The following is a 144,179-nucleotide window of genomic DNA, read 5'->3' as shown; positions in this document are numbered from 1 at the left end:
TGACTCAGCTTTCTCACACATTTTTTTTCATGCAAAGACAACACGGAACATGACAGTGATGGCCTGAGGAATTATCTTTGCAACAAATGCCCCTTTAATCAAGGTAATATTACAGGACCCCCCCCCCCCCGCCACCACCACTACTACTACCAGCACCACCACCACCACCACCCCACCCTCACCACCACCCCCACCCCTTCAGATACTTTCTATTCTATTGGCATTTTACCTTTTGTGATATTTCCACAGCAAATCCTGTCAATACCCTCCGTTTCCTATATCTTCCTTCCTCACACTGAACACCTGTATGTCCTCCCTCACTGATCTTGTTCACTGGCCTTCCTGTTCTCTTCTTTCCTGGCAGCTTCATCCTGGAAAATCAATTATTTTACGTTTGTAACTAAACCATCTGATTTTCCCACCAAACTGTCCAACTTGAGCGTCGCTGTATTCATGTACAGTCTTGTCTATTCAGGCCAGTACCAGTGAAATTGCCAACGTGCTCAGTTCAAGCTTCTGGTTTTCCAACTTGGAACACCGCATTTTTTGTCTTTCTGCATTATATACAAATCAAGACTGTCTCTCACCACCAGTGAACAAGTGCAACGCCATCAGCATTAACGTGCATCACATCCACCTCGTGTCTTCTTGCACGTGAAAGCCAACAAAACTGACTCTCACATCAAACCTCCGCTGTATGGATTCAATGACAGAGACAAGGTAAAGGAAGCGAGCTTGTGACAGGAAGTTCGCTGGTTCGAATCCCACTGCCAACAAGTCACCACAAAGGACTTGAAAATGCACTGTATGTTATACTTGTTCATACGGTTGTCATGAATTGTGAGATTTGTGTCAGGAAGGATATCTGTTGGAAAATTTGCGTCGAATTAAACACGTGGATCACAAGATTCACTGTAGTCACCCGAGAGAGGGACAGCCAAAAGACAAAAAGCAGAAAAACCACTATTATCCTGGAACATTTTGTCAAAGCTATTTATGCAATGACAGCTCATCTCACCTGAATTTCAGTCATTCACAAGCATAAAACTCAGCACTCCAAATATTTTGAGGTTCCCCTCGATTGACAGAAGACATTATGGAAGTTGCTTCTGGAGGTATTGCGATGTACCAGTAGTGAGACAGCTTGATGGTGCAATAAATGGCACGTGTACCACTTTGGGACTGGCACTGTCCGTGTCATGTTTGCATGTTCTGTGTTTGCCTGTTTCGGTTCTCTGCACTTTTCATTTGTGACTCTAAACAAGTTAACTCTGTGTTATCTTTGTAATAAACTGATCAGTGTGGTGTACCTGAACAGGTTTTAGCCCCCTTCCAGGTGAGCCTGTATAGTGGATCCATGAATGGTATATTTTGGTTGTGACTCTTTCATGTATATACAGGTTCTCAAGTAATGGATCTTTTTTTTTTAGGATTATTCTATGGCTTTTGTGGGGCAATATCAGACAAATTACAGTGTTGTCATTTTTTACTCGGTTCTCATTCTCTAATTCTCCTGCTGTTTAGTCATTGGACAAGAGTGAACCAGTTGCTTTCCATCCCACAGCCTTACGTTTGGCATAAATATTTCATGCTGAATTGATGGATTAAGTTATCCCAGCCCCACAATCAATTGTAGCATGCAATGTATCCCTTACTCCTTTACACCACTGGACCACAAACCCAGATAGAGAAAGAGGGAATGGAGCAGGCGAGAGAGAGAGAGAGAGAGAGAGAGAGAGAGAGAGAGAGAGAGAGAGAGAGAGAGAGAGAGAGAGAGAGAGAGAGAGAGCGAGAGAGAGAGAGAGAGAGAGAGAGAGAGAGAGAGAGAGAGAGAGAGAGAGAGAGAGAGAGAGAACTCAGACACTGATAAGGCTCAGTCCCATTATATGTCATTTTAAACAAAGAAGCAAAGCAGCCTGTGGAGACTCCCTATCAGCTATTAAACAGAGACGTAGCATGCAGCCTGAGATTGATGATTAGCATTTTCTCCTGGTAGAATAAAGATGCTGGCCTGGACTAGTGATAACGAGAGAGTACAAAGAAATGCTTCTTCACTTCTCAGTTTTTTTTCTCCCTATTCTTTAAGTATTTTTCTCCCAGCAACTCCCTCTATCCACTTCTATGCAAATAAATGCACAGGATGTGTTGCTGTCCTTTTGTCTTGCATCCATGTGTAATCTGTTAGGAGTGGACAGCATGGAATCCCTTATGTCACAGTCAGAGACTTGTAAGTCCCGGTCAGATACAAGGCAGAATGACACAGAATGAAAGCAGGGTAAAAGAGGGGATTTAAGAAAGCGTTTGATAGGAGCATGTCAGGCCATTGTTTTCATCTGTCCAAGACCAATGTCAACCATTGTGTTGGAACAGTTTTAACAGCATGTAAGAGCTGCAGGACAGCCTGGTTGTAAATGTGCTGGGAGGAATGTGTGTATATGCTTGATATTGTGTTTCCTGTTGAATGTCTTTATATGTACCCACCAAGGTTAATCTTAAGAAATATATATTAGTGGATATGATAGTCATCATATTTATTAATTTAGAATACATAGCAGCACGCTCTCATTCATGGTTGTAAAAAGTATTTTACTATTTATTGGCATTTATGATGTTATTGTTTGCTGCATGGTGGTATGTCAACTTAATGAAATTCATCTGAATCTATGATTATTCAAAGAACTATTCTTTATTATTTTAAAAGACACCATTTCTAAATTGAATATATTGTAAGTGGTATGAGGACAAATATAAAAGTAATATAAAACCAAATAAACTCTAAAGCTAGTTAGTAGCCTATTACAGTTATTAAATTAATAGAGTAGTTGGAGAGACTGACCAGGTGATTTAAAATGAAAGCATGTATGTCATAAGAAGAGTTAAAAATCTTTATTGTCTATGGCTATTAAATCATATAGCTGTCTATGAAAATATCCTATAATATGAAAAACATCAACATCCAACCTGATATTACGAGTTGGTGTGAGCCATATGAGCTGTAAGAGTTGGGGGCAATGTGATTTAAAATCTCACCGGTTGTTCCGCCTTCCACATTTACATTTACAAAGTTTTACAGAACTTACACTCGAATTAAATCAATCTGCAAGACGATTTAAAGTCCAGAAAGCAACATTATACCTGAAATCAAAGCTTCCGTTGTATCAGTGATTGTCACTTTAATAACCTGTGTTCCTAGAAATCACATTCTCACCCGTAACATGTGGATATTTAACATGAACATGAAAAAACACCCTAAATCAATTCACAAGTGCACGTGCATGTTTGTGTTTGAGTATATACAAATAAGCTTGTGTAACATACAGCTGAAGCTTACACACACTTGGACACATGAGGATGTTTGTGGTCCTCCCGATGGTCTTCTCTTGCTCTCACAAAAACATCACTAGAGCTCCTCCATTTGCCCGAAGCCAGTACTGCAACAACCAAGTAAAAAAAAAAAGAAACACTGTGTAGTCTGTGTAATGACTGATAATGCACTAATGTCAGTGTCTATAAATGTGTTTTCATAAAAAATATAAAACATCAGATTCCAGATAATTATCTGGAATTTGATTACTGTTCTCAATAACACTGCTCTGTCTAGTCAATCCATGTTCAAGGTCAGTTTCCCACATCTGATGCTCAAAACTGGTGAGTATAATTTGACCACTGCCACCGAGATTTGACCTATAAGAGGAGGAATCGCCGAGGGAAAGCGATAGGTACAACAGGAAAAGAGAGCGTGTAATGAAAATCTCATCGCTTTGATACCATTGTCATCACTGTAGATGGTCAATTAGACAAAACATTATCCCTCATCCAGGAAAGAGTCCTGTAAGAGAGTCAGAGAGGGACAGAAAGGGCACATTTGTTGCAGTGTTGGCAGATGTGGAGACAGGAAAGAACATTTATCCACATCGGGGGGGAAGAAAAAAAAACTTTCCAAGAACAGTTGACACGAAACATGGCACCAGCCTTTCAGCACTGTGACTGCAAATTCATCTTCCCAAGCCCCTCGCACTTCTTCCATTACTACATTCCCTGACCACTTGTACCTATCAAAGTGGAGTAATTTTGTTTTAGTCGAATCTTTTCAGCCCGCTTGTCAAGGAAAGAATTAGCCCTCTGTTTCTCTCTCCTTCCACTTGTCAGCCTCGTCTACGTGATTGTCATTCAGTCTGTTGATATAATCTTTGTGATGTTCCTTTAATGCGACTTTGACTTGAGCCACATCTCTCTTTACGTCGTGTGATTATATCACGCTGCCTCTTTTGGATGAGCCACAATGGACTGCACGTTTGCCTTTCTGTGCAGAGTTTGCAGGTTCTCCCTGTGGATTTAATCCCATGGGCCAGCCAAATGTATCTGAGGCTAAGTGGTGTCAATAAATCACCCAAAGGTTTGAATGTGAGAGAGTGTGTGTGTGTGTGTGTGTGTGTGTGTGTGTGTGTGGTGGCTTGTTTCACCATGTTTGCCCTGAGATGCACAGGCAACCTGTGCAGGATGCCTTTACTTGCAGTCACCTGGGAGGTAGGCTATGTTGAAATCAAAGAGGCATAGAAGATGGATTGATGGATATTTGTCTTTGTTGTGAATAGTTTACAATTGACAGACTTGTTCACAGGCTTTTGGGGAATCACTTGCGAATCATGCTGCTACCATATTGCACATTTTTACTGCCTATACTCACTATGGGGCAGTAGAAATAAGGCATTGTCATTGTTACACATTCTTTTTTTCTGATCCTGCCACAAACACATTATGTTAGTAATAATATGTGAGTTAATGAGTGTTTTGTTACTTTTAGAATGAGCCAGATTAGTGTCTGCCTCCAGTTTTAGTGCCAACACAGGCTAAACTCCAACTTGTAGTTTTTCTTTTCTTTTCTTTTTTTTTTTTATTACACACATTTGAGTAGTTGTATCAATTTTCTCATCTAACTTTCTGGATGGGATAGCAGTGACTCACAGACTATGAAATACAAACCCACTGATTTCAGCTTTTAAAATGCTCAACTGCATCCAAAACATTAAAACTTCCTATGAAAGGGAGAGTCAACTTTCCGTTGAACCTCAGGGGGTTTTCACTCCTCTTTCTGACAGTGGCCAGTGTGGAATACGGATGGATATTTGGCAAACACATCGTGAACACAAGGCGTATGAGAATGACAAATTTCAAAGCAGTGTCTATTTTATGCACTTCATCTCACACATGAGAAGAGATGTGGACCACTGAACTGATGGCTGTGCCTTTAGTGAGTATCATTTAAGCCAAATCATATACATAATGGATTATCTCTACTAAATTATGGAGCATAACACCTGCCACGCTGTGATGCCGGCCGTGTTATTTTATACTTCAGAAAGCAGGGTGATGCTTGTTGAAAGATTGTGTTGTTAACCACACTATCATGACAGTCTGGTTCAATGATGAGCGAATAGAACAAGAGGAACATATGATCACATCCCGTATAAACTCCTTTATGAAAGCCTTTGAATTTCACATTCATATCTGATACAAAGACACAAATACACACCAGGACACAGGTCACCAATGCCCGAGTGTTTTATCACTGCTTTAACACTCGGGCAGATACGTATGTGGTTTCTGTCATCTAACACTCGGCACTTAATGATAACGCAACCGTGTGTGTGTGTGTGTGTGTGTGTGTGTGTGTGTGTGTGTGTGTGTGTGTGTGTGTGTGTGTGTGTGTGTGTGTGTGTGTGTGTGTGTGTGTGTGTGTGTGTGTGTGTGTGTGTGTGTGTGTGTGTGTCCAAGAGCAAACTTCCAGGGTTTATCTTTTCCCTCTTCCTGCTTTCTATCATTCAGTTGCATTCCAAAGTCAACACTTTACCCTTAATTCCCAGACAGCCATGTGCCTTCAACAGGCTTTTAATTATTGGAATTTATGTTTTGGTCCTTTCTTTTATCAAAACCAAGATGGCATCGTGCAAGGACACAGCAGTTTGTAGCTCTCTCATCAGTAATTTCATTATATGAAACATAGAATGATGAATAAAGCTATTCCATTCTTTTTAATGTGCTCAACAGAACGCCAGCTGCCATGCTGCCAGGCTACCAGCCTGATGTTAAACATATTTTCAAAAATTATCTGTGTATCTATTACAGACATACATTTATTAACCAGTTTTAATTTCAGATCTGGATTATTTTGTAGTCGTTTTTTGCTTTGTTTTCTTCTACTTTTTGCTGTTGTACCTATCCAGAAGGAATTTACAATAAGGTCTAGTGTTGCTGTGTCATATTTGTGTTGTGTTTCTTTATTACTGTGTATTATTCTGTTGGATTCTCCATCTTGCCAGATTTAGTTGTCAAAGAGTCCTTAAAGAAGACACTGAAACCAGAATTATTCACTGAGTCTTTCATTCCAGCTTTTGGGGTGTGCGTGCGTGCGTGCGTGCGTGCGTGCGTGCGTGCGTGCGTGCGTGCGTGCGTGCGTGCGTGCGTGCGTGCGTGCGTGCGTGTGTGTGTGTGAATGAGGGAATGCAACTTTGACACAGCTCAATGCAATGAATAAGTCCATAATTTTGTAATATATATTTTCACGCTATATTTATGTTATGTCCATTTATGTATGACTCAGCTCAGTTGTCTCTTAAGATCAAAGGTCATCTCTTAAATAGCTCAGGATATGTTCGTTTTTAAAACTATATCAGTATCACTTCATGAGAGACTCTTTAGAAATGTAAAAAGGTCTTTCTTACTCCAACAGACATGAACTTTCAAAAACAGGCACTCAACCCCTCTCACTAATACTTACCAAATTAAACACATACCGAACACAAACACATGCCTGGATAATCCCTCTTTACCCCCCCACCCACCATTCCTCCTTTTGTTTTTGCCTGTGTAAAATTACAGTTGTACAGGTGTCCCGCCAGCAAAGCAATGCTGACAGACAGGCATCCAAGAGGACAGCCAAGCACTTGTGTTCGCCACAAAGATCTTTCTTGTCTTACAACTGGCTGTCCTGCCCAACATGTGGTTTTGGTTACACAAACCCGCTCTCCAAGCAAGAGCCCCCTTCATCTGTGCGAGGAACACAGAGGACGATGGAAGGTGCTTTCCAGGATGAGCAGCAAAGTGGCTTCCTTTTTCAAAGGGCCGTGGATGTACATGGCTCACGGATTCCTGTGTTTGCTGTGAGATAGCGTGGCACCTGGAGAGGCCAGACAGGAAGAAAGGACAAGAGAAGGAACAGAGAGAAGCCGCTTAGATGCGATTCCAGAGAAGGAACCGGCAGCTCTCTCAGATTTCAAATGTCTGTCGTGTGAAATTGCGGTTTCAAACGCTACCAATCTCACTGACTCCACTCGTCATCAGTACATCATGAAACGTATAGATTAGTTTCACAAAAAGCCTGCTGCGCACAGATGAGTGTTGTGGATTTGTCTTTTACCTGTAGGCTTTTGACAAAAAGCCCCTCTTCACTTTTGTATGAGCTTTCCTTTTAACCGGCTTTTTCCTCTTTGAGCCAAATGTAAAACAAATAAAACACAAAAACAGTACTGTGTGTATATCACGCCACAAAAGCATATGAAACAAAAGAGAAAGTCTTTGTTCTCAAAGCCTGAGACAGGGGTAAAACAAAAGGGCCTTTGGTGATTGACACACGCGGAGAGTCCCCTGCCAATCTCAGGCACAATCCATTTCCTCAAGCCAAAGTGTTCTCTTTGTGTGTTGAATATGTTTTGGAACATGCCGGCCATTGATTGACATGGGCGCAAGGGCTGGTAAAACATTTCTGTGGTGTGAAGCAAACAACGGTCCGTCTGTCACTCTGCCTCAGATGTTTGGCCTGGGGGGGTATGCTGATATAATAGTGCTACAAAAATCTGGACATTCTCCATTTTGTCCTCCTTCTCTTGCTTAGATTTTTTTTCCTTTGGCTCTTTCTATTCGCTTTAAGACCAACAAAGTCTTTTGTTTCGTTGCCCTTCGATTGTCTTTCTGTTCTGAACCCCGTTTTTTTCTGCCTGTTTGCATTGATCCTAAGCTCTTACGTCTACTTGCGTCACAGAGCTGGCCTTCAAATATTTTGACTGCCAGTTTTCATAAGCTGCTTTGGTCAAATGCATAAAGCACTTCAAGGCTTCGGGTCCGAGCTTTAAGGTGTGGATGACGGTGGCAGCAACAATGCAATAAGGCCTCCAAAGAGCTTTGGGAACATCTTTTTCCGTCTTGATTTTCTCCTGTACGCTCAAATCAACAAAATGTTTCATAGATAAAACTAGTGATGATTCCACTATCCAATATCATCTCTAAAGTGGTTTGGGAACAACTAACCAGATTTTCTGAATAAAAAGCAATTGTGCTTTTTTTATTGCTTATGGATCTTACGAGCCATAAAAAATAATAACATGCAATGTGAAAGTCACCAGGAAGGCTGGCAACCAAACCAAAATAATTTCTCTGAGGAGTGGAGTTCATCCTCCTACACTTTGAAAATCTCTACAAGTGGAATTATTTTCAAATGGCATTCTCGTCCCCTCCTAATTAGCGTTACACTTTCATGCTGCGAAACTCAATTACATACATTGATTATTGCCCCATTATATGTGTCTTTGCAAATGTCTTACATGCGACTTTTTCAGTAAACACAACGCGTGAGGACAGTGACATATTCATAGTTGTTTAGGATGTTGAAACTTCCTTTTTCCTCCTCAAACAGTTGGAAGGCATAGAGCTGACACCCAGTGTGAGTCGCCACCTTGCACCTTTCTGTTTCCAAATGAAAACAATCCGGGAAAAAACGCTGTATATATAAAATGTCCTGATAGTTGTGTATTTCCAAAATGTCATATGGATTGATTCAACACAAGCATTACAATTTTAATCAGTGGTGTAGAACCAGGTGTTAAAACGCATGCGGCAGCCCTCCAGGCCATAAGAAATTGGACAAGGCACCAGGAAATTGTCTCTCCTCTGGAAACAAGTGTTTTGTGATTGTTTACCCCATGTCTTTAAATTGCATTTCTTCCTTTTTAATTTAAGCACCCCAGCTTTGGGATTGAAGGAGGGAACGAGAGATGGAAGGGGTTGTAGGAGACATGGTGGTAGTGAGGGGGCTTTTCTGCTATTTTGTTTTTTTTCCCATTTTTTTTCATCCCTCTATTCTCTCCAGCATTAACCCTGTCTGATGTGATTCCTGTCAAATGCAAATGTCACGACCTGATATGGTCAGCCCACAGGGCACTTTGACTACATGCTAGTCCACACCCAAATTAAAATATGAAGTTGAGTGGTTTGTGTGCTTGTGTGTATGTGCCTGCAAAATATGCATCCTGCATGTTGGTGCTTGTGTGTGTGTGTGTGTGTGTGTGTGTGTGTGTGTGTGTGTGTCCTTGACACACTTGCGACAGCAGAAACCATAAGCAAAGAAAACATGATTGCTATGAGAACACGGAGAAATCAAGTGTCATAAATAAAGTACAACCGCCAACATATAGCACCATTTCTCACTCTATGCTTGAGTACTTATATGAACATGTACATCATAGCTCATTTGATAGGTCTGCACAAAGGGAACTTTTAAAAAGTGCTTTGTACACAGGGTTGGGTTGACAAGCTTAGAAGTTGTTTTTTTTCATTGGTATCAGTTTGTTTCTTCAGTTTATGCTAATTTATTTTATGTTCATCACATTTATTCAGAATGGACAGGAAACACAGTTTGGCAGTGTTGTGGATTCAAATTACCAGCTGAGATATGTATGCTAAATGTTTCCTTATTGAATTCTCAGGCATTTGCTAATTCAGTGAATTTGCGACTATTTGTTTCTAAAGACAATTTTTTGTCTGAGAGTTTATCAAATGTAGAATCATGCGAGTGAAAAATTGATTTGTTTGAGATACTTTCCATGTTTTCATAAAGTCATAGGTATTGCTGATGAAAAGTCCACATTCAAGTCAAAAGATGGTAATATATTGAAATTAGTGCACACAGTTGTGACTGAATTACGTTTTTTTTGACTTGATAGTCTCAAAAACATTGTTCTTGACTGGAAGTTTAACAAACATAAATTAATGATGCATTCTAAATAATCTGAATATATCTTTATTCTCCAAGACATGCTGGTTATCTCCATCATTTACATCAGAGAATGATAGTTCCCTTCAAACATGAAGTTATGATTATATGTATGTTGTGCACATTGTTAGAAATGACACATTACCGAAAGGCCACTACACTGCAGTGGAGCAATCACAATTGATAATACTGGACTTCAATAATGACTAATTAACTCAAACAAACCACTGAGTTTGGCGACTAGTGTAGCGACTGGTGGAACCAAAATTATTAGTTGAATTTGTCATTATAGTGACCGCACAGTGCTGAGAGCTCAGCTATTGTGTCACAGCAACAATACAACTGTACAGATAACTGCACATGATTAGAACACCCAAACTGGTTTCTATTTTATATTAACTTGAAAAAAACAACAACCTTCCAATATGTTCAAAATAGATAGCAAACTATGATTGAGGATTATTTTTGTGCAACTTAGACAACACTCTGCATCTCTATGTCAGTGCTCTTGGAAGCTTGACAGTTGTTTGATCTTAAGCCATCTGGAAAAATACACATAATCTATCTATAATCTATATCTATATCTATAATAATCATATTTTTTTATTTTTCCCCTCTCCCCTACCTATACATGCAAATGGCAGTACAAATAACCAAAACATTAAGAAAAACAAACAAAAAAAAACAGTAATAACAAAAATATACACATAATCTAATATATATTGTTGTGCTACCACATTTTTAGAAATGAAGATCTGTTCATGCATTTTAAATGAGAACTATTGTTAATGTTCTGCTTTTTATGTTAGTAAGAATGGCATGCAAATAATCTGTCAAGTTTATAGATCACAGCAACTAATATGGTTACAACTATACCTGCATATGTGTTGTTCACAAACATATATTGTTGGTTGTGTGATTGTCTTCATAACAATTGTTTAGATCGCACTTGAATTTAGAAGCACTATGATGTTTTCACCACAAGAGGGAAGCATACAACAATTTTTAAAATCCAAGGTAACGGGCTTCTGCAGATTTGAATATTCAGCGCAGAGAAGCGTCGTATACAAGATAAATAATCTCCCGTACACTTAAAAAATATCTTCATATTTTGAAACATTTATATATAATTTACAAATAAGCACACCTCAAATGCAACATGTTTGCATTTTTCTGTTTCTCTCGCTGGCTATGAGCAAAACAATGCTTTTATTCTGAGGAAGATAGAAGCCATCCAATATTAAACACCTGTTCATATGACTCCCACTTTCCAGCTGTATGAAGAGCTGGCCGCCAATTATAGTATGCTAATAATAGGCATAACCTTTCCTTTGTTATAGGCAAACCAAGCAACACCGCCCCCACATATAAAGATAGCTAGATAGGTAGGTAGGTAGGTAGATAGCTAGATAGCTAGATAGATAGATAGATAGATAGATAGATAGATAGATAGATAGATAGATAGATAGATAGATAGATAGATAGGTAGGTAGGTAGGTAGGTAGGTAGGTAGGTAGGTAGATAGATAGATAGATAGATAGATAGATAGATAGATAGATAGATAGATAGATAGATAGATAGATAGATAGATAGATAGATAGATAGATAGATAGATAGATAGATAGATCGATGGCAACAATTGTAAGTAAAGGACATTGATGCACAGTTATTGTAGTTTATGCACTACAGCCTTTTAGTGATACGCACAAAGATCAATATTTGCACATCACTACAATACTGTACATGCAAAAAATATATGGAAAACAAGTAAATTGTGCATGCCTTTCTTTTATCACATGATACAATAGTTCTGATCTGTGAAGTTTTACAACTGTGTCAAAATATATGAAACAGAAGTTTTGTATGTCTTTCAAGATGGAAACATAATTATTTAAATTAAATTGTTACTGCTACAATTTATCCTTACCGATACTTTAGTTAATGATAGAAAGCATATGTTAAATATTGACAATAAACATTTCCGATATTTGCGGTGGTTGTGAAGGCAGCATCACTTCGTGCCGAGGACAATGCACCGAGGACTTGGGGTACATCCGAATAGTCCCTCCTATCTCCTTTCCCATCTATTTTTCCTTAACCCCGGAAGTGTTTTTGTGGCGGCCATGATAAGGGACTCTCCGAATTCTCAATAAGCTAAGGAAAGGAGGCTCAATGCTTCCTTTAGAACCTCCCTTAGCATAGGAAACACTGGTGCATCCTTAATCAAAGGAGGAGAGATCATTCTGCCCCACAATTCCTTGCAGCAACAACATTTAAAGAGACCCGCTCATCCGAGCATCCAGGGACACTCAGGATGACTCAGTGGCGATCATGTTAAGTTACCAATGCAATAATGTGCCTTAAACAACTTTAAATAATCTAAAACTAATATCCCAACTATGAATGTTATGTGGATGTTGTCAAATAAACACAGCAAAGTCAATTTTTTGTGCAGCCTACTCTCAGTTTGCATTGGGTATTTATTCACCTGGTAGCCTCTTTTCCTCTGATTTCAATACAAACCTTGTGATATTTGACATCATATCAGCGTTTGGAGGCACCGGGGTAAAGTGTTATAAATGCGCATTTTGTAGTCCATCTTCTTAAATTTGTAGTTTTTCACCACGGAGGGCATCACCAACCTGCACCGCCGTCGCATTATTATTACGTGACGTCATCCACGGGGGTTAAGGTAAAGTAGATAGGAAAGGAGAAAGGAGGGACTATTCAGATGTACCTATGGGGAGACCACCGCGCGCATGCGCAGTTGCAGGAGGTGAGGGACCGCTGCTCCGTTAGCGGACTGATCTGGCTGGGGGAGCGCGGTGCGTGGAGGAAGGCGTCCTGCGCACTGTATGCGCACAGATATCGGCAGCTTCAGATCTCCCCGGCTAATCCTCGAGCTAACCATTATCCCTCCATGCTGTCCAAGAAAGGGAGATAACGTTAATAGCCCCGCACTGCCACCTCAATTAGCCACCGTCCAGGACAGAGAGGAGAAGAAACTGCGTTCTGCGAGAAGAGCTGCCTTCTTTTTTTTTTTTCCTTTTTTTTTTTTTTTTGGGAAGCAACATCATTCCCCTCCCTTTCCCCAAATATTAGGACTACCGCTGATTCGCGTTACTCTCAAGGATGAGGTTACCGAGTAATAGGCAATATGGGATGGAAGGAGACGGGAAGAAGATGGACCAAGCGCCCCCGTTCAGAAACCCTTTTGTGCACGTCTTGAAATTCACCCCTCTGGAGAAGGCAAAGGTAAACAGCACGCAGGCTCATTCTGTCACTCCTCCTTGCGCCGATGTGTTTCAGTTGCCGGGGGAATAGGCGACACTTTAATGCGCCACCGCGGGCTGGGCTGTCACCATCATTTAACTTAACTGTATGGAGTCAGCTGTGCTAAGGTTAGCTAGCCGGCTAACATTAGCTGCATACATGTTGCTTTCTTTCCCCCTCCTCCTCCGCCGTGCTTCTGAAGACCCGGGAGGTGGTGCACAACATCCCTAACCCTAATAATATTTATCTACTGTACACGTCGCCAAGTGTATCTTCTCTCAGTGGAACCCGTTAACAGCCTACCATCATGGGAAACAGTTACTTGAGCATGGCCGTGTGTCCAGGAGGGGCCTAGCTTGTTGCTCTTCGATTTTCATTTACATGCATTACAGCCGTGCTCAGCTTATTAGTCAGTTGTTGTTGCTTTGGCATGGTGGCATGGGGAATTGGCAGAAAGAAAACAAGACATACTGTGCATTTGAACATGGTGCCTTTTTCTGGTTTCGCTCACATTTCCTGCGGCATTGTTGGTTATCAGTGTCAAGCCAGCACGTGTGGAGGTGGAGAAGGGGGATGGAGATCTGACAGGCATGGGCATTTTCCCTCCTCTTCAACTGCAGTGTGTCTTAATATTCTCACCTGATTACGTTAGGCATTTTCAGCGTTAGATGTGCAGCCCAGCTCTCTGTCGTTGCCTTTTAATAATCAGATTTAGAGCTTTCAGCTTCTGCTGGGGAGGAAAAAAGTGTTAATTGCCGCTTCGTCTGTTACGTTTCAGCTTCACTGGACAAAACTATGAAAACATTATCGTCTGGATGCAGCTTGCCACCAAGGCAGAAATGTAAAATGTGATTTGTCACCTGTCACTGTGAGGGAAGCTGATTCCCTGCAAATATTGTAATAAGTGTGTGTGTGTGTGTGTGTGTGTGTGTGTGTGTGTGTGTGTGTGTGTGTGTGTGTGTGTGTGTGTGTTTTACATTAAGTCCAGGATACTCTTCCATATGACAACATCCTACTTACTGTGGTGATTTGTAATGTATAGGCTGTAAAACTAGTGTCCACAAAGAATAATGCATAGAGAATACTATTGTGTTCATGAACAGGGAGGGAATGAGAACAAATGTGAGATATTTTCAGTAACAGAGACGCTGCCACCTGTTTATGAATGTCTGTCATTGTAGGCATGAGAAGGTATCTTGTTACAAATAGTAGCACTGACCTAGGGAGGCTCGAACAACTCTTTTCACAAAGACTATGGGGAAAAGTTAGAATGTCACGTAAATCACATCCGAGTGGACGAACTTGGTTTCACCTGTAAGTGTGACATAACAAAGTAAAGGAAGTTGCCTCTGTGGCTGCAAAACCTAGAGCGCCACCGAAACTCCACTGCTGTGAACGCTTGTTCACCTGACTTAGTTTTGCATCTATTAGATAATTGGTGTTCTGTCATTCTTCATATCTTTACAACTTTGTTTCCTGTGGTACATTGAGAGGTCAAATTCTTCTAGAAATACATTATTGCGAACCTCTGCACAAATTTTAACTCCACATTAAATACTTTCAGGCTATGTTTTAAAGACTCATCTCATATGAACTTTTTTTTTTTTTTCACCACGTGCTGAATTAAAAAGTGGGTCATGAAATCTCCCCAATGGGATGCAACATTAAATTGCTCATTTCAGTATAATATAATGTGTTACTTTCACATCCACTACAACATCATGGGTACTGCACTTGAACTCTTGAAATAAGTCACACTGTTTGCTCATCTGCTGATCAGCCTACACAATCAGGTTTGTGTTGAGACTAATGGAAAAGTCCCCTACATTTATCACCTGAACCTGAGTGATGAGCATCCCAGTGACTTGTGACATACTAATTATCTCGTAACGAAAGCACCCCTCTGCAGACCGGATATATCAGTCTGTAACTAAAGGGTCAGCTCTGTTCATTGCATTGAATGCAGGCTCGTTCATAAAGAAAGTTGATCTTTGCAAAGAACAAGTTGTGATGGCTGAACAACTGTTTCCTGTGTTGAATGCCTCAAGCCTACCTAAAGTTGACCAAGTGTGCAGTGAGCTGGTGACGGAGCAATGAGTGACCGAGACTTAAAAATCCTGACTCACTTAATAAATCCACAGAAGAACCACTGTACCGGAAATTCGTTGGAGTATTTCTGTCATGCAACTTTGTTAGAGCACCAAATGCACCACAGTTTCCTCTATATCAAACTGCACCACTGTGTTTGGAGTGTGTCCTAAAAATGCTGATAATGTGGATGTTTGTCACAGTTGGATCACGGTGCAGTGGAATTATGTCACAGGATCTGATGAATCATATTTCTTTGACATCATCTGCATGACCATGTGTTTGTTTACCTTGGACACAAATGGCACTGTGATGCTCTGTGGGAAGAAGACAAGTCAAAGGAGGCAAAGAGATACAATGTTCTCCTTGTAAACCTTGGATCCTGGAATTCATGCTGATGTTGCTTTGACAAATGCCAACTGCATAACATTGTCGCAGAACACTTGCTCCTCTACATGCCAGCACAACTAAGTCATTGAGCCCAAACACTCTGCAGAAATTGCTTAGAGAAGATTTGAGAAATGTTGCAAAAGAGTTAGAAGTGCTGACATGATCTTTAGACAATTCCAAATCTAAATATGACCTAAGATGAGCTGGAAAACTAGGTTCTTCCATCGAGGCCCTATATCGCAGCTTATGGAAACTATAGGGTCTGTTGCCAACACGTTGATATGTGACACCACAGGTCACCTTAGGAGAACTTGCATAGTTCATTCCTTTGCGGTCAGAACTTATTTAGGCGGCACAAAAGAGACCTTCACATTATTGGCCGGGTGGTTTTAATTTAGTAACATTTTTATGTTGTTTCCTTTCAAAGCTGTAAGATCACATTGTTGGAGGCCACATACACAAGGTGAACCCTGTTGATCATGTGGAAGGCAAAAAAGTCCAGAGAGCTCATAGTAGCATTGAAGTGGGCACTATAAAGTGTTAGAAGTCCTCCAGAGCTCCATCCATGTACATTCTGTTAACCAGGTTTCCAATAGGTGTTTTTGGACTGCACTTTTTCTCGTCATGATAGGGTTCAGATCTTTCATTATTTTCATTTGCAACACCAACATTTACTGGGAAATGACATAACAAGATATAAGACACAGAGACACCGAAAGGGTTATGAAATCCACGAGTTTGTTCGAGATCACACTTGCTTGTCTGTTAAAGCTGCATTATTTTACTTTCTGATTTTTGAAATGTAGATTTTGTTGCGTCTGGGATTACCCAATAGGAAAAGGCAGGTTTCTACTAAGAAGCAGGGTAAGAGGTTTTAGGAATTGTCAAAAGTTCTTGACGCCTCTTAGTGTAAACATATACCAAATGCTTAGCATCCACCCAAGGTTCCTGAAAACAACAGAAACTTCGTATTGTCTGAAGACCCTTTGATGATTGCATAGTGAGCTGAGTGCAGTTGAGCATATTAAATTGCCCAGTTGAAACCAGGTCTGTTTGTAAAAAGTGACATTGGCTTTCATAGACAAAGGCAGACCGTCCTCTTGAGGCTAACTGGAATTTATCTCTTTTCTAATCGAGGGTTTTCGTTACAAGAAGACAGCTGTCCAAAAATAGGTCCGGAGGTAATAAGGTGGATAATTCTGACTAATGGCAACATTAGCCATTTGCCCCAAATCTAGAATCATCTATAGAAGCTTACAAATACTCATTAGTAGGCGACTCTGTAATTCAGTAGCCTGACCCTTTAATCCACATAAAGCTGCTCATGCAGATTTTTCACCCTTGATGAGCTAATGAACTCATTTGCAGAGTTTGTTGATAGAGCCCTGAAGTTGCCACATTATTATTTTGCTTTTGTTGCAGATTTATGTCTTATCATTTAGCATCTCGGTCGTAAAAGAACTTTGTAGTCCAACGGTTGGTGAGGCGTCAAAGGCCAAGCTGCTAATTTTAGTTATCTGGCCAGCTTCGACAAGCCTCATCAACATTCCTGTGTGATTTATTCTATAGATCCAATAAAGATTTAAATCTATGTTGATGTTGCCAGAGCAGCAACAAAACAATATCTTATCCCACACTTTTCAGATCATTATTTCATTTGATGGGCATCAAAGGTGAACTCTCCTTGGTGTTCCCTCAAGAGATCTCGTACATATTCATTCCACAGACGGTTAAAATTAAACCCAGAGTTTAAGCAGTACAGCACCTCCTGGTATAGTGTTGATAGCTAATGTCAGGTTTTGAATCCCGTTGAGCCCTGAGGGTGATTGTGAAGTAAAACCTGAGAATCCGTTTTACCTACTGAATACAGTGCGAAGACAATGAGGCTCTAGAATGAAATATGGAGGCATAAAAACTGCCTTTAGGAAACCGACAAAACATTTTTCTGGGGGGGTAAGGATGAAACACAGAAAGTATTATCATTGATTACACTGGTATATTTGAATGCTTTAACTTTTTATGCAAAGTGGATCCAGTATATATTTTTCACTGGTGCCTGAAGCGTTTTTGTTTTTGCTCTAAATGGGTTGAAATTGTGTTGTTAGTGACTTCTACTGATGATGAATAGCTGAGCAGTTTAGTGTTCTTAATAATAGACTGATTTGTGATTTCTCAGTCTTGTCAACTGGGCGGCACATAACAAAATATTGGTCCAAATTGGACAAGGAAGGACAATTTTAGTTTAGACTGCATGCAAGTGAGTCTGTGACTCTTAATTTATTGTTAATGTCCACAGTCCATAAACGCGGCTTAACTTGGCAATAATTCACCCTTTTCTCTAGCATTTCAAAAACTGTTCTCACAATAGTGAAAATGTTGCACTTCAGTAAGTCACTTCTCTTCAACCTCAGCATCCTCTTTCAGTGTGTCATGGTGAATTAAGCAAATATAACGAGGCTCCGTCTGTGACTGTCTTATAGCCACTGCCTTCAAGAAAGCCAGATCAAAAAAAAAAGTGGTGTACGTGAATTGAAAAGTAATTGGATGATGAAGTGTTTGTGATCTGCAAGTGCTTTCAAAATACATATGCCTGCCGTCTACTTTGAGGTTCATGTAAAAGTCTCACGACAGATGTTTGTATTCACACAAATAGCAATTGATTAGAATCATCTAGGTCACACTTCTCGGCAGTCGTTGGTTCCCTTTCTGGAAAGAAACTGGCTTCACTTCCATTGCTGCTGGCTTCACAGGCCTGCGGTTCTGATAAGACATTGCGGTTTAGTTCCGCTTCATCCTGAGTCATTTTACATTATGTGCTGTCTGTTGAAAGAAGCATTGTAGATCCCAAATTGTATTGTTCTACATTTATGTTTTACGCTGTGTCAAGATTTTTATTCACCAATCTAAGGTTTTAGTGAAATGACTAATTTAGATAACCCCTAGATAACCTTTTGGCTTTTGTGGCATTACTTTAATCCAATGTGGCGTTCTTGCATTGTTTTGCTTTGGGTCTGTATGAATATTTTAACGAGTGCATTATACAGAGAGTCTGAAATACTCAAAAACATGTAATGGTACTCAGATTTTTCTTTATTATTGTCAGTATTTTTTATATTAGTGTTGTCTGGAACTGCATTATAGATATATCTTAAACAATTATTGGATTTTTGTTAAGGGTTCACTATAATGGGACATATTTACGTCTCATAAAAAGAACATGTTTGCTGGAAGAGAACTGAAATATGTAATATGTTTTGTGAGATTTGGTGCTTTCCAAGTTGATTGATTTTTGTTTTGACAGTGCCGAAGTAGAAGTTGCTATCAAGTCTAATATTTACAGAAGATAAGGACTGCTGTTAGGAAGTAATAAAAGTCTTTAAAGTAAACAGCCACCATCGGCTCGAAAAAACAAGTGGGCTTAAACAGGGAGGTAGCAGAAATCCTTAGGAGAAAAACGAGATTCATAAGAAATATCTCAGGCCTTGTCCACACAAGCCAAAATGATCTTTTTTCTCCCCGTAGTGCTTGAAAAGTTTCCCATCCACACGTCATTGGTGCAGGAAATGAAGTACATATGCCAGGCGTACAGGTGGCGTTGTACCTCACAAATGCACCAAAAATCAAGATGGCGCATGATTAAACATCTCCCCAAATTCACCCAAATTGAACCAGCTTCTGCAGTTTGAGCTGGAACATGTACTCTGTCATTGTTGTTAAGTGATGTTGCGGGTATGGACATGAGGTGGGGCGGTGACATCATTGTTTTCAGCAAATGTGCGTCTTTGCCCATCCATTTTCAAATTTCTCCACTCTGGTACCGGTTCTCAAAACAACGCCATTTTCAGGCTCCTAAAACGCCACGCCTTCTAGATGATTGGCCAGACACGATGCAGTTACATGACAGCATTTTCATGCAGACGGGGTCTCAGATGTTTGTAGTATCTGCTGGAGTCACCCTCCCTGTTTGGGGTCATAGTTCTGAGTGTTCAGATTATCACTCATGTTTTCAGTCCTGTCTGTTGTACAACTCTTTTCAGTTGTTGGTTATTTCTCAAGTTTCTTCTTCCTGATTTTGCTGTTGCTTTAGAGGGTTTAATCTGCTATTACTACCATGCCCAGTTGGTTTACCAGTTTCTCTGTACTGCACTAGTTGAACTAATTCCTTCAGTTATGATCCGCTCCATCGCTGATACCACCCATCAATACTTACTGTTCTAGACACTCGGGGTGTGGGTCATAAAGTTTGTCCACCCCGATTTAGACCAGGGTGTCAAACACAAGGCCCATGGCCCAAAACTTATGTTCTGCAAGAGTCTGCAATCTGGCCCAGGAAAAGACCAAGCAAATTGTAAATATTCCAAAGACAACATACTTACAGCTACCTCGTTTCTTGCAATCTAGCCTCAAAGCCATACTGTCAGGGTGAGTTTGTATAAACATGCATAGTGCAACAGTTATATAAGTTGTTTTTGGCTATTTCACTGTATCTTGCACCAGAAGGTATCATTAATATTGGCTTTCTATTGATAGTATAGTAATTTGGGACAGTAATGCAAACATTTTCATCCTGTACACTCTGCTCCACAACAAATATTAACTGTAACATTTAAGGTTTTATGGCACTATTTTACCGGTCCGACCCAGTCCAGGTGAACTTGGTCCTTCTGTGGCTGCTGAACTAAAATGTGTTTGACACCCTTGCTGTAGACCTTGCCATCCATGCAGAGTATGTGATTGATGGTTCCTCCATTCTATTGCCTGAACTGACTACCACTCTCTGTGATGTCTTTAAAATATGCTGCTCTTTCTACTTACTTGCATAATTTATCATATGCTGGCTTTATCAAGGCCCATCAGAACAAAACCAACCCAGCTGTCTTTGGTCAAAATGTGGATGAATGATTTGTTTCTATAAATCTGTGAATGAGATGGGTTGATTTCTTGAAAAAAGAAAATTGTAATTGTCGGATTGAGATATATTGAAATGGTTGGGAAAATATCTTTCTAATTCTGTCTTTTTCCTTTCCTTTCCTTTCCGTTTTTTTTAATTTACAGATTGCATTAATGACAGTCACGCTATTCCCCATCCGTCTACTCATTGCTGCGTTTATGATGTTGCTGGCCTGGCCTTTTGCCTTCCTTGCTTCAGTCGGGCGTTCCGAGACTACCGTCGAACCCCAGTGCCTCTGGAGAAGGTGGGTGCTTCAGTCTGCATATATTTAGATGTGGTTGGCTGTGTAAAAGCGCATTTTGAGTGTGTGGAAGCCCTGGATGAACCGTGAATAATATGAAGCCTTTTTTCCTGGAAATACTGGTACAGCATGTTTGGTATTGACATTCTGCAACTGTAAGTCAAAGAGCAGAGGTAGAGTGCTTGGAGCACTTAACCATGCAATCAACAACTCTGCTTTCAGTATCAATAGAAAGTCACGTGGCTCAAAAGGGCCACTTCCATGTTCAGGTTTTGTTTTGTGTTTATCAAACGACAGCATTGAAGTGAGATTGGTTTACTCTGATTCATGAATTTTCACAATTTCTCCTCAAGCTAACTGCAGTCTCTTAAAATGTTGCAATCAGAATAAGTCTGGATGTTATTTATTTGTTATTTATAATGTCATTATTAAGCTGCACTGCACAGTTCTGGAATGCTTTATTCAACAAATCGCTCCACCTTTTATTTGTTGACCACATCATTTCTGTCTTAAATGCAGTAAACAACACAACATTGTTTTTACCTTCAAAAGACTTCTCTTATTACATTCCCGTTTATAGTCTTTTACACTGAAATTGAGATCTGGTGTGTTACTTCTTCCTAATTATCCAATGCTTCGTACCAAAAAAGTAGGCTAATAGAATGGACACAAGTACAAGGATAAATATACTGTCGAGGACATTGAGTTTCTCTTCTGAGGGAGTGTCTTTGCTGTGGAAAAACTGGGATGCAGAACATTGGCATCTGCCAATAAACACAAAAAGTTAAACAAAGGCAACGGCTGATTAATGAAAATAATATATAAAAATTTGGCGCAATCAGTATGAGCACGCGATTAGCACACTAGGCTGTCAGTGTAAAGAAAAAAAAAGATGTCATCATGTGATCATACATTTCCACAGGGCATTTATTGTCAAACGGTAACGCCCTGCATCTCAAAAGAGGCTTTCCTTCAACTACAACACTTTTGTATAGGAGCGTCTATCAATGCACTCCCCTAGAAACCAAGCTGTGATACTGTGTGATAATGAGTTCATCACTTATACTTTATTCTTTTGTAGCATCGCTAGTCTGTGAGCTCCGAAATCCTTTAGCATGTAGCACGGCTCAGAGTGCCACACCTGATTTTTGTTTTTGCGATGCTCCCCACACCTAATTTGCGGGGAGGGCAGCTCCCGAGTAACGCAACGCAGCTCGAAACGCACAGCAATATTATATGGGAAGCAGAAAATTGACAGATCTTGTGTACATGTGATTTTGACATGCCGACGCATCTGTTGACTTCAGATTATATCGTATCGACAATATTTTGTTTGGAAAATATCAACAAATCAGATCTGCGCACATATCCAACATAGTGCAGCCGTTAAAAAAAAAAAGGTATTTCAGTTTTTGTTCTGACTCACTGATATGATGAGTTTTTAATGTTTGACAAGTGTTCCTCATGTATCCTTTCTCTCTTGTTTTCCAGACTGGTGGACATAATTCTGAAAATCATCATGCGGGTCATGTGGTTTGCGGGAGGTTTCCATTGGATGACTGTGAAAGGCCGAAGGGCACTGTCTACAGAAGCTCCCATCCTCACCCTGGCACCCCATTCGTCTTACTTTGATGCCATTCCAGTCACAATGACAATGTCTTCTATTGTCATGAAGGCTGAGAGCAAGGACATACCTCTCTGGGGAAGTAAGTAAAAGGAACGTTCAACCATTGTGAGATACCATTGTTCTAAGTAACTGATACACACACAGAAGCACACGCACAAAAAAAAGTTTTCATGAGAGCATAACAAAAAGAAAATGATTTGGAATTTTGCAACACTATGATGAACAAGCAGAAACCCTCCTTGCATAACCTCCACTCGGCTGTGGGGCTTAAAAGCTTCAAATTAAATGGCAATAAATACTGGCCACTAAAGACACTTTGCTGTGTCATGTTTGCAGAAGGAGCAGCTTTGGTGTTCCTTTGCAGTCAGTTTTGGTTTGCATTAGTATAAGGATTTGAAGATAGTTCAATAGAAGTAAAAAAGAGAACTCAACATTGTGCTGGTCTTCTGCTATCCGGTATGTTTGTTATCGTAGGAAATTATGTGGCTTATTTTGAGGAGGCACTAGTTTAGAATATCACAGAAAAACAGTACAAATTATGTTAGAGATGGCCACATAATTAGAGTTTCTTCCAGCCGCAAATATTCACTTACACAGACCTCAGGGTTCCTCCAGGAATCGCCTTGCTCCTTACATGTCAACACATTCTCTGCTGTTTAATCATGGTTCTTGTTTTCTTTCACTACCACTGTCAGACCTGAATGCAAAACAGCCATTCGGATGTCTGGCTACAGTTTTTGTCCTAGCACAACCTAAAGCTCCATGCAAAGGTCAGATAGGCCTCACTCATCTGCAGTCAGTACACACACTACTGTAACAGCAGATCCTATTAACTGGCTTGCAAGTTCATTTACCTCTCTAGTTGCCAGCTAAAGCATTGGTTGCCAGCAGGACAGACACTAAAGGGCTCTGTGTTATTTTAGCCTTCCTTTCTCGTCCGAGTCCTTCACTTACTGAGACACTAATTGGCCACATTGTTACCTGCAGGTTGAATGAAACTTTGAACATTTTACATGGTTGTCGCATCAAAGGAGTAGACCCATTTTGGATTAAAGATTTTCATTGGCAGATTAACAAAAAGCTGTCAGTCAAGCATTGGTATAATTTAGAATGGAGACATTGTTAACATTTTTGATTTTATGACTCCAGTATTAGTTTATTTTCCAAGTGCCAGTGTACCTCTCAATAGGAAGCAAGCACCATGGTCAAGCAAGGGGAATACAGAACAAGCATTAAGACCTGATCAGCCACAGTGACGTGTGTAGTGTCTCTCAGGGTTGTAGCTCCAGCTCTAATCCTTTCCTGTGAGCAGACAGCTCATTGTTGGAATGAGTTTCTTCCTCATAGAGCTGAACCCTCTTTCATTTCCCCTGTCTGTGTAAGCGCAACCAAATATTATTTCAGTGCAGTTGAAGGCATAAGAAAATGTTTCTGGCGTTCGACAAAACTCCTACTGCTATTTACCAAAATCCTGTTGACCAGTCATCTCAGTTCCCTTTTCATTGTATTGTACTTCTTATTCATCGTAGCTCTACATAGCTTTACATTTGATTTGACTATTGCAAATATTCCTGAATTATCTTTGAGATAGTGTACCATCTTATTTTACTGTATTATTTGATTATTTTCTATCAAGCAAATAAACTGAAATGACTGTGTTATGAGAAGTAAAATGTTGTGGCTTCACGAGACTGAAGAAACTTGTTAGGTTTCTTCTTGTTAGGTGATGTTTATGTGACAGATGTGCACATGTTCCCTTTGAGTTCCTAATTCATCTCTCAGGTGTGGCTAGTTGTTCTCTGAAATCAGTACTCTCCACAAGCAAAACCATTATCTTCTAATATCCCGTCCAGTGCCACAAAATGAATATACTGATCTATCCATACTGTATGTAAGACGGGCCTTTTCGTTTCTTCTTGAAATGGGTCTGAAAAAGTAAGGTGATCTGAGGCCACATCCACACAAGCCAAAACAATAATTTTTCTCCCTGGGGTTCTCAAAAAAGATTCTGTCCACATGTCATTTTGAACACCGCTCAACACGAGGCTTCAGGGCATGTAGTACATATGCCAGGCCTTTAGGGGCGCTGTGACTCACTAAATACACCAAAAACGCAGAAGACAAAGCACATAGAAATGTAGAATTAGACTCCTGCTCATAGACTTCTATATAACTCTAGTTTTAAAGGTCTATGGCCCCGCTCCTTCTCCAGCAAGCATCAGTAGCTTCTGCAGCTCGACTGGAGCACATAGTCCGTGATTGTTGTGGTTATTAGGTGACATCGCGGACCGCTGTGGGTGGGGTCGTTCTACAGGGGATCATCTTTGCCGTCCACACCTCACAGCCAAGCCGGGGTTTTAGAATTTCACCACTCTGGGACCCGTGTTTAAAAATAACTGTTTTCTGGCTTCTAAAACGCTGCCTCGTGTGGATGATCGGCCAAAAACGGCTCGTTTACGTGAACCAGAGTTCTCGTGTGGACGGCCCCTTGGATTCACGGTCTGGTCTTTCTGAGCTCCCAATGTTGGACTCAGTTCAGCATCACAGCAACATCGGGGCTATAGAAGTGAGATGATCAGGCCAGAAGAGCGACTTGTTTATCGTAGGAGGGGGATGACACGCCATCGAGAGGTGCTCAGTGTTGTTAAGAAGTTGTTCAATGTTTGGGAAAAGAGGCGGGACCGATGCATGAGAACTTGAAATAGATTGTCGTGAAACAAGCGAAGCAGGAGATCTGAAAGAGGAACATGCTGGTAAACGATCATGTTCCAGTGCAAGGGTCTGACTCCCATTAACAGCAGTATCACATGGTAAGAACTGCTGTTTAACTTGTTGTGTTTTTAACATTTTGTATTTTAAGGGAAAAGAAAACACTGCGATCCTTTTTTGCAACATATGCCTTTCAAAGGGTCATCTTGTTTTAATCAGGATCATCTTTTATTCAGCCCAATCTGGTAATAATCAATGGCGTACCAGCTTCTGCATTGTAGCTGACGCTGCTTTTTCACTGTTAGCTGATACTTGATCATTATGGCTTTAGCCACAGTCTTGATTTAAACAGTCGTCTTTCTGATCAATACCCAAAACCATCCAGACATTTGACATTTTTGAAGGTGGTTTAAAATACTTAAATTACATTCAGCAGCCTCTAAAACACTGGAGATTACTTTTTTGCACAGTAACTCATGCAACAATAAACCCGCTGTATAACACTCAGCTGTAATACTGTAGTACTGACAATTCAGCTCTGATGTCTTTGTTTCATATATCATGATGTTAAGATATCTGTCTACCTTTTCTCTTCATCTTTGATTGTAATATATTGATTAGAAGGCCTTGAAACAATTCATCTTCTTATGCTGTATGTTGAAGTTGATTGGTACTGTAAGTGTATACTGTTTAGCCCGAACCAGATCATAGCAGTGTCCTGCCATGTTAGTCTAGGGAATATATCAGGACAACATCACTTTAATACGGCCTTGTTTTGCTGTGGTGTTTTAGCTTGAAGTGTTCTGTTTAAAGACACCATCAAAGTGATGGTTGCCGTAAACGGAAGCTTTGATCTCTCCCCGGTGGAGTATTTCATGAATATTTAATAAATGCTACGATTACAATTAAAGCAATTACACGTATTACATTAAGAGAGAGAAGTCATTTTACTGTTTCTGCGTTAATCTTGCGATTTGTCTGTGCTTCTATTCCAGCTTTGATTAAGTACATCAGACCAGTGTTTGTGTCACGGTCAGATCAGAACTCCAGAAAAAAGACAGTGGAGGAGATCAAACGCAGAGCTCACTCTGGAGGAGAATGGCCTCAGGTCAGTGAACGGAGAGGGAAATCACAGATACACATGGAAAGATAATCATCGTGGTCCAACTACTGAATTCACTGTGGATATCAACAGACTACGTACATTTTTCTTTCTATAACAAATTGGCCAAAGAACAGAAGTCAAACATTTTTGGTACTTGATTAACTTTAACCGCCCACCGTCTTTTTCTTTGATACATGTTTTAATATGAACACAACAGCAGATTTCGGAGAATTGTAAATAACACGACATCATGCGTGTAAATTCAGCTTGCCACGTTAAAACTGGATGTTTAATTCACAGTATATTTGATTTAGGTCACAGTACATTTGATTTCAGATGTGACAGGAAGTCGTGTTGATGTACTGACTCATATTTTTCTCGCACGTCCAGATCATGATCTTTCCAGAGGGAACGTGCACCAACAGATCCTGCCTCATCACGTTTAAGCCAGGTAGCACCTCTGCTTTTCTTTTCCATCGCATACAATGAGTATTTGTTGCCTGACATTCGTTTTAAATTAGTGTACTGGCTTGTCTTGTTTATTTTCCTTATTTGGTGATTTTCAAATTTTGACAACAAATAGTGATAAAGTGGCCACTTTCATTTCTGACTAGTTAATGTTATGTACAGGTATATTGAATTAAACAAAATCTGATCTGTGTTTTTGCTTGTACAGGGGCCTTCATCCCAGCCGTACCAGTTCAGCCTGTGGTCATCCGATATCCAAATAGACTGGTAAGAGTATAAGATTTAAAAAATGTAAGTTAGCAACACAAATGAATGGCACAGTTATTGTGACTAAAGTCAAAAAGAATAAAATATCCATAAATACGGGTACATGATTGATTAGGGGTGAAATACAAGTGCCTGTGGTCCTGCACATTATTTTTTTCAACTGACTTGTATACTCCCTCCATGTTTTATTTTAAGATCAGATTTCACTGACATTATTATTTGAACATGTTTTTCAAACATGTCATGTCCAGTGTAAGCAAATAAAAACTGTTAACATATTAGAGGAGCATGCTGTGCAAAGAAGAAACGTAGCTGCAGTAAAATCATTGGAAGAGCTTGGAACAAAAAAAACACAAAAAGAAAAACCTTGGTGCACTCTGACTTTGGATGCGTTTGTAAGTGCCAGATCGAGTACGTGTGTGTGCATACTATGTATGCCCTGTAGCTTGCTTAGCATATTCCCAGAGTCTGACTCAGAGGATAGATGAATATCTGAAAAACTGACTCGACAGCATTTCAGACTCCTTTTAAGGTCTCCGAGCATAAAGGAAAAATCTATTCAGTTTCCATGCATCTGGTATTATGTGTCATTAATCAAAGCAAGTGGTTTTGCCTGTGTGGGAGATGGTGAGTACAAAGAATTCGCTGCAGCGTGTTGGCTGACAGGTGAAATGGTGAGTTTTATGTATCTCAGGCCCCGTTTACACGACAACGAATATGAGTGTAGCCGCAAAACTTTCTTCACTGTTGAGGGGTCCGTTTACACTGCGACGTTTTTATCCCGGCTCCCAAAGTGGAAAGATTCTTTCACGGTCGCTATTCCCTCCTGCGGAGACTGCCGGAGGCTACGGAGCCTGTTACTGTGCATGCGCACCTCTCCCCCTCCCTCCTGCTCATCCAGTTGTAAACAAACATGGCGGCTGCGTAGTGGTATGACTCGCGGTCTGTATTCTAGTTTTATCGTCCATATCAGTAGTTTTATAGTTGAGACTCACCCCTGATAGCATCCGATGTGTCATCAGTCCATGCGGATGTCTTTTGCTCTCCATTTTCTTCACGTATATAGTATATTCTTCTCTGCACACATTTCTGTGTAGTTTAATTACAAAATCAAGCAACAGCGCCTTCCTGTGGCCCGGCATACTAACTCCATCGTTGTCTCTGTGTCCGCTGCTGCAGTGTAAACACACTCGTTTTTTCTAACAGATTAGGTGTTGTCACATGAAAGGTCATGTAAACGGGGCCTCAGAGAATCAAATTCAAAAGTGTCAAGTCTACAGGAATTTGGCAATTTTTAGATTGTTTAGAGTTATTGAGATGAATCATTCTGTGAAGCACTCAGGCTTTTATATTGCTCTAGTTCAGAGAAGATTGAAATTGTTTTCTTCTTTCTTTCTTTTTTTTTTCCTTTTTTTTTGATTCGGTTTTATTTCATATTGTGTGGCAATGTAACAGATTAACTCTTCATAAATGATGTGGATCTTTTGTGGAGGAAATCATTACTTTTCCCTCTCAAAGTTTCCGCATTTTGCCCCTAAACTCCAAATGGTTAGGAGAGTCTTCGTTTTTCAAGTATATTCATGTTCCCATGACAGCCTAATGATTCAATAGACAGCTACTGGCAGGCCAGAGAGGAGGTTTCAGTTGAAGAAGTCCTTTAGTGCGGTTATAAGAAGAATTCATTGAAGCATGCAAAGCCACTTTCTGCTCGCCTGCCTGGGAATGGAGCTAATCATGCTCTGATTCAGCAGACAAGTCCAAAGCATCGTTCAGGCTTGTTAGAGGAGCCGTAGAAAAACCATCTGCCAAAGAAAATTGTTCAAAGTCCTTTTCAATCCAGCAAACCTCTGTTGTGCAAGGTCATCGCCTACTGTATGTTCTGCAATATCTATTTGAGAAATCACATTTGCAATTGCAGAACTTTATAGTGATGTCAGACAGGACGTTGTGGTTTTGTACATTGCAATCGTGCACTGGTCACTTTGTCTACAATGTTCTGGTAACGTGATCTGTTTTTGGCATTGCTAATTTCAGCAACTGAATATTGGCAGTGTTTTGGGGATGTCCGACTCTTCTCTAAATAAAGTTTGTCAGGGATGTTTATGTTTTTCACAACTTAATGCAACTCTTATTGAAGACAAATTGACGTTATCAGCTTTTGCAGAGTCATCCTCAAACTCTCATACCTCGTTTCGGTTTTAATGTGTCGCTTTCAATGTGCACTATAAAATCTAATTAAGTACTCAGGTTTGTTTTGTCATATCAAGTCTCCAGAAACCATGGGAAGAACGAGAAGAAAGCTTTATTGTCAACATTTTCCACAGTACCTTCATGGTGCAGCAACAAACTGTCAGGTGGTGCTATTTTCTGGGGTTCTGTCTTTAAGAGCAGTGCAGTTTTCTTCATGCTGTTGATAAATCGGACCAATTTAAGGCAGTACCGAAGCATGAACAGGCTAACAAGCCAGAAGAAAACTCATTATAATTCATTGTTTTGGTGAGCAGGAATTTTGTGTTCATGTCGGGGAAGGGGGGGGGGGTTGATGGCTTTACTCAAAACAGATACAGTAAGACTGATAACAGTTTAAATTTAAAAAACATTGCACCAAACAGCGGAATCATGCAGTTTATGCAAGAATATACATTTCTATACTAATGTTCATGGCCCTGTGAATATATATCACTGTGCTTATTTACTATTGTGCAGAGTACCTTTACAAAGTTGTTAACGTGGGCTTTGTGCACAATATGAATGAGAAAATAAATCAGACATGAATCATCTTATTGAAAAATCTTTTAATAAATGCCTACTTTTCCCCATCTTGATTGTGCCTATTTGTTAACTCGAATACAAGAGACAGTTGCTTATTGCTTTTATATAAAAAAAAATACATTGCAGTATCAGTACATGTCAAGTTTCCTAAAATGAAAATAAACCGTTTTAATATCTTGGTTAAAAGTGAGTAAATGATGTTATTTGAGTTGTGGCATTGAAAACAGTTTTCCTGAAGTATCCTGATCACACAATGATCTGATCTTGGTGTGCCAATAAGCTGCACGTCTATGTAGGGCACATTCGCAGTTGGTCTAAAAATGCATCCTGGAAAGATTTTAATTATTTTTATTCTGCTCTGTCTAATAATATCTGGGCTTTTATGTGTTTTTCCAGGACACAATTACATGGACGTGGCAAGGGCCAGGAGCGTAAGTAGAGAGTATTATTTTGTAATATGTTTTATGAATGTGTGTGTGTGTCATTGTTCACTGACAGGGACTGACTAAATGTCTCTATTTTAATTTTGTATTTTTTTTATTATTATTATTATCCAGATTTGAAATCTTGTGGTTGACACTGTGCCAGCTACACAATGAATTTGTGATAGAGGTGAGTGTGAACATTTCCCAACTGTGCTCCCTGTTTGTGATTGCCTGGTGTGTTTTATGCATTAGTATTTTAGATTAATGGACTCTCGTGGCGTATACAAGTACCCTTATGTCAGAGACTCTGTTTACTAATCTATTATCCTCCTCTGCCAGTTCCTTCCCATCTACACGCCCTCAGAGGAGGAGAAAAAGAATCCTGCACTCTTTGCTATAAATGTGAGACGTGTCATGGCAAAGTGAGTTTAATTTGTTATTGCATCAGCGCAGTATTGTTCATTGTGAAAGCGCTATGTCCAGGTTAATCACTAAAGCTAGTTAATGTTTCCTTCATATGGCAAAACAAGTCGGGGAAACTTTGTAGTGAACTTCTATCAGAGGACAAATGTTTCTCTTCTTTGAAAGTTTACCTTGTGTGCCTGTTATTTTTAGTATGTTACCATCTTCCGCTCCCCGTGTTCACTCTTGAGCTGTGGTCATGTTGCACCTGTGTTGTAACACGCTCTTGCACACACTCCAGTTCAGAATGAAAGACTTCCCCCTCTCCAGGCTGACAAAAAAAAAAGAAAGAACTGAGCACATTGTTTTCAACACCAAGGCATCATCTACTACATCTGTCTTTATTTTTTTTATTTAGCCAGGAGAATCACATTGAGATTATTAATCTCTTTTTCAAGTGTGTCCTGGAGAGCAGGGGGGGTCGAGGGTCTTGCTTGAATTGATTTGCACATGCTGACATTCCATCGTTGCCTCCACCATGTTGTGCTTAGGGCCCTGGGTGTGCCCATCACAGACTACTCATTTGAAGACTGCCAGCTGGCCATGGCAGAAGGCCAGCTGAGGCTGCCAGTCGACACCTGTCTGCTGGAGTTTGCCAAGCTCGTCAGGAGACTGGGGTAAGTCACTTCAACTTTCCAGTGCAATGCACACCACAAAGGTAAGTAGGTGAGGGGTACTGCAGTACAACAAGGGAAATACTCGCCCAAAACAGCAGGGACTTAGAGGGGATTGTGTTTTCTGGCAGCGGCATGTTGGGATATGGTTGTCCATTCCCATAAAGGCACCTGGTTGGGCGCATGTAGCAGAAGGTGGGGTCGCTGCACTGGTGACTCGCACTGACTGGTCGAGCGTCTGCTCAGGATGGGATCTAGTTGTAGTCTGGTCTCCAAACACAATAAGTTAAACTGTTTGGCTGGTGGGCAGAGGCAACCAGCAACACCATGTGGATGAGAGAATGAATGTATTGTATCGACTCCCTATGTGGTGAAACTAAGATTTGCCAACAGGAAAGAGAATAAAACTATGCTCATTTTCCCAAATCTCTTCGTTGTTGAACAGAAATGCAGACGAAACTGAAAAATATCCCAACTAACAGAGAAAAATGTGTGAAATGACCTTCACAGGCTGTTGAACTAACTGCCCTCAAACATATTCACACGTATGGCCTATATATAGTCAGTAGTTAACCCGACATGCTTGTTATTGGAGGAATCTGGAGCTACGAATCTCCATGCAGGGTATATGTGCATGCTGTACCAGTCAAACAGCAGGCTTAAAACTCTAAATGTTTTGTTGTAAAGCAGTACACTCACCACCTTAACCTCTATACTGATGTGAGAAAGAAAAAAAAACCTTGTGTAAATGGATTATTTAAAACCACATAGATATAATACAGTCTTGATTTTTTTCTGAATTTACCACTTCAGCAGAAGTAAAAAAAAAAATGTTGTAGAGTCAAAAATGAATACACGGTGCTGTGTCCTTGCTCACTATATCTATTCGATGTTATGGATTAACGGAGATGTTCTTGCTCCCGCAGGCTAAAACCGAAGAACACTGAGAAGGTTTTGCAGGAGTATGGGAACAGAGCCAGGAAGCTGGAGGGACAGAAGCTGGGCTTGGAGGACTTTGCTCACTTTCTGGATGTGCCAGTTTCAGATATGCTACGAGACATGTTTGCTCTTTTTGACGAGGTAAAAACCGCACATTTACTAACACAATGAGTCTGTAGCATCCTGCCTGTCTTGCGTTTCATGTTGTTTCAAATTGCTTTGTGGTTTTCAATGTATGGAAGCACTCTGATATGGTAAAGCAGATATGGTATACCTAACACAATAGAAAGCCACAGGGTACAAGTAATTACCTACCAGTACATTTGCTATAGTTTAGGCCATAATGAACAGAGTGTGTTGCGATTAAAGCTAAGCATGACACTTTGCCTCATAAAAGCAATCACCCATTGGAAATGGAGTAGCCTCACACACATGCCCTGTCTTCATCCTTTTTCCCCCCTGTTGTTTCCCCAGCATGAAGATAACAACATGGATATTAGAGAATACGTGATAGCCTTATCTGTCGTATGCAGACCTGCCAAAACTCTGGGAACAATGAAATTGGCCTTCAAGGTATGTTCTGTTTCAGAGTTCACGCTTATCGGACCATCAGACTGAGCAGCTTTGTGTTTGCTGAGGATCAGCTTGACATTTGCTGCATTATAATACCACGTACTGCACGTTGTCTCGGCTTCGTCAAACAGATTAATAAAGTAGTTTCCGTCTATGAGGAGCATATTGGCATGTTTATACAGCATTTTCATTACTTGTAGTTAGAACAGACAAGCATACTTACACAGTGTTTACCTGATACTTGCTGACAGACTTTCGCTGCAACATACCGGCATGTTTCCACTGTTGTTCCCATTCAAGGCTCATATCATACTTCATTTCCCATACCCTTGTGCCTTGACCGATCTAGCTTGTTCAAATGGTATTTCCTCCCTTTAAACCCATTCTTGCAGTATAGGGGTATATTTACAGTTTACACTGTATTTCCCAAGTACTTGCACTGTATTTTGCATCTAGTTGTGTTATATTTATAGATTCACACTGTTTCTCCTGTACTCATGCTTCTACAATATTGCCATATTGACATGGATTTCTCCCCCCATTCCAATTTATAGCAGACTAGGACATTCTGTATTTTCCTATACCTATGCTTAAAACGTGTACAGTATTTGCACTGTATTATCCGCACACTGACAAGTTGTCCCTCATTCTTGTATACTGGCACATTTACATTGTAATCCTCCCACACCTGTTTCCACAGCATACTGTTCTATTTACACTGTGAACAATGTATGTGATCCTTACAAACCCACAGATAAACCTTTTCTAATGTTAGATCCTTTGTTCAGGTGCAAAAATAGATTTAAAAAACAAGAAAACTGCTCATCTCAGAACTCAAATCATCTCACAAATTCAGATTCTCGTCTAATTTCATGCCCTTTGCCAAAACCCTTCCCTATTTCTTGATGTTTGACATCCACCAGATGTTTGAGGCAGAGGAGGACGGCGCGATCACAGAAATGGAGTTGGCAGTTATACTGAAGACGGCTTTAGGAGTGGCTCACCTCGGTGTGTCACGTCTGTTTACCGCCATCGACGCTGAAGACACAGGGAAGGTCACATTTGGTAAGAAGATCAATGAAACGTCTGTTTAAAAACTTGGGTTTATTTTCTCACTTGGAGCCGCTGAAGCCCGTGGCGTGTATTTCTAACGTTGCCTTTGTCTCTGGCGCCCTCCTGTGGTCTCCACAGACAAGTTCAGGAGCTTTGTGGAGCAGCATCCGGACTTTGCCGAGGATTACTTGTACACAGAAAACGCAGGGCTCCACGGCGCCCCCTGCCACCAACACCAAACGCAGCCGGGCCAGTCGCCTGCGAGCCCACAGGGCACCGCCACCAGCAAAACAGCCAACGGTATCTGTCCCGACTTCAGCCCCGGCGACCACGACGGGGCAAGAGACGGACTCTTGAAGAAACACAACTGAGAACGGTTTTCCAGACGCAGTGACAGAACAGAGACGACTCTCCTGGTGAGAGGACACCGTCGGAGAGACGGGACGCTTAGTAAGGGAGTGCATTTCAGCTACGACACAGAGTCAAGTTTACCTTTCCCTTTTTATTAGTACTGTGTCCATGACATTTTGGAGGTTATTTTCAACTTCTCAACAGTTTATTTTGGTATAAATTCTTCTTTTTTTATTTTTTCATAGCAAGAATCATCAAAATGCCAAACAATGGCTGTTACAGAAACAATGCTGGAATACTTGAAGGGTGAACACATGTAAAAAAAAAAAAAAAAAAAGAGAGAGAAAAATCCTTTGGGCATAATGTTTTTTTGTCTTTTTCCCTCCAGCGTAGTACCGACTGCATGTTTTACCACGCGGGAGGCAGGTCAAAAACGAGCTCTGGATTATGTGGTGAACACATTTTTAGTGACGTCAGTGTTAGATTCTTTGTTTCTTTGTAACTTTGATCCATCTTCTTTTCTTTATTGGGAGCTGCCTTTTGAATTGAAAGTGCAGAATGCATGGACTCACACTATTTTTGAGCTGCACCGAGTATTATTAATGTAAAGAAGGAAGCTCTGGGGGTACCGGTGACAATTGTGGGGCTACTGGAAGATTCAGTAGCCGACATTTGAGGTTACCTCAGGTCGCTGCTAGCCGAGGGTCGCGACTGCTCGTGACCCCGTCAATTGTAAATATACAATGATATATTTTATTTAGCTCAGGGTTCAGTGACGAAAATGAAAAATTTACTCGTATGATGTCATCATTTTTGACGCTCAATGGGTTTATTATGTGCATGTAACACCAGTACACTCTTCTCCATTCATTTGTCATTCGCATCATCTTCTCATTCTTTCTTACTCCTGGTCGCCCCCACCCCCACCCCCACCCGCACCCTCCCATTTTCATTGAAACGAAACAACGTGGACCAAAAATGCATCGGGTAATTTACATCACGCATCTTGTTTGTACTGTTCTTTTTTCAATCGGGTGGTGTGATGGCTTTAACGGGGAATCAGTCACAGTGCATGACCACTGAAAGCACATTCGGTCTGTTGGCTCTTTCAAAGGCGAGGTCATACTACTTCCCTTTATGCGCTACACTGTTAAAACTTCTTAATCATTCCTGTCCTGTTCATAGTGGATCATGTCTCACTCTTTGGAGATCCCTTCTTTTTCTGGATTTCTTTTCCCCACACAGATGCAGTTTGTCATCAAACTTACATATGAGGTTGTACTTCAACGCTGCGTTTCCAATCGTGTTTCAAAACGGAGCCAAGAACCTTAAATCACATTTAAGAACCATTCTGCAGCTGGTACATCTGCAGTAATATTTAAACTTATTTCAGAGGTTTTTCTTTCAGTAGTTCTTGATTAGTTTTATCTGTCTGCAGAAGAAGGTTTGACCTCTTTTGTTTATAATTGAAATGGATTATTTAACATTTTAATCTGAAACGATCCAATAGACTAGGATACTGTCCTGAGCGGTTATTAAGTTATAACTTTTTAAAGCCTTGTTTTACTCCGAATCTCTTCTGGATATTTTGCGCCTTGAAGTCCAATTCTAATTCATGCAACATTTTCTGGAACTACAATCAGCAGACACATTTTGATGTGCTGACAATAATGTCCCCGTGGAGTTTCCGATAACACAATGCTCACTTCAATCATTCGCCAACAATCGTTTGGCCGTCTTCACTATTCTATTATTATTATTATTATTATTATTTCTCTGTCCAGAAACACACAGCAAAGTAAAAGCAGCTTCTCTAAATTGCTGCACCTCATTTCTTGTCTCATTACCATGAAAGGGAATACAGATTAAAAACGGCACGTTAGGATCAGTCAGTTGAATTATTTGAAATGTAATCAGACCAAAATTTATCGCATTGTTTTTTTTTTTGTTTTTTTTTCTCCCCTCTTCATTTCACCTTCCCGTCTCCTTCATCGCCGCCTGCACTGTGTCTGTATCCCCATTCTGGCTTTTCAGTGAAGCAATATCTCGCGTCTCTTCAGCCTTCTCAAGATGTATGCTTTCGAAGAGTTCCGATATGTATTTTGAATATTCCAAATGCAGGACATTTTGAGAATTTTTGATATACGTATATGAATGATCTTTATTTTCACTGCCATGACAAAGATCTGTGATCTTCTCTCTCTTCTGCAGATTGTATTGATGATGAAAAATGAGCCACATTTTTTTTTTCTTTTGTATAATATTGCAGTTTTTTTGTGCTGTATTCCTCCTACACAGTGTAAAGTTTTAATATTATTATTCTTATTCTTATTATTAATATTATTATTATTATTATTATCATCGCTGGGTTGACTGCTTCGAGACAAAAATGCAGATTTCATATGGAAACCGATAGCCTTGAATCTATAGAATTTTTATGCTTAGAAAAAAAAATGAAAAAGAGAATGTATAGACAATCTTGTCACAATCCGGAGCTCCTCTAAGCGCTGAACTCCAGTGGACAAATTTTTCCTAAGAAGTCGTGTTTTTCAAACGTACGCTTGCTTTCTATCCCCCCCCACCCCCCCACCCCCCGAACCTTTTCTTTCCTTTTCGTCTCGCTTTCCTCGTAGCCGTGCAGGTTGAACTCGGTAAAGTGCGAGTATGTCCGCGCGGCGGGCCTCGAGGTGAGGCGCCACCACATGACGGGCCGCGTCACGCAAACAGCTCCAGACTGCACACGTGCTCTCACGTTCTTTTAGTATTCTTCCCTATTTCTCCTAAACTTGTATTTAAGCTTGTACTTTACTTTTTTTTTTTTTTTTTTTTTTTTTTTTTTTAAGAAATCACATTGCTTTTAAGCATAATAAGTTAGTAGGTTGCAATATTGTAGCTGGATTTCCCTAAAGGAATAGCCTTTGCTTTTAGGTATTTGCTACAATAACAGGAGCACAGAGGAAACCGGGGGTCATGTGAGAAAGCCGACCGCCTCCCCCCCTCTTCTAAATCTATTTTGACCAACTATTCTGCTTCGTCTCAGGATTGTGGACGCTTCGGAGCCGGAAGATAAACGTGTAAACTCACAGGACTCCACATCAGAGAGTTGAGATTTAAATGCACCGTGAAATTCAATATAATGTAGTCCTTCGTAATGTGATCTCAGCCCCTGATTGTCTGCGTGTGAGGAAAGCCGTAGTGTTTTTGTACATAGAGGGGCGACCTGATGTATTGAGCCACACTCAACCCCTCGTACAGACGTTAGTCCAATCTGAACTTTTCTACACTGTGTGTTCAGTATTTACTTTGTGAGAATACTGGGTCCATTTCTATCCACACTTTAATTTCAAATACCTCAGTGGAGGTGCATTGAGTTGTTTTTTGTTGTTTTTTTCTACTTGTTATCAATCTGAGAAAAAGTAAACCTGCAAGAGAAACTTGTATTTATGCTACTGCTGCCTGCTCATCACTTCGTCTCGCACTGAGCCTAAGACGAAAGACTTGTGTACTCTGACAGAGCGATATTGTCTTTCTGATGGCTTATTGCATGTGGACCAAGGAATGGAAGTCTTTTCTTTTCTCTGTAGCTCTACGTCCTGTCTTTTTTCTATACTGAACAGGTTTTATTTTGATAATGCATTTTGATGACAGAGTCATTACTGCAAGCTACTTTGAATTTGTTGGGGACTGCTACGTTATACCTTGTTAATGTGACTCTTGGATGGAATTAAAGAAGAAACATTAACGCACAGATTCTGCTGTTCCAGTGGTAATTGGTGTGTCGTAATGTTGAAAGTTTGAATGTATGTGACACTGTTTTTTTTTTGTTTTTTTATCCATACAGTCATTGTGTATTAGTTCCCCGCAATAATGCACAAGACAAAGTGTCACTCTATTGCAGGGCTAATGCAGAGGTGAGCACTTTCATACTTGCCATCACAGGCCGACCATACATGTATAACATGGAAACTCAACCCAGGAAGGCCCCTTTTTTTTTTTTTTTCTGAGACGAACAAACTGCAAGTCACTTTACATCTATAGGTCATTAGACTTGACATATACGTGGGTGTTAACGCACTAATACTGATTGATGGTCATTAGATTCCATATGATAGAAATCTTATATCCAAACACTGTGTTTAGTTAGGGTCTCATTTCATGAGCTCTTTGCACAGTGATGGGGCTCCAGCTGGAATCATGATTGACGATTAATGTCGAAACAATCGGCAACTGTTCAGGTGAGGATGGAAAGTGAATGAGCGTTTAGATCCAGGGCGTCCAGATGATGGACGAACACAAAGAAATCCCAGCTTCACCAGGTGAGTAGGAATTAAAGTGAATGTGTCTGTCTATATGAATGAAAAGCCTTCGACTCTGCAGTCTGTAGGAATGTCATTTTCAGAAATGGAACAGCATGATCTCATGCTTGCTGCTTTTCAAGGGTATAACAGATATAGACTATTAATCATTCGACAGAACAAAAATGTATTTCCATGAGTTTTTGTCTCCGCCAACACAGAAACAGCTTTTGCTTTTTTTCTTTATTTGTAGTTCCACTCATTTGAATTCTGTAAAGTTATACCTCAGTTATAGAAGTTATGCTTTATAAATGTAAATTGATCTCAACGTCTGTTAGAATTTATATCTTTTATAATGTGACAAACACCCGGAAGTCGGGCGTTCAACTAGTCGACTCTCAATTTAAATTTGGTGAGTATGTTTTATCCCGAATTACCAAGTTTTGAATGCCCGCAATAACAATTTATTGCGGGTACTGATCTTAGGAAGGTCAAGCAGTATATTCTACAGTAGTATAGATAACATTCGTAGGAGTGTTTGTATTATTGACAAAGCCAATTTTTTTTTTTTTTTTTTTTTTTAAATCTTTAGTGTATCATCAGGACCAACTCATATAAGTCTGTTTCAGTGATGGATTTTTCTGCCTGAATCAACAAGTCATGGCTGAAATACTTGAAGGGGTACACATACAGAGAGCATTGAGTCAGCTCCTTCCCAGGTACAGACGCAGCTTCAGATATTTGAGAAAGGGCTTTATTCCTTTGTTACTATATGCATCTTTCTCCCACTTTGCTCATATACTTTAATATGTACCTGTTGTTAAACTTTTTCCACGAACACAGTATCAATATTCACCCCCACCAGACCTATTCAGACGCAGCTCATGTGCAAAGGCGGAGAGGGACGGAAGACTCATGATTTTCCTTGTCGGCCTCTGTTTGGGATTTGTGGGCCCTTTACACATTCAGAATTTAATTAACTCCCGCATTTAATTGTGGAACTACTTGTTTCGAATCTCACTTTATGAGCGCTCCGTGTATAGCCACAACAGTCGAGCTGAAAAATCCTCGTGTCTTGTGAGCAGAACAACTGAGTTCCTGTGATCATCTCTTAGTTATTGTATGAATGTCTCCCTCTTGAGGCCTTTCGGGGGAATTGCAGTTCTGATTGTGAGCGACACAACTCCAAAGGCTCTTCCTTTTTTGCTCCTTGTGAAAAATGTTAATCAGTGGATTTTCAACTTATACATTGCGTGAAGCCGTATTTTAGGATACTTTTTGATGGAATGGCAGAGTTCTTGAAGGTTTTTCACGTCATAAAATGAGTAGTTTATTGATAAATACTCTCACCACATTGCAAAAAAAAATAAAACTAAACTAAAAACCCCAGTTTGATTCGAGGTTGAGCTCAGGGACCTTTGCATTTTCTCCCTGTGTGTGCGTTGGGTTTTCTCCGGGTATTTCAGTTTCCTCTAACAGTTAAAAAAACACTTGAGTTTAATTCTGAATTGCCCAGAGGTGTGACTGTCTCCGTGTCTGTGTTTTGCCCTGTGATGACCTGGGGACTGTCCAACCCCTGGTGCTAAATCAATGCCATCCTAAAAACTGGAAAATGTAGTACAGAAAATGGATGGATGGAGAGTATTATGGGTTGTTGCAGTCCACAGACATTAACAGCAGAACACTTCTTGTGCTAGTTCAATGCATAGGAATGGCAAATGTTTAATGTATGTATCATCTCCAATGGTGCACATATGGGTTTCTGTTGAAGCCTTCTTTTTTTAATCTTCATTATTGGGTTATGACTCTTTTGAAAAACATTATAGAAAAATTCATGCTCTTGGCTAAACTTACACCCCCTCCCATGTTTCCTCCTGCTGTGCCAGCCCCTCAAAGAAGATTAATCCAACAATAATTACTGATCTAATTTCAAGTAAACCATTTATATATCTCTTTCTGAGCAGTATCAATGAAGGGAAGTTACATTTCACCCTTCGGAATGCATTATTACATATTTTGGACTCCTAAGCTTCTTCTGATGACACCGTCCATTTGGTTGAGACTCTCTAATCAGGTGTTCACTGGTGTTTGATCCGCACTCACCGTCAGTATTTAGGAACTAAAAGTGTTTGTGGCGTTTCCTCATTCACTCGGCATCCGCGCAAAATTAAAACGAGCACTTGGTAATAAAATGTTTTCTTTCCATCGCCAGCTCTTATTAATGGTGGCATGTTTGTCTTGCTGAAAGAGACTCGGTCAGGGGTCCTCTCTGCGTCGCTCAGCAGGTGAGAAGGCGGTCTGTGTTTCGGGGGGGCAAAGTTGTAATTGTCTGGAATCAGTGCTTATGGCCATGACTCAATAGATAAAGAATTTGACCTCATTCCTCTTTTGTGTTCGTCACCCATTCTCTGCAGGGAGACGCAGACAGTGCCCCGATGAACTGAGTGGAAAGGAAGCATAAAGAGAACAGAGCTGATCCGATTGGGAAATACAGTACATGTTCAGGTGAGGGCAGACGTACATTTGCTGCTCTTTTTGAGGACAGACTGGACTTGATTGGAGAGCTTCAGTTTACTTGAAACACACTTGCCTCTCTCCTTTTGTTTTCCTTTCAGCTGCTCCTAAAAGCCCTCCGCTCTGTCTCCCACTCCTAGGGCCTTCCCCTCCCCGCTCCTCCTCGCCGAGCTCCTCTCCGGGTAGCAGCTGTTGCATTTATGAAAACAAGACACTCGATAATGTTCAACTCATCTTTGTCCAAGCTCCATCGGAAACCTCATAATTCCAACACGGCTTACATCGACCCAACAGTTTCTGATATGAGGCCTGAGGGTTGACGGATGATTGCACTTCAGAGGTGTGTGTGTGTGCGTGTGTGTGTGTGTGTGTGTGTGTGTGTGTGTGTGTGTGTGTGTGTGTGTGTGTGTGTGTGTGTGTGTGTGTGTGTGTGTGTGTGTGTGTGTGTGTGTGTGTGTGTGTGTGTGTGTGTGTGTGTGTGTGTGTGTGTGTGTGTGTGTGTGTGTGTGTGTGTGTGTGTGTGTGTGTGTGTGTGTGTGTGTGTGTGTGTGTGTGTGTGTGTGTGTGTGTGCATTGCGACCGCAGCGGACTTGGGGATTAGTGGCCAATTGATCACTGTGATTGGCTTGCAAACAACAAGCTGTCATTCGAGACGTGAGGGCCATAAATCTGTCCGTGGGGAGCGGGCTGATTGTGTTATTTGATGCCCCGCTCCTGTTTTGGCTGAGTTTGAAATGGGAGAGGTCTGGGTGTCAAGACTGATTGTGTTTAGGCAGTTGGACATAACGGGTAATGGGATTTCGGCTTTGACGGGGAGGGTGGGCGGCGTCATTTGGATCTATTTAGTGGTGGAGCAGGAAGAGATGGAGAGAAAAAGAGCAACTAGTTTTATGGGGAGCAGCAAGGTCAGGGTTGGATTTTCTCCTGGGTGAAAACTTTTTGGATTGTGTCCTACATAAAGAGTTATCAGTCAAATGCAGGGTTGTTGTTTTTTTTTGTTATCTTGTTCACCTTATTTATAGGTGTGAAGTAAACTGGGCACAGTTAGAATGAGTTAAACTCACTTATTTCTATAAGCCAACTATTATTGAAATATCCAAGCCTCACTCAAATACGTCTGAATGCTGAATCTTAAGATTTTCCCACTTAAGTTTGTTTGCCTGAAGAACTCATCCGTCTCTTAATACCCAGTGTATGTAAACTAGAATCACCGAAAGCTGCAACTGATGCAACTGACCATAATCTCAGTAGCTTTCAATGTTTGATATCCTCGATTTGTCCTTCACCACCTTTAAACTTACACAAAACATGTTTACTTCTGCACTTTCATGAATGGCGTTAGATTAATTTATGCTGCTGCTAAAATGAGCATTGTTACCTTCAATAAGATATACCCATCTTTTTAGTAAAAATAAATATAGCAAACATCAAGGAGATTTGTAAATCATTCATTTGCGACATATAAGATTTATGAACAGGAGAGAATAAAAACAACATATTCTGTGGAAAGAGTAAATTAACTTGTCTGTGTCAATTTGAATTTTTCCTCCCTTTGCTCATTTTTGCTTTACAATACATATTTATATGTAACTGGACAATTTGTTAACAGTAAAGTCACTTGTTGAAAAGTAAAACTTTTGGCATTTTTACCTTCAACTTCAGCAAATATGTGCTCGTTAGTAATAGTTTAGTAAAATCCATAAACTGCATCAATCCTTTTTAATTTTTTTACCATGAATTGACAGTTTTGTGGAAACTTTGAATGGTACGTCTGTCTACAGACGCAAATTACATACTGTTGTGGAAATTTGTGAGACAGAGGCAAAGATGAGGAGTCTGGGTTTCTGATGCCCTGAAGAGGTTTGTTTTTTTGTTTTTTTTAGATTTACAGAGAATATAAACCCAAGTCAGCTGACTTAGAGCAAGGCAGCTACTCCGAGCAGAACTCTATCTATTTCTATCATTTTCTGGTCTTTCCTCATCTTATACAGAAACGACAACCCCAAGAATAACATCTGTTGTCCTCCCATGGCACCTGACATCTGGGGACATGCAGTGATGTCTAAACCCGTCGATGTCAAGGCAGTCTGACTCGTCTGACAGTACAGACAAAATACGTTCATCATTCATCATCAACCTTCCACATGTACAGGGGTTGCAGAGGCGATTGTCGCCGACCACGGTCGAAGGCAAAGTGCATCCTGGACTGTCATCCATCACAAAGTAAACAGAAAGAGACACCTGTATTCTTTCTGACTCGGAGGTATCGTCGATTGTCCTCAAACTAATTCGTCTGGCTGTTGAATGCAGGTAAACTGTGTATACTGTAAAATGATCTAAAAAAAAAAAAAACAATAGAGTAGAATCTAGCTCAATACCGCCTCGAATTTTTTAAAATCGGAATATAATTTGATGGATCGGCACAAAATAGTAGAAGTTTTGAAGAGAAATGAGAAATATACAGTATCTATACAAAAAGAATTTTTAAAAATAAAAAACAGAAAATTGGCCAAAAGAAAGACTTTACTTTCTCTTGTGTTTGTAAAAAGCCATGTGGGAGATTCCCACAGTGTATGGAGGAAGGTGCACTGGTCAAATAAGACTAGCGCACCTCCAACAAGAGCACCATCCTCACAGTGAGACACGGTGGAGGCAGCATCATGCTGTGAGGATGCGTTTCACTCGCAGGAACTGGGAAGCTGGTCCGAGTCGAGGGAAAGTTTGATGAGGCTGAATTCAGGGATACTCTTTGGCAAAAACCTATGACTAGTCTGTCTTTTGAGACAAGGACGGAGGTTCTCCCTCCAGCTGGACAATGACCCTGAGCATACTGCCAAAGCAGCACTTGGGTGGTTTAACGGGAAACAGAAATTTGTTGGAATGGCCTGGTCAAAGTCCAGACCTCAAGCCAAGTGAGAATCTGTGGTCAGATTTAGAGATTACTATCAGACTTGAAGGAGCTGGAGCAGTTTTGTCTTGAGGAATGGAAAAAAAACTCCCAGTGGCAAAATGTGGCAAGCTCACGGAGACAAATGAAAAATGAAGCGTGGATCTACAAACTATTGATTTTAGGGGGTTGAATAGTTATGTACATTAGAATTTTCTCTTATTTTGTCCTTTTTGTTGTTTGCTTCACAATAATAAAAAAAAAAAAAAATCACATCTTGCAACCCATGTGCTGTAAATGAAATGACGCAAACCCTCAAACAATCTTTTAATTCCAGGTTGTGAGGCAACAAAACACACAAAAAAAAAAAAATTACAAGAGGGAGTGAATACTTTTGCAAAGCACTGCATTCAATATTGAACAACAAAATAGTGTTGGCCACCTTGCTGGTGGCAATACAAATGAAATACAAATCATCTTGGCTGCTTATGAGTTGAAACAAACAGAAGAATTCAAATCATATAAAGTAGATTTAAACCACTTTGATCATCTCAACCAATCAGAATATATAGTAAAGGGTTTGTTCTGAATCACTGTACAGGTCTACCAAGATAGGTATTTCATGATTATAGCCATTACTATAGATTCCACAATTCTGGGAAAATGAAATGCAAGAAATATTGAAATACAAGTCGGCTTCAAGCTTCAGCTCCGATAGTCACATCTTCAGGCCTGGGGAGACTCCTCTGACGCTTAAATTAATACAACACATTTTAGACTAAAGCGCCCATCATCTACAAGATGGAAAGTCTGAAGATTTGTTTTGCGCATGTTAGAAGATCCCATTTGTTTATGTCAAACCATCTGACTTCAAGAAGAAGAACGGCAACATCCAGGGAAATGCTTGCGTCAGGTGAAGGACAATGCAGTGGCGGGTGAGAGAGGAGGAGGAACGCATGGAGGTTGGGTGATAAGGGGTGGGAGGAGAGTGACGGTGATGAGAAGGGGGGGGTGGTGGGGGGTGTAGCTGATTGTTTCTCATATTTCAAGAGTGGTCCCACAGACGATCTCCATACGAGACCACGGGGGTGCTCTGGTCCGTGTGTGTTGGGGGGTGTGTGTGTGTGGGTGTGTGTGTGTGTCTGTCACTGGCGCCAAGGAGGGTGGGAGGGCTTTCTACAAACTCATCATAGACTGCCAGTACCTCTCATCTTTTTTCTTCTCTACTCTCCTCTCCCGTCTTACTGTGACTCTCAGTTTGGGGTTGTTTTTTTTTTGCGTTTCCTTTTTTTCCCCAAAAAAAACATTTTGGCAGCGTGCTTTTTGCTCAGCGTCTCCGATTTAATCTTCACATCGATTTTATCAACAAAACAATGAGCATGAATGTGTTCAGCATCAGTTTCCCGCACACTGAAGAACACCAGCATTGGGATTAAAATTGACAAGTGGAAGAGTTCACACAAGACATTTTTTTTTTTCAAGGTGAGTGTTTCTTTGGCAAGAAGAAGAAGATTTTATTGTGAAGTTTTGTTAAGGTTATATTTGAATGTGTTTTATTGAGAGCTAATTTATTGCATTAGATAATCAATTTGAGAGGATTTTTAGTCGTGTATTTTTAAAGTTGTAAATTGAATAAATCTTTTTAAAAAAAGAAGAAAAACAAAAAAGGCCAGATATTGGAATCGACAAATAAAATTCACAATAGATGTTTATTCCTCCATTAGAAACAGAATGAAATCAGGCGTAAAACATGTTGTGGTGAGATGAAGTGTGCAGACGCTGGGCCGGATCCGTGAGCAAAATGGCGATCAACAAGTGTGAAATGAAATGTGGACGCGGTGGTGACCTTGTGAAGATGCTCTCTCTCATCCACTCTGTCTGCATCCTCCCCGCTGTTCGCCGCCTTTCTCCACTCATTCTGCATTCCATGTAATCATTTTTAGCAAATGTGATCTTTACTTTACATATTCAGTTTGTAGAATTGTTTTGTTAAATTCAATTATTTTCCTAAAACTGCTCAGTTCTGATACGCACCTTGAGTCTTTTCTGTTGTTATTCTTTTGACTCAATATTGACTTTAATATGCAGGACCTGACGAAGCGCTTCACATTTGCACCATTGAACTTATTGGGGACACCTTATGTTTTTGTGTTGTACGGTGCACTACAGACTCACCAGCTCCAGCTGCCCATTTTACTCCTGAAAAGGCTGAACGCTCCTTCATGCTGACGGAGAAAGTCCCTGCTGCCGTCATGTCCTCAGTTGTAGCCCCGGAAAAACCCGCCTCCAACACCATGGGTCCCAAAGAGGTTAGTACAGGTTTGGAGACACATGTAGTGGATTAATGGCAAAAAGATTGAATAAAAATGAGGTACTTATTGGATCACTGCATGGTGCACGCTCCTTCATTAAGGGCATTTGTCTCTGACTCAGTTTGCGCAAACTTTGAAGTGTGGGGTGGGGATAAGACTCATAATGGGAAGAGATGGTAATTTTATGGAGTTTTGAACTGGACCTCAGGAGATTTATTTTACTCCTTACCGTGCTTTCAACTTTTTTTCACTGCATAAGGACAGTGCAGATCAACAGTTTTTATACCACAGACAATGTTTTGTTCTGTCTTTCATGCGTGGGAAGTAAGAATATGACGACATGAAGGTGAAAGACATTAATTTACCCAGTGCTCTATCTTTAAACCGCACGTATTGTGTATGCTTGCACTGGCCTATATCTGTTCATATGTTTGCCAGGTAAGGATGACGTTCAGGTGAACATTGTGGAAAAATATTACATATGATGTAATACTTCAAGAGAAACAAAGAAGGTATTATCGCCGTCATCAGTTTAAAACATTTGTCGGATTCTTCGCCCCGTCCAAATGTGAACCATCAGGTGGAGCTGATCCTTGTAAAGGAGCAAAATGGGGTTCAGTTCACCTCCACCACGTTAGTGGCTCCTGCTCCAGCTGAGGCGAGCGCCAGTGTGGAGGAAGAGAGGGAGACCTGGGGGAAGAAGATCGACTTTCTCCTCTCCGTGATCGGATTCGCCGTGGACCTGGCAAACGTGTGGAGATTCCCCTACCTGTGCTACAAGAATGGAGGAGGTGAGCTGGATGGATGACGGAGGGCAGAATGGCATGCGTTCTGCCTCACGGAGCAACAAGACACTGTTCTTGTGAAAGAGGGTGAAAAGAGAGGAAAACTATATGAAAAGAAGGAGAATGTGAATGTCGGGCTGTTAGTAGTACCCCTAGATGTTTTCCCCCAAATACACACACTGCATTTACACATGTATGCAGGTGTGTGTGTGTGTGTGTGTGTGTTTCTTTCTTTCCTCCCAACCCTTCACAGAGATCAAAATAGAGGGGGGGAAAAAAAAAAAAAACACCACAGCTGTTCCGAATAGATTAGCTCCGACAATCAGTGTCACTAATTACGGCTGTTTAACATAGAGCTCTCATTATGTCTAAGAGCTGTAACTGATACTGTGGCTGTAAATGAAAGTAGACATGGTCAAGGCTGGCACGCAGCTTTAACACACACTTTTTTTTTGCATGTCCTGTATGAACACCTCTTGTTCCTTTTCTTTTCTGATTACTATAGTCACACTCAAAAAATGATAAAGTACCCTGTAATGTATTTACATTTACAAAGTCATAAATAATTGCATTTCTTTCTGTACTTTACTATTGTTTTGTTTATTTTTTAACCGTAAAACCCAAATCCTCAAACTTTCTGTGCTCTTTTATTGTTCCAAAGCATGAAAAGATTGCTTTATCTGTCACACAGTCATCAAACCTTTGCGTAATAACATATCCAAATATGATTTCACAAAATGGCAAGCAAATCAGTGGGAATTACCTGAGAAAATATCTCTTCACTCGTGTGTTTTGTGCATTCAGGTGCATTCCTGGTCCCCTACCTGTTCTTCATGGTGATCGCAGGCATGCCCCTCTTCTACATGGAGCTGGCTCTGGGGCAGTACAACAGAGAGGGGGCAGCAGGCGTCTGGAAGATATGCCCCATATTTAAAGGTAGGCTCAGGATCTCGGAAAGACTTGTTGCCCACACACGTCAACACTGAAGGATCCACACATGCAAACTTATGACACTGGCATGGGACGCTTGCTTCCATCTATAATCTGTGCATCACAGATTGCAATGAGTTTAGATTTTTCTTCTTTTTTTCTTCTTCTTCTTCTTCTCCCCCCTCCCTGTATGTTTATCTGCCTACATGGCTGCTTGTCTTTAACATCTACTTGTCTGCTTCTCTGCCCACATCCCCCTTTCCTGTCCACATGCCAGTCTCCTTTGTCTGCTCGTCTCTGCGCTGAGCAGCGACAGGCATTGTTTATCCTCCCCGGGAACGTCAGGTTCTGATGGCACTCAGATGGAAAGCAAACGAAAATTGGGCTTTTAGACTCTTTTCCTGACTGTCCAAATCCATTCTGTCAAACAGTGGTGGCGGACAGTGGCTGACAGACTATTTCGAAGGGACTTTTCAACACCTCATTAGGCAAAGAGCAGGTCTGGACCAGCAAACATCGAAGAGACTCACATTTTTAATCACAGGATTAAAATAAGATATTACACTTTGCTGAGTGAAACTTTTTTTTGATACATTTTTAACTATTCTTTGAGTCCACCCATCTCTGTCTATTCAATGTAATTTATATACTCTTGTCTTCCGCACTTCTTTAATTGCCACAACGACAAAAAAAAACAAAAAAACCAAGTCACACTTGAAATCATATTTAACACCGGGGAGACAACATCAGACAACATTTAGACCAGCGGACCATCTGTTGCTTCACAGCATGAGTCCACAGTCAAATGATGTCCTTCCTGGTCAGGGAGGTGGCCCACAGTGCGTAGCGGCTTCATGTGTTTCTGCATGTGTGTCTCTCCGAGCGTGTCCCTCAGTGTCGGTCTGTCAGGGACCACACTGAGTAGGTTGACGTTCTAATCACACGCTTCGCTCTCTCTCTCTCTCTCTCTCTCTCTCTCGCTCTCTCTCTCTCTCTGTCTCACAGCGGGGGGGATAACAGTAATTATTCAAATCCACATACACATGCCCGTATTGACAGTAATTATTCTGATCAACAAGCTGGTTTCCTCTCAGGATCAATGCATTTGAAGAAAAGGGCTGAGAAGGGAAGATAGTTTGGCCACATGCGGCGCTAATAAGAGGCATCACACCCCGGACAAATATCACATTCCCGTTACAAAGAAATCAATAAGGCACAGTCGCGGTCATGCTTCCCGGCAAAGGTTAAGAATTAAATTCAGCCTTAGAAGAGTGGACGTTGGTTCACATCCAGAAAGGGTAGATTTCTTGATAATTACGGCATGAAAAACACATTCCCTCAACCTTTTTTTTGTTCCTTTGCGAGGCACTGACTGATGCTTGTCTACGTTCCCACTGAGTGAGCGACTGTGCTCTGCAATGTACGCCTTGGAGCTCAAATCTTTAGTGGTGAATTCTGAGCCGTTGTGCAACTTTTCCTGCTGATTGACAAGGTTTCCAAGTGATGCAATGAATGACACCATCACTAAATAATTAAAGCATTAAACCGGTGGAAATCTATGATTAGCAGTGCCAGCTGCCAAGTCAGGATATAATTTACTTCACCGTAGGGTACATGATAAAATTACTCTCCTGAAGTATGCATGTTAGATGGAAGCGTGAACAAGTGGATTCTAGTGTCAATCTCGCAGAGGGTTAGAGGTGTGTTTTCTTCAAACAAGACAGTCAAATATTTTGGCAAATGTCAAGATTTGGTGAAATAAAAGATTTAATATGTATTTCGTTCGGGGTTTTCTTTGAATAACACTGTGTCCACATCGCTTCACTTTTTTTTTAGGTTTTAAGATGTAAAACATCAGGCCAAGTTCCACAAAACAAAAAAGAACAACAACAAGAAAAAAACCCCCAAAAAACACAGAGATTAAGTCAGGGAAAGAATGGAACGCATGAAACCTGAGGAGGAAGCAGCCATGGGAGGCTAAATAGCAGAGTGGAAACAGAGGAGATGAGCAGTAGGGAAGATCAGGTAATATAGCTGGCAAATTATGTATTTTCACTGTCATTATTATTTTATTATCATATATCTTTCATCTGACAAACATTGAAGATGCAGTGCATTCCTCAAATTACAAACATACCAACTCCCCAGCTTGTTCATCTTCACCATTGTGGCTCCTCATAGTGTAAATCATGTCTGGATAAATGTGTGAATATGTATCACATCCGACAACATCAACTGCACTGTAGTTTTCACTGCAGGTGATCATTACTGAGCTTCTGATCATAGACCTCATTTAACTAACTGACAGGAAGGAAGAGAAATGTTGAAAGCTATTCTTCTGAACTACAACTCCATAAATACAATATAAAGTCTGATTTAGGTTTGTATACTTTTAAAATCGGTACAAATCTTCATATTAAATGATCTAAACTGTTTTGTTACTCCAGACAAGTTTTATTATTTGGTAATGGGAGACGTAAATTGCCCTTTTTGTTGTAAAGATTGCGGCTCCCTGCGTTAGACTCCCAATCATGAGATTAATGGCAGTAACAGGCAGTAGATTACTGGGTGGAGTGGGGGAAAATTTTTTTGGGGGGGTGAAATATTAAATAATTATTCCATTAAGCAAGATTCCCACACGGTTATCAGGATGACAGGGAGTCTGCAGGTTCCGGGTTGCTCCACATCATGAAGGTTACGTAACAGGATGGAAGCTCGCAAGTAGGTTTCTCTAAACTGCCGGCTCTGTTCAGTGGCTGTAATATCGCTTCACTGTGTCCCTCCCATAGGTGTCGGCTTCACAGTCATCCTCATTTCCCTCTATGTTGGTTTCTACTACAACGTCATCATCTCCTGGGCGCTGTTCTATCTCTTCTCATCCTTCACCAACGAGCTGCCCTGGGTCCACTGCAACAACACCTGGAACAGCCCCAACTGCTCAGACTGGGCCGACAACAGCTCAGTCAACGACATTTACAAAGTCACCCCTGCTCAGGAGTATTTCGAGTAAGTGCATGATCTTCGTCCCGAACTCAGAGCCTATCTCCAAGAGCTATAATACCATTGGCGCCTTCCAAAAAGTGCAAATAAAGTGTAAAAGATTGTCTTTGGGGATATAGATGCAGTCATGCCACTGAGTTGTGAGAACAAGTGAGTATTTCACCAGGATGACTCCAGATTGTATCTCCATTTTGCTCCTGCCTCTTGCTATATTCAGCTGACCAGGTGCCTCCTGTTGCAATCAGTGAGGGGTTGTTTTGTTGTGACATTTGAGGCACATCATCCACAATGGCCGAAATAGCAGCCTGCCATTTACCCAGAACCACCTGCAGATGATTTGATGAACATTGGGCAATCGTATTTCATTTGATCTGCGAAGCTCGCCCCTGAAATTATCTGAAACGTGGCGTCAACGCTGTTCAGTGGGCTTTCAGCTTTTCAGGTGACACGTGCAATCAAACCTTTTATTTATTTTTATTTTTAATTTTTTTTCCATAAACTTCCATTTAGAAATCTGTTAGCTTTAATACTCGGACTGCCACAGTCCCAGAGATTTTACAACTATCTAAAAGGAACTTTATTTTAAAAAATTTTGCAAAGATGTACCAATCCTTTGGTATATCCGGCCAACCCATAAAGGGTGTAGTTCAGCTGCACTCACCTATAAATACAAATACATAGTATGGATGAGGTTGAGAAAAACAAACTGTTAACGATAACTTGAGAGGCGCTGTGTTTCTCACATGTTCTCTGTCCTCAGCCGAGGCGTGCTCCACATTCAGGAGAGCAACGGTATAGATGACCTGGGTCGCCCACGCTGGCAGCTGACTTCCTGTCTCGCTGTGGTGATCGTTCTGCTCTACTTTAGTCTCTGGAAAGGAGTCAAGACCTCTGGCAAGGTAGCGCATAACACAACGTTTTAATGGCACAAAACGACAGCGATTCCAGCATTCTTGGCTGCATTTTACTCAAACTAAAATGTGAGAAGAAAAAAAAGTGCCTGCTTCATTTGTGCGTGCGTGCGTGCGTGCGTGCATGTGCGTGCATGTGCCTCATGTGACTCTTGCAGGTTGTGTGGGTCACAGCCACCATGCCCTATGTGGTTCTGACTGTGCTGCTGCTCCGCGGAGTCACTCTGCCCGGAGCCATCGATGGCATTAAGGCCTACCTCTCCGTGGACTTCCTGAGACTCTGTGACGCCAAGGTGAGTGCCAGCAGAGGAGAGAAGAGAGGGGAAGGCAGGAGAAGCAGATGCTACAGGAAAGGGATGAAGGGGGCAGTTACTGAAACATCTCTTCAAGGGAATGCTTTGACATTTTCAGCTGATCTGTTGTATTTAACATTTTCACAAACGTTGTTGCCTTTCTAATGTGTTGCGTCTGAAGTGAATTTTATATTCTGATATAGGAGGATTGTAAAGTTACTGGATTAGGTACTGAGAGGGCATTAGCGCAAAGATCATCTCCAGATTCCTAAATAGCCATTAGAAATACTCTAACCCATATGAATAGTTAGAGTATGTTTATTAAAAATACATGCATCTTTTTTAAAGCTTTAAGAATGTAGTGTATCCAGAGCTGGCCCTACCCTGTGGCGCCCTCGGCGCGATTTTATATGGCGCCCTCTTCCATAGGCGATTTTCATCCACTTATAAAAGAAACCAAATAGCATGTTTTTACCATTGTCTTTGATTTATAACATATCACCCACTTTAAATGCTTGAAATAATTTAAGAATGATGATTAATGCCCCCCCCCCCCCCCAAAAAAAAATGACAATTTCTAGATACATGTTGTAATAAGTACTTTCAATATTATTATATTGAAATTTAATGTTTTTCTTTTTTTGTGGCTCCCGCTGGAGGCTGCTCCGCCCTTAACATTTGCCTGAATTGCCCAATGGGCCAGCCAGCACTGAGTGTATCAGTTACTGAAAAACATATTTATTAAAAGTAGTGGATTTGGACTTCCGGTGTGCGTTTCAAGATGGCGGTCTAATAGAAAATGCTCCTGGTCAGTTTTCATGAAATGGTCCCACTTAATCACGAAAACTACTCCTGCGCAAAGACGATATGACCTAAAATGAGTGGGGCAAGAAACAAAAAGCCTCTGGGGAAAAACAAAGATCACGACGAAAGAAAGGAAAAGAACACGGCAAAAGCTGCAACCAGCACGAGAGAATTGAAATCCAGTGGCGAAGAGGAGGACTCCACCACTGTTAAAGCGATTCAAAACCTAACCAAGAACATATACTGGGCAAAAATATAAATGCAACACTTTTGTTTTTGCTCCCATTTTTCATGAGCTGAACTCAAAAGCTCTAAAACATTTTCTATATACACAATAGACCTATTTCTCTCAAATATTGTTCACAAAGCTGTCTAATCTGTGTTCCTGAGCACTTCTCCTTTGCCGAGATAATCCATCCCACCTCACAGTGGAGTATTGCACAGGTGTCCCTTAAGGTGGCCACAATAAAAGGCCATTCTGAAATGTGCAGTTTGATCACACAGCACAATGCCACAAGTTCTGAGGGAGCGAGCAATTGGCATGCTGACTGCAGGAATGTCCACCAGAGCTGTTGCCCCTGAATTGAATGGTCATTACTCTACTATACGCCGTCTCCAAAGGCATTTCAGAGAATTTGACAGTACGTTCAATTGGCCTCACAACCGCAGACCACGTGTAACCACACCAGCCCAGGACCTCCACATCCAGCGTGTTCACCTCCACGATCGTCTGAGACCAGCCTCCCGGATAGCTGCTGCAACAATCGCTTTGCATAACCGAAGAATTTCTGCACAAACTGTCAGAAACTGTCTCAGGGAAGCTCATCTGCTTGCTTCTCATCCTCATCGGGGTCCCCACCTGACTGCAGTTCGTCGTCGTAACCGACTTGAGTGGGAAAATTCTTACATTCGATGGCGTCTGGCATGTTGGAGAGGTGTTCTCTTCGCGAGAATCCCGGTTTTTACTGTTCAGGGCAGATGGCAGATGGCAGATGGCAGAGCGCGTGTGCGGCGTCGTGTGGGTGAGCGGTTTGCTGATGTCAATGTTGTGTATGGAGTGGCCCATGGTGGCGGTGGGGTTATGGTATGGGCAGGCGTATGTTATGGACAACGAACGCAGGTGCATTTTATTGATGGCATTTCGAATGCACAGAAATACCATGACGAGATCCTGAGGCCCATTGTTGTGCCATTCATCCACGACCATCACCTCATGATGCAGCATAGTAATGTTGCAAGGATCTGCACTCAATTCCTGGAAGCTGAAAACATCCCAGTTCTTGCATGGCCAGCATACCCACCGGACATGTCACCCATTGAGCATGTTCGGGATGCTCTGGATCGGCGTATACGACAGCGAGTTCCAGTTCCTGCCAACATCCAGCAACTTTGCACGGCCATTGAAGAGGAGTGGACCAACATTCCACAGGCCACAATCAGCAACTCGATCAACTCTATGCGAAGGAGGTGTGAGGCAAATAGTGATTACACCAGATACTGACTTCTTTTCTAAAGTTTTTAAAGCAGTCATATTATGAAGCAGGACCTAAAGCTGCAAAACTATTAGCAAGAAAAATAGGAAAAAGACACACTCTACAATCAATGTATAAAATATCAGACCCCAAAACATAAAATAGCATTGTATCCGGATGACATATTGCTCTTTGTCACTAATCCGAATGTCGGTCTTCTTGCTCTTTTGGATCTTCTTGATAGATTTGGTACATACTCGGGATATAGACTTAACGTCCAAAAAACTCAGATATTAACATTTAACTATAGCCCACCACCTGATCTCAAACAAAAGCTGGCCATCGACTGGTCCCAAAAAGCAATTAAATACCTTAGAGTATGGTTAACTCAATGTCCCAGTAACCAATATTCAAAAAACTATGAAATAATTAACAAGACAATCAAAGAAGACCTTAGTAACTGGTCAACACCCTTGTTGAACTTCAGGGCAAGAATTGAAATTAAAAAAAATTCTATTTTACCCAGGCTCCTGTAGTTGTTTATGTCGCTACCAGCTGTAGTCCCAGTGAAATAATTTCAGGAATGGGACAAGCAAATTTTATGATTCATTTTGGAATGGGAAGAAACCAAGAATAAAATACAGTACTTTAATCATTAGTAAGAAGGGAAGAGGTATGTCTCGAATTGGAAAGAGACGGAGCAAGCAATGATTACTGGAGCTCATCAAGAGGATTTGAACCCTTTTACCTCATTCACCTTACATGCTTGATTTGAAGTAATAAAACAATTACATTTATGGGACCAGATTAAAAAAAACTTAGATGGATTGCATAAGATACTTAAATCAAACCAATCAATCCAGCACCTAAAAGGATGCTGGATTCATGCGCAGGGTCAACAATGGCATTCATATCTATTTTTGTATAATGGAGAAGAAAACCATACAAAGTTTTCAGGTTCTAAGAGAAAAATACAATTTGGGGAAGCACAAATGTTTCAGATATTTACAATTACACCAATACTTCTTAAAAGAAATAAGAATGAATGAGGAACTCTAGAACCCAGTGGAATAATACAATCAATAATACAAGCATTTGCTGGCGACACCAACTCAATCATTTCAAAACTTTATCAGGGAATAAGAAAGGCTGGAGGAGAGACCGCCAACTACACATGGGAGAGATGGGGAAAAGAGTTACAGTACATGACGGAATAACCAGTGAACAATGGGAAAATATGTGTGAGACGGCCTCTACTACCTCCTGTTCCATGTATTAGCAAGACTTCTGCTAGAGGAACCGTATCCGCTTTCTTGTTACTCCTAAAATGACAACACATTTTACACCAACATGTTGGAGAATTTGTGGGAATGGGGGGGAGTGGATCAGACAGCTGAAAATAAAATGTGGACAAAAAGTATTTGGAGCCAGGACAGACGAAAAATACAAATCTTTACTTGTGTGTCACAATATTCACAGGTGCAGTGGACTCTGATGTATTGTTCAGTTTTGATCTGTAATGTTCGCCAGCAAAAGTGGAAACCGCGTCCACACAATTTACTCAGACACTCGGATCTGTTGCACGGATGGCAACGGACTCTTTGGTATGAAGTACACAGATTTGTGGAAACAGTTAAGCAGTTGGTTTCTAATTGCTTCATTTAACTTGAAAACTGTTGAATAAAACTGTAATAATTCTTCAAACAGAAATCCAGCAGGACAGCTTGTGCAGTGCAGAAAATGGGCAAAGTGTTTATATATTTTATTCTGTCTGGGAAAAGAAAAAAACAAAAAAAACTTGCTTTGACAACACACAGCGTGTTGTGGTAGCATGTGCTGAGGAGCTCAATGCGTGAGGCTGCAGAACTCAAAAAGGATTCAGTTCTGGAGAATGACAGAGAAAGCTCGAAGAGAGATGCATAGGAGCAATTGGAGAATTAGATTAGATAGATGCATGGAGCAGTAATTTGCAAAATTACCCCCCCGTATTCACAAGCGTCTTTCATCTGCTGCCGTTGAATGAGTTTCCTGCAATTATCTCTAATAATGGCTTTTTTCCCTCTCCTGTGCCTTTTGTTTGCCGCTTTCACACAAGTGTGCTTGTTCTGTTGCTCCCCAGGTCTGGATCGAGGCAGCAACCCAGATCTGCTTCTCGCTGGGAGTGGGGTTTGGTGTGCTAATCGCCTTTTCCAGCTACAACAAATTCAGCAACAACTGTTACAGGTGAAGAAGATACACGCAGGCTGGATGGAGGTGTGTGTGTGTCTGTGTGTGTGGGAGGGGGGCGGGGGCGGTAGTAAAGGTAGGAGGCTGGCGAGGTGAAGGGAAGTAGTTCCTTCAAACACGCAGGAGCTTAAAGCAGGTGAATTACAATAACCTTTGAAGCTCCTTGATAACCCCTCCGTATGTGTTTGACACCATGCTGGGCTACACCAATCAGAACTGTCGCGCTCTTTGAAAATCATCAGCATCCCCTCAGAAGGCTTTTATCTTCTCTCTTTTGGCTTTTTTTTTTTTAAATTTTTTTTAATGTTTCTAGTAACTGACACATGACACAGTGCGCTACATCGATTCTTTCTTTTTCCCCACTAATTTGATCTTTCTCACACATTTGGAGGAATGTTTTGTTGCTGAAAAGCGTTTTACTTTCCTGTGAATGATCAGACGTGGCAGGAGGACTCAATATTTGTCCACAGCTACACTGATAAAAATATTCTACTAGATCTACTTAAAGAATTTTTTTTTTTTAAACATGAAAAATTAAATCCAAGTGAAGTGAACTTAGTGTTTTTCCTGTCTCAGGATCTTTTGATCGTCTGTATAAATTGGAGTGTATGCTTGATAGATTGTTTGTCTTCTTTGTCTATCTTCATTCTATCCATCTCTGGCGATTGGGAACGCTGAAGGCCTATGGGTATCATAGTATTTTGTGTTTTTAAATACCAAAGGAAACAGAGTAAAGATGACAAGATCGTTTTTTGTTATGTGGATGAATAAAAAAAGATTGGCTCACATTATTTAAATTATTCATATTCCGAAAAAAGAATGTGTCTTGCATTTTCAAGAAGTATTTTTATTTACTTCAATCCTAAACATATTTGTATAAAGATACTAGCTTGAATATTTATTGTTGATTTCACAGATTCAGTTCAATTTACTTTATTTTTCAATCGGCTGCATTGCTTAGGTTTTTACCCCAGTACAAGCATATAAAAATAAAATAAATAAAAATATGTACATTTACTGTGCATTTCTCAGACAAACAGTAGTGTTGTTATTCTTACTTGCAAAAAAAAAAGAAGAAGAAGAAAATCAATATAATGCTGATATTTTTAGCCACTATAATGCAGATCAAAATGTGACAAAATTGCAAATTCATAAAATGATGGAAGTCCTCAGTAGTGAGTCAAATTAACACTTCAGGAAATACAACAGCAAGTATTCAAAAATGTTGTTTCTCTATATTTAATAAATGTTTTCCCCTCTGATTTCCTTGGTTTAGAGATGCCATCATCACCAGCTCCATCAACTCTTTAACCAGTTTCTTCTCGGGCTTTGTGGTCTTCTCCTTCCTCGGCTACCTTTCACAGAAGCACAACGTCGCTTTAGACAAAGTCGCCAGAGACGGTATGTACTTCTCTGTTTGTTTGTTTGTATGTGTGTGTACCCTCCAAACTGGATTGAGTCTAATCTGCCTTTCCTCATATGTCAGTAAGTTTTTGTAAGATTTTGTAAATTAAATAGTGGTTTTCATGTTTTCATGGTTAAAAAAAAACTGTTTTTGTGTTTCTGTTTCACATTGGTTTTTATTCCTTTTGTCTTCTTCAGGTGCTGGGCTGGTGTTTGTCATTTACCCAGAGGCCATTGCAACATTGCCTGGGTCATCGGTGTGGGCCGTCATCTTTTTCATCATGCTGCTGACACTCGGAATTGACAGTGCTGTGAGTGTGAACCCATTCACACTCACATGCAGCCCTCCAATTTAAACCTTCCTTTTTGTTCCTTGTACCGAGTTAGATTCATTAAAATGACATTATGCCACGTTTGTGTGTGGATGTTTTGATTCAATGGTTTGTTCTTTTAATATCGAGAGAAATCATATGAATGTGAAAACAATCATTTTAATCTTGTTTCCTTTTTCTTGATTAGCGAGTGTTTAAATTGTGAAGCTCTACCACGGCCCCATCTTCCCTGACTTGACATCTTATTCCCACTTGTGTGTTTTCCTTGCAGATGGGAGGCATGGAGTCGGTGATCACGGGGCTAATTGACGAATTCAAATTTCTCCACAAGCACCGAGAGCTGTTCACACTCTTCATTGTTGTAGCCACCTTCCTTATATCCCTCTTCTGTGTCACAAATGTAGGTTTGGCACCGGCGATGTTGCTTCATGATATGCTGGTGTTGTTTATTTGATATTTCCACTGTGGTTAAATACCATTGACAAACACCATTGCTATAAATGTCTGTTTATGATATGGACTTTGGGATTTTAACGTAATTAATACACAGTATATGCTTTCTAATTGTTTGAATTTCTTCTCTCCAGGGAGGGATGTATGTGTTCACCCTGCTGGACTACTTTGCAGCTGGGACATCGATTCTCTTTGGAGTGCTTATTGAGGCCATCGGCATCGCGTGGTTCTACGGTGAGAAAGACACACGAAGATAGAGGATGGAAAACAGATGATTCCTTTTTTTTTTTCATGGAGGGCAAAGCTGATGGCTCATTAGGGACTGGATGAGAAATCTGTAGGTATAGATATTCTGTGCCTGAATGTGAAATGCCTCTATTAAATATAAGAATACTACAGCTGGCAAGTATATTCCTGCTCATGGTTCTGGCCTCTTCAGTCTACGGCCGGGTCTCGGCGCATGTAATCCTGTGGCTGTTGTGCTCATGTGATGGAAGAAATGGGCCACATTTTGATCGCTGCCATTTTCTTTATGTGTTTCCTTCATGAACACATAAAGAAAATTACAGCTGGGGGAAAAGGCAATTCCCATTTGTCATGGGCAGGAGTCAGCTGTCTAATAACTACATTGTACTGTGCTGAGAGGCGGTGACCCGCTCAATTTCTCTTCAGAAGACAAGGGAAACGCCATCTGACAAAGTTTAACCCGGTTAAAATCTTCTACACCTCCGATATCCGGAAATATTATTATTTTTCAATGAGATCACAAGGTGTTTTTTCTGCGAATCCAATGTTTCTGGGATGTTTGGCAATTGAACTTTGGGGTACTTTGGGGCAGTTGTTCCTGATCTGGGCATCACAAGGCGGGAACTAAGCTTTGTCAGCACTGAGGTTGCCAAAATTTCATTTGCACATGGAAAGTAAATCATAATAAGACACTTCTGGCAACGCAGAGCATTGTGACCGAGCCTCTGGTGTGCTGTTTGGCGATCTCTCCTGGCTTTTGCCTCCTGCTAGAGTGAAAACCTGATTTCTAGTTTGAAACCTTATGGCAGTGCTTCAAAAACAATCCAAAGAGAGCGACTGACCTGAACTTCTGCATCAAGTTGTCTCATGTCTGGTGGTCCTGATTGTGAAGAGGAGCACAAAGGACTAAATACTAACCAGCCCTCCGGCAGTGGGGTCAGCATATTGCCCCACTTTGGTGGGTCCTGACCTTGGCAAGCCAAATAAATCAAGCCTAAGGCTTCACTGGGCCTTTTGTGGGCCTTCTCCCCCTCCCTATCCTCATATCTGCTGACAGGAACCCTTGAACCGTGTCCAGTGTGATTTTTCGTTCTGCTGTCCGATGCATAAGTGCACTATGCCGGGCTGAATACCTGCTTGTCACATTGGATATAGTCTCTCAGCATTGGAAGTTGCCTTCCAGGCAGGTTGGAAGTACTTTTAGAAGAAGGTACAGTTGGAGGTATCAATATAGGAAAATCAAGACAATGGAAACATGTTGCTCGCTGATGGCTTCATTGATTGACTTCAGTTCTTCCAAATGGGTGAAAAATACTACAGTGGTAACTATGTGTTGCTGCATGGGCCGTTTTTTGATTTAAATGTTTCCATAGGGGAGATACTCAAAAGTATTTCTGTGTGTTTTAGGAGTGGATCGTTTCAGTGACGACATTGAGGAAATGATTGGCCACCGACCAAGCAGGTACTGGAGGTTATGCTGGAAGTTTGTCAGCCCCTGCTTCCTCCTGGTGAGTACTCCGACCTCCAAATAATACAGAGCAAAATACACCAGACCAAAAGGAGAACGTGAAGTTGAACATCATTTAACCACAGCAATGAAAACCACAATTTAGTGTCAAATGTAAGATTTCAAGGTCTAGTATTTAAAATTCAGAGGGACTGGTTTATCTTTTTGTATTAACCAGTTCTGATGTCCTACATCTTCACCCACCAATAAGTTTATCTGTTTTCCAAAAATGATTCCCAACATTCATGTGTCGTGCTCATATTTCATTTTTTATTAAATTTTTTTTTTCAAAAGGTTATGGTCGTGGTGAGCTTTGCCACATTCCACCCCCCAAACTATGGCTCCTACACGTTTCCTCCCTGGGCTACAATGGTGGGCTGGTGTCTGGCCATGTCTTCAATGATCATGGTGCCTCTCTACGCCATCTACAAGCTCTGCTCACTACCTGGGAAGTTTTGCGATGTGAGTCTGAACACAATGAATTGTTGTGATTCGCGTAAAACTTGCATGTTTGCTACACTTTAGTCTCTTCAGTGAAGATCGTGTCTTTAATTATTCTTCTCCATCTGACAGAGATTGGCTTACGCCATCACTCCAGAGACGGAGCATCATTTGGTCGACCAAGGAGAGGTGCGGCAGTTCACTGTAAGTGTTGATCGGATCTTGGAAGGATGCAAATACAACCTGGTCCAACATCAAGTCCCTGCATGTTTTATCCAGTTTGAATTTTACTGATATTTGAATGACAAACTTGCTGTTTTAGCTTATGATAATCTCTTTTTTTCTATCCATCAGCTGCATCACTGGTTGGTGGTCTGAGAGCTACAGAGAGAGCGAGCAAGAGAGAGAGAAAGAAAGAAAGCGAAGGGCAGAGTCGAGAAGCTATGAAGAAGTAAGAGAAGAGGCATCTTAAAAAAAATGATCACAGTGACAATAGTGGTGGGGGAAGTCTTAAAGTGCCAACACATACGCATAGAAACAGTTATAGAAACTTTAGTGTTCTTTGGGTTTGATAGTGGCTGTGTGAAGCTGTGCTTTGGCCCTCTCCACTATTTAGTTACCGCTGGTGATTGGGATTCAGTCAACCAGTTCCTGTGGTGTTAAGCCTGTTATTTTCACAATGCAAGAGTTGCCGGACACGGCGTGTTTGAGCCTGCTCAACATCAGAGTTCTGAGTTTCTCTTGCATTGTCCATTGAAAACAATGAGCACTTGACAGATACATGCAAATGAAGGGATTCATTTGTATCATATCAGATGTCATAGACATTGTTGAAGGAAGATAGGAGGAGATGACAAGGGGCCACAATACAACACTAGCATCTTCTCGTTTATTTAAAATAGGTGGCCCTTTTATTATTTTCATACCGGCGGAAAACTCTGAATATCCCTGTTTCCGCTGAATCCCGGTCTGTATCATGTTGTCGTGATTCATTATGGACAATTCATTTTGAAGACTGTTATGATGGTTAATATAACTGTTAGCAACTCCTGCAATATACCCTTCTTCGTTGCATTCATTAAAAATTGCGCCCTTGTCTGCTAATAACAATATTGTAACTTAAGTGTCAGCGTAAACATGAGCTTTCCGCACTGAGCTTGTTCTTCAACATAAAGGAAAGTTTCAAGTCAATGAAAGGGGCTGAAAATGAATCCCTCCGTCTCGCCGTGTTTCTGCTGTCGGCTGCACTGAAGGGTTAAACAGCTGGGTGGTGTTGGCAGGCGTAGGTTCATTGTAATGCTGTCATTCATTGGTGTTTTGGAGGATAATCACATGGGTGACTGTACTCCCAAAGTATGTTCAAACTGAATCTGTCAACTAAAAACAGCGGCAGTGGAGACAACATCAGCTTAACAAGGGAACGAAAAAATCCAATCTGGACCGACACTTAATTGTCAGTGACAGAAAAAAAAAACCCCACTGATTAAACCAACCAAAGAACACAACAAGCACACAAATTCAAATATTGCTTCCTGAATATTTTTGCAACTCGATCTTCTTTCTGTCAATGAGTTGACCACTTGATTGTTGGACTTATGTAGCAGATTGTTCTCGCTTACTCTTTTCAATTTCGTACCACCAGGGCTTTTGTTTGTCTGTGTATTTTCTCCCCCCTCACAAAGGATCAAGTTGTGATTGGGAAGCTCTGAATCTCCTGTGTCCACAAGAAGGCAGACAGCTTTAATTTTGTTGTTTACACGAGTCTATTCAGTATTTCAAGACTGTTTTAAAAGCTGCTTCTTATTAAACTGCAAATAAATAGTGTGTATCGTAATAAATGAAGTAACTTAAGTTATATATCGGTGTAAGTAAATGTAATGTAGAGGGCCTTGTATTGTATTGTACTGTATGATATCAGATAACAAGACCAACAAGTATATATTATGTATACTTGCAAATATATATATTTGCCTTAAGAAAATTATATAGAATACCCGTATAATTTTTTAATTGTGAACTTTTTATGTTTGATCAGAAACGATGTAATCCTCTGCGAATAAGTCAGCGAACCCTTGTGGTGCATGTATCATACTGAGAGAATAACTATGTCCCAAGTTGTATGCCTGTGCTGCTGTACCGTGCCTTGTGGTGTTTCTGACTGTATGATTTTGTTTTGTACTGTCAAAATAAAGTATAATTAATACAAATATTACATTTGGATGATGTGTTTGTTTATTTCAAAGGACAATAGTGAAGCTTAATTTCAAAGTGTGTGTGTGTTTGTGTGTGAGATGGATAGATAGATAGATAGATAGATAGATAGATAGATAGATAGATAGATAGATAGATAGATAGACATCTATATACAATTTCTTTTTAGGAATATGTGCTTAAAATCTTTATTTATGGAAAAATGACATGAATGTGTGTTATTGATTGTTAAAAAGTAACTACTACTGTAAGTAGTTTTTGAGAAGAATAGCCTACTTTTCTTTATCTACAGCAGTACTTTTGCTAGTAATTGAGTACAGGTTGAGCTATATTCAGTATGTCTGGTTACATTAGTCACCCACGCTAGACTATTTATTGTAAACTAAACACTTTCTTCTGTTCACAACAGTAAAATCCCTGCACCAATAACCCAGTCCTCTTTTTGTCTCCAAGTCTGATTTGCTCAGATAGATTTAAATTTTGAGCACCTCACAATGAATATTTTTTACAGATTTACTTGGTAAAGTCTCTATGTTATATCATAGCTACTCGGCCGAGAGAATATACATTATAGCATTAAAAAAAAATAAGACGTGTTGTTGTATATACCAGAATGAATCAACACTGTTGACTTCACTATAACCGACAAGTACCTGGTCTCGCTTTTATGCTTTATTTGACCCAAAAAGAAGCACAAAGCCGCCTCACCTCTGTGTGGATTGTCCAAATGTCGTCAAGCTGGCGCAATCGTCAAGCAATTTTGGAAATGCAATGACAGAGTTTTAAAAGGGGCCATTATCACATCAAGTAAACAACAACAATTATGTATAATTTCATGTCTTGTTGAAACTGCAGAGGTGCACCGAGGGAGACACGCTGCCGTATTCAAGATTTTTGCATAATGTATAAAGCAATACAAACAACCCGGAATCAACCTGTGGTTTTACCTGAAACCTTTTTGGTAATCAAATAATGAGAATTAAATTTCAAGTGACAGATACTGCCCCGGTTTGTCTCTGAAAGCCTGGTCTATGTAATATACACAAGATTTAATAATTAAAAACACACTGACTACCTCTATTTTAGCTTTATTAAAACAGTTACAGATGAATTACAAGTGGTATTGTCTTACGATAACATAACTTGTGAAACCCATTTAATATTGGCTCTTGAAATTTGACCACCAGTTACAGAGAACAGAGTGTGTAATCAGAGTAATGTGATGTTTTACCTTTCATGTGGTGGCATGGTGGAGTAGTGGTGAGCACAGTTGCCTTGCAAAATGGCATGTAATGGTTTAATTTTTTTCATGAAATGGATATAATGGAAAACGTGTTTTAAAATAAAGAATGTTTCCTTTGTTTGATAAAAAAAAATTAAGAGGTGTACATGCAATGCAAAACACATATTACATAAAAGAATGTTCCAGTTCTATTTGTGCAGTGAAGAAATAGACTGAGAAAAACTCCAGCTATGTACTGCAGACTCGAGTTTACTCAAAAACTATAATGTTCATACTTCAAAGTACTTTTAATTTTTGGAAAGATAGCAAATGAATCCCTGTTTATGAAATATATTCTATCATGAAACTTGTATGGGGAGGACAAACATCCTCCAAAAGAGGAGGAAGATCATTTCTGAGAGGGCTGACCGTTCAAAGAACAGATTTATAGAAATAACAATATGTCACCAAATATTTGCAGAATTAACTGGATTCTTGAAAAGATTTTCAGCCGAAGCCAAATCAAGTAATTCGGTGAGCCGTGCGAGTAAGAAACGTATCTAGGAAATGAATTACAAGTTCCAGATTCACTGTGTTGAAGCACTGAACCAGAGGGGGAGTCTTACCTGAGCTCAGAGTCCTCTTCTCACCAAAAGTCCAGGTAAGTCAGACTCCCAGAGAGTCTTCTCTGTCCAGTCAGTTATTATTTTGTGTTTTGATTCTGTTTGTTCATGCAAAGAGAGTACCAGCCATGTATTGAGTGCATACATGAATGTGCTTTTCATAAATTTGACTTCACACAAAGTCAATATCCTTTTTCAGTGTGATCCTACGAAGTGGTCTTTTATTCACACCGGGTTTTTCATTTTCATGGGCTGTGTGGGGAAAGTGGGAAGTCTCGGGCTTCAAGAGAACCGCATTAACGCACCTACATGAGAAAGAGCATTCAATGACCATCCATCCATCCATCCATCCATCATACTACACACGCACACGCACAGACACACGAACACACATCAATACAGAATCAGCAATCTGCCTCAAATGCATGTTTTTGGACTTCAGGGAGAAAATCCATGCATGCACAGCGATAACGTCCAAACTGTGTGGCCTTTCTAATGAGTTGTCTCTGTTATAAAAGAACCTTATTCACAGTCAGTGTAAAAATACGAGACTTCATTAGCTTTAATATGCAGTTTGCTAAAGTAACCAAACAGCTGTAGTTTCATATGTGTGAAACCTTATAACCATATCTCCATCAGGATGTCGGCTTAAATGGGTGATAACATTCAAATTGTTATTTATCTGCTATTTTAGAGGGGTGCACCTTTTGATGAACTCTTGCTAATTTAACTCCTGTTAATGAATATTTTCTTGTTAAGTGAATGCACCTTCCCCATCAGAAACATCTTAAATTGCGTGAGCACACCTTGAGTCCTTTAAACGTTTTGATGAATAAATAATAAACCAAAAATGCATACAATTATTGTAACAGTTTTATAGTAACATTTTTAGATTTTTTTTTTTTTTTTACCAGCAATTGAAAATCCCTTATGATATGCTCTAGCGCCATCTAGTGGGTTTTGGCGAGAATTGCAACCATAGTCACTGAGCAGCGTCCACCTGCTCACCGTATCTTAATCGCATTGTATTAATGTAACCCTAAAATTATGATGAAGTCACTGGTTTTCTGCCCTTATTTCCCCACTGAACAAGCCTGTAATCTGCTCATTTAGCCACTCATTGCTGATGATCCTGTCAAGGTTTACTTAAGAGAATGAAGGAGGAAAGTAGGAGGACGTTATTAATGATAATTTTGCTATTGGGACCATCTATGACATCTGTTCAAAAATGCACACAAGTAGACTGAACAAACAAACTAACAAATTGACAGAGTCCACAGTTCTCGTGCGTCTTGGGATTTGGTTTAAAAATAAATCAATCCTCACGTTTATAGTGTGGTATGATATCCTCTGACTTTTGGCCTCAAACGCTAATCGTGCCACTTGACAATAACGCAAAAAAGAACAGAGTGTACCTGTTGTTCCGCAGCTCAATTATAGTTCACAAAACAAACATGTTTTTGTCCCACTTTCAGGATGTCACCGGCAACCTGCTTTCTGCCTGGTCTCTTGATGCCCAATTAACCCTCTCACGTGGTTTCGGTAGAATTGTATGTAGTACTTTTTTTTTTTTTAACTCGTGCCCCCCCCCCCCCCCCCCCCCCCCGCCCCCGCCCCCATACTGTATTTTAATTTTCTGCGAACCTTTTAATGCGCCTTTGTTTACGCACCGCGCGCAAGGCAGTGAGCCTTTTATGAAATAATCCAATTTCCCTTGACTAAATGATTGACGACCACACGAGGTCCCGTGACCAGCGAGAGAACGGCGGCTTGTTCCCATAGATACATCCCAACAGATGAATTCCCATGATGCTCAGCCTGATGGGAAAACCACACTCAGCCATTTGGCTTCTACCACCACCTGTGGAGTGGCACCGCACACGCACGCAAGGCTTTTGGAGCAGCTGCACAGATCCCGGGGAGCAAATGGATTGCTGATATTTTGAACACGTCAACATTTTCATGCCAGTTTTTCTTTTGAAATCAGCAACTTTCTCCATAGCTGTGAGTGAACCTTTTCGCCCCGTCGCGCGTCTCCAAAGCAAAAGACTTGCGTGACTCTTGTTGTTGCTCCTCGCTACAGCTCTACTCAACATTTGGCCAGGATGCACCAACTCTAATGACATTATAATGGCCCGTGCTCTTTTGTCTCGCAACTGGGATCATCCTGTTGTAAGATCACGATAACAGACTTCTTCCCACACACCGCGCGCCTTTTCCGGCTTTTTACGCACAAAGATGAGCTCGGAGAAGCCAAACTTTCTCGCCCAGCCCGTGGTGAAGAACGTGTTCATGTATCGAAATGGTGACCCCTACTACGAGCCTCGTCGGGTGGTGATCAACCAGAAGAGGGTGTGCAATTTTGAGACTTTGCTCAGAGAGGTGACCGCCGGGATCCAGCCGCCGTTTGGAGCGGTGAGAAACATCTACACGCCGAGAGGAGGTCACAAGGTGGACTGCCTGGACAGCATGCAGAGCGGGGAGCAGTACGTCGCAGCTGGGAGGGAGAGATTCAAAAAGCTGGAGTAAGAACAATTGAACATACTCTTTGATCTGCGCAATATTCTTTTAGCACTCTGTGGTTTCTCTTAACTGCTCCGTGGGGGGGGGGGGGGGGGGTCTCATAGGAGAGTTTCGCGGTCAAGCGAAAGTCTTAAAGTTTCTGTGACTCAACAGTTTCACAGCAGTGCTGAGTCACAGCATGAGGCCCAAATGAGATCAGTAAGCGCCCAGGGAGAGGTGTGCTGTGCCCTGGCCTAAAAATAAGAAGACTTATACAGCAGTTAATGAGATTTGTGCAGCCAGTTATTCACAGACTGCAGGGTGAACAAGTTGAGTGGAACCTGAAACTATGAATGGCATTTTTATTTATTTTTTAATGGAAACTTCTCATTGAAAAAGATGTGCATTGTGTTACAGAACCTTCCCTGGATGTCACATTTTCATTGGGTTACTATAAACTGAAATTATAATAACAAACTTTTTTTTTTTTTTTACAATAAGCACATATCTAGCATCATGAAAATGTTTCTTAATAGATATTTGACTGTTTAGCAAACAGACACACACACACACATACCTTATCTGTTGATTAATCTCATCTTTACTTACTTTACACGGTCATATGAACACTTCAAACATCCATGGTGTTCATTTTTCATAGATATTAGTCACCATCTCCTCCAAAGTAACAAATTCCCATCGTAATTAAAACACTAAGATTTCTTTAAATACGAACGAGGGATTACTCACACCACTTGCCTGATCAGCTGGTACTTACCTCTCCATCTTTGTTCTCAGTTATCTACAAATTGGCTCCAAAAAGAAGAGGACGCTCCAGGCTCTTCCAATGCAGGTAAGACAAAAGTCGTCGCAGAAGCGAGCAGATCTTTCTGAGGAGAGTCGATAATTAAGGCTGCGTTAGGAGAGAAAGCCATATCGATGTTCATTGTGAATGCTTCAGTTTAACACGATTTGGTCCTTCTCGAACAGGGCTTGTTGACTGCAACAAAGCAAACCGTGTGCATGCGCAGCGAATTCAAAACAAAATATAGCTCGCTTAGGATCGATCACTGGCCAGTTAGAGAAAGGAAAAAAAGAAAAGGACGATTGGTTTAGATAACATTGTCAATGATCCACAGTATTGGGCTGTTGTGCATCCTAATGGGATGGCTGTGCAGTGAGTAGCACTTTTACAATTATACTCCTGCCTTATTTTAAAAAGGACGTTCCGGGGCACTTACTCACTCACTCATGTGAATTATTAGTAGACGCACAACACACACATTTGCTCGCATTCTTCAATAAAAATGCAAATAGGGCCCAGCATGAAAATTCACCCTCTGTCGTTAAGTAACCATGGGCCAGGGTGCATTTTAGTCATATATCAACCATTATTTCCACAATACCTTTGCTCCACCTCAACATTTGAAGCTGCCACTAAATGCACGATACGGGAGGATTTGGGAACACCCATGCTCTCGTCTAAAGATTTAATAAAGACCTGTTAAGCGAGGTGTAATATTGAGCATTCCTCCTCTATTGTTCTGAGCGAGGAATCACTTTGTTGTTGTCTCAATGGCCATGCATTATTGATTTATGGATCATAATCAGCCCGTCTTTCAATGCATCTTTAATCACTTGCTGCGAAGTCACAGCCAACGCAGGAGCCCGCTCGGCGCGAGGTCGTCCACAGTCTCATCTGCAGCTTCTCTTTCCGTTTAAAGACCAGCAATCAAGTGGGACCGAATGAATGAACACGTGTTCCTGGTCATTTTAGAATGGCGAAGACACTGTCGGGAGTGTTTCCTCGCTTGTGTTTGTCAAGCTGAGAAACTTCACTCACAGATCACCTTTCGAGTCTGTTTATGCTTCTGTGATTGCCTGGTGGAGCTCAAAGAGAACACATTTAGCTCCCAAGGACCCTGCTCCCCCCCATTTACCCCTCTTAACCTTCCTGATTGGCTCAATTAATGAGAACTCCTGGCTGATGCAGGTAGTTAACATGTTTGATTTTTGCCCTTATTGATTTGGAGGGGGGGGACTGGCAGGACGAACCAGCCAAGTCTTAATGACACGTTACGTTTTCAAAGTTTATTTTGGCTGCATTTCAGTATTTACATTTTATCCATGTTCCTTTGTTCTCCTTTCTACTCACACAAGATTTTCAATTGTGTTTATATTTAACCCCCCCCCCTCGCCAAAACGCATGGGTGTCCTTTGTTACTGTATGATTACATGCACTTCAGGCAATCCACTTTACTCACATCTGGTTAGAGTAAACAGTAAGGATACTAAGCTCGTGGAGTGTTTGATGAGGAAAATTGGTTCTCGTAGGGATTTCTGCGACTAGTTGAGATTAGGGGCCTTATCAAGGGAAGAATCGTGATTAAAGACTGATATATTAACTGGATTTCACTGTGCACATGCCGACTAAAGATAGAGCTGCACAAATGCGATGTAAAAAGCGAGATAAACGGTACTGCCCTCATTTTGATTGGCAGGCTAAAGCGAGCCGAGGCGACTTTTTGACCTCTCGACAATGAAAGATCACATGCAGACAAAAAATAAGATTTCAGTAGAAATCAAATCCTCTGTGGTCCGTGTCTTTCGTTGCTTGTTTGTGCACTTTGAAGGTCAAACGTTGAGATAAAAATGCGGCTGCAAATATTTCACATTGTTTTGTATTTATGATATTCGTCTTTCGCTTGGAGACAACATGCTAAATTCCACTCGGGGGGCCTCTCCCAGTATTTTGAAAGGCCTTATCTAGTCCTGATACGATATATGGGTGTGTTAAAGTGTGACTAACATATCTCTGAATAGCTCAACTTTCTTTGTGCTATGGGGCCGTTGGATTTTGCCAGTATCACATCTCAGTTGCCAGGTTGCACTGCCAGACCCCATAAGACTTTTAATATACCTCCTCTGTTATCTCCGAGGATCCAAGTCCTCGTCTCAGAGTCACAGTGGGTTGCGGGTGTTATGGGACCCGCGCTCTTTGTGAGGATCACGGGGAACTCATTCTTCAGCTGTCAGCAGAGATCAGAGACAGACTCGTTTCCTGTGTACAAAAGATTTCCGTCCTTCACTTTTAGACATAAAAAGTGTTTGATGTCTTTGTTTGGTGCTCTTGAATTCACTAAAAACAGAAGTCTAAACGGTTTGGAAAGACATTAAATGGTTTTATTTGAACAAATACACCCTGTCACTTCCATAGAATAATACTTTATTTGTACATAGGTAAAGATTTAGCGAACAATTTCTACTGTCGCCCTTATTGAACCTCAAAAATGTGCACAATAATTCAAATCTAACCTACTATATTATGGGGCCCGGTTTGCTAAGTTAATGCTGTGTTCCATGTGTCTCCCCTCATACTAAAAGAAAAGGTTATAGTTTTCTATAAATCACAAAGTTTCAAGTAAGACCACAGCACTAGCTCTTTCTGAGTATCAATATTACACATTTTATTCACAAGAACAGTTAACCTTGCTATGCACAGGCATCCCTGTCCCACATTTCTGTGTACAAATCACTGAAATGGCAGAAAAAGCCTCTACGTGCCCGTGTTCATATCACATGCAACCATCTTGGAAATGACAGCTGGCTTCGAACCTGAAGCGGGTTTACCATCATCAGGATCCAATGGTGGAAGGTCTTGCTTGTACTTTATTTATTATTTGGGTTATTATGACGCGTCCTCTCAGCTCCCAGCATGACTGTTTTGTCTTCAGCTATCATCTCAAGACTTCTCCGGCATGAACTCCAGCATGTGTGGTGAATTTATACAGTTGTTAGCGTCACTAAGCACATGCTTATTTATTAAATAAACTCGAAAGACGCATCCTAAAATAGTCATTACAATGTAAATATTGATATTTACAGCTGACAGTCAAGCCATTAAAAGTGATACATGGTGTAACAAACCAACAATGTAATAATGGTCAGTAATGTAATACCTGCCAATAATGTGATAATTTTGTCTTTTTCCAATGTAGTGAAATCCATACTGTAATAACTTGCCGATAGTGTAATAAGATATTTGATCTATTATCATAACATTTTGCTAATAATACAAGTTATTACATGATTGAAGTAGCTATGTAATAATGTAAATAATTGTAATATTTGCAGCCCAAAATGTAATCATCCATAAGTAGGGCTGCATTTCTCGGAAATGTTTGCTTCTCAAAAAAAAGGCAGAGGATGGGAGAGTGCTGGCATTCATTAATTGTAGATGCATACTATGCAACACTATTTCCCAATCGTGGTTGTAGAAGGTATTTTACTGTTTCATTATGTTATTGGCTTTATTACATTCGTCATGGCCGAAATTATTATGCCATTGGTTGTTACACACGGGGTCAGAAATCGAGATTTGGGTAATTTTGGCTAAACAAGGCTATGCCAACAGAAGCTAAACTAAATGACCTTGAATTACAAAGAAATTGAACTAAAGTAAAACCCAGCTAAATGTTCTTTGTGAAGAGCTGTACGTCAAAGCTTCAGTTGGCCTGAATGCTGTATTAGCCGGCTGGGTTTTCAATGCTGACTCAGATGTTAACATTGATCCCTGAAGGACAACTCCCTGAAGCTTGTACAGGTCTCTTATTTTGAGCCTCTAAAATCCCAAATGGACAAAGGTTGTCTGCAAACAAGCTTTCACTGTAGAATGCCATCCCTTGGCAGTACATCACTGATGTGAGTAAGACATATTTTTTTATGCTTCATCACCAATGTCGGATGTGTGCCAGGTCATTTTGACTCTTTTTATTCTTCTTCTTTCAGGCCAAGCCACTTCCACATAATAGAATCGTCGTGTCCGCTCGATTCCTGAAACCCATCAAAGAGCCCTGCACAATATTGTAAGTAGAATTTCCAAAAGCTATTTCCTTTACCGACCGCCTAACGTACTCATTTTCATTCACAAAAATATAAATATGTGCTCATTGACCTTTAAACTACATTCTAAAAGAACAATGAAGTTCAAACAAATGGGAGCTAACAGATTTAAAATGTAAAAAAAACTAAACAAAAGTAAGTTGATTATGCAATTTGTACTTCCTGACCAAAACTTGAGCAGTTGAAGGATTAAAGGTCACGCTCAAGGATCATAAATGGTGACCTTTCAGTTGTGGGATTTGAACCAGGAAATGAAATGCTTCTTTAACAACCACAAGTCACAAATAAAAAGTAAATAGAAAACTGAGCTGAAAGTAACACCAAATATAAGCACACATACAGTATACAGGTTAGAGAAAGAGTGCAGATCACTGGTGTCCTGTCAGTCTCTCCCTGCTGTAACATACCTGAATGCTATGATGGGCTTCTTTTTGGGCTTTCTTAGGAGCTTGTTCAAGACATAATCTTTAGATTCAGGTGGAGGAGTTGGACACCAGTGCTGGAGGTCAATGATAAAATCTTGAAACCAGCCACGCGAAAAAACTAGAATAACATACTACACGAAATACAGTCATCACAGTTCATTGTCGTGTAGTATTTTTTTCATCATGGACAGAGTGTATGAATGAGTCTGATGGCTCTGGATTGGAAGAACCTCCTGTCCTCCCGTTCATATTTAATTTGAATATTAATGCTACAGATGTCTAGTTTAAAAAAAAACAAAAAGGTACTTTTTGAGTCTACTGATCTGTCTAACCTATCTCATCGTGTTGACTTCAATGACGTGTTTTCCCTCACTTAGTGTGGTAGCAAATGGGGATATCTTGGACCCTGCAGTGAGGCTGCTCGTCCACCAGAGGATGCTGGGCCAGTTCGACAGGGTACTGGAAATGATCACAGAGAAGATGGGATTGAAAGTCCTGGGTGGTGTGCGAAGGTATGCTTACAAAAAACAAAAAAAAATCGGAACATATGGCTCTTGTTCCGGATATAGTTTCTGTCTCTACACACCTACATTCTGAGCAGCTTAAGGCTGACGCCATATGTTGTGCTATTACAGCAGGTGATCTCATTATGGGGTTTCTAACATCTTGATGCATACATTTGCATAAATGAAAACAATCTTCCTACAAATGGCATTTACTGCTCATGTTAACATACAGTACATGTCTTTCAAATACACATTTTCGCTATGTAACATTAAATGCATGAAGTCCTTCTCTGTTATCACTACTTTCGTTAACTATAATAAAAGTGATCCCTCCTTAAGAGCAATTGAAGGTGCTTCACCAGCAGACGACACATGCCAATGCCGAATAAAAGTCTTAAAATCCAGCTAAAGCAGAACTGTAACCATCACATTGTGCCCAGAGGTTGACTTGTGTTAAGAAATCTGTGATGTTAAGGACCGTAGGACTGCTTTTTAAAGCTTTTGAGGGGATATGTCATAATATCAATCCTTACAACCACTGGACCTGTTAAACATTTATACCACAGCTTCTTTTATAACAGTAATTGGTCCTTGTTACATTTAGATGCCAATGAATTATGGAAATGTCCATTTCAAACTCCACTCCTTTCTCTTTTTTTATCATGATTTCATGTGTTTTTCAGAAAACTGGAGCAAAAAAGTCTCTTTACAATCTTTGTGTCCTGCTTTAGTCTCTACACGTATGAAGGCCAGCAGGTGAGTGATGGGAATCAGCTGGAGAGCGGGCAGCTTTATGTGGCAGTGGGAAGAGAGAGGTTTAAGAAGCTTCCTTACAGCGATCTCCTCTTCACCAAACCACGAGGAGCAAGGCGGGCCAGAGGGTAAGACAGGAGATTGACGATTCAGTCTGCATTCAATAATAAATCTCTTATTTTACTGTTAGCTTCTTTATGTTTTGCATGAATTTCACTTATTGAGTAGAACATACCGACATATACGTCATGAGTATCTATCACTATGTGCAGCTTCCTGCATGAAGAGTTGTGGAAATTTAACAATGCAGTACTATGGCTACCAGAAGCCGTTGTTAGAGACCGTTCAGTCTGTTTGTATGTGAACACACACACACACACACACACACACACACACACACACACACACACACACACACACACACACACACACACACACACACACACACACACACACACACACACACACACACAGTCACAGCTAATTATTCCTTCAGGACTAATATCCTTCTCAAGTCCTCAGAGGGCTACATCTCCTGGCTCCACATATTGTTTTCAATATTTGGTGAATGAAAGTCAATATTTTATTATTGCACCTATGCTAAGTAAATACAAACAGGAAATGAAGGATTTTGTTTCCCGCATCAGAGGGGATTTTTAAACACCGATATGGAAATCAGAATCGGGGCCTTCAAACCTATTTTCTTCATTATTGTTTCAACAATTCTACCAGCTATAATCATTAATCTCTTCTGTACAATTATTTCTCTTTAATTGCAAATACATATTTTATATATATTTTTTATTTTATAATATATCACACACACACACACACACACACACACACACACACACACACACACACACACACTTTTTTTAGTCTTTTCTTTCTCAGTTTAAATCTCATGACAATTTAAAAGTGTTTTTTATTTTTATTTTGTGATGTCATAGTTTTTTATGTCATGAATCCAATCATACTTGTCTGTTTCATTTCCAGAATGAAAGCATATTCTCTGCCGCCCATCTACAGATTCTCAAAGCAAAGTGGAAATGTAAGTATTGCATGTGCTTCTTGCATTATTTATTTAACTGGTTCATAATCCCACAGTTGATAGTAAAAAAAAGAAAATCCAGTTCCAAAAAAAATATATAAATCCTCGTCCAGACCTTCTCAAACATGTGCAAAGTGGTGACAGACTGATTGCAAGTTTAGGCCTTTAAATCTGATGAATTCTGATATATTCTGTATCATTGGGCTTATGCTGTAATTCCCAACTCTTTTCCATGCGCTGTTATTAATACAATGTGAAACTATAAGACAGCATGTCTGATCAGCAGTCAGTGAGCTTTAGAGAAACAGATGCAGCAAAGTTGAACAGAAAGCAGCTTTTCAACAGTATTACGTCGCCAATAATCTGTCTTTTGTTTTTGTGTTGCGACACTGCGTGTATAAATCATCTGTTGTTGCTGTTGAATCTCACCCGCTGAATCTCCCCACTTGTTTCCTGCAGGGGAAGCCTGCAGCTCGCAGCAGTGACAGTGGAGACGGAGAGTCCAAGACGTCTCCTCTGAGCCAGGATGGCATCAACAAGGAACACCTGTCCTCCATCGTGAGGGAGATCTCTCAGGCCAGACTGCTCTCCTTCAGGAAGAGGAGGAGCGGGCAAAGCCTGACTCATGGCACATCTGACAATGGTAATCCAACGCACCAATCCATGAGTATGAATGGGATTGAATGCATGGTTATATTTCAAGGTGGCCTGATCGCTATTTTGTTTTTTGTGCTCAGTAATGCCATGTTTGACATAAAGATGTCGACGATACAGGTGCATATAAAAAAAGATCACAATGAAACCGTCAATTTCTGAACTTTTTCCATATAACTTTAAATGAGTTACATATAAATTCCAAGCCTTTTCTTTTTTGTACCTTATAACTCAGAAATATCTGATCTTATACACTTGTTTTTTTTATTCTTATATGTATAACATCAAAAGCCATAAATGTCACAGTTAGGAATTTATGTCGATACTATTATAGATTTAGCAGTGTAGGATGTACTGCACCTGCTCTTCAGTATTAGTGTTATCTTTAATTGGATTTAAAAGGTAACAGAAATGACAGAGAAGACAAACCGCTATCCATGTTTTTTTTAGGATTTGCCTTGAGATAGATTCGTGTGTCCTCACCCTAAACATGCTGTATGCTGCAGGCTTTGAAGCCTTTCAAAAAAATCAAAGTTTTCCAATGTAGTTTCAATCAACAAAAGCCACAGTGATCCCTTGTGCAAAATATGACCTTTTTATGAAGAATTATCATGATGTCCCATCAGTAATAATCTCTTTTCTGTTATTACCAGTTGTCTCATGTGTCACAGACAGCAGCCTATTTACCATAAAGATCACAAGCCATATAGACACATGATGTAATGCATTGTCTGTGCAATCTTATGTAACCTGCTCCATGCCTAAATGCCCACATAGTGGCACTGTTGCTCTTTAAAACATGAAGCAGGAGATATTGAAAGTAGGTCTAGGATGATGACATTGCCACTTATGAGAAGAAACACATTACGTCATCTTTTAGGCTTATGATCAGTATATTATCATGTCCCCTTGCAACTTTTGCTTTATTCTTTTCGGGGGTGTTTTGAGACTGGCTTTCATTTCAGCTTTAATACTGTGGGGACACTGACAGTAGCTTTCGGTAATATGTAGATATATTAGTATATTAGCTCCAGTAAAAAGAATGCAGATGTTGTGCAGGCTGCAGCTGACCTTATAATACCTGCCCCTGTGGTGCAAAACCACATTACGTCATCTCGCAGCTCCTCATGGATGTTGCTTGTTTGCTCCTCTGGCAAAAAGCGTTGACAGCAGCAGCCCAAGAGGAGCGTGGAGAATTTGTATCTGCGGTTCAGGGGGAGCTGGCATTTTGCATCAAAAGGAAGGATTGAGGCGTGTGTATGCGTCTGTTTGTCCGTTGGATTCTGTTAATGCCATCCTCAAAATCCTCTGTATCAAGATGGCGTGTCCTCTAGTTTTTGCAGGCACAGGAAAAAAAACAAAAAAAACAAAACATGTTGCATTATTGGTCTCCTTGGATGACATTGACCCGAAATTAAATTAGCAGACAGACAGTATTGAAAACAAGATTGGGCATGAGATCCGATTGCTTTGAATGGCTTTGGGAGAATTTCACTTTCATATGCACCCTTCATTGTTTGACCTATATGTGATGTAGTCTGTCACTGTCCATGGTGCTGAATTCTTTTTCATATACTTAATATACATACTGTAAGCTGAGGTTTCTCCAAACCACATCCATTATGTTTTTTCCTCATTGTTCCAACCCAGAAAAATCCACTGAAATGATAGGATTCCATTTAAGTCCCCAAGAGCATGCACAGGCAGTCAGTGGCCTTTTCAAAACAATGAAATTGTGTTTTAACGGGCATTTTCAGTGCAGCCAAGCTCAGAGTAGCTGTAATATTTAGCTTGTCTGCATCACCGGAGTGTTTGCATCACCTTTTTATGATGATTCACAACAGCACAGGGTTGTTTTTAGTGTTATTTTCCCTGTGGGAAATCTTGCCCTGGGCTGGATTTGAGGTAAACATATCTCATACTGGTGCCAAAAGGAACTTGGCCAAAAAGTTAGCGGACTGGCAGAGACGGTGGAAAGAGCCCAGCGTGAAACCCACACTTCAGATCGCTGATGCGCTGGAACACTGGAACAAAAGCAAAAGATTATTATAAAGGTGTCATGTCATGATAAACTAGGTTGGGGGATCAAGACGTGTATGTCATTGAGATATGCCAGCAGATGATGGAGAAATAGAGACAAAAATGAGACGATGACCCTGTAACTTGAGATTCCCCCTCTGTTCTGTGCTGACTCTGTTGTGACAGCGAGGTTATATTGAATGTGTGTCTATGTGTGTGTGTTTGTGTGTGTATGTGTGTGTGTGTGTGTGTCGGTACGCCGATCCCCATTATTCACTGTCTATCAGCTGCTGGGAGCCAGACTGAGGATAACTCCAGCAGTTTCTGTCTGGTATATTGTAAAGCTTGGAACTTTTCTGCTTCATTAGAGTGAACCCAGCGGTGAGTGACGGCAAAGACAAGGGGGAGGAGGTGGGACAAGTCATGCAGCAAAGGTCATAGAATGAATTTGAACTTACTATAACAAAGACATCGGGCTTAAAAGACTGAACCAACATGACACATTGCCTGTCTTACGGCTCACCCAACATAGTTCTGCTTTATGGAACCACATTTGGGTACATTATTGAGCCAATTTTGCCAGTGTTGGCTTTTGTTTTCAAAAACATGTTCCATTTGTAATGAGGCAATTAGCAGGTGTTGCTAACCTCAAAATAGGAATGGGATGTTCATCACGGTTCTCTTTGTTAAGGCACCTTTGTGGCCGATTCTGTTAATGGCTCCCATGAGGGAGAAAAGAGGAGAGGGGAAGCGAAAGAGGCGCGAGTGTGTTTGGTCAGGTGAGTGGAGATAGGATGTAAAGAGAAGGCAAGATAAAAGAGAAGGCTAAAGAAGTGGGAACAAAAGGTCAAGATGATGGAGGGAGAGGAAACATTAAGAGGAAGGAGAAGTGGGGGAAAAAAATGGAGTACAGGTGGAATCAAATAGTGAATATGATGAATAGCCTGAGATGATGAAGCGCGAGTGCTCAGTGGGGAGAAAAAAGAGATGTTGAAGGGTACAGGGATGGGTGGGGTTTGGATGATTGCCTTTCATTTGGATAATCTCTCCATTTAGAGTCATCAAAGCAGATTTTTACTTGCCTGCGCCCCTCGCTGGGGCCAAATTGCTACTCTGGAAATCAACAAAAGAGTCTTGTACTTCAAGAAGGAAGGACTGCATTTCCTCTTGCGCAAACCTTTCAGTCAAAGATAGAGAGAAGGGTGTCGACTGATTATCCCAACTTTTCACATGCTTTGTTCGTGCCTCCCGCAGACAGTAATAAGGGAGAATGCTAATTAAACCCGGAGATGGCGAGCCACAAGTTATATTTATTCTGATCCTTTAAGTACTTTTGTAATTATTTTTGCATAAATCATACACGTCGAAGTTGTTTTAGCCCGTTTTAGTGTTTAAAGCTGATTTTTTTTCCAGAAAAGAAGGTGTTTCAGTTATCGAAAAGCATGCAAGAAATTGCTGGATGCTGTAAAAACTGCATAAGAGTAGTGAATATTGGTGCTCTGAGTTCAACTAATTGTCCTTTTGCACATTTGGCAAACTACAGATTCATTAAAAGCCAGAATCTGAATAAAAGAATGCATTAAACATCTAAACAGAGTATGAATTTGACAATACATTTTTGTGACGGTAAGTGGACTGATGGACACTCAAAAGAGACCACTTCCTCTCACCTACAGAGCAGTTTTAAACTCTATTATCTCCTCACCGTGTTTGAATATGGATCATCCTGCTTTTGTTTAACGTTTGTGTGTCTGGTGATGGCGAGTTCCCAATAACCCAGCGAGCGCCGTCAGCACCCGCATTGAAACCTCAAGGGCATTCGCACTCTGCACAAAACCTCCCTGGTCTGAATGGCCCCGCCGCCTCCTTTTTCTCGCGTGAGGCTCCATCTTTGAACGCAGAAGGAGCCCGTTCAATTTATGTTACCTGAAGGATGCACATTATTTTCACTCCCACGATTTTCCTTGAAGGGTGTTTGATTCAAAGTCTGTGGGAAAATAAATAAATGAAAACATTCTTCGCATTATTTGCAAGTTGAATGTGAGAGAAATAAAGTGTGTGTGTGTGTTGCGTGTGTTTGCACGCATGTATTTGCACAACCTATCCAGCCGGCTCAACCTTCTGCCTCCCCGTGTCATAAAATGTGATTCTGCCTTTGGGAATTAGCGCTTTTAGCATATGTATCCATAATGCCTGTCAGAGTGAAATAGGGTTCAAAACAGCGATGCGAGGCAGGAGACATGTACACAAAGAGGCCGCGTGTCAAAAAAAAAAAAAAAAGAGCTGAGCAGCGAGGGATGAGAGATGGCAACACTTAAAGGAAGATTTTTATTTTTTTTTTCTTCCCCATTTGCAAAGTTCCTGTAAAGTGCGGCTTGCGCTGCCTGTTTTACATGCTCTTGCACACATATGGCACATTTCAGACACCACGGCCATCCTTGTCTATCCTTCTTGCATTCTTCAATTCCTTTCATCTCCCCATTTTTTTTCCCCCTGCCTCGGCACAGGAAAGGTTCTTCATTACCCTTTGATGCGGGATTACTGGATTAAAGAGCAGGGTAGCTCTACTAATCTGCCACATTAATCTGTTAACAAGTGTTTCAGCTGTGACATACAACAGTGTTGGATGTGACACACGGAGTATAGGGTTAGGCTAATGTGTGACACTTTCAATGGCGCCATTTTTTTTGTCATGTCTGTTGTGTCTAATCTAGCCTGCGTTGGACGTTTTAGTTTAGTTTTGTTTTTTTTTTTTCCCTTAAGGTTTAGTCATTATAGACGCATATCTGAACCCCTGTGATAGGAACATTTGCAGGGTTTGTATCAGTGTGAGACACTGGAACAGCTTTGACACACAAACCCGAAATGGCAAAGGCAAATAAGTGACATTTTGTGGATGAACGAAGTTTACATCGCGTGTGGAAGCTGGGTTTAGGGGAGCGTTTGAAATGGCTCAAGTTGCCAAAGTCAACTTGTTTGCCTTACTGTCAGTCACAGTGAAACATGCAAAAATGTTATATTGGCGTTTCTATCCCTCCATACTAGAGAGCATAAAGAGATTACAGGCAGAAAAGACACATAAGAAAATCGATTTCACATGAAATTTGATCAAACTTAAAAGTTCTAGTCTCCAAAATCCAGGCACGTATTATTTTAAACCTCATTACTAGTTCAGATTTTCATTTCAATTTCTAAAGGTAAAGTTCTGTGTTGCCATTTCTGTTTTTCACTGTTCTTATTACGGCAATCAGGCCAAAACCATTCATATCAAAACCCTCATTATGAAGATACCAGATGGTAAGACTTCAGCTAACAGCGAGCAAAGTGAGAAAGAACAAGGTCCCTGAATTATTTAAAAATTTAACAAAAGCCATGACCTTTATAAATAATACTCCACCTGTCTGACTGAAACGTTGTTAAGCGGAGCTCTTCCTTGATTTAATGTCAAATCTATCTAAACAGGACTACAGTAGATATGAAGAATTTTCTGGACCACTTAAAAAAAAAGCCATTGTCAGAAAATTGCGCTATTGAGTCAGTGACATCGTAGAATAATCTTGGGGGGGGGGGGGGGGGGGGGAATTACTGTGGTGATGTTTGTAGTGTATTAATGCTGTTTTGACCCTAAAACTAGACCACTTTTATCCCCTGGAAAACATGCTTGTGTTTCTGTTGGTCGCAGCAAGTCAGAAAATATTAATTTCATTGCTCACAGATTCTTTATATGAGGCATGTTAAATGATCTTAAAAAAGGTCTTATCAAACAGAAGAAAAATAAAAACGGGCCAAAATGTAACCCTGCTCACACCCATGTTGAAAACTGAACTGCGATCTCCTGAACTCCACTTCCACTTTGCATCTCCCAAAAACGTCTCGGAATTCCGAAACCAATGGAACGCACCATAACTGCAACGCTTTCACAATAATTAGGACATCCATCGGAGGTCACCATAAATCCTACTTTCCCGCTGTATTAAGTGCATCTGTGCATTTCTGCTATGTATTTATGGGACTGATCATAACCACTGCCGCTTGCCATTCATGCTGCCTCGAAAATCCGTGATTTACATGAAAGTATGTGTGTAAGCATCAGGAAAACAAGTGTTGAGTCATCACATCTTTAGATTTTATACAAAGCGTCATTTAAATTTTTTATTTTTTTTTCCTCCTCCATCACCATAAACTAAACAGGAGCTGGGGGGGTCTCTCACGTGGTAGCAGGCCATACGGTCATTAAAGGGTTTAACAGGACCTTGGTCAGTGACTGGAGCACACTTGCTGAGTGGCAACATTTCATAATTACCATTCGGAGTTACTGCCCAGGTTGTTTTACACCCTACTATAACTCAGGCATGTGCTGAGTGGATTAAATCAACTGGCTGTAAATAAGCAATTTACCATACTGCAGGGTGATACTCAAGGAGTGTTATGTAAAGTCATTTATTTACATTAAGTAGTATTTCAAGCTCTGAGTGTTAATTTAACAGTGTAGAGCTAATCTGCTGAGAGTAGAATTGGCTTGTAGATGCCATGTCAACAGTTCCTTCGATGTTTTGTTTTTTTGAAAACTGTACCGCACCATGCAAAGTAATCCGTTTTAATGTGGAATCCCAGCCTCTGTTGTTAAATGATCCATTCTGAGTTAGAAGAAGCTCCATTGGCATTCAAAGTTTTTCCGTAACTTTCATTTTCCCATAACAGATTTCATGTTGTAAAGCAACAACAAGTACAAATTTGACAGGATTGTTTTGAACATTTTAACCCCGGGGTGTCAAACATAAAGCTTGTGTGCCAAAATCGGCCTGCAAGAGTCTTCAATCTGGCCCAAGGAAATGTTAAACTTTAAACAAAAAAGTACATTTAAAAAAAACAAAGAAAAGAAAGGATTTCTTATCAGCAGTGAAGACCACATTGATAAATCAACTGAAATATCAGTGATGTTTCCGTGAAAGTTAGATACCTTGTTAGAAAATAAGCTTTAGGGCCATGCTGTTATGAGTTTGTAAAAACATGCATGATGCAACAGCTCCAGGAGAAGTCATCTGGACAGTTCACTGTATTTTATACCGGAAAGTATCATTAAAATTGGCTTTATGTTCAAATTGTTTCATTTTTGTGAAAATATAGACATTTTAATCACGTATACTTTTCACCACAACAAATAAAAACTGTGAATTTTAAACCTAAAGGTCATTGTGGCACTGTTCGATCGGTCCGGCACACAAGATGAAATTGGACTTTATATGGCCCCCTGAACTAAAATATGTTTAACACCCAAGTTTGAAGCTTTTGGTTACTCTTTCCTCAGTGGAAAATTGCAAATATTCCATGTCTGAGCATTGACAACATGTTCTGATCCTGGAAATCTTAAATCCACAACAAACTAGAGTTAGTAATTTGCTTAAAAAAAACAACAACAAAACAAAACAAAACAAAGAAAGCAGTGGGGGTGATTTGACAAAAACATACGTGCATCCTGAGTGACCCTCTTTGTGGTTTCATTTTTTACTGAAAACTGTGTTCTTCACCTGGTTGGAAGGAGATGTCCCGCGGAGTTAAGGACTTGATTGCACTGTACAACTTTATCTCAAACATGCTTCCTGGAGAGGTGGGAAAGCTTTCACGTGCGGTATTAGAGAGTGGCTCTTTCATTCCATTCAGAGAAAGGAAATCTTGGTTCACATGTGGGTTCGTTACCCAACTCCTCATCACTGCTGCCAATTCTGTAAACAAGAGAATATTTCAGCAGTCGCAATGAGAAATGAGAAGCTCCATCTTTGTTTCCTTTACGTAGAGCTCTGTGTCAGGCTATGGGTTCATCTGGGAAAACAAAACGGTGGCAGTAAGGCAGAAATGTGTGTTTGTCGGTGTAAGTGCTCATGAAACTTTAAAACTGGGATCACATTACTCGCGGGATGCCACTCGTTGCTCAAACTCTAGGTGCCCACATCAGCTTTTGTGGTAAAAGTTGTTAGAAAATACAGTTTGCAAACATGTGTGAGTATGTCCAGGTATTAATTTTTTTATTGCCCCACTTTGAGAAGTTCCACGGTTTTGGCCTATTGATGACTCTAAAAGTGCCTTTTGGCGTGAATGTGTGTAATTGTCTGTCTCTGTGTATGCCCCGTGAGGGACCGGCGACCCATTCAGGGTGTACAATGACATCTGATCGGCTCAAGCTTCTTTCGGCGCTTCGGGTGGACGAAGCAGTCTTGAAGATAAATGGTGGGATGGGCCTAAATCGGTTCACATTATGGAGTTGTCCACGAGAAAACAACCAAACTGCGGCTATGTGTTCATGTGCGTGGGGTTTACTTTGGGCAACGAGCCGTTAAACTAGTTAGTCCGCGTGAAATTCATTTAAATGTTTCTCAAAGGGGGAAAAAGGAGAGGGGTCGGGGGAAAAAAAGTGTGTGGAGCCAGAATTCTTTATGTTTGCTGTCCTAACCTCAGGTTAACATGTAGTTTTGTGGCTGAAAGGGATTCCTTCAAAGATACGGATAGAGCCAAGATTCGGGTAAAACACTTGGTTGGATATAGGCTTGACTTGTATCAGTGCAGGGGCCACACGCGTGTGTGTGTGCGTGCGTGTGTGTGTGTGAACGCAAAAAAAACTTGATTTGCTTGTTAAGGGCTGTGAATCATTTATGCAGACTATCGCTTCATCTTCAGTTGTTTTTTCATCACACCTTCTTAGAAAAACACTCATTTATTACTTCACCCTCCAAGACAATGGCAGAGACCCATTTATATGAGTAATTAAACCCACTTACAGTTGCATCCTTGTTTTACCTCAAACTGATGGATGAGACGCGGCGCTGCCTCGGAAATCTGCTCGTGCCGAGCAGTGTGTGTGTGTGTGTGTGTGTGTGTGTGTGTGTGTGTGTGTGTGTGTGTGTGTGTGTGTGTGTGTGTGTGTGTGTGTGTGTGTGTGTGTGTGTGTGTGTGTGTGTGTGTGTGTGTGTGGATTTGCCTGATCATGAAAGAGAATTTCCAGTCAGAAACATTTTACTCACTCCACTACACGTACACAAAGCTGTCCAACCATCTGTAATGCCAGAGTCCAGATCGACTGGATTTAATGAAGAGTAAGAAGGAGAGGTTCTAAATATTGTATTTAATTTGATTTAGCATTTTCATGAGCCTGCGCCTCATCCTCAAATCACGTTAAGATGTTTAGAGTCATAGCAGCTCATCCACTGCTTACTGCTTACACTCAATCGTTTGGCCCTCGCTGTTAATGAATGCGGGTGATTTCCATAAAATATTCTTAAAGAGGTCCGATATTATTACCATAGCGTTTCATCTCCCACCATGGCCAAACTTCAATCAGTTTTGCATTTGAAATGCATTAAATGTCTCCATAAACTCTTCTAATCTCTTCCCGAGTCATTTTTCTTCTTTAACTGGGATGTGTAGAAAGGGAAACTAATATTAAAGACATTAATTACACTGTGCTGTTTTCCTTTTCCTTTTTTTTCTTTTTTTCTTCCATCGCTCGTTTGCTGCATATTTCTGATTGGAATTTTCAGTCTCATCCAGTGTTTCAAAACAAGTGTGTAATTATGTTGTTTATCAGAGCGTATAGTTGTATTCCTCTTATGATGTTTAGGGTTAATTACTCCAAGGTCTTTGATGCACATGTTCGCATGGAAACTGAAAAGCTTCATATTCATTTTGCACTCCGACAAACCGGCTCCATTGAGCTGATTGCTTGAACCGAAAAACCGGCGTGGAGCCGGTCTTTAGTATTAGATGGCGTCATCTAAATACCGAGACCCCATAGTTTGTTGATGCAGATGTTTATATGGTGAATGGACTTCATTTGTACGGCAAGATTTTTACCACTTCAGCTTTTGACTGATCAGTCACATTCACCCTTTCACACACACCATTAACACTCAGCTGACAGCTGCCACGCAGGGTGATCACGCACCACTGCGGGCGACTTGAGGGTTCAGAGTCCTGCCCAGTGACATTTAAACATATGGGGGTTTGAACCACTTATCTCTGGATCGGAACCTCGATCAACTGAGCCACGGTCTCGCTATGAATGACGTCGGGCAATACATCTGCAACAAACTCATGGCAGGATTGTCTCGCTCCCGGTCCTGTAGCCTTAAATAGCGATTCTGTTTGAATGGAGCTTTGTGCCAGGGCAGACCGAACTTGACAGAGAGAGAGTGTGGACGAGAACGAGTCCCTGGAACAAATCATGTTTGTGCATGTTGATGTGTAGTATTACCTAGAACTAATGGGTATGTTTAGTATTGCCTGTGGTGATGATTGTGCTAATTACTGCAGCCTTGATAATAAAAAATGATGATGGAGATGATAGTGATCCAAAGTGACATTTAGATCATTAACTGAGCTTGTAAAATATTTACTGGCTCTCTCTGGCAGGTTTCCATTGTCTGGAGGAAGTTGTTTACGTGGATGAGAGTGTTGAGTTTCTCCCTTTGGCCACCAGGCGTCACTCTTGTGCTGTGTTTGGATGCCGCCTGATGCAGGTGCTGAATGAAAGCTGTGTAATTTCAACAAGTCTGAAGCAGGATAAAGAAAGCTTCCTTATTTATAGGGCAGGTTTAATGGATTTCTGAGGTGAAATAATTTGCTGTGACTTGAATGTTTTAGTGAACACACATGCGTTAAAGCATCTTTTTTTTCATGCAGTGTGTATAGGTTTTCTTTATTTTTTTCAATTCAGAAAGTGTGAAAATGCATTATAAATAGTGTGAGGAGTCTTCAAAATCAAATCTCAGTGACCACAGTTTTGTTTTTTTTACCACCCTTTGTTTCAATTTTGGCCCGGACAAGTCAAGCCCACTTGCACACATTTGCAGTATAAAATAATTGTCTCGTATTTACACCAGGATACTCGGACACTCGTTATTTACTTTACACTTGCCCCAACAAGTACGTGAAAGGCAATATAACACATGAAGATGAAACACTCCTCCTTTAACATACACTTTTGTAAAATGGCCTTCACATATTTACAATCGGTATTTTCAGATGACCTGGAATCAAAGGCTGATGATGGAAACACTGCGGGTAAAACCAAGCCAGAGGAGCCGGCTAAAGAGGTACGCACATGCACTCCTGCTGCAGGCCTGACATCATTGCAGAATAGCTCGCTTTATGATTGAGATACCGCCGCTGATCACAATGCTTAGAGAACATCTGTTAAACTATTTATAGCTATAAAGTGTTTCTGTGGTACTACCGCATTACAGAAACCTGATGCGGATGATGTGAACTCTGCTGAGGAGAGCTTCGAAAAGGCCGAGGAGAAAGAACAAGCTCCCCCGGCAAACGCCACCAAAGAAGAGAAGAAGGACGAGCCGGAGACAAATGGTGGGAATGAGGGAGAAGGTGAAGCGGCAACAGAGGAGAAGGTGGGGGAGGTCGCCGCCGAGAGTAAGGAGGGAGACAAGAGTCAGGAGCAGGGGTCCAGCGGCACTAACAGTGATAAGGACCAGGACAGTAACGAGAAGGAGGATGGGAGCCATACATCTTCTGAGGGAGAAAAGGTGCAAGAGAAATCAGTGGCGGACGAGCAAGATAAAGGGAGCAGCGATGCAGAAAAAGGCGGTGAAGCCGACGCTAACGATGGAGACACGGGGGAGAAACGGAAAGAGAGCAAAGACACTGAAGAAGCAGGTAAAAGTCAGTCGGATAACGAGACAAGAGAGAAAGTTATCGATAAAACCCGCAGCAGCAGCGGCGAGTCTAACCAAGAAGAAAATGGGAGCAAAGTGAAAGAAGACGCGACTGAAGAGAGCAAGGTGAACGGCGAGGTCAGTGCAGACGACGAGGTGGAAAGTGAAGCAGAGCTCAACTTAGAGGAAAATAATTCAGCCGCTTCCAAAGAGGCTGTAGCCAATGGGGAGAAAGAGGAGGGTGATGACAAGAGCAAAAAGTAGATGAAATAAATATAAAAAAAAAAAGAGGACAAAAAGTCAAAGTCGCTGGCTGAGAATCCAAGTCTTTGATCGACTGGCTATTATGTGCAACAGTACTCTCAAACTTTTAGGGTGCACGTTGATGAAACCGCTATTATTATATTTGCAACAAATAAATCAAAGCTACAGCGATATACATTTATTGTGCATTAAAGAATTCTCTTCTCCTGTGGTAGTGAATGATGCTGATTAGTTAAAATAGTGCTAAACTAGTTACAGGACAGATTTTTTTGTTAGTTTTTTTTTAACTGGTGAGATTGTGCTCGTAACTTGTTTTTGATTGGTTTGTATGTAGAGTGAGTTGGTGTTCTCTCCAAGGCAGATGATGCAAATGAATTTTTGAGTGAGTAAATTAAGATCCATGTTATTCTGTATGTGTCTGAATGATAAGTCAACCTATGAATATAATTTTAAAGTCCCATCTTAAATTAATAATACTCCATTCCAGCTATGTATCATGTCAAATGAATGTATTTATATCCATGGCCAGGAAATAAGACCAAAAATAATAATAAAAAAAATAAAAAAATACTAACTGCACTGTGAGTATATTGTTTTCTGCTTAATATGTTCCCACAAAGACTTACAGTCTGCACTGTTTGAGCAGCTTCAAATTGCTGGAACGACTTTTGCACAGCCATGGGAGCTAATCCCGCTAACGGCTCGGGGCTAACTACTTCCATGGAGTTAATGCAGGGACTGACCTTTTTGAACCAACTGGGACTGACATTAGAAGACCTGCAGGGTAAGACCTACTCTGGGGGGGGGGGGCTAACTCCACACATTGCCAGAATCACTCCCATTGATGTGAAGTTTAAGTAATTTTAAGCACTTACTGCCGACTAGTTTATGAGGAGAGAGAGAGAGAGAGAACTATGGTCGGACAGATGTTTCACCATTTAGTACGGTTTTTTGGTTATATCTTTTAAAGTGAAACGTCCTCTTGGAAAAGGATACACACACACACACACACACACACACACACACATATATATATATATATATATACATATATATATATATATATCACACTGGACTAGTCACTAGTCCATCACAGGGCAAATAGAGACCCACAACACAAACAATTCCAAGTCACCAACTAACCTCAAACCCATGTTTTGGGACTGAGGGAGGAAACTCATGCGATCTCAACTCCAAAAAGCCCCTCAAACCCAGACTCAAATCAGGAATATTATCTCTGAAATAAAAAGTGTTTTATTTGTTGTCATGTCTCAAGGGCTGCTGCACTGGTTAAAAAGTGCTATATACGGTTCAGTGGAAAGTGAGGTGAAAGTGCTCACCACTACATCGCCTTTGGCAGTCCAGTGCAGCGATTAGCAATTTGAATAGAGTGATGCAATCTACTGTGAACGTTTCTTTCTGGTGTAATTAATATGGACACTTCCATATACAGAGTTTCCAAATGCAGTTTTTGTTTATATCCCAAGTCACTTACTGTAGGAACTAATTTATTTATCATATTACAAGTGATCAGCTATTTGCAAAACACTTCTCAACAGAGATTCGTCCACCAAAGCCAAGATTCCTCAAGGTCTGCCCTCCGCAATTTAATTCCAGTTAAGCAAAAAGCACCACTCTTGTGAAGACAAAGCTTCCACTTTTAATCCCTCATTTTGCTTCCCTGTTTTTACCCCGAAGCCAGGCTGCGCAGAGCCTCTGTGAAGTGCCTCCTACAGGCGGGAAGCAGGACTGTGAGCTGTGATCTCATTCTGTTCATGATGACCTCTGTCTCTCCCCCACCCCCCATCCCTGCAGCTGCTCAAATTGGGATCCATACAGTCAATGTGTTGGTGAGTCACCGTCCTAAGGGACACGTGAAACCTGGGTGAGAGGAAGGGTGAGGAAGAGGGAGAGGGGGGGAAAACACAGTGGAGCAGAGGCAGCGGGGGCGGGAATGTGTTTGTGAGTCATAAGGCCTGGCTGGTTAAGGTGATGATCCTGACGATGCTATTCCTGGAGTGGCCATCAATTTTGTCTTACCTTCTGGACAGGCTTTATTATAAATCCTCTCTCTGGCTTTCTTCAGTTAAAGCAATAACATGTAAACCATTTCACTTACCCTGTACATGCATGCATTTAAAAGTCTAAGTGCTGTTTAACTGGAATCTGGATTTACAATAAGTGGCAAATATTAAGATAAGATATAAGAAAATACCGTCTCATTGGACAGCCGAGAATAATTTATCTTCCTGTTGTCAATATTGTGAATAAAATATCAATAATCAGAGCATCCTCCTGACAACATACTCCATGATTTAAATTCATTTTCTATACCTTCATCCATGTGGACGGCTGCTGACGGTCCCAGATGACATTGGGTGACAGGCAGGATACACCCTGTATAGGTCAGCAGTCCGGTACTCAGTCACACCTGCAGGCTTTAAGACCCCAATTAACCCAGTGGCTCCCAAAGTGGGTGGGTGTGTGGGTGGGCTTCTTAGCCGTTTAGCTTCACAGTGAATCCTGTCTTTTAAAAGCTATTCTTGAACAGAGAATATGTCTTCAAAGCCCTGAATGTTGAAAATTTAAATGTTACATTGCCAGAATTAAGACAGGATGCACTTTTAATAAATGTAACTGTTGATGTGATTTATTAGGGTTTTTTTTTTTTATTTACTTTCTCTGTTCATTATAAAAGTTGCAGTTTAGTATCTAGAATTGCAATGGAGCCTTAATGTAATAATGAGTGTAATGTAAAAGGCATAGCTATCAGCAAGCAACCAAATACAGCAGTTTTGGGGACAAAATACAATCAACACACAATTGTCGAGCTGCAGGTTTGTCAGTTTTATTGTGTTCTTTGAAAAATAGACATAATGTATGTACATGTAGAGACTAATATACTATTTGTTCCTCCATCCAATCAGAGCTTTAACAAATACGGCGTACAACTTAATTCACTGGGGGAATCCACTGTTACATCAGTCACTTAATTTGAACAGCATGGAATTACAAATCAAGACATTTACTGATCTCTTGCTATAGCTTTGATCATACTGGAGGGGTTGTTCCCCCCCCCCCCCCCCCCCCAACAGCAGCTTGTTTGACAACTTGATTATTTCTTTCTGTACTGTAGGTTTCCAGCTCAGAAGTATAGTGAGACTCTTGAGAACGTCTTCTTTTTATAGATCTAGCTACATGTTTGTGTTGTATCTGACCAATCTTGCTGAAATGAAATTATAGATTTCTTTTTTCTTTTTTTTTCCAAAGTAAAAAGTCTATATTAAAAGGTCAACTTGCACGAGGGTACGTGGCATATCAGTTCATTAAGTCATAAAGTGAACATGAGATGTAGTTTGTAAGACCAGCGGCAGTCGTGTACAACAGGAGGTGCTTAGCTTGATGGCACTTGGTTAGAAACTCCTGCAGTGACTGTTTTAAACTATAAACTGTTGCATTTCTGTGAAAATAAAGAAACAAGGTTTTGGCAGTAAAATCCATTCAGATACGGCGTCTTTAAAAAAAAGCAGCAACACAGGCCCAATAAAAACCAATTGTGCTTGTACAGTTACACAGCGTGAACTTGAGACTCTTATATATCAAAACAAACATCACGTCTTTAATGTAAATTACACAACTTCTCTCCAAAGGCTTCGATGATTTTCTTCAGTTCAACAGAATCAAACATTGCAATGTTTAACTGAGTGTAGTAACCTATGCATTTTCAAGTTTTGTGTGTGGGACCAGGACGGCAGTTATTGTATCTGAAGCGTGTTTGATTCATGACGTGAGCACAGTGATTGCTGTCAAACACGATGTGGCTGATGTCTCATTGGAGTGTGGGATGTGCTCTTGTCATCCGCCTGTTATATAACCCGTCTGTTTCGCTGCTGCCTCTCCGCACCTTTTCTTCCTGTCTTGATTTTCGCCAGCTTCTAACTTCTAGCCGACAACAATGTACAAGCTCGATTTTTGCCACGAGGAGAACAAAAAAAAAAAAAAAGTCAGCGGTACGTGTTCAGGTCTGAAAAAGAGAATCTTTTCTAAACACAAAAAGCGTGATGAGTGCCTTATTTGTCAAATCTGGATGGTAATCTGACAGGCCACGCTGTTCTCTGTGTTCCGCCTCGCTCAATGCGCCGTCCATTGTCTGTCTGCCCTTGTCTATTGATCCTGTCTGAGGATTTACTGAAAGAAACATGGTCAGAAGGCTAATAAGGCAGATGAAAATGTCAGCGTAAATCTGCCCTTGAGGTCTGTTTTAATCAGTGTTTGTGTCGAATCAGGGTCGACATTTCAGCATTCAAATCTGTGTCGACTCTTGAACTCGTGTGGAACTGGGCAAAGTAGCAGCAGCCTTACGAGAACTTTCATGTCATGATTGACAGCTCTCTTGAGTGGACAAACAATTACACACTTAAACAGGCAAATATTCTGTACATACAAGCAGCGCTAAACCGTCGACTGATTTTCCCCCGAGGCAGAGATGAAGATTGTTCGGTGCTACTTTTGATCAATTCAGAGAAGAGTCACTTTCATCAAATGTGAGGCCTCTTGACAGAAAAAAGAAGCACTGTGAACCACGATGCTGCTCTTTTCTTCCCGCAGATTGTTTTCTGACAAAAACAGCATGAACTTTTATTACATAATTGTGAGTTTCATAACATGAATGAGAGGGAGAAAACTTTGTTCTTTTGTACCAACTCCTTGAAGCCCTGCTTTAATGTCAAGCACGGCAAATAAAGACAAATAACCAATACTATCTGTCATGTAAGCTGACCTTTCTTGAAAAGAGGAGAAAAAAAGAAACTGCACACATAAAAAGAGACACACACCCACACACACTTACAAAGTCTGCACACCAGTCAGTCCATACACGTGCTTCTTCTTACGCCTCCGGTGGAATCAGGTCTCTGACTTTGTAGTGACTGGTTGGATGTTCTGGACTTTAGAAAGTGTGACGGGCACCTTTCCCTCTCCAGGTGTTGGAGCTCTCATGATCGGAGTACCTGTAACATGAGCAATTAGTGCGCTTGCAAGGCAACAACCCACACCACTTTTACTCTGAAAAAGAACAAATTCATTTACAACAAAAACCTTATTTTTGGAACGTTTCATTCCACTGTGAAGCGGCAGGAACAAGCCTGTCACTTTATAAGTATAGGTGTTAGGAATGAAATTGGATTTAGCATATTGTATGGATACAAGTAAATCCATGGAAACGTATGTTTTCTTATCACAAATATCACACAATAACCCATTCCTGAAGTTTCAAAAACACTGACGTATGCATCGGGGGCTCTGGGAGTTATTCTTGTCAAGGGAGCAAAACAATTGGGCTTGGTTTAAAACAAATTGTGGAGTGAATATACACTTCTTTCTTCCATTGGAAGGCTTTAAAATGTTGCATCTTAAATGCATCAGATGACAGCGAGGATGATGCTCTATGTGAGCATGAGAGCGACAATGGTTGGAGTGAACTCGGCGAGAGAGGAGATCTATGCCACGAGACTGTAGAACTGTATCTACAACTGTATGCAACAAGCAAGTAGAAATAATGCAAAATTGTGTTATTGCACGTGCATTTGCACGCATGTGTCAATGGGTGCATTGGCGTCCGGTTACCGGAGTTTCAAAATTCAATCAAAATCAGTTTTGTTCTATGGTGTTTTATCGTACCTGGGAAAAGAGAGGTCACCCTTATATTTGGAACTCGAAGGATTCACAGTTGTTTCCTCCCGTGACTCGCAATTTCTTGCAAATGTGCAACTTCAATTTCTAAACAAAATGTTCTCATAGTTGTCGCGGAGGGTATGTTAAACACGCCTCAAACTCTTCTTAATTTGGTTTCTGAGAACAGGAAACTACCTGAAATTGCAAATTAGCTTTCAGGGTGTCCATCTGGTCGTCACTGAGCAGCTTTTGAGCTCCATTTTACCTGACTGGTGAGGATGTCTGGGGAGAAGCCCCATATTCTTATGGGCAATAATTCTCTTTTGTTTTGTCTGGTAATTGTTGTAGCCCTGATTCACAACATTTGTTCATCAGTTTCAAGACAACAGTGGCAAACAGCAAAAGTTTGAGCCATGTGAATCTTGTTGAAATAATTCAATCTCGTTCGAAGTGAAAATGGTTCAACTCCGCATATTTTCTCAAATTTCTCCCGTCACGAGTTGTCGCCACCCATTGAGATAATGGCATTATCGCCCCATCCCTGTTTGTCCATAATCTGCCCACAAGCACGTTTCCCTCAAAATGAAAGTGGAGAAACCAATCTCTTTGTGCGAGTAATCTTCCTTCTGCCCAGAGATCTAGCGGGAGAGTGGAGCCTTACCAACTGTTGCATGCAGGTCTGCCAACCTCTCTTTAAACTTCTGCTGCAGATACAATTCTTCTTTGGAGTAGCTTTTGGCAAAAGCAGACAGCAGGAGACCCACAGCCATGGAGGTGCCTCCCACACAGAACAGCACGGCGCCCGTCAGCTTGCAAACGTCCAGCGCACGGTTGAAACTGACTGCATGGCTGCACAAAACAGGAGACAGTTAGTTTGAAGAAGCTTTCTATAGAGTAACATTATCAGTTGTTCACTTCATTTGTTGTATATTTGCTATCATATGGTGTATGATCAATAGTTTCCTTATATATATATAGCAAGTATATATAGGGAGCTACTTCAAGCAACAGCACTTTACAATAAAAGCAACAAGACAAGAAGAGTAAGAATTCAAGAATGAATGGATTGACATGAGACTAGGCGAGAGCCTGTAAGAAACGCTGAAAGTGTAACGAGCTCAACAAATAGGAAAATGTTGTGACATCGGTTTTTTTTCCGGCTCGTGCTTGAAGGCCAGTTTCATAGAACATGCTCTACCTGTCTACAAAAAGAAGGTCATCTTCACCGAACGCTTCAATCCTGGCTGGAGTGGCATAACCCACCAAAACAACAATTAGGCCTGCGAGCATGATCAGGGCACCGAACGCGAGACAGACCTGGAGCACAAAAGAATTCAAGTCAGAGAGACTCAGGAGTGATGCAAATCTGAGGAGGGATTTTCAAAAACGCAAACACTGTATTCGGTGTAGGTTTTTGGCTCTTTTGGTTGTCAAACAGTAAGTATGAGATGGATTTTAGCCTCACCTTCCAGAGTAAAGAGCTCCACCTGCTAGGCGATCTCTGAATCTGAAAATCTTCGTCACGTTCCCAGATAGAAGCTGTGCATTCCTCGTAAAACTGAATGAAGGATAAACAAGACATGAAGATATGATAATAATAATAATATAACAAAAAACAGAATCACACCTTCACACAATGCGACTCCAGCAGTCATCAAGTATTAAGACTGTTACTATTGGTGGTGACGGCTGGCATGTAAGGTACTGAACCTCCACTGGGAGCAATTCATGGTTCCATTCTTTGCTCAAGGACACTTTGCTATATATGCAAGGTGACGAGGGGGGGGATCTAACCCGCAGCCTTGCTGTCCAAACTGAGCCACGGCTGCTCCTTATTGTTTCCTCTGTGCATCATTGTGTTCGACTGTTACCTGGTGTAGGTAGGATCGGACTCCATACTGCTGGCAATTTCCACTGGCTTGAGCTTGTTCTCCGTAGTCTGACCCACAGATCTCTGTGCATGAAGTCATCCTTCACATCTGTCTCCCTGAGAACACACACACACACACACACACACACACACACACACACACACACACACACACACACACACACACACACACACACACACACACACACACACACACACACACACACACACACACACACACACACACACGCACAAATGAATGAATGAATGCATGAATCCACCCCCCCTTTAAGAGACCACCCACACAGTTTGTGGACAAACTGCTTCAAGCTTTCACTTGGGCATAATTGTTGTGCACGCAGATATACATGTAGTACACATTTACATGTTTGTACACACAATCACGTCCCCTCGCACACATTGCTAGAAAGTTATGTAACACCGTGCTGCGGGCAACATTGCCTCAGTACATCTAGATTAATGAAGCGTTCTTCTTGTCGGCTGCTAGGAAATAAACCATGACATATTACACTTCCAGCTGAGTGCAGAGACTGCTGACATGCACAGATTCATCCCTTTATATTGAGCTTCGTGGGAGAAAAAAAAACAAACAAACATTTTGTTTCTGTGCATTGTGATGAAAGCAATATGTGGCACTCTCCAATTTGTGAAAGAGGTTATTTCAACGTTTTGATATTTATCATATCATGTTTTTGTGTTTTCAGTCCCAAGAATCACCTGAATATAAGCTGGTATCTGTTAGCGTTACCTACTATATAGATTTATGTGTAGAACAGGTTGTTCAGTACCTGCCTTCATTGCCTGCCGACATTGCACATTTTTGTGATATACTGCGTACAATATGACATTGGCTCATGGGTGATGTACAGTATTTCTTTTTTTTAAGGCCAGAAACGCCCTGATTGCAGCCGTTTTAAGGCTACATTAGGTTTGGTGACGTTGTTTATGGATCCAGGATCACCACCTAGTTGCAGCCTGAACTCTGCAGTTATATAAGCTTCAGCGCAGACAGCAAAGTTTCAGAATTTTCTGTTTCACCTTTAGACCATTGATTTGTTGCAATACGTTCTGTGTTCTCTTTAGTCTGCTGTCAAAGTGGCATAAAAAGGAAGGATGGATTTTTTTTTTCTCCCTTCCCAGTGGCAATATCAATAACATGGCCATGAAGATGGATCCGTAAACCGACAGGCAAATTACATAATGCATATTGAATCTTGTCAGAGATATACAGACAACCACAGGCTTTGGACAGACTTAGTGCTGGCTCGGTCCATGGTGAGAATTTCTTACACATTGGTCGCCAATGCGGCGCCTCAGTAGCTCACAAGGATGTGATGCATGAAATAGTGGGCACTTCTACTTGTATCTACTACCTGAGCAAGTAGGATCAGAAGAACAAATATTTGTTGCTTTTGATTTTGTCATTCTTCAGGTAGTTTTATGTTTTCCAGTTTATTTTCTATTAAATCTTGTGTTTGTGTTGTGTGGTAAAACCAGTGGTACTGATGGGTGAGACATAGGAAGGGTACATCCTTCCTCCAATTAATCATCTTCCAGTTGTTCACTGCATTTTTCACTGAACTTGATCATTTTTGGGCACGAGCCTCTTGTAGTAGTTGGTGGCTTTGTAGGGCAAATGTACGTTCATGTTCTATGATCACATTGCTTGTGTTTATATGATAAGATGGAGTAATGTCTAGTGACACCTGAGCAAGCTGACTAATGGTAACCCCGTTCTCTAAAAGCATCAAGGTGTGTTTGTCATGCTGCAACATTGCTCCTTTTGTAATATTTCTGAAACTGAGTGAAATGTGATGTGAGTTACCAATAACATTCTACACAGATGTTATTCTGACATTGTGATGAATGCAGTAAGTATCTATCTTTAGTTTGTAGGCTGATGTTACGTATTTCCGAGGTTTTGTACTACAGTTTGTGTCTCTTTCCTGCCCCCCCCCCCGTCGAGGGCTTTTACATCATTACATGAGTAGCTCATAGGGCATGCTCTCAAAATAGTTTCCAATACTAACAACATAAAAGTCTAAATATTTGGTCAGTCTGTAATAAGTACTCCCTGCATGTGTCTCAGTAAATTTGAAGTAGCTTTCAGTTAAAAAAAAATGTTGAGGCATAAATATCTTTCACATTACACATTGACAGATATCAAAACATCTATCGACATGTGTTTTTAAAAAGCAGACTAATGACAATTCTGTTCAGTGATCACATTCATTTGTCCTTCGCTGTACAAGCTTTGCTGACAAGAAACACAAGCATTGTTTTCTCGTAGTTAATCCAGTGATAAATATCCCAACAAAATCCGATATACATGCACTGACAAAGCTCTGTGTTTCTCCAAGCACAAGTTTCTGTTTCACACAATAGAGTTGGACTGTGGAACCAAAATGAAAATGAAATATTGATTGCACTGTTGGCAATGTTGCTTGTAAATGTCGACTGATTAAAAAAACAAACAAAAAAAAAAGTCGCAATGCAAATCCCAGTCAAGCAATAACTCACACTGCGTTATGGTTCCAGAGCAGCGCTGTGTGATCTTATGGCTCGCATGACAAATGGAGGCTTAATTGGCGTTCTGGTTCATCAGCAAAGCCATGTAAATCAAGGAAATCAATCGGGTGATGTAATCCCTAATAAAGTGACGTTGGTTACACACATCGTGCAGAGAGCTTGTATCTGGGGGAATTTTCTGGGAAACAAATTGTGTAAATGTCTACAGAGTCAGTATAAATAATATTAAGTGATTATTGAAGTGGGTAATAATCATGCTGCATCAAAGTTTGCTGTTTGGTGGAAAGTCATTTTATTCTGCCTGTTTTTGTCAGAGCAACACCCCCCCCCTGAGGATGTTTGGGTCACAAAGCTGATGGATGTTCAGAAAAGATGTTGTGCAGCGTCTGACGTCGACAAATTACCAAACATAAATACTCACAGGAGAAGGGATGTGTCAGGGCCACAGCCAGGTAATGTAGCAGAAGCATGACTCGTGGAATATTTTAGTATAATGAGACACACAGTTCCGTAGTACCTTGTGTTTAATCACATTATCGCTTAATTTGCACCTGCTCAGGACTGTCAGGAACAGCCTCTGTCCAGATCTTACAAAGACTCTGTGTGCTCGCGGGCTTGAAACAATACTCATCCCGTAACCAAATGATGAAAAATATAATATGATAATAGCAGAGTGATGATGATGTTTAACAGCTGCAGCATTTGCATCAAGGTCATATTTCCACTCTGGGTAAATGTTCATTTAGTTTAAAGAGATGCAGACAACATTGAATTCTAGATCATAACCAAACCTTTTCAGACGTACTATTGGTTATAGATTTTGTAGAATTAGCCAATTTCCTTGACTGTAGGTGTGTTGGGACAGCAGCCAACGTGAATGGTCTGAAGCTGTGGTTTGAAGTGTGTTCCGGGATGTTTTTGGATTGATTTGCTCAGAATGTGTCTGTGTGCCTTCAGTCTTGATTTAGAGATGAAATCTGTATGTTTGGTGTGTGTGCTGTATGGATAGGATTGTGGCATGGTTATGGGGATGCAGGAAAGGATAGCTTTCACTGGCATTATTTGTTCTTTGTACAGACATACTTACATACATACATACATACATGGCAGGGAAAGTTGGTAAAAACGCATTTTTAAGCTGGATTTATAATGAGTGTAATGGAGACTAATAGTTTAACAATTACAGCTATTGCAGACTATAAATTAAGACCAAATATTTCACATTGGAATCAGTTAACCAACACAAGAACTGTTTTTTGGTTGTTGTTTTTTTAATGCTATTAAGTCCCAGAAGCTGTTCAAATGTTCTAAAATCCTTTTCTCTGTTCCTGAAAAGAAAATGACCTCGGCAAAACCTTTAGTTCCAATCCCAGTGCAATTTGTTTTCTCACAAAATGTTTGGCTTTCTTGTTGTTTTGAGCCAGATGCACATGTTATGGTACAAGCCTGTAAAGGGAGTTTGCACCATTCTCTGTAGGTTTGTACAATCACAACATGGATTTTGGAGCAGTGACCAGGAAATGAAATGATTCTAAGTGAAAACACTGAGCTTTTCTCAACTGCTGATCAGACATCTATAATTTGAACCATAAGCAAAGCGATTAGTTCACTTATCAGAATCTATCAGATTCACATACACAAACCGAAAAATGTATGATGGCTGATGACTTGTACCAGTGTCTTGACACTTAAACTATAATGATCTTCAGATCACAATCGTCCAAATATGAAAGCTGCTGAGGACAGTTTGAGTTCAAATATGAATATTTTGTTTCACTAAATATAACATACAGATATTAAATTATGTTTACTATGTAGATTGTAAGTGTATGTATGTGTGTGAGACAATTTGACTTGAACCAACATGCTTTGACTTTCTCCTGGGAGCTGAATGTGAAAATAATTATACACATTTTGTTGCTTTTCTGATACAAGTGGAGCAAAGCATATGTTTGTGTGATGGAAACATTTCGAAGATTCATGATGGTGATAAAGCAGCTGATCTGTTATTTTGACAACATCAGTTAAATCCCTGAAGTAAAGACTACAAGTCAGTGTTTTGGGTGAGAGACTCTCCATAGCCCTCCATAATGTTCAGAGAAACAGTTTTTGAAAAAGTCTCATCAGAGAAATGTGCCCAAAAGATTGAAGGAAAACTGGTATAATAAAAATCTTATGGTTTGAAAACGTAGGAAGTCCTGCATTGAACCAACAAATGACCAGAATTGGCAAAAGCACCCACTTTGTTACCATAAAAAGAAATACATATTTATCTGAGTTCAGAACTAAGCTGCAGATTTGGAGATATACTCCAGTACAAAATGAAAACGTCAAAGTTAGAATAGGTGAAAATAAGATTTGAATTTTATTCATACAAAATCTTTAGGTAGGTTTTTTTTTAGCAAGTATGGTAAATAAGCTCAGCCATAAGTAATGACACAGTTAATGATTGAACTTCATAGCATCATATTTGGAATTCAGAATTCTAAGTACACCAAAAAAAAATAAAGGCTGGATTTCATATTACTTAACTATAAATGAATTCATTTCAAAACATTTACTTTCCATTTTTTGACTCAGAAAAGTGCTGCCATCCATTTTCAGTGTAACTTGCTCAATAAACTCTAAAATGATTCAATTTGTGAACTTCTGCAGCTTCAGGATTGATAATGTTTCCCCTCAGCTGATACAATCCTTTCACTGTCACTCTGACTTGTGATCCATGGATGCTAAAAAGAAAATAGTCACAAGGACTTTTTTTTAGGAAGAAAGAAGGAAAACAGATAATTGTGCTAAAATGTAATGAGCAAAAAGTAATGTGCTGTCTGGAAAATCAAGTAATGGTAAAAGGAAAAAAAAGGGAAATTTAACAGCTCATTTTCCATCAAACCGCTTTGAATTAGAATCTTACAATTATCTATATATACCAAATTGATTCCGTCTAGTCTGTCATTAATTTATTGTGGCTTTCTATTAAAACAGCCTAATGACATAGACAATGAATCTTTAATTTCAAATGTGTAGCACACTCCTAAATTTAATTTAAAAAAAAAGTTTATTCATCACCATTAAAGTACATTTATTCAAGTAGAAATACTTTGTTTCATGCCTTCTCTAAAAATAACGACAACACGTGTGGAGAATGAGAGTTTGGGGGGGGGGGGGGATCTAAGGGAGGAGCTTAACATATAAAAGTGGGACATTATTCTGATTGCAGGTAGGGCCTCCGGTATCGAAAGTATGTGTCATCTTTGCATTACTTTGACTAATAAAATCCATCTAGTTTTTACCCTTCACTTTCATTGACACCCCACATGAAATTCCTCAAACGTAAGTAAATTGGTTTTCAACCAGTACTTCCACACAAAAAAAGTTCAAAGTTCTGACTAAAAAAAACAACCCACAGCTTCTATTCCTGCATCGCTTTGACGCACAAAATCCAAGACCAGCAGCAACAAACAAAATAGAAGCCAACCTCTTACATCAAACAAAACGGGGCTGTTCTCAGGTTAGTGCAGCGGGAGCTGCATTCTGGATGTGAATTCTCAGTTGAAATGATTGAATCAGTGAAATGACGCACGGTGGAGTGTCTCCGTGCCAACAGCGCGCCCGAGGAGCCGCTGGAGCCTGAGCGCCATTATTAGCCGCCATCCTGCCCTCCTCAGCCCAGCAGGAAAACACACAGACGTAATGTGTGACGCCAGTCTGAAAACAAACCTCATCCGACCGTCTTCCCACTTCCCAACCCCCCATCCTCAGGACGAATACACTCACAACGCACGTTTCAGTCATACTTCAAGACAGGTGCACTTTAAATATGCAATATGACTGAATCAGATCATCACCTGAGAATAAGGTAGTTAAAAAAAAAAAAACGTAGAGAAAAAAACATGATCTGAGTCCAATCATGTGGCTTAAGTTTACTTGGATTACATTAAGTTACCAACGCCCAAAACGCTTATGAATTCACATTTGGAGTAATTGAGCTCTGCAAAATATAAAAATGAAAATGTCACGCAGTTAAATCCAGATATTGAATGTATTGCAACATGATCCAGATGTGCAAACGGACGATGCGCACGGATTGGAGCGACACTGGAAATAAACACTGACGCTCTTTAGAAAAGCCTCAAGGCGGCGATGCTCTGAAAGCTTTATCGCAATATTTGAAATAAAAATGTTTATTTACCTGTCATTAGCAGCTCGGAGAGTGATCACTCGCTGCTGCTCCCTCAGCCGGGTCCCATCACTCTACAGTCACCTCTCTCTCTCTCTCTCTCTCTCTCTCTCTCTCTCTCTCTCTCTCTCTCTCTCTCTCTCTCTCTCTCTCTCTCTCTCTCTCTCTCTCTCTCTCTCTCTCTCTCTCTCTCTCTCTCTCTCCTGTCTCTTTCTCCATCGATGATTCACATTTCACGCTCTTTACTGCGCATGCGCCTCTACCATGACAATATAGGCTATGATTCAGAGGAGAATATAAATAACCAGGCAGTCAGAAAGGTTTGGAAGACCAGTAGTAGAGCAGAATGATATCCATGAATGAATCAATGAGACAGTGAATGGAAGACAGATAGATAGATAGATAGATAGATAGATAGATAGATAGATAGATAGATAGATAGATCAAGGACATGTACATCACACCTCAGTAGGTGCACATTGAAGTACATCTCACACTTTTATCAGGAATTCCAGTCACATTCCAGGCTGGTCTATTCTTGGCTCTGACGTAACCTGTTAAAGGAAGTGTTAGTCACCACCAGTGTCCCTCCTCAATAAGGTTTGACCTCAAGAGACGGTCCAGCATCAGGACTCAAGAACAAACAGTTTGATACAAAATGAGGACCTTTTTTTTTTTATTCATTATACATCATGAAGTGATGACCTATTCTTATTCTTATTCTTCTTTTTTTATCTGGATCTATATAATAAATTTGACCTTCCAAACATATTGCACACATAACCCAGGTCAGTAATTGTAATTATTATTATCAAGCTGTGCTACATGGACAGTATGTATTTTATTTACCTATTTAATCTTTTATTCCATTATTCTTTCTTCTGGAACAATGTTATTAAACATTTCCAGCTGGACTTTCTTTTCTCTTCTATTTTCTATCATGGAGAAAAGTCGATCCTTGCTGTCCTAAAGTAAATTGTCAGGGTACATCTTGAAGCTTGTCCACCCATCAGGTTAAACACACACAGACACATGGCCACCCATCACATGTTACATGAACATCTCCAACTCCCTGATCGACATACCTACAATGCTTTGCATAGTAAGAGGGATACAGTATCTCTGGATAAGAAAAAAAAACGGAAATCAAACAGTCACAGGGAGAACATTCAAACCGCACTTAGACCCCTCAGATACTGACAAAGTATTACCAACCCTCCCGAGAGGTCACAGTGAGGGGATGGCAATGTGAAAAAGGAGATTTCCTTCCAAAACTGGAAATCTGTCAGATTTGAGAGTCAATACAGACAATAGAGCAAAACATAAGCTCTGACAATGTCTTCAAAAAATTTTAATTTCCCTCCCAATCAGTTGCTCTAATAAGTGATTGCACTTACGCCTAGATAGCCTCCATCAACATTTATTAATTTCCAGTGGCTGTTGAGGAAAGTGCAGTATTAGTGGATTAGCAACACGCAACCCAAAATTGATTCACGACACTGAATAAATCTGACAAAATCAGTCCTCATCGATAAAACAGCAACACCTCTGTCAGCGGTGAAACCAGAGTCAGCTCAGTCAAACCAGGTCGTCTTTCTGCAGCTGTCTGATAAATGTCGGGCAGGTGTGACGATGAACCCGTGCGTGTGAAAGTCACAGATTTGCATACAGGAAACGCTCACAGTACTCGAGAAAGTAAAGCATGCAGAAGCCACTGCAACTGTCTCCATGACAATATCTTGAGTAAAACAACGTGGAGGGGTGAGTTTCTGTGATGAAGGGAATGTGAGTTTACCCACATACAACTAATAACTTGATTTTATTCAAAGTTCAGGATGTATACGTCCGACACAGGGTGAAGAATGTAACAATTAGACGTGACATTTGCTTTAGAAAGGGATTCGTTGTAAATGTTTGAATGTTTTCTGTATAAAGACTGAGACCTCCGACCTAATACTATGTAAATCTTCATTTGCCATAAGAGAGATCTGACCTGTTGAGGCAGTGACTCCACAAAAGGAGCAGCGGTATCAGGCACTACAGCTTATGAAGCAGTACATTTACTGATATTCCAGTTCAAAGTTTAAAACTGTGAAATTATAAAAACCTTTGTTACTTAATCCTTTGGACAATTTTACAATGTGACCCATGGGAAAAGTTTTTCAGCAGATCATTTGTTAATGCAGTGCAGTCCCATCCAGAGTGTACGTTTTAGATAGGGGCTTTCAAAGTCTTCAAGCACATTGCTCTTCCTTGACAGCTCTCATGACACTCATGCTTTGTCTCATGCCAAGTATAAATTTGGGTTGAATAAGAATCCAATAGATTAATTAATTTCTAAAATGTGCATTTTAATAAGATAATTAATAGTTCACCTTTCACTTATTATCCCTTCACCCCTCCGAGGCTCATTGTTGCCTTAAAATGCCATAAAGACTCTGGTTTCTTGTTCTAATCTAATAAATGCATCATCAACTCGCTCTGCAGGAAACCTGATCGTACGTCTCTCATTACAATCAGGAGAGTAGTAGCAAGGGAACATCTCGAACAGGCCAGAAAGACCAGAGCTAAACACTTGAGTTTATTGCAGCCTTCTTGAAAAAGAGTAAACTTTTGCAATGATGCGTCGTCTCCCGCAGGTGAGAAATGCCTTAAAACCTCAGGAAAACAAGACCAATTTCTTGTTCTCAGAGTATGAATTGTTGCTGAGGAGGGTTACCGTTGGTGTCCCGACCAGCCTGTAGATAAACAGCCCCATTAACTGTCATGCAGTAAATCTTCTCACACTTTTGTGTCTGACCCAATATGAACCTTCCCTGCAGTTTTTGGTCCTGTACCTTACCTATCAGCTCAGACCACATGGCCCATTTTTCTTCCCTTCATCTGTGTGATTTGACCATCGATAAAGTCTTTTTCCCGTCTTAAACTCCCATTGGTAAGTGCTGTTATTGGCGGATACACGAACACTACACTAGACTTTTATATTTTTCGGAGATTTCTAGCTTCTTTCGACAATGACAAAGAAATGCCTGATTGCTTTATTGATAATTCCAAATTGGACTGGAGGTGTTTGTCTTTTGTGTTTGCCTCGTGATGGACAGGTGTCCAAGGTGTCTTCCATGCAATGTGGCTCTTCATAGTTTTATTGTATTTGCACGATAGACTAATTTTTCCAAAGGACTACATCCTTTAAAAAAGCTAAATAATATTTAAAAGCCGAAAAGTTGCTCAGAGAAAAAAAGCAAAAATTGTAAAACAGCTAGAATTTAAAACAATTGCTGAAAAAAACCCAACTTTGGCAAGATAAAACAAAAATGGGGAAACAAGCAAAAGGGCTAATGTAAAATTCAAATTGGCTAAAATGGCTGATTCCACAAAAATTGAAAAAAAAAAAGGTAAAATAGCTACAACCACTTAAAATCTGTAACAAAAAAAAAAAAAAACAACAACAAAAAACCCCCACATACACAAAAACTGTTCAAATGCTCCAAAATGTCTCCTGTTCCCTCTTGTATTTGTGAAACATCAAGAATCCTACCTAAATCCTAGTTTGGACATGGACTGAAAAAAAAAATCTAGTCAACTTCGTGAGCCATTTTCTGCTTTTTCTGGGTTAGATATTATTTTGGGGGCAGACACAGTTCAATAAAATATCATAAACGGCTGTTAAAGGTCATGAGGGTTGTAGACCTCTACAAAGAAAGGAGCGTGTGTACTTCCTTTGGATGATACCACAAAGCCTATGGCTCCTTTGAAGGTACATCTTCTCGGGCTTTTGCCATGAGTCATTCTAAAATATATGGAATCATGAGTGAATTAGACACGGTACAAAAACTACACTATAATGGCAGTCTTTGTTAGTGTCCAGCAGGTATTTAAACTTATTCTAAGGTTGAATCAGAATCGTACTGTTTTACACATCATTAATGTCATTGTGTTTTATTTTTTTCTAATGTGGTGGTGGTTTGTATTTACGGAACGGCTAGTCACTGCTATAAAAATTAAGTATTTTAATCATCTCAAGAAGTTGTGGATTTGTGTGAACTATCTCAAAGGCAGAGGGAATAATACGCCTCTACAGTCATAAATTGACCGCAATAAAACACGTGAGATTGAAGCCCCGTGTTTAATAAAAGGCGAGCGTATATCTGTTTATCACTGGTTAACAAATAATGTGTGCTTTCATCATGAAGCGATTTGTGGCCATGCTATTACATTGCAGCATACTAATGCTGTTTTATTATGACGGAGAAAAAAACCCCAACATTTTGTTATCTCTTTCTCTCTCCCTCCCTCTCTCGCTCAGTCTGTGTACTAGCTGAGCATCTCTTCCGAGCAGAGAGAGAGAGAGAGGGGGAGAGAGAGAGGCGGTTTCTATGGTGACGTGAAAAGGTCACCTTCAGGAAGTTCTCCGGGAGGTGTGTGCAGAATGCCAGTTGGATAATCAGGCTTCCTGTAATGACTGATAACAGACCGAAGCTCATTAGGGAGAGAGACAGTGATAGGGTGGAGGGGAGGAAGGGAGGCGGGGGATTCGAGAGGGATTATTAGTTATAGTCGATGGAAACAATAGAGAATTTCTACTAATGGTATGTCACACTGTCTTAGTTATTTGTTAGTATCTAACTGTCCAAAGATGCTATTCCCACATGCAACACACATATTGTGGAATATCAGCGTCATGTAAGTGATGCACAGACGAATATACTGCAGGGAATTATGTAGCCTGGTTGTGGAAAGGAAATGAACAACACATTTCTCTGCTGATTTATTTATTTTTTCTTGCATTATGGGGTTTTCTTATTGGTAGATGACTTAGACAGAAACAAGACTTCACTGATGTGTGGGGCAATGCTACCGGGCGGCTTGGCAGGACAATGTGACCTACATTATCAGCAAAGCTGCAGTTATATTCTGACAGGGAACATGTTTCTTTTGTATACTGCTATGACATGATGTGATTACCAAGGCCATTTGAATTAACATTACCACTGCATGCAGCCTAAGAGGAAGTAACCTGCAGAGATCTTAAAAAAAAAAAGAAAAAAAAAAGCAATTATATCAAATTGCCTGATCAAATTACGATCTTCTGTCCAGAGGTCCTTCAGAGTTTGTCTTCTTCTGATTTAATTTTGTCATAGGCCTCTACCCTGCTGCACATTTTGTGTTTGAAGAGGTAGAGCTTTATGGTCATTTGAGTTGCTTTAACCTTGGTTTAAAGATGCATGTTTAGGCTAAGCTTGTAATCTTTTGTTTTCCCTCATTTTACCATAGGCTATGCTTGGGATTAAGCTCATGGTTTCTTCCAGAGTATGTATTGTTTTCTTCCCCTTTCAGCGGGAGCTTCTTATGTATTTACTCCATGCAGGCTCCACTGCAAAGATATGAAATTACTCACATTTCCAGAAACTAAAATCACTCATTTTGTGGCAAAGCAGGAAAATTACCAGTCTTCCTCCCTTTTGATATTAAGCCCGATCCTTGAATCTTAAATACGGGAAACATAGGTCCATGAATGAATGTATAAAATAGCACATCATTTTGACAGGTTTTCTTGGATCAGGTTGTGGTGACATTCAGCAAACAGCGAAACATTGCTACAAAGTGTACATGAGCAATGAAAGACCACAGATGGCATTTTACATTCTGCCGGGAATGATATTTTATGATCAAAACATAAACCGAGGAAACACTAACACTTCACATCTGCTATACCTGTGGTGAGGATGAGCCCCTCCCTCACAGAGGCTGAACCAGATTGACCTCCCAAACCCTTCAACTTTTGATGCCGCACACGCTTTGTCTCGCACCAGTTTGTAATTCCTGCTTGAATGCTGGACTTTGTAATGCTTTTCACATTACGAGAAGATATTGTCAACGACTGGAGCCACACACAAACATGCCCATTGCTCATTAGTTGCTCGTTATTTCATGTGTCTTGTAAGTCTTATGTAGAGCACTGCATTTTTTTTTTAACAAAACATCCCATTTCATGCTGCAGTATGCAGCTGCACCATTACATCTAATGAATCGGAAATCCAAGCATTTACAATACATTCAAAACTATTTACAGAGTGTTTATGTGAGTTTCTCACCTTGAAAGAGCAATAATTCTCCACACATGTTGAAGTGTAAGATTTTGTACAAAGCGTGCAAGTTTTTCAGAGAATTTGAATTGACATACTTTGCAGTTTATTATAATCACAAGATTTTGACACTGGGCCCAGTTAACATAATGAAGTCAGTGTTTTAGTACAGAAACCAACGTTACAAATCACACGTTTGCCTCAAGGTGCTTACAAATCTTTCTATCAAACAGCTCTCTCTGTTCTTTCACCGACACGTGACTCAGGTGAATACTTTCCCATAGCCACTGCAATGTTTCTATAAATACTGATGAACTGAAAAATCATTTATGCTCCTCAAAACATGACGCTGGATGCCGTTCATGTACCATTGTAAACACCAAGAGAGTCAATATTGACTTCTCCCCAACAAGGCTGACATCTACTGGCCTTCAAGGGATCTGCAACAACAGTGAGTACACGCTCCAAGCATGGATTTCTTTCATATACTGCCTAGACTTCGCCTTGTCTTCAGCACAAACGGTCTGTGTGAAAAGTATTGGAGTTGGAGGTGCAGCTTCAACAGCTTAGGCCCACTAACTTATATTTATATAAAGTGTAAATAGCACATCATCGTGGTTGAGCTTATAAGTTTGAGATTTCACATAACTAGTTTCCTGCATTACACTGTTATATTTTATGCCATCCATCTTGTAATCACAACTCAGGGTCATGGAGTGTAGGACAATTGGCGAGGGCAGGGTGGACCCTGGACAGGTCACCAGCCCAACACAGGAAGACAGACAATCACATCTACACAGTTTTACAGTTTCAGAGCTTCAAATGCATGGTTTTTGTCCTGTGCGAGGAAACATGCAAAGAGAGAATCTGCAAACTTCAATGGGTTCCAAGTCCAACTCAGATGGGGGATCTTGACACTATGAGACAGGACTGTTCGCCACTACATCACTATGAAGCTCGTTTATCTCAGATTAAATGTCTTTATAGTTATAACGTGTGCATCATAACCTGACTATAAATTTCTCTTTCTCAGGAAAAGTGATTAGTAAAGGTTTGTTGTGAAATTCCTCAAAATACTTGACAAATTGTGTTCTTGTGAGCACAAATGATCTTAGCTGCTTTGCGCCAGCCCTCCCCTCCTCTCTTATATTTTATGATAAATGAGAGGAATGGACACAAGATCTATCCATCTCAGGAACCTTAGCCTTGGTGTTGTTGTCCATTTATCATCATATTGATTCCTCTGTCATTCTGCCATAGGAGAGCTGGAAGCTCGGACTTTCCACTTGGACTTGGACCATACAGTATTTCATAAACCACTGACTGGAGGGGGCGAAAAAGTGTCGCTCTGATGGAAGTGAGCTTTCTCTGTGGGACAAAGCTGTCAAAGTTAGAACTGTGTGGACATTAAACTGAGTCAACATATATACAAGGGGAATGCAAACCGCTGTTGGATTGAGAAACTGAATGTAAATGTGTTTGGCATTATGTACAATGGCTTCACTGTTTACCTTTCACTGAATCATTGGAGACAGAATAGTACTAATGGGATATAAGTAGCCCCGCTCACTGATACCAGGGTGATGTGTGAGTAATGGTTTGATTTGCAATCATTTTATCAAATGCTAATTTTGTATTGGGAAAAGGAACCCATGATATGTGCACACATACATCCTCACTTGCTTCACTGATAACCATAGAATTGATGCATTATGGTTAAGAACTGTAATCTTCTCTTTGATTTTACCAATCACTTATGTTTTTTGATGATTTGGAGTTTGATTCTATGATGAAACTTTGAGATTAATACAAAAACATAAATAAATTAAGAGACGAAGGCCACAGTTATGGTTAGAAACAGGTTGAATATAGAACAACACCTAAAACTAGGTTAATATTTGGAATATATGCTTTTCTTTTTTTGGGGGGGGTTATACTGAAAACATAATTTTTGCCAAAGAATTTATATTAATGAGAAGCCTTGCACATACACAAAGTCTCTGTTTGGAACAAGTGTCAAGTATTAATCATATGTCATACATAATTTAAACTAAGTAATTTGCTGAAGCTTTGTGACAACATCGTAGCCTAAGGCGCTATACCACACACTCACATGCATGCAGATTTTTTTGGGGGTCTGTTGCCGGGTGTCCCTATTGTGATCTTCACCTACTCTCATATTTTAATTGTACCATTTCAAGCATTTGCACTGAGTAATCATCATTCATTGGTCTATCGGGTTTGATGTATGGGTCTGAGCTGTAATAGTCCCTGCTTTGCTCTCCAGGCACAACATCACTTATAAGAGACACACTTAATGGCAATTAATCATGCTGGATCACACCCTGCAGACTCTCTGTCACACGCAGCTCCCTGGTGTGTTTTTCAAGCCATTTGGGTGAGTATTGCCAAAAAAGCAAATATCAGACAAGCTACTATTGAAACTGGGTTAGGGCTGTGTCCTGGAGGGTGTATGGCAGATAGCACATTTTAAGAGGGGGTTTGCATTTGATTGAACACTGGATGTGGGTATTTTCGGATTAGGAGTTAATTCTGGAATTGGGTAAATTTTGCCTTCAAGCAAAAAAATAATAATTCAGTCTTCCATGTGCAGATAACTGCCAAGAAGTTTATGAAAACTTCGATGATACCCACTTGCGTTTGATCACCTTTGAGAGGAGCGACTTTTTATTTACTCTAATAATGCCACAACGAGCTGAAATGTCGTTAAGTACTCTATTGGGAAAACGAAGCAGGATGTTGACATGATAATGAACCGAACTTCAAAATAAGAGAGAAGTGCGCACGCGCAACCACTTCCTCGTCAGCTCTCACTCAAACTTTGTGCCCCACCTCTCTTTTCGCCTGAATTTCAGGTAAGTGTCGCGTTTAAAGCAATCCGTCATCTATGTTACTGGATCGTGAAGTCAAGAGATTGTTAGTATGCATTAAGTGGAAGTGTAAAATGAAAATTAAAGGTGTGCATTATCATGCCTGAGTGTTTGCTAACATAGTTGACTTGTTTTACTTGGCCCACCACAACAACTCATGAACTAAAAACACGAGTTTTAGGTGTGCTGTTTCTGTATTTGTCATCATGATATGTATTTATAGACATGAGATGCAAAATATTGTCCAACTGGAAATATGTGGACCCTGTCAGTGTTTTGAGCTGTCATTAATGTCTATGAGACAAATCTGCTCTAGAAACCACAGCTGTTCTCCACTTTGTCTCATGTCATTCATGTATTTTAGTATTTTTTTTTTAAAGATTTTTATGGAGGACCACAGCATGGTAAATATCATATCAGATCTACACTGATCCGCACTGACAATATGAGCAGCTGTCTGTTGTGTAGGTCCTCTTTTTATGTAATTGCAGCTCTCAAAGGAACTGCCATACACTGCATGTTCAATCATGAACCCCTGCTGCTGTTTCACTTGTAGTGGCTCATCTGTGGGCTCAGACCACACTGGCCAGCCTTCGCTCCCAGCATCCTTCAGTGAGGCTTGAATCTGCCTACAGCACCTCAATTTTGAGGACCAAATATTCACTTGCTGCTAAAGATGTCAAAGTCACATCTAGATATGATAAATACATAATATTTGTTATTTACTTCAGTCAGCGGTTGTTCTGAACTACACTACGAATAGACATCAGACCAATTGGCTAAGTCATATTGACCCCACATAAAGCCACACAGTCTCAGATTTTGGGTAGCGATCGGTTGCGATCGACATGCTACTTTCATTGTATTTGTATGCTGATCTAGTCAAAATATTATGAGGCTAAACACGCACTCAGTAGATTGTATTGTATCAATGATAAAACAAATCATCAAACAGGTGGCCTATGATCAAGAAAGCGCCATACAAGCTGATCTTCAGCTACCAGAGGGGGCCTGTTCTTTGAGACGCCTGCCAAAATTTGCTTTAATAAGGAATATAAAGGTTTACTTTCTTTTCCCACCAGAACTGATGGATTGATTGTGTTTTAGCCTGGTAAGCGTTTACTATATCGTCACCTGTTTCTTAAATGAAGTTCATAATACAGAAAGCCAACTTGTTCAAGAGGATGCCGACTTTAATTAAATAATTTACAGGATGAGTAATCATCAGCATGTTCATGCTCTACAGATTTCTTTTGTGTTCATCAATACAGCCGAATTTGAGTAAATAAAAGTAATTTTGCTTGTACTTTAGAATCAAAGTCAAATTTCTATGGACTCGTTCTTATATTTTTTTATTCAGTGTTGTAATTTATTTTGCCAAATAATCCTAAATTAAGTTGAACCTGAAATGACCTCGACACATGCACCCTTGCACCTGCATGGATCCAGCTGGAGCTTCAACAGGACGCACACTGTAGTACCACTCCCATCTACTGCTCTTTTTTGTACTGTTCCATCTGCCCCTCACTTTACTCCTCTCCTCAAACCCCCTCTTTTTTGTTCCCCCCCTCCTCTTTACTTTTTTTTTTTTAAACCCCCCCCCCTTCAACATCTCTGTAATTGGTCATTTAAATGAAAAAGCCTCAAATTGGAGGATTAGAGATGCAGGTCTCCCTCTGGCTCTCCTGTCTCACGCTCTGTGTGTGTGTGTGTGTGTGTGTGTGTGTGTGTGTGTGTGTGTGTGTGTGTGTGTGTGTGTGTGTGTGTGTGTGTGTGTGTGTGTGTGTGTGTGTGTGTGTGTGTGTGTGTGTGTGTGTGTGTGTGTGTGTGTGTGTGTGTGTGTGTGTGTGTGTGTGTGTGTGTGTGTGTGTGTGTGTGTGTGTGTGTGTGTGTGTGTGTGTGTGTACGAGAGACAGACCCATGGCGATATGGCAGACTGTCTCCAAGGGATGTCCTTAAGAACAAAAGCATCTGGAAGAGGCCTCCTTTGCTCTCCCTCCGTTACCCTGGTTACTGGCTGGCAGCTTGTGCATGTTTGTATAGTATGCGAGTCTGCAATGTAAGTATTTGCGATGTGTGGTTGATTCTTGATTGAATTATGTCCCAGTTTTAGGATTAATAACGGAAAGATTGTCCTTAATTTTAGAGGCGACATTGTGAATTCCATTTTAGGTTATGATGAAGGTAGCAAATTTGTCTGCCAAAAAATTGGAAATGAATCAGAACAGTTGTCAGTCAGTGGACGGCTTTCAAAAGCTTAAGTGTGTGTGTGTGAGTGTGTGTGTGTTTGTGTGTTTGTGTATATACTGGAAGACTTGGAAGCAACTGTCACCACGTGGCAACAGCCAACCACGCTTCACTTCTGGCCGCGCCAAGCTCTCCAATTACAGGAGCTGGCTCTGCCAAAAGCCCCCTCTTTTCTTCTCAATAGATGGGATGACTGGGCTGCATCCTCTGACACACACACACACACACACACACACACACACACACACACACACACACACACACACACACACACACACACACACACACACACACACACACACACACACACTTATGCATGCACAGACACACATGCCTTTCTCTCTTCCTCTCGTGGTGCACCTGCCTCCCTGCTCTCCAGGCCAGCTCAACTCCTATCAAAGGAGCTGAGCTCTTTTCTTCCAGAAAGCTAATCCAACACCTGTCTCCAGGCTTTATACTGGGAATAGAGAACTGTGCGTTGTGTAAGTGTGAATGCAAGAGTACAGTGTGTGTGTGTGTGTGTGTGTGAGAGAGAGAGAGAGAGAGAGCAGTAGAGAGTGTGTTTGAGAGAGGTAGACAGTTTGTTACTGAGAGATCAAGAGCAAAAAAAAAAGAGAATAAAAGAAGTTGTGTGTGTGCGTAGGGCTCTTTTGTGTGAGGATTTGGGAATGGACATATGGAGACTACAAGCAGACTGTATTCTTTTCAGTGGTAATGGAGTATCAAAGGGCATTTGGGGAATAGTTGAGGTTTTATTATGCAGGGGGTCAGAGTAGCCATAACACAAAGACCAAAAGAAGAGCTTTCATTTTACTCTGAATGTTACCCACTGTAACTGTTGAATGTTTTTTTGTGGCGCTGCCTGATGATACAGCGTGGCCCCAGACCTATTATGCAACAAGTAAGAGCAACAAAAGCAATGAGCAGGAATCTCATAATGAATATAAAGCAGGGATTATTATAAAAAAAATTTGTTATGTTACAGGCCTACATCTACAGGATTTAGTCATCTTGTGCAGGGTAGTTCAGTTACCATCCAAGTTACTCATTTAAAAAAAATATTTCATGAGTTTTTAGCTCTGGGCTCTTTCCTGTCTCATCTGCCCCTTTGACTCATGTTACCTCTTACGCCATGTGGGAACTAAACTGTAATGATCCCTGAATCTTATCCTGAGGAAACCATGATGGAAGCTGATGCACACCACTCTCTCTGTACTGTACGTGGATGGTGTTCTGGTTCTTGTTACTCTATTTAGAAACATGGGGAGCTATTGAAATATTTTGCCCATTTTTTACAGACTTTAATTTAACAGGACGACTCACATCAGGCCCACTGAAGATTCGCCTCCAGCAGCAGGGGTCTCTCAAATTGGAAATTGGAGGTAGAATAAATCTAAGATTGCTTCCCTCCCTGTAGAGTCCTGAAAATGGCTGCAGGGGAGATATTAGAGAAAGGGCTTGGAAGGAGAGTTAGATGGATAGAAAGCGGGGGTTAGGAAGAAAAGAGGGAGAGATGAAGAGAAAAAAAAAAAAAAAGCCAAGAAAGGAAATAAACAGAGGAAGTGGGGGTGGAATTGAGAGAAATGTAGAGGGAAGTGATAAAGTTAATGGAGCTTTATTCACTTTAGCCATCAGGACCTCAAATAGTCATTCTACCGGCAACGAGCTCTGTGTGAGCGTGTTCATTTGTGTGAGCAGGCATTTACATGTCTGTGCTTGCAGGTGGACTATGCATTTTTTATTTATTATTTTTTCTTACAGATTGTGAGCAGTTGTGTAGGCTTACACCTTGCAATATATCACTCCTATTCTTATGGGAAAGTAGTAAGTGGATGGACCCAAGCACAAAGTCCCATAAACACTGTAAATCAAACGAGGCTTGTCTGAAGCCAGCAGGACAATTTAGCAACACCCGAGACACTCTCGGTCAAGACACCCGAGAACAAAGCAGTTGCAGTTTTCTCTATTCGTGCCCTTGTGAAGAAGAAGAAGAAAAAAAAAAGTACCTGTAAATAAGAACCTAAATGTGTTACTAACAGTGTCAGAGTGATCACCCTGCATATGATGACTGGCCTCTGCAGAAGCCATGCGATAAAGTGTCACAAATAATCAGATGTGAAATTCTAAAACTTTGATTTATTCCATAATATGGCAGCTTAATCTGTCTTAAAAAAAATGTTTTATCGATAACCAAATTAGAGCTCTGGAACAGCTAGACGTTGCACTAAAATTAAAGTTGTATTGTAAAAGACAAGCGGATGTACCGGTAAGCACAACCCAACCCCAAGCAACACAATTGTCATTGGATCAGCAGAGTCTGTTATCAAGTGTGGAGATGCTTGTTGACATTGTGAAAAGGTCACATAATGGTTAGGTGTCATCAGCAAATGAAAAAAAACCAAACAAAAACAAGATTGTGGTCTGTTTAAATGAGCACATGTCATCTAACCTGCGTAATGACCATCCTCACGCACGTGGCAGACGGCTTTTCACCAACTGGCTTTGCCCTACAGTCATTTATAAGTTACTCACACTGAAGCAAGTGTGAATGAAATGGAAAAATAAAATAGAATAAAAATAGAATATTATGTGGCAAGATCAAGATAATGTACAAGATGTTTAATGATTAATTGTGATCATTTATCAGTCGTATGTGTGTCCCTTGGTGGTTCTAGTCATGGGGAAATCCCATGGGAGGAGAGATTTTGAAAGCACCACCAAAGGTGGATGTCAGTATATGCTCCCTTGCGAGCGTGTGATGAATCCCGGTGGAGATGGAGATTACAACATGGATTTTAGGAAAGCATGATGAGATATTTCCATTCCCTTCCAGTAACACAGCACACCTACAAATGTTGGCAGACGAGCTGTAATCATCCTCCTCTTCTGTTTACTCCTTTAGAAAGAAGTTTGTCTGGTTGTTTACAAAGCATAATCATGTGACCCGGATGAAGAAAAATTCAAATTTTGGACCATTTGGGTTTGCTCACGCAGTCAAATACAAGAACATGATTATCTAAAAGACAACAAGATCTCCTAGAGTGGTCATGAGCCATTCAGAGAGAGTCTAGAGTCACCCAGTTGAAGAAAGTTGTGTATTTTTATGGCTGGTTATGATTCTTATTTTTATTTATTTATTTATTTATTTATTTTAAACAAAAGCAGCCATTCAGTTTGTGAAATGTAGAATGTGGCTTTAGTCCTGATTCATTTATTTCTTATGAAAGTTCTAAGGACTTAAGGGTAGTTATGGGCAAAAGTAAACCAATAATTAAAAAATATAGATCGACTGTATAGCCACTGGACTGTAAACGGGTGCAGCGATTAACACTCTTGCCTTGTCGCTGTGGTTTGGGGTTGTTCTTTGTATTCACTAAGCGTTCTGTTTATTTAGAGTTTTTGTCCCCCCCCCCCATTTAAAAAAACGTGCTTTATTGATACATTGGTGACTCTTTATTTCCCCCATATGTGTATGGGTGTGGGTGCAATATGATGCATCCCTGTGATGAACTGAGAGGGATGGATTTATTGCCACTGCTAGAAAATATTGTGATTTTTAAACAAGCATGTTTCTTATAACATGAGAATATGAGAAATATGAAATCACGTTATAAAATATATTTACTGCTGTTGAAAATAGTTACCTTGTCTGCATTACTTCCAGACGCCTGTGCGTTTACCTCCGCCAACAAGTTCAAGACAATTTGTGTACATTTCAAGCTGATGCAAGTGTGTTTGGTATTGATTAGGCTGCATCTTTACCTTGATTACCTCATACATCAAAAGCGTACTCAAGCAGCAATAACCTCACATTGAACTTCTAAATGTGTGTAAATACGTAAACACACAGTGTTTACCCTTCATGACTTCTGATTTGGCACATTCCCGCCCATATTAACATGCATACACCCCTCTTTGATGTCTCCATCTCCAAAGTAAAGACCCAAAGGAGAACCTTTTTTCCTTCTCACCGACAAACCCCATGTACCATCCCCGTGCACTGTGCTCATGTTTACCCTTTAGTTAAACACTTACACACAGACAGTTGCATTTTCCTAAGTGCCCTAGAGGTAATTTATACTCACTTTTCCATCGCAATGAGATTATACAGTAACTGTGTCATTCTTTATGGGCTGAGCAGAGCTGGTGTGACTGGGAGCATGATGAAAAAGGACAACTGGGTCTTTTCTCACTCTCATTCTCGAGCTCCCTCTCTCTCTCTCACTCACACACTCATGCACACGCGCACACACACCAGCCAGGCTGTTAAACTCATATCAGCAGAGGCTCACTGGATTAGCATATCTGGGTGAGATAAAGAAGCAGACGATGGTTACTTAACTTTGACTTAATGTCCCCCATCTGCCTCTTTCTATCACTTGCTCCTGCTGTCCCACTGTCTTTGTCATTCTTTCTTTCTGCCCAACTGAATGGGTTTATATTCTTCCCTATGCCTATTCGGTCTCATTTTCTGACTAATTGCTTTACTCTCTGTCTTTCTGTTTTCTTTTTCTTTTTTTCCTTTTCTTTTTTTTTTTTTGTGCTTTTGCTCTTGCATGCTTTCCCCATACTTTTGGCAGATGATGATATCAATGAAAGCACATTCCCAATAACAATAAATTTCTTATCGCATTGAATCCACCGTGAGGCTAAGGATTATCTATTTGGGTATTAAACTGGTCTGTCTGTCAATGCATGCCACTGAAACTGCAAATCAAGGACATCTACCAGAAAGTCAATTTAAAAAAACTCCACCTGCACACACGCACACGCACACGCACACACAGAAAAACACAGTACCATCAAACGACATGCATGCAACAGACTCAGAAGGTTACACTCACTCCAAACCACACATGCACAGCTCAGACAGACCGAGGGATATACAAAGTTTACACCCTATTCTCAAGAAATGTCACGGTTATGTACATGAGATAGAGGACCATGACATTTTATTCCCATTTTTGGAATTTTGGATTATCCAGATAAGGTTAAGATGGGAAAACGTTGCATGGTGTCTACACAGCATATCAGCATGGTGTAAATGGGATATTCTGTACTTGCCTAGTTCCCATGCATGTGTAAAATACCAATTACTTTTTTCAAGATTATGTACTGCATTTCTTCACAGCATGCAGCACTGAAAAAAAAAGGTTTCTAGTGCAATGAACTGGACTTTCAGTGGATCACTTTTTTATTTGGAATGATATAAATTCATTCTTTTGTAAATATCATCTATATTGTACCTATCATCTATATTCAGTACCTCACATTAGACAGGAATTTTATGTTATAGATTTCTACATTTCAGAGTATAATTCCCTTCTGAAGGATTGCTCGTGTGCCATCTCTATTTAGCTTAATCAGATAAATAGCATACACAGCAAATATATCTACTTAAAGGTCTAAGTCAGTGAAGAGCTAACCTTGCCTGATTACCTGACGTTCCTCAGTATTCCAACTGGACATTACCAATCACCTGTGATAATGAAATCAGGCTGCATTACCGTCCCACAATTTCATCTCTTGTACAATCTGAATCACAGTGATCCATGGACGCGAATGTTTCATTCGAATCAACCGCAGTTCAAAATGTCACAGCCATAGATAATCATAAAATTGACCCCCAGAGTTAAGAAACCAAACGCACGGAAATGTATGAATCTCCATTTTGGAACAAGTTAGTGTTTTCATTCGTCAGGCCCTAATGGTGCAATTAGGCAGATTCCTGGCATTTGTTGCCCCACCGAATGAATTCATGCATATGGCTGTTCATCCCGAAAGGGGGACACACGTGTACAGGCAGTAGCACGCATAGACACTCACAGCCAGTAATGCATTTGGCTGTACTCTGCGGGCATAATGATAATTTATTCAGTCCACTGTCACCTGTCAGTGTAATTGAGATTTGCTTGCTACTGACCACCCATGCTGTCTGTCTGACAGAGTCCCCGGGGTAAAATAGTGACTATGGATGCTGCTGTTTACACTAATTCAAATAGATCGCTACTTATTAAAAAGGGGTTTATAGGCAAGTTCTGAACATGCACACAGGAATATGGTTCCAGATACACATTAACTGTGGATCTGCAGTGGTACAATAATGTCACTAGATAGTTGCCAAGTAAAATATGTGGGGCAACTATGATTGCAATGAAGTACACTTTTTTACATGCACACACCCATAATGTCCAATGTATGCCAATAATGTAATTCCGAATATAAATATCGAATGCATAAATCCCCATCAAGAAGTTTTAAAAAAAAACAAATGTAGTCCCTTCTCTCTTAATGGCTGCACCAGTCCAGCAGGACAAACCTGAGTTTCACCTTCTGTCCACTCATCCGCCACTTCTTCTTTTGGCCTGTCTCATCTTCCCTCTCCAGTTTCAGGAGGCCTATCTTTCCCATCTCTTCCTCTTCCATTTCTCTCCTTCCCCTCTCACTCTTTTGCTCACCCTTTTCTAATTTTCCTCAATGACGGATCCCCCACCTGCCTCAGATAATAAGATACTCCCACAGGCCTGCGAGACTCATTCCTCCTGCATCCATCACTCCTAGAGTCACATTACTGCCCTTTACAAGCACCAGGATGTTTTTCTCCTTAATTGTAGCCGTATACATACCTCACCCCCAGTCTCCACCTCACCGTCACCCCCCTGGTAGTAATAAATGGTCTTGTCCTCCATTATGGCCATTAGGGAGCTCACACTGAGAGTAGCATGCCGCCCACAGTGACTACGGCTTGTTTGGTGTTAGATGTTGTAGCCAAGCAGTGGAAGAATTCCCCCTCCTTCTGGAAACACATGTTCGGACATTCAGCATCCTGACTAGACGGGTATTTCAGAGGTGGTGTCCATCTGAGCCCCTCTCTTGCTGTGTTGTCTTTCTTTGGTGCTCCAGACAAACACACAGGTACTTAAAAACACCAGGTTGAATGGGGGATGAGCAAAGGCATACTGGAGTCTCCAGTGACTGAGCTAAAGCACGTTAAATGTCTGCAAGCAGATGTCTCAGATAGCCAGTGTTCATCCAGGAGAATGGCAGTACCCAGTCTGGGCAGAAGATGGCACTATGTTCCTGTCACATTACAAGTGCTGTGACTTACATTGTAGTCACAGCAAAGCTTGTGCCACTGACAGAAACCCACACAAACATTCAGAATCAGATGCACAGGAAGGCTTGAATGAAAAGGTAGCGGTTGAATGAGTAACTATCTTAAAAATCCTATGCATTTTACCTTTTGTGGCATTTATTTAGTGCCTGCCTCTATGATCATGCAAACATTTTGCAATGTCAAAACAAACCCCAGACCCAATTATTTATCATTGATGGTGATTTTGCAATTTTGTCTGCAAGATAAACACATTTTTTTTCCTCTTTGCACTCAGCAGGGTTTGATAAAACACGTTTTAGAGACTGAACATCCTTCCTTTTTTTTTATGTTTTAAAAGGTTTTGCTCTTGCACACGTGACGGATTTATGAATGAAATCACCACATGTAGAGTTGGCTCAGCAGAAGTCCACTGTGTATTTTTTGTTTTTTTTGTCCTCCTGAGAAAGCACTTGTGACATAGTGAGCAGGTTGAGACAGGTCATGAGCGTGGACTGGAGAGCTTTTTGTCAGATGAACCGTTAGGGGACATCATTAAGTATGCTTGTAAATACTATTAACAATTCAGAGAAACCGCTCTTAAATAAAGATTTTCTTTTGTCTTTTAGGGTCACATTTCAAGTGACTGTCCAGTGTTGCATTGATATTATGCATGCTCGTTGCGACGATACTGTAAAGGATCAATAAACCTGTAAGGGTGTTAAAGTTTACATTCATCAAAACTTTATATAATTAAGAGTAAAAATGGTCCGCATATTAAAAAGTACCAAATTTGCACTTAATGATGATGAAAAAAAATCACTTTTTCCTACACATACTGCTCAATGTTGTCTTCTTGAGCAACACCCCTCTTTTCTTTATAGATTGATTTTATGTGTTACACAGAGACATTTCATCTCTTTTTCAGCAGTCTGCTGTCATGTCTGTCGCTATATGTGCCTGATACCAACAGGCCAATTTACAGATGGCGACACGAGAACCGGACAAGGAAATCATTACGGACAGATTCATAAATATTGGCTGCTCTGTTCTTTTAATGGTCAGGAGTCAGAAGTTTAAGGTATGGGAGTCCTGGAGCTAAAAGACTCAAGGATAGATCAATGTCAGTCGTCAGGGGGAATGAAAGCCAGTCTGGTGGAAAAGGGGGGAAAGAAGGAAGCAGCTTCAGGCACTGAAAAGTCATATCATAGAGTCGTCAGGGTGGGCTGTGGTGGTTTCAAATCATGAATTCTTTAATGTACTAAGTCCAAATGGTCCCCTGTGCCCCTGCAGTGCCTTGCCTGGCAGTCTGAAAATAATTGAGGACTTGAGCTAAAGCAAAGGGAGGGGTAAGTAAAGAGAGGGAGTGAGGATGCGGGACAGGGGTAGAGGATGAGGGAGAAGGGAGTGAATGAATAGATGACATGGAGACGGAAACGCCGTTCTTTACAAAAATTTCCTTACCTTCACACTTCCACTGCTCTCTTGTGACTCAAGGGCCATCATTTGTTCAGGCCTCCTGCCCCCTGTATCACTCACACTCATGATAAAGCTCTGGTGGAGGGTGGAAAGTAATCTAGTGGCATTTCAGGGAATGGACCTCGGAGGAATACTTCTTTCATCTGAGGTCATTAATCGCAACGGCCAATCACCTCCCTCGTAGATCAATAGCACATTCCTGTGCTAAAAATGAAGGCATGAAAAGTGATGCTGAAGTATAAAACATGTGCTATATGTTCTCCCTCAGCAGGTTTTCAGGTAGCTGGGTCAGTAAGTTGGCGCCATGTGACCTTTAAGATCATTACGAATGAGCTGTTGGAGATGTTCAGTTGCTTAACCTATGATTAGGAGCTTAAAAGTGCTTGCGTGTCAACTTTTGGTCAGCCTAAATTGAAATAATAATAATAACAATAATAATCATTATTGTGTGCTTGATAAATTTTTCAATTTGCTACAGCTTTAGGGGGTCGATTTCATAAAGATTTGCCAGTAAAAAGAACATTATTCCATTTGTTTAATAACCAAAATTGCTGCAAGGCTGCAGCAGTAAAACCTGAGTTCTAAAAACCAAGGTTAAAAACATTGCTCTGGGCAGCAATCCCCGATCAGTGCTGTTTGGGAACCTTGATAATTGCCTCTCCTGGTTTCTCAGTTCACTGAGTACTGGCCACTAACTCTTAGCTGGTTGGGTGTTCATTAGAAGTCCTCATTCAGTAGTTAGAAAGGATATGAGTTTTCAGCCAGCCCATTAAAGGCCAAATGTCACCAATTTAACTGTGTGCAAGGCTCATAAAAGAAGTCATGCATGCTATTGATGTTCAGTACCTTTCCATTCTTCATAACGAGCTGCCTGTGCAGAGCAGCAGCATGTAGAATGTGTATTTTTTTTCTGTAAGTGAACGAATAATGAGTATTCTTATTCCATTACAATTGGTTGTATGTGTGGTTCAAATAAGGAATAATTTAAACTATTGTTTGTGAGATTGGTACTGGCTTCCTTTTTTTTTTTTTTTTTTTTAAATAAGGGAGATAAACCCATTTGGTTTTCGTTTGATAAATTGCTCCAATGTGTACATATACTATCAATGAACGTCAACATCTCGCCTAATTTTTTACCCTCACTGATATACAAAGAAAAATCCAGCATGAGCATGCATATTGTGTTGTTGACAGCATTTTCAGCTGAATTTAAAAAGTCATTGCTGTGACATACTCACAATGCAAGTGCAGATAAAATGGTTGTAGGATATAGATTGGCACCCTTAGCATTTTCGCTAAGGCTGAGACATGTATGTGGTCAGAAAAGTTTCATCTGGTGCAATACATATATGCATCGCTCTCATAGACGCAAGCAGTGAAGTTTAGTCAAGGGTAGTAATTGTTCACACATTTTAATTGTTTTAAATAGTTGCACAGTTGCTACTAGTAGGTTTATCGCTTTAATGTTGCTGTGGCACTTTGCCTCAGGACTATGCGGATTAGTAATGTATTGACTCATTCACTCAGTTTGAGGAAGATGCTCTTTAATTTGGATGTCAGCCGTTCGTGATAGAAACACAAGAAAGTGGAAGTGGCACTCGGTAGAACGCATACCTTCACCAGCGCTATCATCAGAGTTATCATCGCGAGCTAGCATGTTAGCCGTTACCTCGTATCGATGCTAACGAGCTTGTGAGATAGCAACATCACTGTGCGAAACACTTAGCGGGGTACACACATAAACTCTACCCTCTACTAAAATGGATTGGTCCTTGGATTATGACAAATCCTCGCTGAAAATTTCATGCAATTCAGGTCAGCAGTTTTTGCAAAAAGTTGGTAAAATACATACATACAAACCAAAAAATACACGCGGCCAAAAACATAAGCTTCGCCACCAACGTCCGATGGCAAAGGTAGAAAGTAGCAACAGATTACGGCAGAGATAAAGTTTAGGCAGCAGTGAGACATTGTATGAGTATGTGAATGTGTCTGGAATGCTGCTAAAGCGTCACAGACACTGGTATAAGGCTGGAAGAGATGTAACTTAGAGCCAGATGTTTCCAGCATGTCCCTTCCAAAAATATTGATAACATGTTATTGTATGACACCTTATTTACAATAAAGTTGACCAAGACGGTACTGTATAAGGAGGGTCAGTCTTTGGGTCAAAGGGAAGAGGAAGTGAGGCAGTAGCTTCAATAAAGAGACAGTCATATTAAGAAAATTGCATTTACGAATGTCTTTAAAGTATCTGCACAAAATGCATTATTGTTTTTTGGTAAATGTTGATCAATTTCAGTAGAAAATTGTAAAAAGAAAACTATTCCAGCCACTCGAGTAAATGACTGGGAGATATTCGGTGGATCGCTGATTTCCTTATGATCCTTTTTTTTTTTTTTACAACTACAAATGATGATTACAGTAATTTTGTTGTTGAACCATCGGGAGTGTCATTAACATGCAGTTTTTTGACACCCACAAATGTTTGTACAATTTTGAGGGTAATCCAGTCCGGACCACAATGGCGGACTAACCGGCCAACCAGCTGACATTTCCACCCCTAAGGACACATCATTAGAGTCTGAAGAAAAATAATAAAATGAGAGGCTTTTCTTCTTGTTTTGAAATCTCCCACTAGCCATCTCGTGTAACAGTGTCGAGTATATTGCAACAGCGTCAACCCAAATACACTTACTCCTAGTACTCAGCATGAGGGGACAAATAACCCACATCAGCAGGCCTCTCAACATACCCACAAGGGGAAAAAGAAAGGGATTGGGTGATTCCAAAGATGAATGTGCCTCGCAGCTTTTGGGCAAACAACACAAAACCAGCGAAAGGGAACATCGGCATCATTTGATGAGGCATTCCAAATGTCTCGAGGGGGCTGAATTGCCATGGGCTAAATGATAAATATATGTTGTTGGTGGTAGAGAGTGATTCCACTGGCTGCCCTGAGGTGCTCTGTGGCTGCCAGCACTATTCCATTTGTCCTTGAAGATGTTGGCTGAAAATGTTGTCATCTGCTCGGGTTGTCTTTTGAATCTACTTTATGTGTGTACAGTACCTTCTCTGACTTTCTTCTTCTGATGTTGGATTTAGGAGTCTCATTCCTCTAACGTTTGGTGAGGCAGCCTGTCTTTTTTGCTGTCTTTGTTCTCCCCTCCTCTTCTTAATTTACTTATTTTTAATATAACATTGGGTCGATCGTATATAATATATGGAAAGTTGACCAACTCGTGAAATGTTATTTTATGCTCTATAGGACTATAAGACGGATAGGAGAATGAAGCCTATCATTATAAGTTATAGGCAGGGTGGGAGGAAGACACGTCGTTTAATCGAGTGTTGTTTTTATTTTGCAAAATAAGACATTATCAACAGCTATTGGGATGTATGGACAATAAAAAGTACACCCATATTTACCCTTCGTATGGTTGCTGATCCTCGTGGATTAAATTTACATATTAGACTGGTCATGGATCCAAACACAGGGAAACAGACAACCACAAACTCAGAGTTCGACATATGGACACCTTTAGAGGCACCAATTATCCTCCAAGGGATGCTTTTGGACTGCAAAAGAAAACTTCAGTAACAAGAACACACAATGGAAATGTGCAAACTCTGCAGAGAAAGACCCTCAAACTGGGGATATTCTTGAGGTAAGCAGAATAACCACTAAGCACTACACTAAGTAAAAATGAATGCTGATGACAAAAGTCATCCCCCTGACCCCTAGATTTTCCCTGCTGTTGCTCCCCCAGTGAAAGCGCACTTCATTCTGAGATCTCAAACTTCATACAAGAAACTTGGGGGGGAAAAAAAGTTGAACTCAGTCTTTGAAAGTTACTTTGAAAGTGTGTTACAGAAATGAAATTCTAATGAAACAGATTCACCATAATGTAATACTGCTTCCTACAGAGAAAAAAAAAATCCCACCATTATCATAAACGGCACCCTCTATACTGTGCAAGACATTGTTCCCCCTTTAAAGTTTTATAATTCAGAAAAGCTCACGCAAAATGCATGGAAATGAATAATTCTACGTGGGGAGACTTGCGTGTGTCTATCTTTTTCTCCCCCCCCCACCTATACGCCTGAATTATTGATATAAGTCTCAGAGAATTTTCCTCTCTGTGCGCAACATGGATTATCTATGCATACGCCTAAAGACAAAACAACATTGTGAAAAACCTCCATCAGAGAGGGAGCGCGAAAGAGATCCAGTTTGAATATTTACAGTCGGTTAATGACATTTCCATTCTGTGGGCTTGTCAGAAATAACAAAGCCCCGCATTTACCCTCTGCATCTGCTTAAGTCTCTTTTCCTCCTCCCTGTGCCCCAAGTGGCTCAGAAATCCTACTTTATAGCAGAAAGGTGTCAGAATTTTAAACAGGCCCTGTCTTTATCCCCTGCTTCCCTGAGCTCTTTCCCTTTAATTCCTGGAAGACTAGGCCACGGTCGCCTTTTAACCCTCACCTGCTCCTCTGCTAGAATAATGTTGGCTTCCCTCTCTCTCTCTCTCTCTTTCTCTCTCTCTCTCTCTCCTGGAGGGGGGAGGAGGAGGAGGAGGAGGAGGGGAGCGAGGGGTGATGATTGGGAGGTAGGAGGGAAAGGAGAGTGTTCCAGACTGAAGAGAGAGATAGAGTGAAGATGGGAGGGAAAGTGTGTGTGTGTGTGTGTGTGTGTGTGTTGAGGTGGGGAGTGTCTGCCAATGACAGCAAGTTTAAAAAAAAAAAAAAAAAAAAAAGGAAAATACTGGCAGAGGTAGAGACAGGAGACATGGACAGACAGCAGAGGCTGGAGTTATATTATTCTCTGGTGGGACGCTGACTAGCCATTTATCACGCTTCACAGTAGAAAGAAAAGGAGGGAGAGGAACGTTGGAGGCCTTTTTTCCCCATCTCTTGTCAGACAAACCTGATGACAAAGCACTATCCCCACTCCAGGTAATGTCCCTATTGTGAGACTGGAACAACTTCATACAAAGCCAAAATAAGGGGGGATAATTGGCCTACATTTTAAGCTAAATGGATGGGTTCCTTTGTCCCCACAACAGTAGGTACTTGGTTGCATGTGAGCGATATGAATGTGGACTACAAACTATTGTTTGCCATGTATAATTCCATTCATAAAACATTTTTCCGAATTAAATAGTCCTACTTTAATCAGCTTTTTGAATTATTATGCAATTTGAGAACTGTTACAAGAACAAACACGGTGAAGATCATTTCTGATCTTAGTATGAAATTCTCAAAGCCCCAGCCTAACAAATATATAAATATTATCATACCTGAAAAAGATTTTTGAAAGACATTTTGACTTGGCTACACTGTGCATGGCACTCAAAGGAATAAAACTGGCAGAAATTTCCAAATGAATTGTCTATAAATGATATTCTGCTGTATGAGTAATTGCCTGCTATTCACTCCCCTTTGAGTCAATCTCATGTGTGAAGTCAACGCTGTTAATTAGACCTGTTTTTATGTTCAAGGAACCAGCTGAGCCTGCCTCGTTCTCTCCTCGCTCCCTCTCTCGCTCTCTTTCTCTCTCTAGCATTTGTACTTAATTACTGAGGGACTGCTGTCTGCACCAGCGAGGCATAACAAAGAGATGTAATGCCATTAGCAAGCCCCAAAAAGGAGAGAAATTTAATCATTTCTCTTATTCGCTTGTCTTGGGAGAGTAGAGTGGTTAAGATACACTTAGTAACTCACAGAGATATAGCATTTTCCTTATGTCTAGTATTAGAATCCCTCATTATGTTGGAGGAAGTTTTTATTCTAATGGATGTAGAGTGTGTATTAAATCTGGTAAGCCAATAACTAATGCTACAGATTCTTATCATATAATTATCTGTAAGGTTTTTTAAAAAAAACGGACCATTTGCTAATAATGCCAAAATGTTCAAGCAGGAAAACAAGTCTTTTTTATTGCTTGTGCTGTTATATTTCTTTAAAAAGATGAATATCTCTATAAATCTAAGGTATGTGTTTGCCTGTGTGTGTTATACCACATACCATACGATATGACCAATAACGTGACAATATTTGGTCGTAACAAGGGATTCTGGTCTTTGCGAATAAGCATTAGGTTAAGTACAAGTAACGTGCTTAAATTGTAATGATATAACGGGAATATGCAAAGTAAGGAGGGGAACATAAGGCACCCAATGACACCTACGGAGTGTTGAAAATTGGATTCACACCACAGTGGTTGGTTCCATTTGTTGTTCAAAGTGTAGTGAGTGACAGTATGGGTATTGAGTGGCAAGTGCGCACAGACACGCACACCTCCTGCACGCACACCCACTTTCCCACACAAGGTGAGAGGAAGTTTTACAGGTTTTGACACTTCTGATTGCATTTGACACCACCGAAATCCACAGGACATGTAACGTGGAAATTATCCATTGATTACAGGCACCGTGTCCCAGGGTTTTATATGTAGCCAATTGAATCAGCTGTGGCTTTGCTAAGCTCTGCAATACCTGAGGTTATGAGACTGAGTTCATAATTTAATGTAGCCATAACAGTTTGAACAGCAAGAGCAAGGGGCCATTGTGTTGCTGGAACTCATATGTTTGGCTCACTCCTTTCCCAAAGGTCCATGGCAATAGCTTGATTTAGTTGATTAAGGTAATTGCATTGATTTTCAAAGGATCATAGCCTTTTTTATTACATCCAGGTAGCTATGATTTGAGGTAATACCTTTAAAAGTTCGAGCGTGGATTGTGTCGTTATTGCATATTACACAGCAATCATCACTGTGTCAGCGAGCTGGAATTTAAAAAGCTGAATATATATACTGTATATATATATATATATATTTATTTTTTTTATTTTTTTTTTATTTTTCCCTGGCAAGTGCTTTAAAAAAAAAAAGAACACTTATATTATGAATTGTAATAATTCAGCATGGTATCACACTGACTTCTCTGGGTTTTAGCACAGATTAATATATGAAATAAACTCTTGCGACTAATGAGGTCTGAAACTGTACCTTTTGTAGTATTACATGCTCAAATGTGAGTTACACTTCAGCTCATACTTTACAGTTGACGTTTTCTTTTTGATGTCACATTTTCATCTCATTAATTTCAATCTTTCATTTGCGGAATCTGAAACTGCGCACATGCGTCACGGTCCGAGAACCTTTTGAAGCCAACCGAATGCTGTGCAGTGAGAGTCACCTCATGTTTATGAATAAATGTTGAATTCCCCGTTTTCCCAGCAGTTTTTCAGACTGTGTGACACAAACGACCTCAGATGGCCTCTCATTGTTGAAGACTGGCAACACATGTGGGTGGTGCCATCCATTCATCCATCTGAAAGAAAAGTTTGGATCCACTGGAAAACCATACCAACTGAAATCATGCTTTCTAGAAGTTGGGTGTCCAGGTTTAACTACCTGGATGGAAAGAGAGACTAGTTGGATCTTAATTTAATTTAGTGTGGACTTTTTTTGAATGAACCTGAAGGAAACCCCAGGGCAGACCGGAACACACTGAAGTAGCCTGCAGAACATTACAGAATCTCCCAGGAATGGCTGACAGATATATGCATAATGTCTTTCATACGTGACAGCAGCTTGGCTGGACTCTTCTCGACTCTTTGCTTTTAGTGTTGCATGTGTTCTTCTCAAGGTGTCGACCCAATTTTCTCAGTATGAAACTTCCTTTTTTCGGAGGAAACTGAAGGCGGGACGATGAAGGTCAGATGCATTTGAAAAATTGTCACTGTGAGCGACACAACAACTCTGGATCTCGTCAAAGCACAAGGTAGGTTAAAACAAATTTGGGAGGGCGTGCACAAAAACAGTTAATAGGTTTGAGCTGAGTGATACTAAGTGGTTGAGAAGCTGCTTGAGGAGCCTTGGATTTTAAAGCGCAGCGCCATTGAAATCACCCTTTTGCAAATATTGAATGATGACATTGTGCTATGTGGAGCAAAAGCAAATTCTTGAGGTTTTGTTTATCCGCACAGTGATACAAACATACGTGCTCATATGCAAGTCGACAGTCATAAATATAATTCAAGGTGATATAGTTATACCATCAAAATACCTCCTGACTTTAATATGTCTGAACCTTTGATGGATGACTCCAGCCTAAATAAAGCGATTTCAATTTTAAAGGCATCACGCAAACTATATTGAAAGTAGGGATTCCATTGATTTGGCTTGGAAAGTGTTTGAGGCAAATTTTATTCAACCATATGGTTTATATAAAGTCACGGTCTCGCCATGCATGACTGCGTCGTACACTTTCAAATATGTGACAGGTTTCCATTCATCAAATGCTAAAATAATACAACCTGCCATAGACAACAAAGGATGTGATAGATCAAACTGAACGCACCTTTTACGAGATTTCAGGCTGCTTTATGAATTGTTTGCATACATGAATGGTTAAGCCGGTTCTTAATATCACTTGTATCAACGTTGAAACAAATACTTTTGTTTGGCAATGCCTCTTAAAACAGGAACTGTTTTTCTTAAGGTCATTTGTTTTGGTCATCGCTGGGCTCAAATGTTGGTCCCAAAACAGAAGCCACATGCTTCTTTAAACTAAATGAATTCCCCAAAAAATTCATTCTTAATGCAATCCATTTATGTGTAATTCACGCAGTGTTACTTAAGTGAGAATGCAGGCAAGCAGAGCTGAACCGTGTAACCGAAACGGGAGCGAAGAACTGACTGCTCAAGCATTTCCAAATATATGTGAGAGTTCACCGCAGATTGGGTGTCAGGCTTCCTCACCTAATAAGCCTCTCCCCAGATCCCAGCAACTAATAACCAGGAAACAGGCCTTGAGGCTTCGAGGCTGTTACAAGTGACACAAAACGGCTGAAATCAGGGAATGAGAACCCAAGGCTAATTTCCCATTAGTATCATTTTGTTGATATAGTTTTGCCGTGCGATTTTTAAGCTCGGTTTCGATTTTAATTAACACAATGTTAGGAAAGCAAATTGTATGAAAAGGTGAGATAAGGCACTCAGTCACTATTTTAGACTGCTGTTCAATCAGACCAAACCACATTTTTTTAAAGAATTTAGCTTTCTTTGTGAAATAAACCTTTAATAATGCAAATAATCGAAATGGCTTGATTTTAAGAGAATTTGTTACAGCAAATCAAAACAAGCTTTGTTTCACGAGCAGTTGCTGCATGAAAATGTTTTTACCATCTCGACTAAGGCAATTAATCACGCTTCAAATCAATATGGAAAAAAAAAAAGTGAAGGAAAAAAAAAAAAACCCTACAAAGTGCATTTCCTCCTTAATGGTCCAGTTTCTTCATTCCCATTAAACTATGCTATCAAAATTAAGTGCAGTTGATTAAATTGAGTTTAAGCATAGAGGCTTGATCGTTATGTTCCTTGCTCCTTGTTCATCTCTTTACATTGTTTATGTGGATGTGCTTGGATTGCAGCGAGACCCCACAGAGCAGGATTCACACCATCAGTCCCAAGACCTCCGTGTATTTAGTTCAATGTCAGCTGATGCATTATCCAGAAAACACCATGTTAATCATGCAGCATTTAAAATGACAGTAAAGATTATGCGATAAAGAGAGGGCCATGCTCGGTGCCTCGTGCTGCCGGTGGGCCACTGCTGTTTGTGGCATTAGCATATACTGTAACACCTCGTTTTTCATTTAGTAGAGCATTAGTAAGGGTGACCTTTCACTCTAAACTACTAACACCCATTTTGATTATCTAGATTGCGTGATAATTACAGTATGGATAAATGATTCTATTAGAATATTAAATCATACCCATGCAATAGGTTTGTGATCATACATATATTATCGTAATGCTATTAGCAGTTGTGGTGCTCTCGCGTTAATATGGAGCTGCAGTGCCGATATTATTTTTAAATGTGCCAAAATGTAGCAAAGAAGCTTACAACACAAAATGTGTTGTCATCACACGTGAGAAGGTTCCTTCGTTATATCGTTGAGTCTCTTTGAGTCCGTGTCAGTAAGGGAATTTGTCAGTCAGCGTATTATAAGCAATCAGGGGCAATTAACTTAAGCCGTACAGAGTTACATGAAACATTTTACCCACTTACTTTAATCATCCCCCATCTGCATGTGTGTGTGCATGCTTTTGTGTGTGTATTTTGCCACATACAGTATCTGTGGCTAACAGTCATATCGCTTACCGAACGTTTTAAAGCCACAATGTCTTCATTCAGTTCATTCAGCGAGATTTTATTCAACCGTGCAAGTCCTCATAGGAAAGACAGCAATACAGTATGGTGTACTTTGGAATGGCTTTGAAATGTGTGTGTTTCCCCCATCCTTCCAGTTGAGTTACGGCCCCGATGGAAAAACAGTTCTTTGTATGGAGTTGTCACAGACAGTGAGTGATGGGGTTTGGGGAAAACACACTTCGGCTTTACACAAGAGTGCACACACTTACACATTGCTGTGTTCAAGCTGTGGCTACACGGTTTCTCTATTACACTTCCAGTGTCTCAAGTTCATCCAGTCTTGTATACGGGCACATAAAGGGCATCATTACCTATTCTAATGGGATTTAATGGTAAATGACCCCAACAGTTATGTCAAGGTTTTTATTGGGATTCACATTACTGACATTATTTCCTTTGATTCCTGCAGTTCTCATTCATACAATTTAGTTAACGATGCCAGCACTTACATTTAAAACTATAAAATAAAAATAGTTACAACAGTAACAGTAAATCCGTCCATCCACCCATCCATGTTCCTCTTATCTTTGAATGGCGTGACAGGGAGCTGCAACCTATTCTAGTTAACAGACGAAAGGCAGGCTAGAAACTGAGCCACCGGTCCATCACAGGGATAACACAGAGAGACACACAATCACTCGCGCACACCGTCACACCTACGGGCAATTTACAGTCACAAATTAACTCGAGCATGTCTCCTGATTGCGGGAGAAAGCCGCAGGGACAGGGATAACATGCAAATTCCACAACCCCCCCCCCAATGACCAGTGGGGTCAATACAGGAGATTTCTCACTGTGAGACAACAGTGTGAAACATCACTGCACAGCACACATAAGAGAAAATCTAATAATATTAGTAAATTGATAAAGACGCTCCACAAAATCTAGTGGAATTCTCTTCTTTTTCTATCTCTGAAAACGAATGATAACGGGAAGTTGTAGAATTTAAAGGAGTCCGTCATTAAATCATAACATTCTGGATAAATATTTTCCAAATTGATAATATTTGATATAGTTCATAATTGGACAGGAAGTAAGTATTGTTGCACATGAGAATGGATAATTATGTCTAATGAATACATTTTACCTATCATATTGATCAAGGTATCTTAGGAATGTATCCAGTGCACTAGGCATAGGAAAATGTAGTAAAGTTATGGAACTCAGTGTGGTCTTTATTCGCAGTCATTCAATATCTATGTAAGAAATATGCACATCTTTGTTGCGGTTCAATGGAAAAGACAAAACGAGCAAAGCTGTGTATAGCCGTTTTACTTAGAGATTTATTAAAAATGATACTTCAAACAAAAAAAAGAGAAGACTAGTAGCCTATGGCCCTGTAAAGAGCCTCTGCTTGTAGCATGGAGTGACGGTAAAAAGCATCCTTAGGAGGGTATCTTAAGGTCATCACCATCCCTCGCAGCTCACTGGAGCCATAAGTTGATAAATTCAGAGGGGCATTTGCCCTTCAAGCCGCACAATTTGCTAGCAGCCCTGCTTCTGTTAGGCCTGCCCTAATCTAATGCCAACTGTCTGCCTGTGAAGAAAAATGGAAAAATTGTTTGTGAAAAATGAGCGTCAAAACCCCATCCTCCGCCCCCAGCCCCTAATCAGAAATATGGTCAGCAGCAGCATTTATTGGGCCTGGGAGAATTTCTTATGTTTGCCCCTCTAAGGAGAAGTAAATGCAGGCAATTATAGATGAAGTGATTTAACATGCCAGCGTTCCTTTTCTACATAAGTGGCTCATTGTAAAGAGCAGTCTAACAGAGCAGAGTAGACTAAGCACCCAATAGCACTGCTCCGGTTATGACTGTGGGCAAAGCAATAATTTTTGACCATGTCTTTAAAAGCAATGTGACAAAGAAATTTTTATTCCGCACCATATTTCCTGGAAATATCTCGTGGACGGGAAATTTGAACGACTCCCGTTTTCCGCTGAAGAAACCTCGTTGCGAATGGCTGTGTTTGCCAGCAGACTCCATCTGTCCTCATCTGTGTGTGCTTCAAAATCTCTGCTTAAGACAGTCCAATCAGTCCAATACTTTGCCAAAAGTATCAAGACACCTTATTAAAGTTCTGTGGCATCCGTCACTCAGATCGATAGCACTGAATTTATTGGTAATATTTGAGCTTTTTTGTTTTATTTCTGCAAATGTATGTGTGCATATTGACGACTGCATTTTGTGTTTGTTTGAATGTGTTCTGTTTTTTTTTTTGTTGTTTTTTTTTCTTCTCCCCTATGAGAACAAAGTCTCAGTAGCTTTGCCTCATGTCAGCTTTGGACATGCTTCACACAAACATACATGCAGACACATGCAGAAAAACCATACAGCAATCACACAATCACAGACAGTAAAACCAACACACACACACACACCCACACACACACACACACACACACACACACACACACACACACACACACACACACACACACACACACACACTACACTATAACCTAACACCCCCATAAGCGCCTCTTCTGCATGCCTCTGCCATAACTAACTGGATTAGTCAGCCACAATCGATTTGGCACATGCTATCAAAACCAAACAGCCAATCTCTTCTCCCCCGTCCATCTCAGCACCCCACTCTTCCTCCCTCCCCTCTCCCCACCTCTCATTTGCTCCGTGCCTGCTCTCCTTTTTCCTTTTCCTCACTCCATCTGCCCTCCCCACCAGTCCTCCATCTCTCATTTATTCTTTCACTTTCACTACTCCCCTTCTCCCCCCGTTTCCCCTCCATGCCTTGCTTGGCCTTTTCTTTTTTGTCCCGACACAAACTCCGCTCTCCAATTTATGCGCCCTTGCACTTCTTTTTAATTCCCCCCCCCCCCTTTCATTTCTTGACCCAACCACTCCTCTCTTCAGCATTTCTATTACTCCTCCCTCCATCTCCCACTCTCCCTCTTACTCCAACTGTCTTAGTAATTCATACATTCATGAATCCTTAGTTTGTTTCCTTTTCCCCGCCTCCTCTCATTGTCCTTCCACACCTGTCCTCTTTCCATGCGCCTGCTTTTTAAAAAAAAAAAAATTTTTTTAAAAAGAAAAAAACTTTTTCTTCCTCCCCGTTTCTTTTGCTGCTGTCCTTCACCATGACTCTTTTTCCCGTTCTCGTCCCTCCATGCCAGTGTGCCGCTGTTGCTGCTCTCCTCGCCACACATTCATCCATCCTTTCTTTCACTTCACCAGCCAAATCACTCTCTAACAGATGCCGCACTCATTCAGTTGGTCTCCCAAGTGTATGGGTGTGTGTCTGAGCGAGTGTCTGTTGTGTCGGCGTAATTATGCATGTGTGTGCGAGGGAGCACGTGTGGGCATGTGTGCACGCGTGTGTCTCTGTGGAACAGGCCTGGCCAAGGCTAATTGCTGCCTCCTACCTGGTGGTGACAGGCCTAATCAAGGATGATGAGCTCACTGTTGGTCTCTCTCATTCTCTCTCTCTCTCTCTCTCTCTCTCTCTCTCTCACTTCTCTCTCCCCTCTTTTGGCAGAAAAATAGATAGACAGCCTCCAGTCCCCCATTATGGGTTGTTTTTGGAGAGGAGAGGAGGATGGGAGGATGATGGCAGGGGGGAAGGAGAGCAGGAGGGAGAAAGAAGGACAAGGCTTTTCATTTCAGCTCTCTCCTCTTAAGGGGACAGCATGGGAGCAAAAATTGGCCAGAGTGCTTGAGGGGTAGAGGTACACAGGTTGCAGCACAATGGGCCTATTCACCTCCTCTCAAATAGTGAAGGGGCCAAAATGATTGGATGAATGAATAAATGAATGAATAAATTTTGTTTCAGGGTGTTTTGGGGGTAAGGTGAGAGAGGGGTGTGTATCCACGTGTGCACTCGTGCACGCGGATGCGTGAGAGACAGACTGTGTGTCAATGGCTCGAAGGGTACGGCTATCCAACAACTGCCTCTTGTGGTCCAGAACTGCTTGAGTCTTGAATTAGAATAATGGCATTTGGCCTGAACAGCAACATAACAGATGTGTGTGCGTGTATGTGTGAAACTGACTGCAAAACACCTAATGTTGTAAATGTACAGCTGATGCGATGGCTTAAAATAACCTATTGTATAATGGCACAATTTCCATCTTCATATCAAGTCAAACAATCTCTCCTCCTCTCGCTCTGCTTCTTTGTAAACACATGTTAACACCTGCAAACACATAATTGCAGATACCGACGTGCATGCATGCAACATAGTTTTCTCATTGCTGTAGGATTCCTCAGCCTGTATCCTTCTTCATGAGGTCAGGCCAAAGCTGGTGTGAATTCAACCAGCTTAAGGCATATAGGAGTTTGTTTTTGATTTTTTTTTTTCCCCACTTGATAAATTTATTCTGGAACACATTGCCAAGTGAGTGCAAGAGTGAAAATAATCCAGACTATTTAAAACATGAACTTTATCGAAGCAAACAAAAAACTCTTGTCGGGGGTTGGCATCAACAACTCTACGCTTTTCAGAATTGCAAGTCATTAACATGCTTTCTCTCTGCTGGCTTATATCGCCACTTAACTGATGCAGTTGTAATTGGTAGACAAACTCAGCATTTCACTTTTTAGATTTGACAAATCCAAGACGCTTGCGCTATGTAAAATGGCCCGCACTTGGGAAATAACTAAAGCACAAGGGGTCATCAGGGTGAGAACCTCCTTTCATTGGTGTTGTTGTTTAGACGGGTCCCACAACACCTCCAGGGGGCTCGACAATATTCTGGCATCTCGGAGCCATTCCCCCCCCTGATGCCAGCTCTCACTGCTCCTCTACAGCTCGACCAACACCATCCACTTCAGCGCTCCGTTTAGGCGAGCTCGATGTAATGATAGCACTGATGCTCACTTACCCAGCCAAATGCTGCACGCCATATCACTTACTTAGATTACCACATGGCTATTACAACCCAAACATTGTCAGCTGCAACATACCCAGGCACCTTAATGTGAGCTCTACATAGTGGCAATGCTGATGCACAGCAGCTGAAGCGTACAATACTAATATACCATATTCTTAAAGAGCGCAAGGAAGATGGACCACTTACTGTATGATTTAGATTTACTGGATTTCTTTTAGTTATATGGTTGAAGTATAGTCAAGAGATGTGCAATGAGTGAGTGGCTCTAACCCCTTTTTCAGGATAATTTGAGCTTTCAAAATCTGGCAATATCACATCTACTGTGTGTATTTGACGGTAATAAGTAGTTTATGTTGAAAATGTTTCAGACGGTGGTAAATCCTGTCTCAACGGGAAGGTCTTGAATGTATGTGTCTGCAAATCATTATTACTCTCCTATTTTGTAGGGGATTTTATCCTTATCGTAAACGGACTAGAAGTTATGTGTATGTGAAGTACACAAGCAAAATCCTGTCAGCCTGGACAGGATAGGAATATAAGTGTTAAAAAATAAATAAATAAAAAAAATGGAACAAAAAACTAAGAAAAGATGATAATGGAATTTTCTGGACAGGCTTTTATTTTGACTTATTTTTGTTTGTAATGTTTGTTTGTTTGTTTGAAATGTTTATTTCGAATATCAAGGTTCGAAACAAAAAAAAGTAAGGAAAAAAGAAAAGCAACAACAAAGTTTTCCTCTCAAATAAATAAATGAATGAATAACAGTAATAACAATCTAAAAATAAATCATGAAAAAACATAGTCAGATGAATATTCGAAAAGGAGTCAGAAGAAGTAAAACTTATTTACTCCCACTTCTTTTTGTTTGTAATGCAGCAGTAACACACGTTTACAAAGTTCTTGCCTTCAAAACGAAGTACAGTGACAGTCCAATAAACAACACATTAAAATCTTTCTGGCACATTTTGTCTTTCCGTGTGGACAACATTCAGACCGAGGAAAAAAAAGTAAATATTTCAATTTCAAGTGACTCTAAGAAACATAACTGCTTAAATAACACATTAAGTTTAGATGTTGAGATGTGTGGAACCTCAACGGCAAAAATCACTTTCTCCAGTTTTTGTTTTTTTTCGACTCAGACCCACCTATTAGATTTATTAACTTCACCAATATCTCATCCTCAACATCAGAACCTTGAAAATGACAGTTTTTACACTCATTTTGGAAGTAAGATGTTCAGGCTGCTTTTAGAATGATAGCCATCAGAGCCAATAGACCTGAAGGAAGTGGAGGCCTCCCAGTACAAAGGAGAATTTCATCATGAGGGATTCAGGTAGTAGCCCCTTCATCCAAGCATATTTGTGTTTTGCCCGTCTCTCTCTCTCTCTCTCTCTCTCTCTCTCTCTCTCTCTCTCTCTCTCTCTCTCTCTCTCTCACACACACTTCAATTTTTTTTTATCTCCGTCTGCTATGTATCTGTTGATCTCTCCTCCTTCTCATATGCTGGTTTTCTGTCCTTCCTCTTTCTCTCATCTACCCTTCCACATCCCCCCAGCCCTGCTCTCTCTCTCTCTCTCTCTCTCTCTCTCTCTCTCTCTCTCTCTCTCTCTCTCTCTCTCTCTCTCTCCCTCTCTCCCACACTTTCTCTTCAGACCACCTTCTATTCCCTTACACATTGCTTGCTCTCTGGAGCTTGTCAAGCACGGGCAGAATTCACATGGATGACTATCGGTAAGTATAGGCCAACCCTGCATATTGAGGTATTATCTGGCCTCTTTGAATCAAAGGCAATGTGAGATTGAATAGATCTCCTTGGAGTGATTCGCACAAATTCTTTCAGCTTTTGGTGGGAGGATATTTCTCCCTCAGTCCCTTTAGGTGGAGTGGGGGAAAAGGATAAATCTGGAATATGTTTAGAATATTATTGGTATTTTTGTGGATCGCCTGTTGAGAATTGCCCCGTCCAGTATTTCCAGCTTGGCTCTGATACATCAAAGGTTTTTACTTTACTTAACTAATTTTAGCATGCCAATACTTTTCGACCTTTCCCCGTGTGTTAACGTGCTAATCGAGTTACTTTTTTTCTCTTTTGGCAGAACAATGGACAGTTAACGCTTTCATTCCGTCTGACATAACTGCTTCTATGATGTGTGCTGTGACAATTACAATACAATTAGACCAAGATTTAGCTTCAGAACACCATTAAATTCATAACACATCATATACCACATTATGTGGCATTAGCTGCTGTCCCTTTGTTGTTGTTCTGCAATATTTATTACTGTTTTTTTAATAGTATGATTAATGCCCCCCAGTGGAAGTTAATCATTTCTAGACCTAGAAGCACAACCGAGTCATGTTTATAACCTAATCAAATATATGACTGTGCTTGTAATAAAAATTCATAATTTCCCCAGTGCACGATATTAGAGAGACATACACTTGGAATCATAATTTCTGGTTTGTTTATGAATTATGTGACTATGGCTTTGATGCTGCCCAGTAGATCATCTGATAATTTACATGAGACCAGGCAGGACCAGGGAACAAAGTGGCTTCATCTCTAATGTGAAATTATGCTAATTTGGCAACACTATAAAATTGTCTAGTTGAACAACTTATAGTGTCTTTTTTTATGCAAAATTAATATTCCACACAATGATCATTTCCCCTTGGTGACTGGTAAGACACTAGACTTTCTTTGATCTGCTCCAGGTCATCAGTGGTGAACTGACTGTATTTTCTCATCGAAATACACAATTGTTATTATATCCCATGTTTCTGTGAAACTCCAGCAGAAGACGGAACACTTTATTTTAAGCTCCAGGGCATCAGTGCAACAAATAGGTGCACATCAGTGGCCGTGCATGCACAGATCTGCAGGGGAGATGATGTGTGCATTGGTGCATTAGGAACTTTTCGGCCTTTAGAGGAATTTTTGATTGTCCATATCAGTTGATTTACCAGTTTAATCCCTGCGGCTTTCAACCAAAACGTAGTGACAATAATAGATGCAGGCACGGTCTTGTATATTTTCATGGTCAATAGATCTTTCCATTATTGTGAATCTGCGGGCATGGGGGGAAAGTATACACTGTATTCAGCAGCAACTCTCCCACAGGAGGTTTATCTGTCTTTGGGTGAAGGTGCTTTCTCCACTCAGGTAAAAAAACACAATCATAAAAGTATCAGAGGAAGAGAAAGAGAAAAAAGGCAAATTGGTCCAAATAGGAATTTTAAAGTGCACTCTATCCCCATACATTTCACTGAGCTATTTCTGATGTGTGTAAAGTTGATGGTTGAAGACATTGACCGCAATGAAACAGACCTTCATAGGAGTACTGGGTCTCCTCAGATATTACATTATGGAACACTCTGGTGATAATAAAACTTTCCTTTTTGCTCTCGCAGCAATAACAGAATCTAAACTGCACTGCACATGAAAGACCACGGCAACGTCAGGTCCATCAAACCTAATTGTTTCTACTATGTCTTCATTTCCAAGAAAAGAAAAAAAAAAAATGCGTTGGGCCTGAGAGAATGATAGAGGGCCTGTATTACCAAGCACAGAACACAGATTGTGGGTGTTGCAGGCTGACAAAATTTCATCTTGGATCAAGCCTCAGCATTGTGGATATGATGGCAGGGAGAAAGGATAGGTTTGCACTTAAATGGATTATGTTTATGGCCTGTGTCTCACGAGACACAGTGTGTGGGAGTGCATGTGTGCATGTCACTGTAGTGTTTCATTTATTGAGCTCTAATCAGTGGCCTGAGGTAAAATAACCCTGAATGCCTATCAAAGAGAGATAGCAATGATTTACAGGGCTGTTCACTGAGTTTGCATCAACACACTGACCTCTGTCCATCACTGCAACACAAGATCGAGCTACCGTGTGTAGGAATTCTTTGCTTTTATGTTACCGATTTTATGCGCAAATACATTCATGCCCATAACCTTTGTTTTATTATTGTTATTATTTGCTTCGGAGCACCATTGGACACAATGCCAGAAAAGAGTGAATGAAGGTAGAAAGGAATACAAAGAAAAAGGTGCCTACTCAAATGTAGTATTTGGCCTCTGGCTAAAAACCTGGAGCCTCAGCTGTGAGGTCCAAAAGAGCCACTAAAGGAGCAATTAGTAGATAGGAAATGGAACTGTCAACCCCAGTCAATGTTTCATGTGGTTATGTAGTCGAAGCCAATAAACAACCAATCCCATGTTTTAAAATATACAACCCTTTACAAGACATTTAGGACTGAGAGTAATAACCCTGTGGCTGTATTATTTTTAGCCACTCAGATTTTATGTAGTCGAAGAGATGATAATAAATAATATTTTTGCAACTGTCCAGTTGAAATGTTGTCGATGTATCCGTGCACTTTCTATGGATTTGGTTGTGGGGGGGGGGGTTTGTGGTGATCCTAGATAAAGCTGTACAAGGAGCAGAGTGTACCCACCCTGGACACGCTGCCAGGCTCTTTTAACTTGTTCATCAACTCAGGCCCCATTTACACGATTTCAAGTGAAAACACATCGTTTTTATGTTTTTGTTTCAGAACAGTTTCACGTTTACACAGCAATGTTTTGAAACCAGTGTCTCTTTACATGGAAATGGGCATTCGTATAGACAGTTGGATTGCTATGACCGATGATTCGTAACTATAAAACTACTGGGACTCGCGCCACTCTGGAAGTCGCCATTGTTTTTGTCGATCTACTCACATGTGTGCATAGGAACTGTTGACTATGGCCATGGTGCACATGCGCAATCGCAGCGTTTCCATTGTTGAGACGGAGCCCGAGCGTTTTCAAGATTGTGTGTTGTCCCCTGTTTTCACGAAGCATTTTGAAAAAGTTCCACCTTGGGAGCCATTTTCAAAAAGTTGCATTTTCAGTGTCTCTGAGCAACGTTGTGACGTAAACCGACACCCAAAACGCAACAAAACGTTTCCGTTTTCACTTGAAAACATTGTCTTGTAAATGGGTCCGAAGCCTCCTCTCAGTCTCTAGTTTTATTTCTGGAAGATGCAGTAGGAGTTTCATGTTTTGATTCATCAGACTAAAAGAATCCTTCCTTCTTTGCCTCGGGCCGTCTTCAGTGACCTCGGACCTGGAGAACATTGCACCATCTGCACATCTTAATGCATTGTATGCTTTCGCCTTTGGTTGGATGATTGGTGTTGACTTGAATTTCTGATTGCAGCAAATACATGTTTTCATTATGGGATTCCCAAAAGCTGTGCAGACACCGTCAAACGTGTGTTTTAAATGGAGCGCAACTCCAAAGATCACGCAGTCATATTGGCATTCACCTATTGAAATCTTCACAATTTTCACGACTTATACAGTCTTTTATTGATGTGCTTCCAACTCATAGCGAGGATAAATGTGGTTTGATTCCAGTTCAAGACCTGGTGGCCTTTCTTTCTGGTATTTGCATGTTCTCCCTGTGTGTGCCTGGGTTTTCTTGCATTTTGCTGTACAAAGGCGTATTTGTTGCCAGCGCCCCCTGAATCCTAAGTTCAGCAAGGTATAGAATGTATAATGAGGAAAATAAGATGTTCTTTTTAGTGTTCTACTGTATATACATCCTATTCATTTTGGCATCAACATATATAGATGTCAAAAGACAAGAGACCCTTGTTTTAACAATCTCTCTAGGAAACATTCCACAGTATAAGTATTGCTCTCTATAGTCTCCATAGTCAGTCATGTGACTGAATGTAGTCCAAAACCTTAACTAAGTCCAGTTACTGTTTGAGACAAAACATTGGGATGCCACATCTCCACCAACATATTGCCATTTATGTTGTTTTAGAAACAATTTAAAATGTATTAATTTAATTTAAAAATGACATGATGAATTGGTTACACATCACCGTATCGATTTTTAAAGTGAATCCGTCTGGTTTATTGAGATCAGCAACAATCACTGAAAGTTGACATTCTCTTTTACTCACATGAAACCTGATCATACATAACAGTTGATCTCGACTCCACTGATGATAACAACAACAAAAGGAGATTTTTTTTTTTTTTTTAAGTCTTCCTATAATGGCATGCTGATGTTTTAAAGAGTTTCTTGGTATATCAGAAGTCAAAAAGTGTCTTTATTTGGTTCAGGATCATAGATTCCAACTGAGAACTTCCAGACGATCTAACGCTACGCATTGCTTCCACCACCCTAACACCTCCCACCTCTGATGCACTGCCTCTGGCTGCGCTTTGTATAAGAGAGACCAATAAAGCCTAAAGTACAGACAGCGAGTCTTTTTCAACTCAGCAATATGCCATAGGAATCCTGCACCTGCTTTTAAGTCCTTTCCCTCTGTCCTCTCTGAGCAGCTCAGCCTGTGTGTGTAGTGTCCGGCTGGGGGATGTGATAACTCAGCTTAAGCCCAGTCAAACCAACTTAATTCTCCCAGTGTCAAAGTAAAGCTTCAGAATCGGCCATTTTGCAGTTAAAAAAAACGAGAATGTTCATTTGGCTTCCAGCTGCGAGGTGGGGCATCATCTGAAGCAGAGAAATCTCTCTTGCTCTCTTCCTTTTGCTTTCATTCTAAATATGCCACGCCATTGGTCTTTTTCTTTGGTTTTGGCACATATTCCTTTGTAGAAGTTCTTTCTTGCGCATTGGTTTCAAACTTCCTCACTCTTTTTTTTTTTTTTTCTGTTTTCCTTTCAGCCTCTTCTCTTCTAGTATCAACTTGCAGACATTAAATAGGGGATAAAGCTTCGGCTGGCCTTTGCCAGAAGCCACCAGCCTTGCGAATCCCGTCTGCCCATCAAATAATAGCAAAATGAATTCCTCAGCATTTAATTCAGTCATGTCAAAAGGCCAATGAAATGAACCTCTGTAACACCAAATCCCTCTGTGCAAGAAAATTGGAACTAAATTTATTTAATATTAACGGTGGCTTTTATATCACATCCCGACATCCCCAGTTCTCTCTCTCTCTTTTTTTTTTTTGTTCACTTTGCTGCTCTGCACTTTGTAGAATCAGAGGATGTGTTCCTTTTCTGATATGGCCTGAATCTTCATCCCTTTCAATCTGCGTTGGGACCCCAAATGACC

The 144,179-nt window shown here is 40.5% G+C and overlaps 4 protein-coding genes across 5 annotated transcripts; 3 read left to right on the top strand and 1 right to left on the bottom strand.

Moving 5' to 3' along the window:
- Positions 1-12,823: 12,823 nt before the first annotated feature.
- Positions 12,824-34,671, top strand: LOC308114846 (lysophosphatidylcholine acyltransferase 1). Of its 2 annotated transcripts, XM_080472061.1 has the most exons (14): positions 12,824-13,300; positions 20,852-20,991; positions 22,480-22,694; positions 26,320-26,432; positions 26,820-26,880; positions 27,106-27,164; positions 30,333-30,367; positions 30,494-30,548; positions 30,701-30,783; positions 31,315-31,440; positions 32,364-32,517; positions 32,851-32,949; positions 33,873-34,014; positions 34,141-34,671. In XM_080472061.1, the coding sequence occupies exons 1-14, from the start codon at positions 13,178-13,180 to the stop codon at positions 34,371-34,373; spliced, it is 1,638 nt and encodes a 545-aa protein (XP_080328187.1). In that variant the 5' UTR covers positions 12,824-13,177; the 3' UTR covers positions 34,374-34,671. The 2 variants fall into 2 exon arrangements, with proteins under 2 accessions (XP_080328187.1, XP_080328188.1); XM_080472062.1 differs by lacking the exon at positions 20,852-20,991 and having other exon boundaries at positions 12,883-13,300.
- Positions 34,672-46,271: 11,600 nt separating this feature from the next.
- Positions 46,272-61,543, top strand: slc6a3 (solute carrier family 6 member 3; the record flags this gene model as incomplete). The annotated part of the gene is made up of 15 exons (XM_080470857.1): positions 46,272-46,358; positions 46,942-47,152; positions 47,951-48,082; positions 50,866-51,082; positions 51,837-51,975; positions 52,146-52,280; positions 56,676-56,779; positions 58,059-58,183; positions 58,385-58,497; positions 58,790-58,918; positions 59,106-59,205; positions 60,625-60,725; positions 61,019-61,186; positions 61,298-61,369; positions 61,520-61,543. The coding sequence occupies 15 exons, from the start codon at positions 46,272-46,274 to the stop codon at positions 61,541-61,543; spliced, it is 1,857 nt and encodes a 618-aa protein (XP_080326983.1).
- Positions 61,544-67,084: 5,541 nt separating this feature from the next.
- LOC308114184 (doublecortin domain-containing protein 2-like) lies at positions 67,085-88,499 on the top strand. The gene is made up of 9 exons (XM_080470871.1): positions 67,085-67,746; positions 68,522-68,576; positions 72,512-72,588; positions 73,428-73,562; positions 74,288-74,437; positions 75,306-75,360; positions 75,820-76,003; positions 87,049-87,119; positions 87,270-88,499. The coding sequence occupies exons 1-9, from the start codon at positions 67,460-67,462 to the stop codon at positions 87,957-87,959; spliced, it is 1,704 nt and encodes a 567-aa protein (XP_080326997.1). The 5' UTR covers positions 67,085-67,459; the 3' UTR covers positions 87,960-88,499.
- Positions 88,500-90,784: 2,285 nt separating this feature from the next.
- On the bottom strand, positions 90,785-102,408 carry nrsn1 (neurensin 1). Its single transcript, XM_080472101.1, has 6 exons — positions 102,242-102,408; positions 95,504-95,619; positions 95,098-95,190; positions 94,831-94,949; positions 94,294-94,481; positions 90,785-92,968 (listed from the first exon to the last, which is right to left on the bottom strand). The coding sequence occupies exons 2-6, from the start codon at positions 95,600-95,602 to the stop codon at positions 92,865-92,867; spliced, it is 603 nt and encodes a 200-aa protein (XP_080328227.1). The 5' UTR covers positions 95,603-95,619; positions 102,242-102,408; the 3' UTR covers positions 90,785-92,864.
- Positions 102,409-144,179: the final 41,771 nt, after the last annotated feature.

The sequence above is a fragment of the Lipophrys pholis genome, assembly GCF_963383615.2.
Source record: "Lipophrys pholis genome assembly, chromosome: 9".
In the NCBI taxonomy this organism is placed as follows: Eukaryota; Metazoa; Chordata; class Actinopteri; order Blenniiformes; family Blenniidae; genus Lipophrys; species Lipophrys pholis.
Note: the sequence above shows the minus strand (reverse complement) of the source record. Positions and strands in the feature narration are given on the sequence as shown.

Excerpts from the sequence above, each read along its gene's own strand:
- LOC308114184 (XM_080470871.1), top strand. The coding sequence starts at position 67,460 with ATGAGCTCGGAGAAGCCAAACTTTCTCGCCCAGCCCGTGGTGAAGAAC. Across the intron at positions 67,747-68,521 it reads GAGAGATTCAAAAAGCTGGA|TTATCTACAAATTGGCTCCA; the intron begins GTAAGAACAATT and ends CTTTGTTCTCAG. Across the intron at positions 87,120-87,269 it reads CAGAGGAGCCGGCTAAAGAG|AAACCTGATGCGGATGATGT; the intron begins GTACGCACATGC and ends ACCGCATTACAG.
- LOC308114846 (XM_080472061.1), top strand. The coding sequence starts at position 13,178 with ATGAGGTTACCGAGTAATAGGCAATATGGGATGGAAGGAGACGGGAAG. Across the intron at positions 13,301-20,851 it reads CCCCTCTGGAGAAGGCAAAG|ATTGCATTAATGACAGTCAC; the intron begins GTAAACAGCACG and ends TTTAATTTACAG. Across the intron at positions 20,992-22,479 it reads CCCCAGTGCCTCTGGAGAAG|ACTGGTGGACATAATTCTGA; the intron begins GTGGGTGCTTCA and ends CTTGTTTTCCAG.
- nrsn1 (XM_080472101.1), bottom strand. The coding sequence starts at position 95,602 with ATGACTTCATGCACAGAGATCTGTGGGTCAGACTACGGAGAACAAGCT. Across the intron at positions 94,950-95,097 it reads GGAGCTCTTTACTCTGGAAG|GTCTGTCTCGCGTTCGGTGC; the intron begins GTGAGGCTAAAA and ends TTTGTGCTCCAG. Across the intron at positions 94,482-94,830 it reads GACCTTCTTTTTGTAGACAG|CCATGCAGTCAGTTTCAACC; the intron begins GTAGAGCATGTT and ends TGTTTTGTGCAG.